The 129,420-nt window shown below is 45.8% G+C and overlaps 9 protein-coding genes and 3 long non-coding RNA genes across 25 annotated transcripts; 7 read left to right on the forward strand and 5 right to left on the reverse strand.

The window, feature by feature from the left end:
* Positions 1-5: 5 nt before the first annotated feature.
* Positions 6-7,378, forward strand: eppk1 (epiplakin 1; the record flags this gene model as incomplete). The annotated part of the gene is made up of 1 exon (XM_032557269.1): positions 6-7,378. A coding segment is annotated over one exon (6,915 nt), but the record flags the coding sequence as incomplete, so codon positions are not given.
* fbxl6 (F-box and leucine-rich repeat protein 6) lies at positions 7,242-17,288 on the reverse strand. Of its 3 annotated transcripts, none has more exons than XM_032557262.1 (10): positions 17,219-17,288; positions 14,974-15,406; positions 14,720-14,878; positions 14,562-14,625; positions 14,271-14,402; positions 11,628-11,735; positions 11,442-11,555; positions 10,164-10,395; positions 9,053-9,296; positions 7,242-8,144 (listed from the first exon to the last, which is right to left on the reverse strand). In XM_032557262.1, the coding sequence occupies exons 1-10, from the start codon at positions 17,262-17,264 to the stop codon at positions 8,015-8,017; spliced, it is 1,662 nt and encodes a 553-aa protein (XP_032413153.1). In that variant the 5' UTR covers positions 17,265-17,288; the 3' UTR covers positions 7,242-8,014. The 3 variants fall into 3 exon arrangements, with proteins under 3 accessions (XP_032413153.1, XP_032413154.1, XP_032413152.1); XM_032557263.1 differs by having other exon boundaries at positions 14,974-15,411; positions 17,219-17,277; XM_032557261.1 differs by lacking the exon at positions 17,219-17,288 and having other exon boundaries at positions 14,974-15,780.
* On the forward strand, positions 14,605-15,971 carry LOC116716433 (uncharacterized). The gene is made up of 3 exons (XR_004338480.1): positions 14,605-14,737; positions 14,830-15,043; positions 15,777-15,971. It is a non-coding gene; the product is annotated as an uncharacterized LOC116716433 (long non-coding RNA).
* LOC116716427 (uncharacterized) lies at positions 17,281-26,459 on the forward strand. Of its 3 annotated transcripts, none has more exons than XM_032557258.1 (3): positions 17,281-17,396; positions 22,737-22,803; positions 23,727-26,459. In XM_032557258.1, the coding sequence occupies exons 2-3, from the start codon at positions 22,743-22,745 to the stop codon at positions 26,276-26,278; spliced, it is 2,613 nt and encodes an 870-aa protein (XP_032413149.1). In that variant the 5' UTR covers positions 17,281-17,396; positions 22,737-22,742; the 3' UTR covers positions 26,279-26,459. The 3 variants fall into 3 exon arrangements, 2 of the variants coding, with proteins under 2 accessions (XP_032413149.1, XP_032413151.1); XR_004338479.1 differs by having other exon boundaries at positions 17,325-17,396; positions 22,737-23,362; positions 23,727-23,843; XM_032557260.1 differs by lacking the exon at positions 17,281-17,396 and adding an exon at positions 19,415-19,436.
* A 1,360-nt stretch (positions 26,460-27,819) lies between these two features.
* Positions 27,820-32,664, forward strand: slc52a2 (solute carrier family 52 member 2). The gene is made up of 4 exons (XM_032557264.1): positions 27,820-28,089; positions 29,343-30,192; positions 30,622-30,745; positions 31,427-32,664. The coding sequence occupies exons 1-4, from the start codon at positions 27,960-27,962 to the stop codon at positions 31,697-31,699; spliced, it is 1,377 nt and encodes a 458-aa protein (XP_032413155.1). The 5' UTR covers positions 27,820-27,959; the 3' UTR covers positions 31,700-32,664.
* Positions 32,665-32,784: 120 nt separating this feature from the next.
* LOC116716430 (riboflavin transporter 2-like) lies at positions 32,785-36,029 on the forward strand. Of its 3 annotated transcripts, none has more exons than XM_032557265.1 (4): positions 32,785-33,039; positions 33,577-34,672; positions 35,481-35,604; positions 35,674-36,029. In XM_032557265.1, the coding sequence occupies exons 2-4, from the start codon at positions 33,675-33,677 to the stop codon at positions 35,881-35,883; spliced, it is 1,332 nt and encodes a 443-aa protein (XP_032413156.1). In that variant the 5' UTR covers positions 32,785-33,039; positions 33,577-33,674; the 3' UTR covers positions 35,884-36,029. The 3 variants fall into 3 exon arrangements, with proteins under 3 accessions (XP_032413156.1, XP_032413157.1, XP_032413158.1); XM_032557266.1 differs by having other exon boundaries at positions 33,663-34,672; XM_032557267.1 differs by lacking the exon at positions 35,674-36,029 and having other exon boundaries at positions 34,736-35,599.
* Positions 35,994-38,136, reverse strand: LOC116716432 (uncharacterized). Its single transcript, XM_032557268.1, has 2 exons — positions 36,595-38,136; positions 35,994-36,385 (listed from the first exon to the last, which is right to left on the reverse strand). Exons 1-2 carry the CDS (start codon positions 37,216-37,218, stop codon positions 36,293-36,295), a joined length of 717 nt encoding a protein of 238 aa, XP_032413159.1. The 5' UTR covers positions 37,219-38,136; the 3' UTR covers positions 35,994-36,292.
* Positions 38,137-38,717: 581 nt separating this feature from the next.
* LOC116716437 (nuclear factor of activated T-cells, cytoplasmic 1-like) lies at positions 38,718-68,533 on the reverse strand. Its single transcript, XM_032557280.1, has 10 exons — positions 67,913-68,533; positions 66,572-67,478; positions 66,299-66,458; positions 62,394-62,596; positions 61,569-61,741; positions 60,503-60,643; positions 45,550-45,605; positions 43,029-43,161; positions 41,329-41,742; positions 38,718-40,169 (listed from the first exon to the last, which is right to left on the reverse strand). Exons 1-10 carry the CDS (start codon positions 67,929-67,931, stop codon positions 40,114-40,116), a joined length of 2,262 nt encoding a protein of 753 aa, XP_032413171.1. The 5' UTR covers positions 67,932-68,533; the 3' UTR covers positions 38,718-40,113.
* LOC116716439 (uncharacterized) lies at positions 42,336-42,748 on the forward strand. The gene is made up of 2 exons (XR_004338481.1): positions 42,336-42,486; positions 42,560-42,748. It is a non-coding gene; the product is annotated as an uncharacterized LOC116716439 (long non-coding RNA).
* Positions 50,293-69,011, forward strand: LOC116716440 (uncharacterized). The gene is made up of 3 exons (XR_004338482.1): positions 50,293-51,008; positions 57,669-57,681; positions 69,002-69,011. It is a non-coding gene; the product is annotated as an uncharacterized LOC116716440 (long non-coding RNA).
* Positions 69,012-70,905: 1,894 nt separating this feature from the next.
* On the reverse strand, positions 70,906-97,094 carry atp9b (ATPase phospholipid transporting 9B). Of its 7 annotated transcripts, none has more exons than XM_032557275.1 (30): positions 96,968-97,094; positions 92,484-92,657; positions 90,327-90,477; positions 88,299-88,412; positions 87,834-87,942; positions 87,456-87,514; positions 86,651-86,702; positions 86,464-86,558; positions 86,284-86,364; positions 85,814-85,889; positions 85,309-85,379; positions 84,902-85,062; positions 84,682-84,824; positions 84,458-84,570; positions 83,470-83,727; positions 82,794-82,955; positions 82,622-82,714; positions 81,133-81,216; positions 78,813-78,983; positions 78,650-78,748; positions 78,485-78,574; positions 78,270-78,414; positions 77,500-77,564; positions 77,257-77,412; positions 77,118-77,182; positions 76,742-76,850; positions 76,618-76,675; positions 75,650-75,853; positions 74,190-74,222; positions 72,448-73,056 (listed from the first exon to the last, which is right to left on the reverse strand). In XM_032557275.1, the coding sequence occupies exons 1-30, from the start codon at positions 97,045-97,047 to the stop codon at positions 72,914-72,916; spliced, it is 3,414 nt and encodes a 1,137-aa protein (XP_032413166.1). In that variant the 5' UTR covers positions 97,048-97,094; the 3' UTR covers positions 72,448-72,913. The 7 variants fall into 7 exon arrangements, with proteins under 7 accessions (XP_032413169.1, XP_032413166.1, XP_032413164.1 ...); XM_032557273.1 differs by having other exon boundaries at positions 85,309-85,385; XM_032557274.1 differs by having other exon boundaries at positions 72,448-73,171; positions 85,309-85,385.
* An 8,015-nt stretch (positions 97,095-105,109) lies between these two features.
* LOC116716435 (sal-like protein 3) lies at positions 105,110-116,418 on the reverse strand. 2 transcript variants are annotated; one of them, XM_032557272.1, is made up of 4 exons: positions 115,720-116,418; positions 107,099-109,714; positions 106,680-107,020; positions 105,110-105,744 (listed from the first exon to the last, which is right to left on the reverse strand). In XM_032557272.1, the coding sequence occupies exons 1-4, from the start codon at positions 115,805-115,807 to the stop codon at positions 105,421-105,423; spliced, it is 3,369 nt and encodes a 1,122-aa protein (XP_032413163.1). In that variant the 5' UTR covers positions 115,808-116,418; the 3' UTR covers positions 105,110-105,420. The 2 variants fall into 2 exon arrangements, with proteins under 2 accessions (XP_032413163.1, XP_032413162.1); XM_032557271.1 differs by having other exon boundaries at positions 107,099-109,717.
* Positions 116,419-129,420: the final 13,002 nt, after the last annotated feature.

Here is a 129,420-nt window from a genome sequence, read left to right on the forward strand (position 1 = left end):
TAACCGTGTGGGAGTTATTGCTTTCTGAATATATCTCAGCAGAAAAGAGAGAGCAGCTGATACGACAGTACAAAACAGGAGCTTTGAAATTAGAGGAAATCATTGAAATCCTGACAGTTATCATCACAGAACTCTCAACTAAAGAAAGAAAGTTCAAAGGACTAAGAAAACAGGTCTCAGCTAGTGAACTGTTAGAGTCAAAAATTATCTCAAAGGAGATTTTTGACAAAATTATGCAGGGCAAAATAAGTGAGAAAAATGTGACTGAAATTGAGTCCATTCAGAAGTACCTTGGAGCGACAAACTGCATAGCGGGTGTCAGACTGGAATCAACAAAGACCGTTATGAGCATTTATGAAGCTAAATGCCGAGGTCTACTAACTCCTGGTACCTCCCTAATTCTGCTGGAAGCCCAAGCTGCCACTGGCTTTGTCATTGACCCAGTAAACAATAAGAAACTTTCAGTAGAGGAAGCTGTTGATCAAGGAGTAGTTGGGAAAGAATGGAAGAAGAAATTGCTCTCAGCAGAAAGAGCAGTCACAGGATACAAAGATCCCTACACTGGAAACACAATTTCTTTGTTCCAGGCCCTGAAGAAAGATCTGATTGTTAAGGATCACGGGATCCGTCTTCTGGAGGCGCAGATTGCAACAGGAGGAATAATAGATCCAGTCCACAGTCACAGGGTGCCTGTACAGGTGGCATACCAAAGAGGTTACTTTGATGAAGAGATGAACCATATCTTATCTGATCCAGATGATGACACCAAGGGTTTCTTTGACCCCAACACCAAGGAGAACCTTACATACCTCCAGCTGATCGAGAGATGTATTACAGATCCTGCTACAGGTCTCAGTTTACTGGTCATTGTAAAGAAAGGCGAGTTCTACTTCTTTGTTGATGAGGCCACAAAGGTCATCCTAAAGTCTACAACAACAACCAAAGCTGGAGGAAAATACAAAGGTACCACAGTTTCTCTGTGGGATTTGCTTTACTCCAAATACATCACCGAGGAAAAGAGGAGAGATCTTGTCCAGCAGTTCAAAGCTGGAACACTCACCATCGACCACTTCTTGGAAATCATCTTGTCCATCATTCAGCAGAAGACCACAACAACAACCACCACAACAATCACAGAAACTACTGAGGAAAAAACCTTCAAGGGAATCAGAAAAGATGTCAACTTGACTGAACTAGTTGAATCAAAGATTATTGATGAGGAACTCTACAAGAAGATTGTTGATGAAGATGTCACAGTGGCTGAAGTCAGTGAAATGGATTCAGTACGTAAGTACCTTGAAGGAACCAACAGCATTGCAGGAGTGTACATCCAGTCCACCAAGGAGACGCTGAGCATCTATGAAGCCAAAGGCCGAGGTCTACTGACTCCTGGTACCTCTCTGGTTCTGCTGGAAGCCCAAGCCGCCACTGGTTTCATGATCGACCCAGTAAAGAACAAGAAACTTTCTGTAGAGGAAGCTGTTGGTCAAAAACTGGTTGGTAAAGAATGGAAGGACAAACTGATATCAGCAGAAAGAGCGGTCACAGGATACAAAGATCCCTACACTGGAAACACAATTTCTTTGTTCCAGGCCCTGAAGAAAGATCTGATTGTTAAGGATCACGGGATCCGTCTTCTGGAGGCGCAGATTGCAACAGGAGGAATAATAGATCCAGTCCACAGTCACAGGGTGCCTGTACAGGTGGCATACCAAAGAGGTTACTTTGATGAAGAGATGAACCATATCTTATCTGATCCAGATGATGACACCAAGGGTTTCTTTGACCCCAACACCAAGGAGAACCTTACATACCTCCAGCTGATCGAGAGATGTATTACAGATCCTGCTACAGGTCTCAGTTTACTGGTCATTGTAAAGAAAGGCGAGTTCTACTTCTTTGTTGATGAGGCCACAAAGGTCATCCTAAAGTCTACAACAACAACCAAAGCTGGAGGAAAATACAAAGGTACCACAGTTTCTCTGTGGGATTTGCTTTACTCCAAATACATCACCGAGGAAAAGAGGAGAGATCTTGTCCAGCAGTTCAAAGCTGGAACACTCACCATCGACCACTTCTTGGAAATCATCTTGTCCATCATTCAGCAGAAGACCACAACAACAACAACCACCACAACAACAACAATCACAGAAACTACTGAGGAAAAAACCTTCAAGGGAATCAGAAAAGATGTCAACTTGACTGAACTAGTTGAATCAAAGATTATTGATGAGGAACTCTACAAGAAGATTGTTGATGAAGATGTCACAGTGGCTGAAGTCAGTGAAATGGATTCAGTACGTAAGTACCTTGAAGGAACCAACAGCATTGCAGGAGTGTACATCCAGTCCACCAAGGAGACGCTGAGCATCTATGAAGCCAAAGGCCGAGGTCTACTGACTCCTGGTACCTCTCTGGTTCTGCTGGAAGCCCAAGCCGCCACTGGTTTCATGATCGACCCAGTAAAGAACAAGAAACTTTCTGTAGAGGAAGCTGTTGGTCAAAAACTGGTTGGTAAAGAATGGAAGGACAAACTGATATCAGCAGAAAGAGCGGTCACAGGATACAAAGATCCCTACACTGGAAACACAATTTCTTTGTTCCAGGCCCTGAAGAAAGATCTGATTGTTAAGGATCACGGGATCCGTCTTCTGGAGGCGCAGATTGCAACAGGAGGAATAATAGATCCAGTCCACAGTCACAGGGTGCCTGTACAGGTGGCATACCAAAGAGGTTACTTTGATGAAGAGATGAACCATATCTTATCTGATCCAGATGATGACACCAAGGGTTTCTTTGACCCCAACACCAAGGAGAACCTTACATACCTCCAGCTGATCGAGAGATGTATTACAGATCCTGCTACAGGTCTCAGTTTACTGGTCATTGTAAAGAAAGGCGAGTTCTACTTCTTTGTTGATGAGGCCACAAAGGTCATCCTAAAGTCTACAACAACAACCAAAGCTGGAGGAAAATACAAAGGTACCACAGTTTCTCTGTGGGATTTGCTTTACTCCAAATACATCACCGAGGAAAAGAGGAGAGATCTTGTCCAGCAGTTCAAAGCTGGAACACTCACCATCGACCACTTCTTGGAAATCATCTTGTCCATCATTCAGCAGAAGACCACAACAACAACCACCACAACAATCACAGAAACTACTGAGGAAAAAACCTTCAAGGGAATCAGAAAAGATGTCAACTTGACTGAACTAGTTGAATCAAAGATTATTGATGAGGAACTCTACAAGAAGATTGTTGATGAAGATGTCACAGTGGCTGAAGTCAGTGAAATGGATTCAGTACGTAAGTACCTTGAAGGAACCAACAGCATTGCAGGAGTGTACATCCAGTCCACCAAGGAGACGCTGAGCATCTATGAAGCCAAAGGCCGAGGTCTACTGACTCCTGGTACCTCTCTGGTTCTGCTGGAAGCCCAAGCCGCCACTGGTTTCATGATCGACCCAGTAAAGAACAAGAAACTTTCTGTAGAGGAAGCTGTTGGTCAAAAACTGGTTGGTAAAGAATGGAAGGACAAACTGATATCAGCAGAAAGAGCGGTCACAGGATACAAAGATCCCTACACTGGAAACACAATTTCTTTGTTCCAGGCCCTGAAGAAAGATCTGATTGTTAAGGATCACGGGATCCGTCTTCTGGAGGCGCAGATTGCAACAGGAGGAATAATAGATCCAGTCCACAGTCACAGGGTGCCTGTACAGGTGGCATACCAAAGAGGTTACTTTGATGAAGAGATGAACCATATCTTATCTGATCCAGATGATGACACCAAGGGTTTCTTTGACCCCAACACCAAGGAGAACCTTACATACCTCCAGCTGATCGAGAGATGTATTACAGATCCTGCTATAGGTCTCAGTTTACTGGTCATTGTAAAGAAAGGCGAGTTCTACTTCTTTGTTGATGAGGCCACAAAGGTCATCCTAAAGTCTACAACAACAACCAAAGCTGGAGGAAAATACAAAGGTACCACAGTTTCTCTGTGGGATTTGCTTTACTCCAAATACATCACCGAGGAAAAGAGGAGAGATCTTGTCCAGCAGTTCAAAGCTGGAACACTCACCATCGACCACTTCTTGGAAATCATCTTGTCCATCATCCAGCAGAAGACCACAACAACAACAACCACCACAACAACAACAATCACAGAAACTACTGAGGAAAAAACCTTCAAGGGAATCAGAAAAGATGTCAACTTGACTGAACTAGTTGAATCAAAGATTATTGATGAGGAACTCTACAAGAAGATTGTTGATGAAGATGTCACAGTGGCTGAAGTCAGTGAAATGGATTCAGTACGTAAGTACCTTGAAGGAACCAACAGCATTGCAGGAGTGTACATCCAGTCCACCAAGGAGACGCTGAGCATCTATGAAGCCAAAGGCCGAGGTCTACTGACTCCTGGTACCTCTCTGGTTCTGCTGGAAGCCCAAGCCGCCACTGGTTTCATGATCGACCCAGTAAAGAACAAGAAACTTTCTGTAGAGGAAGCTGTTGGTCAAAAACTGGTTGGTAAAGAATGGAAGGACAAACTGATATCAGCAGAAAGAGCGGTCACAGGATACAAAGATCCCTACACTGGAAACACAATTTCTTTGTTCCAGGCCCTGAAGAAAGATCTGATTGTTAAGGATCACGGGATCCGTCTTCTGGAGGCGCAGATTGCAACAGGAGGAATAATAGATCCAGTCCACAGTCACAGGGTGCCTGTACAGGTGGCATACCAAAGAGGTTACTTTGATGAAGAGATGAACCATATCTTATCTGATCCAGATGATGACACCAAGGGTTTCTTTGACCCCAACACCAAGGAGAACCTTACATACCTCCAGCTGATCGAGAGATGTATTACAGATCCTGCTACAGGTCTCAGTTTACTGGTCATTGTAAAGAAAGGCGAGTTCTACTTCTTTGTTGATGAGGCCACAAAGGTCATCCTAAAGTCTACAACAACAACCAAAGCTGGAGGAAAATACAAAGGTACCACAGTTTCTCTGTGGGATTTGCTTTACTCCAAATACATCACCGAGGAAAAGAGGAGAGATCTTGTCCAGCAGTTCAAAGCTGGAACACTCACCATCGACCACTTCTTGGAAATCATCTTGTCCATCATTCAGCAGAAGACCACAACAACAACCACCACAACAATCACAGAAACTACTGAGGAAAAAACCTTCAAGGGAATCAGAAAAGATGTCAACTTGACTGAACTAGTTGAATCAAAGATTATTGATGAGGAACTCTACAAGAAGATTGTTGATGAAGATGTCACAGTGGCTGAAGTCAGTGAAATGGATTCAGTACGTAAGTACCTTGAAGGAACCAACAGCATTGCAGGAGTGTACATCCAGTCCACCAAGGAGACGCTGAGCATCTATGAAGCCAAAGGCCGAGGTCTACTGACTCCTGGTACCTCTCTGGTTCTGCTGGAAGCCCAAGCCGCCACTGGTTTCATGATCGACCCAGTAAAGAACAAGAAACTTTCTGTAGAGGAAGCTGTTGGTCAAAAACTGGTTGGTAAAGAATGGAAGGACAAACTGATATCAGCAGAAAGAGCGGTCACAGGATACAAAGATCCCTACACTGGAAACACAATTTCTTTGTTCCAGGCCCTGAAGAAAGATCTGATTGTTAAGGATCACGGGATCCGTCTTCTGGAGGCGCAGATTGCAACAGGAGGAATAATAGATCCAGTCCACAGTCACAGGGTGCCTGTACAGGTGGCATACCAAAGAGGTTACTTTGATGAAGAGATGAACCATATCTTATCTGATCCAGATGATGACACCAAGGGTTTCTTTGACCCCAACACCAAGGAGAACCTTACATACCTCCAGCTGATCGAGAGATGTATTACAGATCCTGCTACAGGTCTCAGTTTACTGGTCATTGTAAAGAAAGGCGAGTTCTACTTCTTTGTTGATGAGGCCACAAAGGTCATCCTAAAGTCTACAACAACAACCAAAGCTGGAGGAAAATACAAAGGTACCACAGTTTCTCTGTGGGATTTGCTTTACTCCAAATACATCACCGAGGAAAAGAGGAGAGATCTTGTCCAGCAGTTCAAAGCTGGAACACTCACCATCGACCACTTCTTGGAAATCATCTTGTCCATCATTCAGCAGAAGACCACAACAACAACAACAATCACAGAAACTACTGAGGAAAAAACCTTCAAGGGAATCAGAAAAGATGTCAACTTGACTGAACTAGTTGAATCAAAGATTATTGATGAGGAACTCTACAAGAAGATTGTTGATGAAGATGTCACAGTGGCTGAAGTCAGTGAAATGGATTCAGTACGTAAGTACCTTGAAGGAACCAACAGCATTGCAGGAGTGTACATCCAGTCCACCAAGGAGACGCTGAGCATCTATGAAGCCAAAGGCCGAGGTCTACTGACTCCTGGTACCTCTCTGGTTCTGCTGGAAGCCCAAGCCGCCACTGGTTTCATGATCGACCCAGTAAAGAACAAGAAACTTTCTGTAGAGGAAGCTGTTGGTCAAAAACTGGTTGGTAAAGAATGGAAGGACAAACTGATATCAGCAGAAAGAGCGGTCACAGGATACAAAGATCCCTACACTGGAAACACAATTTCTTTGTTCCAGGCCCTGAAGAAAGATCTGATTGTTAAGGATCACGGGATCCGTCTTCTGGAGGCGCAGATTGCAACAGGAGGAATAATAGATCCAGTCCACAGTCACAGGGTGCCTGTACAGGTGGCATACCAAAGAGGTTACTTTGATGAAGAGATGAACCATATCTTATCTGATCCAGATGATGACACCAAGGGTTTCTTTGACCCCAACACCAAGGAGAACCTTACATACCTCCAGCTGATCGAGAGATGTATTACAGATCCTGCTACAGGTCTCAGTTTGTTATCATTAAAAAAGTAAATTCAGTTAAAAATTACAAGTGAATCTAACAAGTATTGTCACTTTCAGTCTGAACTTTATTATTTCTTATTACTTATTTCATTTCACCAGAGCTGGAATCCAAACCAGCATCTTATCTGTGATAGAAAATTCCTACGTTTGTGTTAGTCATAAATTACAGTCGTGAATAAGATGAAGCTTTAACACTTTTCATGAGTACTCGAATGTCAAAGGAAAATTAAAATTAAAGGGATTTGTTTTTGCGTCTATTACCTAATAATCTGCTTGTTAACTGTTTAAATGGGTTCCACGTTTTGTTTGTCTTGGAAATGATGGTTATTGTTCAATCACATAGTTCTCTTTGCATAAAGTTTTCAGTTTCTTCTCTGGGGTCAAATGTGATTGTTTTGTGGATGTAATTGGAACAAGGGAAGACTTTTCCACCTTATATGAGGTCCAATAAAATGATGCAATGTTTACCTTTTTCTTAAATATTTTTCTTTTAACGAGCAACTGTTATATTTTATGTTTAGGGTCTAGTGCTAACGAGGTTTTCACACTTTAGCCACCAGAAAAAACATGAAGTTCAACAATAAGTCTGTTTATACTGTTTTCAATAATTTTCCAGAAAGGAAGTTCAGGGAAATGTCTGTTCCGTTCTTCCTTAAAATAGCACCTTCTAGTGGAACAAAATAATATAACACCTTTTGTAGAAACACATTTTATTTTCACTTGTAAAATGTTTTAGTTACGAGGAATTATTAAAAAATTGGTCAGACATTCTAAAACGTATTAAAATATTTTCAAATAAAAATGATCCAAGCTCAGGAGTCCATAGGTCTGAACCGCTTCCTACCGGAGTGTGTTGGGAATAAAGCCAGACTCATGAGTGAAGTGAGTGCAGTATTGGTGGGAACTCGCCCTGTAATGAGCCCTTTGTTATTTCAATTTGATACATAAAGGGTATTTTAAATAAAATGCATTATTATTACCACCTCCCATGCCTTCTGGAACAGCTTTAATTTTTTAACATTTAGAAAAGAATCAGAAAGAAAACTCAGTTCTCCAACATTATCAAAGGCACGAAGCACCAAATGTTCAGCTGAATAAGAGACTCAGTTTAGATTGGCCAACAGCTCACGGATTTCTTCCTGGCTGCGGTAAATCTTTTTCACTCCTCTTGGAAGGTTGCGACACGATGAAAGATTGAGGTAGCCCAGAGCCGTCATTTGTTCGATGACCGGCCTGCAGGAAGAGGCGCAGAGAAGAGAAAAGGACTTAACAACTGCAGGGCTTGAGAAGAACAGCATCAAGTGAATCAAAGTTTTTACTGCGTATGATTTACTGCATTTTTTTAGACTTTATATTAAATGTAGACAACCTTTAACAAAAAGCAAAACAGCAGAATCACTTATGACTGATACCTGCCAGCCAGAAAAGCAAGGTGATGAATATTAAAGATACAGGAAGAACACGAAATGATACAAAAATAATGAAAAGGATGAATCTAGTAATCTACAGCAATATTTACAGGCTGTAAAATAGCAGAAGGAAACTTCTAAAAGGTTCTGTCCTTGTGATACCTTATTTGTCAGTTTCTACATTTACATTTTAACTCCATGTTTTTTTTAAGTGAGTGAAAACATGTTTCTACCTTTGTTTTATCAATTTTATGTTCATTCCAGACGTACCGTTCATAAACAGATACTATAGTAATAAACAGCAGTGTGAAATATTTGCCCCAGTGAGGGGGTAAAAGCCTGGGCTCTTTGCACATGGAGTCTGCATGTTCTCCCACTGCATGCATGATGGTTTTCCTGCGATAGTCTGCTGACCTTGCCTCTTGCACAATCACTCCTAGAGAAATCCACCAACCCCCTGCGACCCAGCAAGGAGAATGGATCAGTCAAAGGACACTTTTAAAGCACATAGACCAAGATCATTACAGTGAGCACTGAATATTGCATATTTGGTTTAGTATCTGTATTTCAAAGAAGAATCTTCAGAAGAAACCACTGCAGTCCACTGACAAATCCTAACAGGTTGCCTCTGATACATTCAGAGTTGAAGGAGCTGCCGGTGTTATTCTGGCTCCTTTTGCATGAAATCAGACGGAAAGAGTTCCTCCACAGGTCTGGTGATGGATGGCTTACCTGAGAGCCTGCGCTGTTATCTTGGTGCCACTGAGGTTCAACGAGAGCAGCGTGTCAGCTTCAGCAACCTGAGCGAGGAACGTCAGCGCCACCTCCAGGTCGGCCTCGGTAAATGGCTGATTGGTGATGTCGAGCTGCTGCAGCGTCGGACCCCACTTCTCCATCAGCAGCTGAAGGTTCTTCTTCACTGACGTGAATCCGATGTTTTTAGTAAAATATTGACCCCAGAACAAACACTCAAGCTCTGGAAGATATTTTAAAAAGCAAAACTGATAAGCAAATGTCTCGTATCAGCTACAGTAGAACAGTCTGCTGACTGTCCTGCACAAACTTTAATCATTTTTTACAATGAAATTCTTCAGCTGCTCATTTTAGCAAACAGAGCGTTGGCTGTCTTATATGTATTATTATGTATGAATATGTTCACCTGACTGACCTGAGGAACAGGTATCCAAACTCTTTAAGATGTTTTTAGATTGCAGCAAGAAAGTAAAATTAATTTGTTAATTATTGTAAGACATTTTATTGCCTATAATGTGCTTTGCTCTATTTTAAATGCCTTTTCTGGTTCTGTTATAATGTAAAATAATCTATTTAAATGTAAGAAATAATTAATACATGATAATAATAACAGTAATGTAATATATAATACAATACACTGGAATATAATTAATATGATATAATAATGTTTTACTTCAAAGTCAAAAAGTCTCACTGCAATAATATAAAAGTAAAACATTTAAATTATAAAAATAATTTGGAGGTTTTTTTGAGATCAGTGCTGTAGTCCACTTCCTGCTGTCGGAGCGGTCTCCGCTCCGACAACACATTCAAACCGAACCAGAGTTTACTTCAACCGAACCCAGACCCAGGTTTGGAGGGCCAGAGGTCAGAGGTCGATTAGCATTCACACCTCACCAACTAAACTGGACTCTGACTAGGCAAACGGACTGGAGTTGGGTTGAAGCGAACTGAACAGGGCTGGTAATGAACCAAGTACTATTTGTAAAGTTATCTCCACAGCTAAGCTAGTGACTCCTAACGTTGCTTCAATAATTTGCTCAGTAAACATGTACGAAGAAAAGGCAGAAATGTGGCGTCTTTTACGCACTTGAACACGGTAACTGGGCCAGACCAAAAGTCGTGATCCGTGTGGAGCCTCGTAGGTCCAGCACTCGCAGTCTGGTGGAGCCGAACAGAACGTCCCGCAGAACCTGGTCAGTTATGTAGGAATACTCCGTATTGGCGATACAAAACTCATCCAGCAGCGGGAATCCGGCTTCTGACTCGTCTCTTTTACGCATCGCCTTGTGCTGAATTTGGATGTTAAACATCCGGAAAATCTGAAAGGAAGTGAGAAAACAAGATTACCAGATTTAAAAAAGGGGGAAAAAGTCTGGTGCCGTACAAAACAAATCAATATAAGTAGAAAACTCTTTTACATTTGTTTGCATGCTTTACATTTTTCCTTCTGTGGAATAAAAGTTAAATCCATCCATCCATCATCCAACATGCTTATCCCCAGTGGGATTGTGAGTGCTGCTGGTGCCTATCCCCAGAGGTCAACAGGTGAGAGGCGGAGTCACCTGGACAGGTCACCAGTCCATCGCAGACTAAGCTCAATATATCTGGAAGGTTTTTGATTTGCTGGGTCTCCCTTCCAACCATAACATAGAAATCAGACTCTGGAGGTCTGAGTAAGACCAGACCTCCAGGCACTAAACGTGATGCTGGTTCATCATCAGAGAGCTACAAGAACTACCAGACACACACACCTCCAAATTGTGCATTATTAGATAGTTAACAGCAGTAAGTTTTTCACAGTACATTTTTTTAAAAACTTGATTTTAAAGAGAAATCCTGGCATATAATTCAGTGATGAGGAGGACATTTTTAATAGGTGCCGTTAAAATAAGCTTTTAGGCTTGTTGATTTTGGACTTTATGTCCGTCTGATTGCACTCACTTAGAGATAAACGCAGAGTGCTGTTTGAATCTATCCAACAGGAAGGCAGAAAAACTCTCCTTCATGGTTTCACATCAGGTCTCTGATGGTTTCCACAGCAGGACTGGAACTGATGATGACGGTACAGAAACCTCCTCTGTGAAACACATGGGAACTGTGCAGATCCAGCTTGTCTGAGGCGTTCAGGGTGGCCTGCCTTCCATTTGGAGGTGTTCCAATAATGCAACCAATCACAACCAATCACAGTCAATCACAACCAACCACAGCCAATCACAGCTGATCCTGGTTGGTCTGGAGACCATGCGATGTGTGAAGAGCCATTGGAAAGTTGTGACTAACATTTGTTTTAAATCAGCACAGAGGAATTCTTCATCAGACAGAAAACTTCAGCTTGAATCATTTAGTAAAACTAGATTTTAATGACCTTCAGTTTGGGACAGGCCTTCTGTAGCGACTGAAAGCAAACAGACAGTTCTGTGTCTTTACTGTCCAGCTTCTTATTAACTTCCAGCAGCTCCAGATCAGGACAAAATCCTTTCTGCAAAGACAAGCACATCGATCTGTAAGAAGAGTTCAGAGCAGTAGGCAGGCATAAAAACATGAACCTCACAGCAATTGCTGCCAGGACTTTGTCATTCCTGTGGCTGCGGGTGAAGAGCATCTGCCTAATCTGCTTCCCATGTTCCTCCAGGAAGTCCACCAGTCCCTCCACCTGAAACTGCAGCAAAGGAAAAACACTTTGAGAACCTGTTCAGATCAACCAGCTCATGATTAAATCACAGTAAATCAGTCATTATAAAGCTTTTATTAGAAGCTTGTTCTGAACGACTACATTGGATCTAAGACTATTTACTCACACTTCTCTCTTTCAAAAAATTAGAGTTAATCCATAAAAGAATAGATTATTTTCTCCTGAAGTAGTTCAACCATCACACTAACCATCCCACCAACCAACCCACCAACCGGCCCACCAACCGTCCCACCAACCAGCCCACCAACAATCCCACCAACCAATCCACCAACCAACCCACCAACCATCCCACCAACCAGCCCACCAACCGGCCCACCAACAATCCCAACCAAACAATCAAACCAACAATCCCACCAACCAGCCCACCAACCGTCCCACCAACCAACCCACCAACCGGCCCACCAACCGGCCCACCAACAATCCCAACCAAACAATCCCACCAACAATCCCACCAACCGTCCCACCAACCAACCCACCAACCATCCCACCAACCGGCCCACCAACCGGCCCACCAACAATCCCACCAACCGTCCCACCAACCAACCCACCAACCGTCCCACCAACCAACCCACCAACCAGCCCACCAACCGGCCCACCAACCGGCCCACCAACCGGCCCACCAACAATCCCAACCAAACAATCCCACCAACCGTCCCACCAACCAGCCCACCAACAATCCCACCAACCATCCCACTAACCAACCCACCAACTGGCCCACCAACCGGCCCACCAACCGACCCACCAACCATCCCACCAACAATCCCACCAACCGTCCCACCAACCAGCCCACCAACAATCCCACCAACCGACCCACCAACCATCCCACCAACCAACCCACCAACCAGCCCACCAACCGGCCCACCAACCGACCCACCAACAATCCCAACCAAACAATCCCACCAACCGTCCCACCAACCAGCCCACCAACAATCCCACCAACAATCCCACCAACCAGCCCACCAACCGTCCCACCAACCAGCCCACCAACCGGCCCACCAACAATCCCACCAACCAACCCACCAACCAGCCCACCAACCGGCCCACCAACCGTCCCACCAACCAGCCCACCAACAATCCCACCAACAATCCCACCAACCAGCCCACCAACCGTCCCACCAACCAACCCACCAACCAGCCCACCAACCAACCCACCAACCGGCCCACCAACCGACCCACCAACAATCCCACCAACCGTCCCACCAACCAGCCCACCAACAATCCCACCAACAATCCCACCAACCAACCCACCAACCGGCCCACCAACCGGCCCACCAACAATCCCAACCAAACAATCCCACCAACCGTCCCACCAACCAGCCCACCAACAATCCCACCAACAATCCCACCAACCAGCCCACCAACCGGCCCACCAACCGTCCCACCAACCAGCCCACCAACAATCACACCAACAATCCCACCAACCAGCCCACCAACCGTCCCACCAACCAACCCACCAACCAGCCCACCAACCAACCCACCAACCGGCCCACCAACCGACCCACCAACAATCCCACCAACCGTCCCACCAACCAGCCCACCAACAATCCCACCAACAATCCCACCAACCAACCCACCAACCGGCCCACCAACCGGCCCACCAACCGACCCACCAACAATCCCACCAACCAGCCCACCAACCGTCCCACAAACCGGCCCACCAACCATCCCACCAACAATCCCACCAACCGTCCCACAAACCGGCCCACCAACCGTCCCACCAACCGACCCACCAACCAGCCCACCAACAATCCCACCAACAATCCCACCAACCAGCCCACCAACCGACCCACCAACAATCCCACCAACCAGCCCACCAACCGTCCCACAAACCGGCCCACCAACCATCCCACCAACAATCCCACCAACCGTCCCACAAACCGGCCCACCAACCGTCCCACCAACCGACCCACCAACCAGCCCACCAACAATCCCACCAACAATCCCACCAACCGTCCCACAAACCGGCCCACCAACCGTCCCACCAACCAGCCCACCAACAATCCCACCAACAATCCCACCAACCAGCCCACCAACCGTCCCACCAACCAACCCACCAACCAACCCACCAACCGGCCCACCAACCGACCCACCAACAATCCCACCAACCGTCCCACCAACCATCCCACCAACCATCCCACCAACAATCCCACCTACCATCCCACCAACCGTCCCACCAACAATCCCACCTACCATCCCACCAACCGTCCCACCAACCATCCCACCAACCATCCCACCAACAATCCCACCTACCATCCCACCAACCATCCCACCAACAATCCCACCTACCATCCCACCAACCATCCCACCAACAATCCCACCTACCATCCCACCAACCGTCCCACCAACCAACCCACCAACCATCCCACCAACAATCCCACCTACCAACCCACCAACCATCCCACCAACAATCCCACCAACCATCCCACCAACAATCCCACCAACCGGCCTACCAACCATCCCACCAATGGGCCCACCAACCGGCCCACCAACAGTCCCACCCACCTCTGAATGCTGCAGGTTGAGGCGCTGCAGGGTGCGGCTGTGCAGGCCCAAGCTGTGCAGGCCGCTGCCTGTCACACCTCTGCAGTAAGACAGGTGGACTGAACGCAGGTGAGGACAAAACTCTGAGACAGTCTGAAGGAGATAGAAATAAGAGAAACATAATTAACAATAGTTTAGAAAATGTGTAGTTAGTATTTTGTAATCTTTGATAACCAAGTGGAGAATAACTGATGTGGCTTTTCCGATGATGTGGGAAGCAGCAGATTTAAACTGTTTTTGTTTCAGCATTACCTCTAAAGCGAAGTCAACGCTGGTTGCCCAGTGACAGAGAGTGAAGTCACGCAGCTGGGAGAATCTAAAGAAGAACAATGACTCATATTTAAGGGCATCAGGCGGTTTGCTATTTAGTTTGGATATAAATCAGTGATTAAACCGTCTGAAGCCCTGACCTGTTTTGGGCCAGCCAGGTAAATGTCTCCTTTATCCTGTTTGAGGTCTTCTCGGTCTGACCTCTCGCTGGTTGGATCCAGCACTGACTTACCGCCACCTTCCTCCACAGAGTCAAAGTGGCGGCGGCGGCGTTCCACAGGCGACAGACTCTGCTGACCCTGCACCGCAAAAACAACAGCAAGTCGGACCCCAAACTCTGAATCCACTCAACCACAGACTGAAGGCAGCTCCTCGTGTGAAATGCTGTTAATACCTGCATAGGAAAGGCACCGCGCCGTCCTGAACAACCAACATCTGGAAGATGTTGACCAGCACCTCCTCAGGTAAAAGCTGTCCCCACCTGTCCTCCTCAGGAAACCTGTTGTCTTCTTCCTCCTTCACTGCTTTCCTTTCCAGTCTAGATTTAGGACAGACTGTTTTTTTCTTCTTTTTCTGATTCTTAAGCAACTTTGCTTTGGGAACTTTTTTCCTCCTGCTAGTCCAAAGCAAGCCTTCAGACTGAGACGAAGTATTGGATATGTAGAGAAGCATGTCTTCGCCCTGCTGGATGGTGAATGCGGGTCGGGACACTCTGGCCTTTTTGGCTTTCCTTGCTTTTTTGCCCGCCTTCCTTTTCGGCGCTGGTTTCCTCGCCGTTGCGTCGCCACCCGCTCCTCCACTCTGGGCTGAGGCGTCCATCGCTGCTGCTGTCCTGATTTTAATCGTCCCAGAACAGCAGCGGTCAGCAGGAAGGACACAAAAACAGAAAATTAATTGATTAGACATTTTTCACACGGTCAAGTTCAAGCACATTAAATTGTAATCTTGCTTCTTTGTCCTATAAAAAGGAGATCATTTTGCAAAAAAAAACTTTAATTATCCTTCAGATATCTTAACAGTGTAATCTGTTTCTGCTTTGATTTGAGCTTGAATAATTTTATTCTCAGTTCCAGAACTTTACAGATGTTCTGCAAAAGCCACAAATTATAAAGAAAAGAGTAAAGATAAGAATTCACAAAGTAGCATCATTTCATGCTCTGCAACTTGTACAAATGTGAAAACATATTTCTTTTTCAGGTAGGTCCTGACGGAAAGCCACTTATGTCAACAAACAGAAAACTGAGGTGTTGCCTTCGGGTTCCCTAGACCTCACTCTGGATAAACCAGTCCCACCAGCAGCTTCCACTTCCAAACCCAGTCTAACCAGCTCTTATTTATGCATTTCCATGTCAACTCTGTTGTTTTAATATTTCTATAAATATCCATCTGTAACCTGGTTGTATTTCTCTTTTGTTATAATTACACAAAATGTCTTGTTTTGGTTATTCATGCTGTTCCTTACCTGGGTGAAACACCTGTAAAAACTCTGTCATTGTTTTAACCGTGTTACTTTAAGATTTTAAGCCCCGCCTTTTTATTTCTTCTTCTGTGGTATTGTCTGTAAATTGTTTGCGCCCTTAGCCCCGCCCTTTTTGTCATGTTGTCCTGCCAGAGAGGTGTGTGCTGTATATTTTTCATGTAAATACATCCAGTTTATGTATAGATCTAGAAGTTAATTTTTGTTATCACCATTGTAATATATGAATCCATTCTGTGATATAAACATTTAAGTGAACGTACAATTGCAAAATAGCAGGAATTAACTTTAGTTTTGTTATGTACTTTTGTTTTGTGTAAGGCTTGGAGCGGGCGGCTGTTTTCTGTTTGTTTTTCTCGTCAGAACAAATTCAGAAACCATCCATTTAAAGACAAACCGCGTCATGGCCTGACCATTCAATAAAACCAGCACAACGCAGAAAGTTATCTGGTTACATATGCTCATTTTTAACATTCTTTAAATTAACCTACTCCGTTTTAAATTAGTTTGATCTATTTTTAATAATTGTACATTATTATTTCTTCTGTAAATTTGCTCTTACTGACCTGTTTCTGTTACTGTTTTTATATTTTTTGACTACGTGTGAATCAGCATGCTTCCATTACCTTTAATCCATCCAGTCACTCACTCACTTTGGTCAAAATTTCTTTTCTTTTGAAATTGTGGATAGTTGACTTAATGTCATGTTCATGATTATTTTTTGCCAGAAATAGAAAGGACACACACTGTGTGTTTATTCTCTGGGGCTTTCAAATCAGTAGTTGGTGATTTTTATTGAATATTTATGTTGTTTGCAGAACCTAAAATAATCTTTCCAGTTGGGTTAAAGTTCCTGAGTTTAAAGCTGTCCTCATACCATAAATTTGTACTTTTACTGGCTTATTTCTAATGTTTTAAGACTCGTTTTCCCTTCCTTTCAGTTCCAATGAAGCTGCGCGCGCATGTTGCTTGTTTACAACCCGAAGCTTAGCATTGGCTAACTAGCACCGGCTAACTAGCATCAGCTAACTTCGATAACTGAACAAAATGACTTTGTATAATATATCTTAAGGCGACACGGACCGGAAGCTGTTCATATCCGGCAGGTACTATATACAACACACGCCGCTTATTGAAGAGAAAAAGCAAGCATTTACGTCACCTTTTCTGATGCTAGCTCTAAAAGCTGCAGCAGACCCAAGATGCATTCCGCCTTTCTATTCTGATTGGTCAAGACCTTAACAACCGCCCGCCTTTAGGCGAATCTGACCAATCACGGAGCAGCACCAATCTTTTGTTGTTTTTTTTTAAGCAGCAAGTCGAGTTGGGCTGATTGCAGGGTGAGTTTTTCGTCAAAGTTTATTTCCACTCCTTTAAAATCTATAATTATTCATTAGCAAACTAAATATAACGGCCTGTCTGCGAAATCGGCTTTACGTTGTTTAAGTTAGCTGAGTTTATTCCAGTTAAAGTGCTGCTAACAGTAGCTGTTGCTCCTCGGCGCTAACTCATGGTCCTGTGGATAGGCATTCCTGCAGAACAACAGCGTTACAATTCAGTCTGCTGTTTAATTATTCGGGTTTAAATATCTTAATGATATTTTCATCTTTTGTGTAGGTGAGTGAGAAAATAAAATTAAGTTCCAAGTGTTGGAAAGAGGAATAACTCTAAAAGCCATTATTGAGTTTTTGTATTTTTCCAGGCTTGGATTTTACACAAGCGAAAAGTACGCAGCCCCCCTGGAGAAAAAAAAAGAAATCCCGACTTATTTTCTCGAGATCTTGCGCTGTTCTGACTGTCTGTGCTCCTCATCAATCCGCATGCAGATGTTACGTCTGCATACTCAGCATCTTCCCTATCGATACATCCTACCTGTGGAAATTCCGTCCGTTTTATTTCGTCGAAGATTACAGTAAACCCTATTTAAATTATTTAGAATTGGCTTTCCTCAAGCTGCTCTGCTACTTCATGTTGTAGGTTTACATGACAGGCGGTTGTAACCGCTTTAGTTTAGTCTGTAATTACCATTCTATAAACAAGAAAGTCCCTTCAACCAAGTGAACAAAATGTTGTTTTTGTGAGCTATTTTGCCCCTTTTAAATATTTTGGTTTAACAATACATTCTTTATTAAACCCTGCTAAACATATTGGTATTAGGAGTGATTGAAGCTGTGTATTATGGAGTCGCCTTCTGCTCACACACACAAATATATGTGTATGAGTGTCTATATTATTAAGCAGCATATGAATAAGCTTTACCCTTTCATTTCAGGTGCAGCGACCTGTGCAGTTTGATTAACACATTTTGACGGTGCGCTACATTTGAAAACTACCAGACAACTTATTAATGTGCAAAAAAAGGAATTTGCGGGGATTAGATGTCTGTGTTTAATTTAAATAAAGACGTGTTTGCATGTCTGATACGGTTTTATTCTTACAACACATTTTGTTTGAAATTCAGATATAGTAAAACTGCGCTACCGAAGAGGACTTTTGTGATGCAGGGTTTTAATGCACCGATATAATCACACATTTTTAACAGGTAGACATTCTGATGAAATAATTTAGTGCATCAAATAGGGGACACGCTGAACAGGTCGCCAGTCTGTAGTTTATTAAGATATTCAAATGAAGGAATCTGGTGGTTTTTAAATATTAAATATGTTTTTAAATGCTAACTGCTAAGCGCCACTTAAACCCCGGCACTTCAAGAATGATTTCCGATTATATTTACTAACTGCTATGGTTTTGTAAGCATGACGGTAGCGATTTTTGAAAGGTAACACCGACATAAATGTCTAGATGCGCTGCTATAGTATGACAATCTGACGATCTGTGCCATCGTCAGATTTTCCTTTGCGCTCTGCCACCAGGAGGATTATTGGGTAGCACAGATATTCAGAACATGGCCTCTAATGACTCTCACTTATATGGAAACCTTCTGTCAAGCACTGATCGGATGTTTATAAATGAAAACCTATGAACCTCCTCCATCGCTGCGATTATTTCATTATGTCTCTGACCTTTTGGATCTCGAGAAAGCAAGTCGGGATTTCTTTTTTTTATTTCTTTCTCCATGTCCCTTTAGGGCACAGGTGTCAAAGTCCAGTCCTCAAGAGCCGGTCTCCTGCAGTTTTTAGATGTGCCATAGGTACAAAACACTGGAATGAAATGGGTTAATTACCTCCTCCTTGTGTAGATCAGGTCTCCAGAGCCTTAATGACCTAATTATTCTGTTCAAGTGGTGCAGCAGAGGCACATCTAAAAGTTGCAGACTGGAGTTTGACACCCCTGCTTTAGGGGCTCCGCACTATCTAAGAGAGTATTAGATAGTGTTTGAATTTCCCGATTTCTCTCCATGTGACAGTGTTTTCATAAAGGTAAGGTCATTTTATTTATATAGCACATTTTCAGCAACAAGGCAATTCAAGGTGCTTTACATAAATTAAAAGGAAGCACAAACAAAATAACTAAGGGAGCAGCAAAAGAAGAAGGAAAAAGAAAATAATCTAATAATGTTGATCCAAAATATATAAACTAGATACTCCTATTCAGGCTAGATAAGTATTAGCAAGTATCCTCTGGTCTAATTCCTTTTCTTGGTTGGAAGAATAGGACTCTAAAAGTAGTTGCTAAGGTAGTTTTACTGGATTCTGAGTTTGCTCTAATCCCTGTTCTGGGTTGCTAGAAGTAAAAGTAAATATCCTCTGTGACATCACAGGGCTATGAAACCACATTTCTCAGCCTCCCGGCAGAAGTCCGATAAGTTGTTGTTATCAAGGCGTGTCCTTGGGAGCGCTCAGCTCCACAGCTGCATGGATAACAGGAGGGGTTGAGGTGGGAAGGAGCGTTATGTTTACATATCTTCAAGGAGATTGGAAATATGCAGCCCTTCCAAGGCAACACGGGGAAAACTAATTCAGATACAGAATGTCTTAGGTCGGGTAGATTATAAATTTCAATCTTCCCTAAAGTCTCTCCGATACATCTCAGTTCCCAAACATCCAAATTAATTTGGTTGTTCCACTGAGCTGGAACTAGCAACTTCTCCAAGATGGATTCCTTTCCATTGTGAGTTTTGGAGTCCTCAGCTGGGCTGCGAGTCTCAGCAAGACTTGCATCCAACTTGCGTCTCTGTCCAACCAACAATCTGAGTGTTCGCTAGTTCGGCCAAGAACGTCACAAATTTGTCGATAAGCCAGGAATCTGCAAGCACCAAACAGCAGAAATCCTGTTATCATGAATGAATCCAGGGTGAATCCCTGCAGGACAAGAGGGCTCTGCTGTGCCCAGACTTCTCATCGAGAAAATTTGATCAATTGCACTGAGAGACCAGTTGAGAAACATTTTACCCCTTTATCTTTTATGCTGTTTTAGTATAAAAATAGTGCATAATAGACATCCATTCATCCTGGATAGTTTCTTCTTTTTTCTTTCAGAACTGAACCTTTATATTTATACTTCATAAATACACCTAGAATGGCTGATTTAATGCTTTGTTTCTGCTTTTCCTAAGGTTCATTGTTAAACCAAGGCAAATCTTCTTGTCTCTGTGCAAATGATCAGAAGCTGCAAAGTGAACCATAATAAGTTGACTTTGCAGGAATGTTAGAAGAATAGGTCTGATAAATACGGAGAGAGTTTGTAAAATGTAAATGTTCTGTTATGCTTTTATTCCTTTCAGTTATTAGGGAATAAAACCTTTCAGATTCACTGGAAATGTGAAAATGTTGACGCATCTCCTTGTTCAATTGGGACTTAAATATGAATAAACACATTTTTTTAGTGCAATTTCTCGCAGACCTCCAGAAATAAAAAGTCACTTAAATAGAACCTGACTGACAACATGAAGTAGACCAGAGGTCACTCTGCTGACACTTTTACCTTCCGTCCAGCTAAAAAAAACTTTACAGCCACAAATGTTATGTGAACCTTTTGTCAAAAGACAATTTAAATATTTTAATAGGGAATGTATGATAATTTTTGAAGAACTTCCAGTTTATTTCTGCTTTTGGTTTTAAAACAAAGAAAAACATCAAAGATTTACAAAAAGAAGATTGACGAATCTTCTTTTGTAGGATGTTGATGTTTGTGAAAAATCATGTAATGGAAATTGGTTATTCTGGACTTTTTAACCAACTTACTAAGGCCATTGTGGAAGATCCAACGAGCCACTTGTGGCTCTGGAACCACAGGTTGAAAACCCTTGAAGTAGACTTCAAAAAGCAGCAAATCATGTTCAGAAATACATAAACACAGAGGAACGAATCATCTGCTAGTCCGGAAACTCCAGACTAACAGATGATTAGTCTGGTTCTCCAGAACCTCATACGTACTGTCAGACATGGTGGTGGCAGTGTGGTGACCTGGGCTGTTTAAGCCAAACGTCACATCTTTGGGATAATAATCTGAAATTAAGCCCACCTCTTGAGGGGCATAGTCAAAGTTTGGAGCTAAATGCCACTGAGGTGTTTTGGCCATGGCATGCTGTAAAACCAGGCCTGGCAGCGAGGGCTGGATTGGGGGGCATTTCCCGTCCACAGAGTCAGCCGTGCCCCCCCTGGACTGGAAGCTGTTGTTTTTGTTTTGTTGTTGTTTTTTACGTCAGAGTGGTCAACTTTCTGTTATTTCTATCTCTGTTTGATACAGGAGGGGCTCCCATATCTGCGCCTTCTGTCTCCCGTGGCTTTTTCAGCCCTTACAAAGTTTAATCCATTATTAACGTGTCCTAACGTGTTTTTCCGAGGCGCCTTTAAATGCAACTTGAGCGCTAAACTGCTGCTGCAGCTCCTGAACTACAACACCTAAACTTTTCAAACCTGGACTAGGTTATTCTCAACTCATAGCAACATATTTAAAACTATGTATGGGATTAGTGAAACCTTTGAGATTTGTGAAACTTCAAGAAGGAGTGACTCCTTCTGAACCGAACTGCTCCTTCTGTGAAATTTTCATTATTTTGCTGTTAGCTTGTTATTTTCTCTCATAAAAAATGCTGAAGGTAGTGAAAAATTAGCTGAAATTGCCTTGTATTGAAGTTTCACAAATCACAAAGTTGGTTTTAAATATTCTGCTATTAGAGCAGAATAACCCAGTCCAGGTCTGAAGAGTCTCAATGTTGTAGTTTTTTAACTAAAATAGATCAAATATGCTGAAGGTAAAGAAAAATGAGGTGGAATCGCCCTTTAGCCATTTCCTGAATTGGAAACCAACTTCAGCTTCGTGTTATAAGAGTAGTTTTATTACACTGTACTTTTTTATTGAGTAATGTTATTATTGCTACTCTTACTTGAGTAGATTGATTTTACATTTAAAGAAATAGACTTCAGAGATTGGAAACATTTGATTCCTAGTTTTCTGCAGCATATGAGCTCATGTTTATGCAAATTAGAGGATAATTACACATTTTATACATGTCACTGTTTATGTCCTTTTTATTGTGTATTAATAAACGGTTATTTTATTTGAAATGTTGCATAAAGGTTTGTTTACTCTGCTGCCCCAAAATAAGCCAGTGGCCCCTAGCTAATCTCCTCTGGAGCTGGGGCTAAAAACCTATGGCTGAATGCCAGCTGGTGGCTGCAGCTTCTGCTGACATTTTCTCCCAGCAACATAGACATTTCTTCCTAGACTGTGTTGCCCTGTGGCTTTGAATAACTTCTATCTGTGTTTTCTTTCAGGATAACATGGAGGAAGGTCAGGACTTTTCCCTCCATGGGAAAGCGGTAGTAAATGATGCTAATCTGAGTAAGTCTGATCGCCTGATCAAACCTCATTTCTCATTTTCTCCCTCCAAACTCCTCGACCTTCCTGTTACCTTCCTGATCTTCTCCAGGCTTTCTGAAAATCACTCAGGACTTTTCTTTGGGCTCTGTTTGCTGTTGCAACGCCAAACCCGTGACACGTCCTTTCCTCTTATCCGTCATTTCTGAGCTGTCATGATCTCTTTTCAGCCCAAACGTTTTTATTTCTCAGCAGCTATGAGAGGCGGTGGCGAAACCTCAAACTGCTCCCACATTCGCCGACGTTCTGTGCATACGGTCCAGGTTTTATAGTCAAGTCTACAGATTGCCTACATTTCTCTTGATAAATTCCTTCATTTCCCACAATCCTAATGGACGCTAGCTAGTTAGCTGAGCTAGCTGAGTGTCTCGGCTGTTTCTCCTGCAGGACAAACTCTGGTCACCTGTCCGAGCCGCACAGAGCGCTGCGCTCACGCGTTGTTATCTTCATATCAACGGCTCGGTGGCGCACGCAACATCGAGCCGTTTTCCATGGCAACAGGTTGTTGCTAGGTAACCAAAGAGTGAGTGAGATAGCCTTTCCTCTGCCTACATCCCCCAGAATGCTGTGCAGTTGTGGGTCTGAGTTCAGTGATGTTATCAGCATTCTATCAGACGTATTTCTATCGATATTGATCACATGTCTATCATGATACGTATCGTCATTTTATTGCCCAGCTCTAATGTGAGCAAACCAAATACAATGTTAGCAACAATGTTTGAAATGTTATAACCAGCCAATTGTTGCATCCAAATAATATGATTGGACATTGCACACATCCATAATATAGTAATATATGGCATATTGTGCAGCTCTACCAAACTCTTACTTAATTGTTTTCACAAGGAATGATTTTTCTTACCTCTGTCCAACTTTTCTGCTTCCAGGAGACGAATACTACTGGAAGCTTATTGCAGACTTCATTGGTCCTCAAACAGGGGAGGGACTAGACCTGAACCAGGGGCCGTGCAAGAACAGACTGATGGTCCAAGTTGGACTTCTGAGAGAGGACAATAATTTTCCCTGGCTCGCCATCACAGAGTGGCTGAAGAAGATCTTCCCCGCTCATCAGTCAGCTGACTTCCGCTGTTTGATCGAAAGAGGCATTGCAACAACGCTGAGCCTGGGCATCGAAGCCAGGTTTGCCTTTCTGGATTCAGATGTCAACTTCAACTTTGTTGGCCCAATATGCGACAGTATCGGAGTGGAGCGCCAGCACCTTCTGGAGCTCAGGGATTTTTCAGAGCGAGCACGGTCCATCGAAGTCACAAATGGACTGATTGTCGAGTTGAGCAACTTTGTTGCCAGGGAAAAAATTTCCCCAGTAGTCATTGTTTCCTGGCTAAGAAACTTTAACCCAGAGTACTGTAAGAGTGGGGCCATTCAGAAAGCATACAAGCTCCTTCGGTCCAGGATAAAGAAGCTGAAAGTTTACTGTCGCAACTATGAAACGAGGAGTCACAGGAAGAATGCAGCCATTGAAAAAGTGCTTCAGAGTCCGTTTGAACTGGTTCCGAAGAAATCACCAAAACTTTTTGTAAAGAAACGCCTGAGGAGGGAAGATTACGAAAGGGTTACGGTCAAAGAAGAAGATGAGTGCTCAGAAATCTCCCAAGGTGAAGGTCTTGAGGTGCACAGGGAGGAAGTAGGAACCTCGCTGCAGAGAGGAAATGTTGACGCGGGAGGCGAGGATGACGGAAAGACATCCAGCTCTGACCGCGGAGAATCCCTGACTCTGCTGGACATCGCCATGCTGTCCGTCCAGAAGCTGTCCAGTGTTTACGGCGGGAAAACTGAAGCGTGCAAAAGCGTTTCGTTGGATCTGCTGAAGAATCACTACGCTCTCACCTACAAAGAGCATCCAGCCATGGAAGAGTTTGAGAAAAAGGTGTCCGGTGTTAGGAAGGAGACTTCCCTCGTGCACCCCGTGGTGTTTTTAAACTACAACGCTAATTACCTTGTTGATCTGCACGATGCGGTGGAGGCACAGATCATGAGCTTTGAGAAGGAGATCATCCTGTCCACAGGAGTGAAACTGGGCCGAGATAATCTTCCCAAGTTCAAGAACTTTGTCAGTTTGCCAGAAAGCGCCACATCACGTTACATCCACATGGCCTGCGATATCCTGAGCCCAATCAGCCTGGAGAAACCAAACTACAGAAAGCATTGGGTGGCGTTCTGTGAGGAGAAGGGAAACCCCTCCAGACTCGCTGTGAACCAATCAAACAGACTGAATAACTACTTTGAAGCAGCAGCAGGTCTTATCCACCATCACAAGGAGACGGCGCTCTTCTTTGCGGATCTGCTGTCGATTGCCAACGACCCATGTCCGAACATCATCCTGGAGAGCGTTGCGGCAGACGCAAATGACTCCATGATCCAGAGCTTCGTGTGTGTCGTAGCCATAATTTACTGCAAGATCCTCGGCCCCTACTGGCAGCTCCTGAAGAGCGGAGGAGAGTATGCGTTCTTCAGTCAGTTCCTGCTGTGTCTGTACCAAAGGTTCATCGACTGGTCCAAAGATCCCTCCACGCTGCTGGCACCGGAGGAGGACAGCAACGTCTTTCTGCAGTTCCCGCTGCAAGAGAAAATCTTCACCGGGGTGTTTAGCTTCTGTGGCGAGTGGCACACAAACCGAGACCTGATCCGAGCTTGTCTGAAGAGGACCATCAAGGTGATTGCTGCCGTCACTGAGGAACACCTGAAGAACTTTCTACCTGGAGGAATGTTTTCCCAGATCCCTTCCACTGATGTGTGCTTGGAGTTGGTCAGCTGTACGTTCTCCGTCTTGATGGCAGAGTATCCCTTTGGCCATGCGTATCCATACAGGAAGAAAAGGCCGGACAAGCTGTCCAAGAACTCCTCAAAGAGCCAGCTGGACAGCTCGCAGGAAGACGAAGGCATATCCGGCAACAGCTCTGATGAAGCTTCGAGGAGCAGAAACAGCTCCCAGTTAGGCCAGAAAGAGGAGCAAAGCCCTCAGGCGAGAAAAGGTTACAGAAGAGTCCCTGAGGAAGAGCAGGAGGAGAACATGGACAGGGACTACATTATCGCCACAGTGACCAGAAACGGAGGTCCCTGCAAAACCCAGCAGGACATTGAAAAAATGCTGCTGCGCTTCGATGGGAAGTCGCGACTGGAGAAACGGGAAGGACTTCGCTGCGAGATCCTGTATCAGAAGATGGTTCTGAACAACACAAACCCACACCTGGACCATCACTGCCTCAACTCCACCCAGATGGCGCTGAAGCTAAAATTTGCTCTCCCTCGTGTCAAACCTGGATACTCGCTGGTGCTGGCGCCCAGGAAGACCAAGCTGAGGCCCTCCGGCCGGCGCGCTGCGGAGGACCGAGCCGCTCCGGCTGCCGGCGGCGGCCTGCTGCCGTCCGGAGAAACGAATCCGGACTCTTCCTCAACGGAGGTCGGGATAACCAGCTGAGCTGAAACCATACAAAGACTTCAGATTTTCCACACTAACATTCGGTCTTGGAAATGTGAAATTTGATGCCACTCCATGTTAGCATGGAGCCGCTGCAAACATTTCAGGAAATGAAACCTTCGTAGTTCAAACTTGTTCTCCTGTGTCAAAATAAACATCATTTTCTCTCTTTTTGTATTGATTTTGTTTAGGTATTCTTTACAGCAATAAAATGTTTTGAGACTAAAATTTAAAAGAAAGTTAAACATTTATAGGAAGTAAAGCTGAGTAATCTTTGGGCAATGAAGGTTAAGAGCTTAAAGGTGTTTGTTTCTCTTACTCTGCAGGTAGAACGGCAGTAGAGCGATTTTTAGAAGTGTAGATTGAGACAAGGAGGAAAACAAGAAGACTGTCTGGACAGACCTGTTGGAATCGTTTAGAAGTTTTTGGGGGAAGACCTTGTAGGATCATTTTGGTGCCGTTGGGATCCGGCATGTGGTTCTGCTGTGATCCGCTCCTGCCTCACTGGAGCGGATCACAGCTCGGTCATCCGGGCTCAGAGTAGAGCTGCTGCTCCTCCTCACCGAGAGGAAACCCAGAGGAAGACCAGGACGATGTTCCCCATGCTGGGAACCCCTTGGGATTCATGGAGGAGCTGGACCAGGAGGCTGGGGGAACCTGGGTCTCCCTGGCTGCCGACCCTGTGACCTGCGACCCCAGGCTAAGAGGAAGATGATGGATGGAATCGACTACAACGATGTATTCATATTTTTTCCTAAAATTCTGAATGGAATATTATATATTTTCTCATTTGATTAGGTAATTGCATTACACCTCCAAACTTTAACCAAAACTCTGCTGAAATTGAAATGTCTGTTCAGATATGTCAAATTTTCCCAACAAAGCTTTCCCTTCCCGTTTCTTTGGAGGACATTATAATAAATCTGGTTGCTTGTGCTGTTTGCCTTTGCTAATTAAATTGTGTTAAAAGTTAGATGTCTACCATAGTTCCAGCTGAGTTCTTCCACTACTTAGACTCTTAAGTAAAGAGGCGTATTGTCCAGTTTTATCCACCTTTCACATGAAGGAAAAAAACGGATTCTGTTTACCACTAAACGGGTTTTTCTTTCCGTCTTTGCTTTAAAGCCTCTTCATGTTTCCTGAACTTCGACCCGCGTTTTCCGTCCTAATCTGACAGATAAAGAACCAGCTCTCATTTATTCAATGATTTCTGTGGCTGATGCCTTCACTGCTGTAAGAAATTACAGATTATTTAGGAAAGCAGGACAAGTGACCCTCAGTATGCAGAAATAATATTAATTAGGTTTCAGTTTGGTAAATTTTACATTAGGTTGCAATTTTGAGCTCAGGTGTGATGTACATCAAATTCTATGTATACATATATATAATATATATGTATATATAAATTAAATAGCCACATAAATAACTCTCAGTATTACCGTCTTAGTGCCATGCTTCTGGAAGTAAAATGTTCCGAATATTAAACGGTAAAGATGCTAAATTTAAGGAAATTTCACTCTGATTTTAAAAGTTCTGAGTGTCCGTGAAGGCAGCAGAAGGGGCGGAAACCTTGCGCAATAGTCCATTGCTCAAAGTAAGAGCCACCGCTGCGTGTGAAGGGGCTCCCGGAACCACATCACCCCAGAGATCCGGTCCATTCCCCGCCGAACCGAGCGGAACCATGCCGGGCAGCTGGTGGCGCGCTGCCGCGGTGAGCCACGGCCTGACGGCCCTGTTCGCCATGGGCTCCTGGGTTTCCGTCAACAGCCTGTGGGTCGAGCTGCCGGTGGTGGTCAGAGAGCTGCCCGAAGGTCAGTCCTCATCTCCGGAGGAAAACTCTCCCGTTCCCGGTCCGCCTGACCCGGTTCTGTTTGCCAATTTATCACAACACCAAGTAACTTCGTAATCACTTCAAGCGGTAATAAGTGACTCCTGTTCTCATAAACCTTTTCATCAGCTGGTTACAGACTCATTATGTTTGTTATTAAACTGTTATAGATTAATAATGCTTTCAATCCATCGATCAGTTATTTCTGTTCTCTCCAAGCAGTCAAACATTTCTCAGTCTTCAGCCTGTAGAGGCTGAAGCTTCATCAGTTGCTCCTCATCAGCAGGTGATGAAGAGCAAGATGATGATCACATGTGGGGTTCCTCAAGGCTCTGCTGTTGGACCCCTTTCATTGAACCTGAACTTGTTTTTGCGTCAGTCCGGCCCTTCACGTCCTCTGGCTCGGTGTTTCCCAACCCCTGGTCCTCGGCCCGCCCTGCATCCCAAACCTGGGGGGCCGGGCTGGGCACGCTGCTCCACAGCACAAGATAACTACCAATACTGGAAAACCGTTCATATAAATGCTTGATAGAAAATATGTCACAGTAGTAAAAGTAACAGCAGCTCAGAGGTACATTATTACATTCACAGGTGAAAATAACATTTAAAATCTTAGTTGAAAAGAAGCTTGAAAAACTGATCAGGTTTCTAATATCTGACCAATATCTGCTTTTCTTTGACTTTAGATTTGATTATCCAGATTAAACCTGAAACAATTAATCAATTATTGAATTGTCAACTAATAAAGTAATCAATCAATAGTTAACTGGAGTAATTATATTAGTTGTGTTACCATCACCACGCCACTAGAGGCAGTATCAGGCCCAAAAAGATGCGACTAAGGAGCAGATGTAGAAGTTCACAGAAAGCTACAGAATCTGTTAAAAACTGTGAGCTGCACTGAAGTAAATAAGAGAGAGAAGTTCAAAAACATGCTGAGAGTGAAAATCCTTCCTAAAGATGAAGATATATCACAGATTTCAAAAGAAAATAAAAACGGGAGGCCGCGGATAATAGAGGTAATAGCGCCCCCTTCACTTCCGGAGTGCAATGGCCCCATTTCCATATAAGGTACGAGACTGACAGCGGTCCGTCCCGCCCTTCCTGTTTGCTGCAGCGAGGTGGACTTGAAGTCTCAGTGAAGGAATGTAGAACCGGGCAACATAGAACTGGGTGACTTAGAACCGGGCGCTGTAGAACCAGGTGGTTTCTGATCCGATTCTCGTCTCCTTCCAGGCTGGAACCTTCCTGCTTACCTCTCGGTGCTCATCGCCTTTGGAAATTTGGGTCCCATCGCGGTGACGGTGGCGCACCACTGCGCTCCGGGTCGCCTGAACGAACGTGTGGCCATTCACTGCATCCTGGCGCTGGCGGTGGTGGCGTCGGGGTTCCTGGCCCTTTTCTGGTCCTGCCGGGTGCCGATCGCAGGAGCGGAGCGGTCGCTGCCCTTCCTGCTGCTCAGCTTCGTCCTGGCTCTGGTCTGCTGCACCTCCACCGTCACCTTCCTGCCGTTCATGTTCCGCTATCCTCCAGAGTACATCCGCACGTTCTTCATCGGCCAGGGCTTCAGCGCCTTGTTCCCCTGCGTGGTGGCTTTGGGTCAGGGCGTCGGCAAGCTGGAGTGTAAAACCGAGAACGACACGGTGAAGCCGGAGTACCTGGAGGAGAACTTTCCTGCCCAAAACTTCTTCTGGTTCCTGTTTGTGATGCTCGCCATCTCGGCCTTGAGCTTTGTGGCGTTGACACAAAGACGGGCCGAGTCCCAGCAGGAGAGGCCGCCCCAAGAGTCCGACGGCGCCGAGGCGGCGAAGAGCGGAGAAGAGACGCACCGGCTGTACAACGGAGGGACGGCGGCGTCGGAGGGGCCGGTCGGCCCGGAGCCGCCCGCTCCCAGGTTCTGGACGGGACGAAACGTCTACCTGCTGGCGCTGCTCGCCGCCTCCAACGCCCTCACCAACGGAGTGCTCCCGTCCGTCCAGAGCTTCTCCTGTCTGCCCTACAATAACATGACCTTTCACCTCTCTGTGGTCCTCGGCAACATCGCCAACCCCCTGGCTTGCTTCCTAGCCATGTTTGTGGTGCTGAGGTGAGACTGGAGGCGTTTCTGACCTTTAAAGGTGGAGTTTTCCCCCCTGATCCTGTTCTCTCCTTAAAGTTCAAATGCTAAAAAAGAAATTCACAAAATAGTGTCAGGACTGAGGTCAGGGCCCCAAGTGGCTCAGAGGTCAAACAGTTGCAACCTTTATGGAGACGACAGTCCAGGACGTGGCCGTGTCCAAACCGGACCACTTCCTGTCCGACTGCTCCCTCTCTGGCCCTACTTCCTGTGTAGCTCCAGCTGGGTAAAGGTCACTGGTGACACAGTAACAATAAAGGATGTCAGGTTCTAGAAATGGAGTAAAAATGAGCAAAAAAAATCTCAAAAATTCTGGAGGAGCTTAAGGAACCTAAAGAGTGAGGGCTGGGTCAGGATTGTAGCACAGAGCATGACCTTTGACCCTCTGGTGTGTTTCAGGTCCCCTGTAGGCCTGGGCCTGGTGTCGCTGGCGGCGGGCGTGTTCGCTGCGTACCTGCTGGCGCTGGCGGCGCTCAGCCCCTGCCCGCCGCTGCAGGCCAGCCTCGCTGGGAAAACCTTGGTGGTGAGTTTCCTCTGGAGGCTTTTATTTTGATAAAAAGTTCTGGATGTGTGACTTTAGGCAGGTCCAGGTTGATCCGAACGCTCAGAACCGGAACCACTTCTTGTTCTTGGCTAAATATGACGAAAAAATGTACCCTTTATTTTGAAAGTCTGGACTTGGCTCTATAGAACCTTGATTGTCAGTTTAATTAGATCCGATCAGAGTCAGGATTTAATCGGTTTCCATGGCGATCCATTCATTCCTCCGGCAGCAATGTTAGAAATGTGAGCTGGATCAGAACAACTCCGGGTCTGTGAGGGTCCGGTTTCTCCAGAACCAATCAGAACCAGAGCTACTGGGAGTGAATGAGAGTGGGCGTGTCTCTGTGTTCTCTGGGCTCTGATTGGTCAGAAACCAGGAAGTCCTCCAGCAGAGGGGTTCGGTGGAGAGACGGGTAAAACCCAGTAGGTTCTGGATGTTCTGGGTCCGGATGTTGGTTCTGATGCAAAACACGACTGATATGAAAAATTTTAGCACTTAAAAGTTTTGAGAAAAAGTTTATTTCAGCCACAGCTGATCAATAGAAATCAATGAAACAGTTTTACTGTGAGAGAAAATCCTGTTTCTGTTGCTAAGCAACCCAGAGGAAACATGGCCGTCCCTTGCCATGGCTCACCGGCTGCGTGTGTGCGCCCCCTGCAGGTGGGCTCCTGGATCCTGTTCACCGGCCTGTTCTCCTACCTGAAGGCGTCGGTCGGCGCGCTGCTGCACGGCGCCGGGCGCGGCGCGCTGCTGTGGGCCGGCGTGGCCATCCAGGCCGGCTCCCTGCTGGGCGCGCTCGCCATGTTCCCCCTGGTCAACGTCTACCAGCTGTTCGCCAGCGCCCACGACTGCGTGGACGTCTGCAGCAACAGGACTGCAGCTCCTCCAGCAGGGGGCGTTGCTGATCCTGAGCTCCGGACTTTTCTGGACTGACAGCAGCAGGAAGCTCTTCCTCAGGAGGAAGGCCGCCTGCGCCTGACCTTCCACTTTTCCTTCTGTTGGAACATTTTACTGAAATCTTTTTACCGTTTTGGGAATGAGATCTGATTGCAACGCTCACTTCCTGTTTCTGTGATCTGCTGACAGACAGAAGCAGCCGATGCCAGATGCTCACACTGAGGCTTGACCTCTGACCCCCAGAGGTTTTAAAGACACCATCCTGTTTATTCCTGCTGTAAGAGCCAAAAATGTCAGTTTGAACATTGTTTGTTGTTTTGTATGCTTTTTGCATATTTGGATATTTTCTTAGCAATAAGGTTTTATTCTAGTATGTTTCTTTTGTAGAAAAGCGCCACCAAAAGGACATAATTTAAATATATGAAAATGCTGTGTCACTTAGTTCAGAAAAGAACATTGAATGTGGTGTGGTCAACTGAGCTCTACACAGTTTTTGACCGTTAAAATGTGGAATGCTGTGCAAGATTCTTATGTAATGTCCGTCGTTCATCAGACTTTGTGTGGACTAGTAAGTACTTTTTAATGCACAAGAGCATATCGTCGGACAGAAACGCGTCAGCTAAGAGCTAAGCTAACAAACGTCAACAAAGAAAGAAAACTGAAGCTGGTTGAACAATATAGTGGCTTCACACCAGAACGAATAAGCAGCCACTACACCTGCTAACAATAAAGCAACAGCTTGGTGAAATCAGGGTTTTTCATTTTAAATGTTAATATTTAGTTTTTTTTTGGTTTCTGCTCCAGTAATCGATCAATCATTAACTGATTAGTTTGGGTGGAGGTGATGGCCTCCAACATTCCTCCATAAATCAGCTAAATTATAACATTTTTGTTCTTTTGGAATAAACTTTAGCCATGATGCAGGTTTTCCTTTGAGTCCAGAGAAAAACCTGAAACCTTCCGATTTTCTGACATGCAATGAAAATAAATGGTTTTTATTTGGTCTTGTTGGCATTTTCCATATTGTCCCAATATTTGCTGATAAGTAGAAATGTTTTTGTAGACCGCTGTGATTAGAAGAGCTTTTGTTTAACCTGTGGCCGGTTCCTCAAAGCCGTTCAAACGGGACTTTCTGTTGAGCGACCTGCAGCCTCTTGATCCGCTCCAGGAGAATTAGCTGAATTCTGCAGATTCTCTACGAAGCGACCAGAAGGAGAATTTGCTGCCCTGCAAGGTGAAGACGGCCATCAGCCAATCAGGACCAGGCTTTCTTCAGGACCCGCCCCCAGCAGGGCTTACACCCCGACGCGACGCTCCTGCTGGTTGTCGTTGCTCAGGACTTTGGCTCCAGAAAACGCCGCGTCCGCCAGAAGCAGGTGAGTCTCCATCCACAGCTTCCGATTTTCATTAGATTTCAACAGATTTGAGCTCCTAACATTTATAGTTTAAATTTGACTTCTCTGATGATCTACATGCATTAAAACTTTTCTGGAGATGGTTTTGAGTCGGTGTTGCTCAGCGTTTCCAAAGAAAACAAACAATCTGTGAACATTGACAGAAGACGGGAATAATTCACGCAGTGCACCTTTAGCTGGACGGATCCGTTGCTCATGGTGACACATTAATCTGGACTGACAGTTTGATCCGTTTTATAAAACCTTGACATCTCAGACATGTTGTAAAGAAATAGTTTTCTGCATCATTTGAAGTTGACTGCAGAGAATCTGACCCAGATTTACTGAAATTCTGAATATTAGTTCATAATAATGATGACTGTCGTTGGTCCCAATGCATTAGATCAAATTTAGCATTGATAAAGTTTTCACTAATCAATTTTCTGACTGTATGTATATTAGTCATATCAACTAATATGACTTGATATTTATTATAAACCTTTTCACTGACAACTCTAGTATGAAATCAACGTATAAAGGCCTTTAGCTGGACCAGAACCGTCCCCTAGCCTCTGACAACCTGCTGTCCGGGCGTCTCCCCGCAGGACGCCTCTGCCATGGCCGTGCTCACCCACCTGCTGGCCGTCCTCTTCGGGATGGGCTCCTGGGTCTCCATCAACGGCCTGTGGGTGGAGCTTCCTCTCATCGTGCCGCAGGTCCCAGAGGGATGGTACCTGCCCTCCTACCTGTCCGTCCTCATCCAGGCGGCCAACGTCGGGCCGCTCGTCGTCACCCTGATGCACCGCCTCCGGCCCGGCGTCCTCAACGAGGCGGCGGTCATCTACGTGATCGTGGCGGTGGGCGCCGTGGCCAGCTTCCTGCTGGCTTTCTTCTGGAAGGAGACGGTGGTGGTGTCCGGCGGCCCCCGCAGCCTGGCTCTGCTGGTTCTGACCTTCTTCCTGGCGACTGTGGACTGCACCTCCTCCGTCACCTTCCTGCCCTTCATGATGCGCCTCCAGCCGCACTTCCTCACCTCCTACTTCGTCGGGGAGGGGCTGAGCGGCCTGCTGCCGGCCCTGGCGGCTCTGGTCCAGGGCGTCGGCCTGGTGCGCTGCGTCAACGGCAGCCGGTCCCTGAATCACAGCGGCCACGGAACCAGACGCCTGGAGGCTCAGTACCAGCCCTCCAACTTCTCCGCCGAGGTCTTCTTCTTCTTCCTCAGCGCCATGATGCTGGTGAGCCTGGCAGCGTTCCTGCTGCTGGACCTCCACCCGGCCGTGGCCCGGCAGCAGCCCGACCCGCGCTACTCCACCGGGTCCAGGGAGAGGTTCCGGAGCAGCCGGAAGAGGGCCGAGCAGAGGCCCATGATGGACCTCTTCAGGCCCCAGAACCACAAACCCAGAAGCAGCTTGGGTTCCAGCTCCTGCAGCCAGAAGCAGCTGATCTTCATCTTCGTGGTTCTGGGCTGGGTCAACGCCCTGAGCAACACGGTCCTGCCGTCCGTTCAGTCCTACTCCTGCCTGCCCTATGGGAACGGCGCCTACCACCTGTCGGCTGCGCTGGCCGCCGTGTCCAACCCGCTGGCCGGCTTCGTCGCCATGTTCGTCTCCATCAGGTCAGCCAGGAACTAATAACTGATCAATAATTAAATATCCGTTCAATCATTTTCTTCTCTCAGGACTGAAATGATGAAAAGGTTCTACTGGACTTCATCAAGTCCAGAGGAGCTCAGAGCGCTTCACACTTCACTCAGTCATCCACATGCTGACGGTAGAGCTACTAGACGGTAGCCACAGCTGACGGTCAGACAGAGGTCAGGCAGACATGCACCGGCGCCCCCTGCTGGGCGCTCTGACCTGCAGCGGGTAAGGAGGGTGAAGTGTTTTACCCAAAGACACGATGACAGAGTGGCGATCGGACCGGCAACCCGCCGAGGGACAAAGTCCTGCAACCGTTGCTGCCATCGCTCCAAAAAAACAAGTCTGAAGATTGTTAAATAGTTTATCACAAACAGGAACTTTCATCCAGATTTCCTGAAACTTGAAGAAGGAAGTCAAGAGGAAGTCAGGAGGAAGTCAGGAGGAAGTACAGAGGTAGTCAGGAGGAAGTCAGGAGGAAGTCAGGATGAAGTCAGGAGGAAGTCAGGATGAAGTCAGGAGGTAGTCAGGGGGAAGTCAGGAGGAAGTCAGGAGGAAGTCAGGATGAAGTACGGAGGTAGTCAGGATGAAGTCAGGAGGAAGTCAGGATGAAGTGTTATGGCAAGTTTTGTTTTTTCCTAATCAACTTTCTGCTTTGATCGATTCAACATAAACTGTTTTGTTTGGAAGCATCTCACCTTATGGGGTGTATGTAAAATTCTGACCTGTATGGATCAGACATGTTCTGGTTCTGGATGCTCCTGACAGCTGCTTGTGGTTCTGCAGGTCGCTGGTGTTCCTGGGCTTCCTGACAGTTCTGGGAACCTTGATCGGCTCGTACATAATGCTGATGGCGGCGCTGAGTCCCTGCCCCCTTCTGGTCAACGACGGTTCTGGCGCCGCCATCATGGTGGGTCCAGGAGATTCTGATGAGTCCAGATGGTTCTGGTGGTTCTGATGGTGACCTTCCTCTGTCCAGGTTCTCGCCTGGATCCTCCTCATCTTCTTTCTGTCCTACGTGAAGATCATCATCGGGGTGATCCTGCGGGACGAAGGTCACAGCGCCCTCGTGTGGTGCGGAGCGGTGGTGCAGCTCGGCTCCCTGCTGGGAGCCGTCGCCATGTTCCCTCTGGTTAGCGTCTACGGCCTGTTCTCCTCCGGGGACCCATGCAGCACCAGTTGCCCCTGAGGGAACCATCAGGGGGACCCATGAAGGTTCCCCAATGAATCCGAAGGGTTTAAATGTTGCACTCTTTTAGTTTTTTGCTCTTTTATTAAAAATCTGCACATTTGTCATAATTTTGTTTTAACTGCATTTATTTTCATTTCATTGTTTGCTTTATGACAGTAAAATAAAAATCTCCAGGAATCTTCTCACCCAGTCGCCTTCAAAGCTTTTCTTTCAGTTTCTTCATTGCGTCGCTAAAGAATCTGAGTTTGTTGAAAAAACTAAATTTTCATAACATTTTTATAAATAATTTAATTAATAATAATTAATAAATATTCTGTATTTGGTCTCTTTCTGGTCCATCAGTGTAACGTCAGTCGTTGGATTTGCTGAAGTTGCTTTTGAAACATAAAAATAAAACTTCAACTTTTTAAGAATGGATAAAACGACACGTGGTTTCTTCTTCTAGCCGCAGTCTGAGAAAACTCCCAGCATTCTCTGCGTCGGTCAGCCGCCACTTGTTCTTCCTCTTGACGCAGATGAGCGCCCCCCCTTGGTGGAGAGGTAGAACAGCGGGTGGACGACGCTGGCAGCAGACAACAGCAGGATGGAGATGGGCGTGAGGACGCAGCTGAACAGCTGCTGGTCCTGAATCTGGAACTTCTGCATGGCGGCCACCGGGATGTAGCAGAGCAGGTTGACGGCCGTGGTGGCGCAGACGGTCCGGAAGGCCTTCCTCTTGACCGGATGCAGCCGGTCCCGGCCGGGGCTGGACGTCCTGAGCGCCCGGGCGATCCTGGCGGTGGCCCACACCATCAGGTGGGTCAGGATCACCATTGTTGCGAACGGGACGCTTTTTATCACGGCGCCGGAGAGCGAGGACGTGTCGTCGCTGACCAGCGTGGTCGTCATGGCGACGGACAGCGAGCAGAGCCAGACCAGCGCGGCGCACGCCTCCCGCCAGCGGTGGGTCCTCAGCAGCGGGTAAGCCGTGGGGTGGAGCACCGCCACGTACCGCTCCATGCAGATGAAGCACAAACTCATGGGGCCGCCGACCTGGCTGTAGCTCAGGATGACGGAGAGCAAGGCGGACTGGTGGCGGCGGTACAGGAAGAGGAAGATCAGGTTCAGCAGGTAGACCAGGTACAGGAAGCTGTGGAAAAGCGCCAAGTTGCAGTTGAGGATATCTGCGGCCTTGTTGGCGGTGAAGGAGATCCACAGCAGCTTGGCCGTTACCGGCTGGCCGACCACGAAGGTGAAGACGTTGATCAGAGCCAGAGTTACCAGGTATCGTCCTTCCAGCAAACATTCCTCCCCTCCACCAGAGTCAGAGCGGTTGGTGTAGGACTCCGCCATCTCCTCCCGCTGAAACCAGGAACACAGCAGAGCTGAAGGTCACTGGAGCTTTTGCAATGCTACTCAGCTGATCTCGGTTGTAAAAACAATACCTTGTTGCTATGGTTACACGACTGTGTAAACAGTAAGAGCAAAAGTCCTTCCAGCTGCTCAGCATCCAGAACCAGAGGAAGCAAATTAACAAGGAATTTATCAGAGGAACAAAAGCTTTTCTGATTATGGGATGGAGCGAGAAGTTATCTCAAATAAACGGCCTGAACTCCTGATTAAAAACAAAAGTTATTAAAACCATCTGAAGATGAAAATGAGCCCAAACTTACCGACGGTGTTGGAGGCTGAAACCGGACTGAGTTCGATCTGATCCTGATTTCCCTAAGAGCTGAGCAACGTCAGCACACCTGATTTTCATAACAGCAAAACATGAATTCATCTTGTGACAAGAAGCATTTCTAAAACACAAATATGGATCCTGAGTTTCAGACAGAAAAATGTCTGAATTTTGGTTCCTGCTGCAGGAAGATTCCCTCCAGGAAAACCAACGTGATCAGGAGAGAAGTTTCCTTTCTCCTTCTTCCACTTCCTTGTTGCTCCAAAGTTTGACGTCGCAGCGTTCTGCCCGATCAGATCCGAATTCTGTCGGTCTGGTTTTTTTTTTAAATCCTAATTTTTCCTTTTAAAAGAACGATCTTGAACATGCAGTACCACTGATGGCCACTAGGCCGAACTCTGTCCGGTCCTGAGGAGAAACTAGTTTCTGATTATGGAGGATCGATCAGCTGATCAGGATCAAAGCGGATCATAAAACAAAACAAAAAAAACTCAGAATCTGAAATAAGTTTACATCTGGGTTTATTTAAATAAAACATAAATAAATGTTTAGTGTTTCAGGCTGAAATATTTTTTTGTTTAGGTTTTAGAAAACTGAAACATTTTCTATATGTATGAATAAAAATGAAAGTTTTCTGATTCTGTGCAGAAATTAAATGAAAATATAAAACTTGTTAAATGGTCGACTATTAAGGATTTATTACAATCAGGATTGATATGAATTCAATTCAAAAATACTTTTGATCTCAAAGGGAATTAAATGTTTCTCTAAGATTAAGGATAAATTTAGATCTTTATTCACATTGAGATCATTTGAAGGCTTATTGAAATTCTGTGCAGCTATTTTCATCCATTTTTATTTTGCCAGAATCAGATTTGGATTCTTCACGCTGAACTTTTCTACTTTCTCTTCATTTTGTTTTATTGTTCTGATATTGATCTGCATCAAAAAGCAGATTTTATATTTCCTGAAGATTCTTGAAGCTTCCAGAAATTCATCATTTTTCTTTTAAACATTTGTTTATTTGTTGAAAGTATGAAAATAATTCCCAATAAATCAGCTGAGCTTTGCATCCGACTGGCAGCAAACAAATGTGCAGCTTCAGGCTGATAAGGAGGAAAACGAATCCAAGTAAAGAGTCGACTCAAAGAGCCGATAAACGGAGGAAAAGTTCAGATGAAACATGAATTAGTTTTTATTGAAACATCCTGATCAGCGACATTAAACAGAATAAGACTCATAAATACAGGATGATAAACATGAAGTATTTAAACTGCCGTTTGCGTCATAAAATCTCCACATCAGCTTTTAGAAAAGCAGCAGGTCAAGTTTTCAAGAATCAGTTTGAAATCCACATATGACATCACTTCCTCTTCCTGTTAGAATATTTACAGGAGAAAAAGCAAAGCGCAGTACGGTGGCTGGTAAAGGTCATGTCACTAACTGCTTCAGTGCAAACAGATTCAATCATTAAAACCAGATTCATCTCAGAAACTCACAAATTCAGAGAAAAGAAACAAAAATAAAGTTCAAAGATTTTAAAACTTTGCAGCTATGAAGTTTTGAAATGATGTGAAAAGTATAAAAATGCAGGTTGGTATAAAAACAGACTGAAGGACAAGAAACTGCAGAAACCTTCAGATCAAAATATACAAACTCTGATGTTGATAAATTGATCAGGAAATCTAATTAATTAAGATCTAAAAAAACAACAGTCCATTTAAAATGATCATCTTGTTATAGAAACAAACTCCAAGTTTCCTGAAAAGTCAATTATTGCTTGATTAGTTTCATCACAGATAAATTATTTTAATCTGCAAACAATTTTAAATAAATAAAGAAGCAAACATGAAATCCATCCGTTTTATTTTGAATTCAGTTCAAATTAATTATTTTAATTTGATCCAAGCAGCTAATTATAAGAGAATTGTTTAGTTTTTCAAAAATTTGAATGAAAATTATTGCGTTTACAAAACATATTTATGTTTGAATTTCTGGATTTGTTGCAAAATTTAGTGAAGTTTTAAATCAGTTAAGTTTTATTATTTAGTTTCCTCTGCAGCTGCATTCTGCCTCCCAGCCAGCAGAGGGCGACGCCAACATGTGCAAAGGAGGCCAGTTTGTGCTGGATGGACCATGCAGGTTTCATGGTGGACACTGAGCCCTGATTGGACGTGTTTCGGTGCTGAAGGGAAACTTTTTTTTCATGTTTTAGTTCCCAGCAGACGAAACAAACATGGCGGCAGCAGGAACCAAAGAAGCTCTAAGTGAACTGATGTTCAGAAGAACTGAGGTTCCTTTGATCCAAACAGGAACTGTTCAGTTTGTTTCTCCTGGTTTCCAGTTTAAAGGCACTTTTCAGAGCGCTGCGGCGAAAACCGCTTCAGAAAGAATCCTCCGCTGTGAGGACCGGTCGCTCACGGAGTGGATTTGGGAAAAACCAACCGGAAAACATGGAAGATCCGAACCTGAAGGCACATTTGGACCCTGGAGAACCGTCACAGTCGATCTGGTCGCATTTCCTCCTGCAGGCTGCAGGGGGAGCATCATGTCAGGATGGGCGGGGCTTAGGCGCGGCTGTGGGCGGGGTCGCTGCTCAGGTCGTTCCTGATGACCTCGTTGACTGGAAGCAGAACAGAGACGCAGTTAAACCTTCAGGTTCAACCAAAACTAAAGACTCATTTTCTCACAAACATTGAAGAACTTTTTAATCTTTGCAAAATTCTATTCAAAATTTAAAACTTTAAAAAAAAATCTCATTAAGAACATTTTTAATAAAGTTTGTTTTTCATATGTGACTATTTAATAATTTTATTATGTACGTTTTACTCCCAATGTTCAGCTGAGAAAACATTTTCTGAAGTTTGTTGCTGGGTGGATCAGACGCTTCGGGTCGGACCAGAACCTGCAGAACTCCTCTGGGGTTAATAAAGTATATTCATGTTCATGAACATGGAGCTGATTGGCCGAGGACCAATCAGCTCGTTTATCTCGTTAAGGATCTGCGGGGATCCAGGATCCTCTCGGCTCTCACTGGAAGATGGGAATTCTGGTCCGGGGAACCGTTGGATGGATCCAAAACCGGACCAGCGGCTCGTTTGGGTCTCATCGACTTTAGATAATCTGGAGATTTTAACTTTAAGTTATTATTATTATTAATAATATTATTATTTCTGTTTCCCAAAGAAAAGACGCGTCAGGATCTAAAACACGTTTTGCAGCTTCGTCCTCCGGAGGTCGGACTGACGATCTGGACTGAGACGGGCCGCCGCTCGGCCGCCGCTCGCTCCTCTGATGGCGGCCGGTTGGAGTTTCTTCTTCTCCTCCGTCGCCACCACGCTGAGGTCATCGGTCTGACGGGAGGCAACAGGAAGCAGCTGCAACTCCTGGGTCAGTGGGTCAGAGGGCTGCAGGCGGTCCGTCCTGCTCCTCCTCCTCCTCAGCATGATGAAGGTTCTCCAGAGATTCTGCTCCGTCGGGTTCTAGCAGCCGGTTCTGATGGTTGACCCGCAGCTCGCTTCGGGACTCCTGGCCTGCTTTGGGTTCCGGCCCGGACGGCCGCACGAATGAAGTGGCGGAAAGGTCAAAGGTCGAGCTTTTCCTTTCTGCAGCTCCATTTTACCCGACGGCAGCAGAAACAATAACAATAGGATTATGATCGTCTGGATTCAAGAAACGTTTTAAATCCAGAAACAGATTTTAATGTTTGATGAAACTCTTGCTTGATTTCCTGAATCAGAACCTTTGACCTCTGACCCCTGAGAACACAAGCTTCCTCTCACCGTCATCCAGGTACATCTGGTCCAGCTCCTGCGGCTCTTCCTTGATGCTGACGCCCCCCTCCCGGACCCGCCCTGCAGGTTCAGGGGCCTCCGGGGGGCCGGCGGGCCGGGCCGGGGTCTGGGGGAACGGGGTCGAGGTCGGAGAGTCTGCGGGCGAGGGGAGGCGGCGGGGGGCTTCCTGGATGATGGAGGCGTGGGCGGGTGGCGGCCTGGAGAACGGAGACAGATCCGGCAGTTTGGGGCTGGAGGCGGGCGAGCGGCCGTAAGCCCCGCCCACAACGCACGGCCTGGGGTCGGAGGTCACCGGGGGGGCGACCTGGGCGCCGTAATATGCCTTCGGGTGCAGCGGCGCATGCTGGCTGCACAGCAGGGCGGCGCCGTAGTCGTCATGCGGCTCCGTCTTTATCGTCGGAACTGAAAGGAGAAGAAGAAGAACTGGATCAGAACCGAGACGCTCTGGTCTCGGTTTGAGTCAGAATGCCTCAAACCAAGGAAAATCTGGAAACGCTTTGCGACAGGAACCGCAGAGGCAGCTCTGACCCGGGACTGTGAGCAGGAAGTGAGCAGGAAGTGAACAGGAAGTGAGCGAGCCGCTGGAGGAAACAGTCGGCAAACGGAAGCAGAAGTGAAAATTATTTCTTTACGTCTCAAAATAAATCTGCTTTGGCGTTTTAACACCTGCAGCCGCACAGAGAAACTTCTCCACTCGCTTCCTGAAGAGCTGCAGCTTCCGCTCATTTCTGCGTTTCCTCCAGTTGCTGCCGTTCCTCTGGACCAGGGATGGGCAACTCCAGGCCTCGAGGTCCGGTCTCCTGCAACTTTTAGATGCATCTCTACTTCAACACACCTGAGTCAAATAATGAGGTCATTAGCAGAACTCTGGAGAACTTGACTGCACTTAGGAGGTGATTCAGCTGTTGGATTCAAGTGTGTTGGACCAGGGAGACATCTAAGAGTAGCAGGACACCGGCCCTCGAGGACCAGGATTGCCCACCCCTGCTCTGGACAATGCTCCGCTTTCACAGCAGGGAGCTGCTGCAGCTTTGAACCGCCCACTGCATTTCTCTCCAAGACTGCGGGGCGATCCGCGGCGGCTCAGGGTTTATTTTTAGCTGGGCGGGAAGCGGGCCGCTCCCAACCCGCTGCACGAAGCTGCAGGTACGGAAAAGAACACATTTTATGATTTCTGTTTTACAATGGATGAATAAAAGTGTTGCTTTGTTCCTCCCAGGCTGACCGCCGTGGCGCGGGGGAAGAAATGTTTCCAATTAGTCTGAGACGGACGATCAAGAAACCAGAAGGAGCCGAGAGGAATGACAGAATAACCAACGCTCGTTTCCATCATGGCCGCCTGCGGCATCGTCATGGAAACGATTATGGCTGAAAGGAAGAAAACTAAAACCTGGAACAAAAACATGAATCTGTCTGCTGCGTTTTATTTAATGTCACAGGAAAATGAAAATTAAAGAGGAGATGTTCAGGATTCTGCCTGTGGGGGGCGCAATAACCAGTTCTGTGCCATCAGTCTCAGCCGCAGAACCAGTTTAAACCTATTTCAAAGAAGCCAAGACCAGAGGAGGACCCAAAGCCAGGTGGTGGAAGCATCATGCTGTGGGCTTCCTGCCCCAGCAGTGGGAAGATAATAGAAAACAATAAATTCACACGTCCAGATCTGATCCCAGTTTTCCTGGGCAGCTCACCGTTGGTGGGAACGTAGGAGAAGCGCTGCAGCTGACTCCGCTTCCTCTTGCCGTTGCTGACGTAGAAGTTGATGTGAACGGGGGCGGAGAGGCGCTGCGTCCGGTACGGCGGGATTTCAACCAGCAGCGAGTTCTGCAGCACAAAGCATTTCCTGTTCCTGTCAGAAAACTCGACTTCCTGAATCAACAGCCGAGGAAAACGTTTCATCGCTCCGATTAGTTGAACTGGGCCGATTAGACAGAGTCGCTGGTCAAACTGGGACCAGTCCAGCAGCCTGGAAACCAGCCAGCTGACCTCTGACCTGCCTTTAATAATAATGTTTTATTTATTTATTAAGAATCCAAACAAACGCATGAAAACCCGTTGATTCACTAAACCATACAATCTGGACCAAATTAGCAGCTAACATTGTTAACAGCTAATGCTAGCTGCTAACAATGTTAGCTTTATTTGTCCTGGATTACGATGTCACCAGGTGACCTTTGACCCCATCCAATCACTGAACAGATGCTAAGAACAGATCAAAGTGTGGATGAGACAAAACTTTATGAAGTTATTAAAGAGGAACAATCTAGAGTTGTAGATCTAGAATCAACACACAGTTATTCCAGCCAGAAACCATCTGACCTTTGACCTGAACCTCCAGAGCCTTCTACCAGCTACAGAACATTGGGACTAATGTCAAACTTCTCAGATTCTGATTCTGCTCTGCATCCAGAACCAAACATGGAGAAACAGCATTCAGCTTCTATGCACCACAGATCTGGAACAAACTTCCAGAAAACTCAAGTCCACCTCTCTGCAGCAAACAGGAAGGGCGGGACGGACCGCTGTCAGTCTCAGACCTTATATGGAAATGGGACCATTGCACTCTGGAAGTGAAGGGGGCGCTATTTCCTATATTTTCCATTTCTTATGTATACATAAGAAATTTAATTGAGCAAAAGTCAATAAACAAATTAATTAGGTTCACAGAAGAATATCAACACAGTTTGTTACAACCAGGATTGTTAAACAGACACAATCAAAAATTAAAATTTTTATTTTTACGGTGCCATGTATATTATTCTGAGACTTTTTGTTGGTAGAGTTTTATATATAGGAAAAAATAAGATGAAACTATTTAGTCTTCCAAGGTGGAAATTTTTCTTCAACTCTAAAATGATAAAATAAAACTCTTTCATAGAATCACAATATCAATAATTTGTGCGTCGAGTGAAACACTTAGCATGCTACAGGTAAATGTTATCATTTAGTTTGGCTAAGAATAATTATTGCTCTGTCAATAAATCTCTTCTAATAGATGTTCTATAGTTACCAGAGGAAAACAATAAGGCCTTCATGAGCTCAAACTATTACTTATTATTTTACCTGCCATTGAAAATATTCTGAAAAGTTTCTTTGTTGTTCTGCAGCTCATGTGACCAAACCAGCTGAAAAGATGAAAAGTTAAAACAGTCAACAGTTAAAACTCAAGTTAGAATGTTAAGTTTTAACATTTTAACTCAACAACCTCTAACTAACTGGTTGTACACAACCTCTGGTTGGGTAACCCAAAGATCTCTGGGTCTAAAAAGATAAAGTCTCTGAAAACAGTTCTTAAAGATATAGCCAGTGTTTTCAGCAAAACTGAGCTGACTGTCCAGGAATGACAAGGAATTTAAAATTTACCAGTTTCAACAGGTTGGCCATCGAGTGAAACTGGAATCACTTTCAGGTTTTGTTTATGTCATTTAATTAGCTCTACTTCCTTAAGAAAATGAAAAGGTATGTTCTTTAGTGAGGGGATTTATCTTTTACGGTTCCAGTAATGCCAGAATTAATAATAAATAATAAAGACTTTGTGGTATTCTGATTTAATAATGTAATTACATTAGTTGTGTTACCACCCCCACGCCACTAGAGGCAGTATCAGACCCGAAAATATCCTACTAAGGAGCAGATGTAGAAGTTCACAGAAAGCTACAGAATCTGTTAAAAACTGTGAGCTGCACTGAAGTAAATAAGAGAGAGAAGTTCAAAAACATGCTGAGAGTGAAAATCCTTCCTAAAGATGAAGATATATCACAGATTTCAAAAGAAAATAAAAACGGGAAAAACGGATAATATAAGAAATAGCGCCCCCTTCACTTCCGGAGTGCAATGGCCCCATTTCCAAATAAGGTCCGAGACTGACAGCGGTCCGTCCCGCCCTTCCTGTTTGCTGCAGAGAGGTTCTTCTCAGAAAACTGAAGAGCAGAAACAGTGAGTGCTGTTAGAGCTGAACCGATCAAGTGGAACTTCAGAACATTTCTCTTCCTGTTCCTCAGATCTTCAGGTTTTCTGTTTTCTTTTGCGTGTAAACGCGGCGAGCTGCTGATAAACGAGCCTGTTTCTGAATGCAGAGCTGCTAACTGAAACAACACAACTGAATATGCGACGGAAAGTCGCAGATTTGTGTCCAACAGGAAGTGACTCGGTGGGTTGGCGTGAAGAATCTTTAGTTTGGTTTATTTTACAGATGAGATGAAAAGTTCTTACCGGCCTCAGCGCGTCTCTCTCCACCGCGGCCTCGCTCTCCCAGACATGGTGGCCGTCTGCAGGAGACAACATGGCGGATCAGAAAACCGTGACATCACAGGCGGATACATCGGGTCGTTCTTCAGAGCCCGGCGCCGCGGTCAGAACCCCGACAGCTGCCTGGCCGGAACCCGCCGTCTATTCTCACAGGAATCAGCGACCGGGTCTCCCTGCTGCTTTTTATCGGAGGTGATCCGAGGCGACTGGCCAATCAGGCGTCAGTAAAACTTTTCTGAACCCAATTTATTGGACGCTCGGTCAGCCAGTGAGCTGAGAGAAGCTGAGACTCCACCCACAAAAAATCCAGCAAATAGTCTGAGCGGTTGTTGCTTCGTTTGTGCAGCTCTGGTTTCTGAGATATTAAACATTTTTTTAGGTCATCCAGAGTTCACCGTCCCCCCATCTTGCTCCAAAACAAACCAAAGTGGGCTCCTTCGTTAGTCTCCTTTTGTGCTGTTAAAACGTTAAAACTACCGCAGCGAAGTTGTTTTCAAGTTGGATGTTGGATATTCCAAAATCCGTGGAGCGAGCGGCGCCGAGCTCAAGGTTGATCCGATTTATGAACGCTAATTTCGGCCAGCCGTTCCTAATCAAACCCTCGGAGCTTCACTTTTTGTTTCAGACCGGGCTTACCGACCAGGCACGTCCAGAGGGGGGGACGAAGGGGGCTTGACCCTCCGCCCCTTTTATCCTTGATGCCGCCAGTGCTGTTTTTGAGTTGTTTTTTTTCCAAAATAATTTTTTTTTTCAGTTTTTTATTTTATTAATTTGTCTGTCAGAAGGCCTGCTTTGTGCCCCTCAGCAATAATGTTTAGCTAAATATCATTATTCAGCAAAATAAACTGGCTGCCCTCAGTCTAATAATGACTCTCCGAGCCTCCATGTTGTTCAGACTCCGGGTCCATGCTGAGGAGGAGGAGGATCTGTGCCTCTAACCATCAAATTATGGGTAAGAATATTTTTTCATACACTGGTTTGTGAATAAAAACGTAGGTCTGATGTTGACATTACAAAAACTGTTTATTTATATTTTTGTAATTGTCCTCAGAATAGCGGGAAAAAACCCGCCTCACCCCTAAACTCAGAAATGCTGCAGAGAAACTTCTGACTTTAACTTCATCATTCTGCTAAAAGCCCGGTTCACTACAGGCAGTCTGGGTCGGAACCACCGACAGATAGAAAGAATATCTGTCTTTATATCAGACATCCTGATATAAGACACGGTACCGACTGTCACCGCGAGTCACGACGCAGCTCAAAGCCCCGGTACCACCCGGTACCACCTGGTACCACCTGCTCTCTGTTCGCTCTGCTTCTCCTTAACGTTTCTACCAGGCAGGTTAAAGCCGCTGGAGGTTCTGGGCTGTAAACAGAAGTTACTGCAGAACCTCAAGTGTTAAAGGAAGATTCGGCCCAATTAGAGTTCATGAAATAAACATCAGAGAAAATATTGTAGCAATAATCAGAACCGCAGCAAAAAGCCAAACATGCCACAATGAAATGAACCAAAATGTCTCCAAAGCATCGGGGGACTGACAGGGGCCACCGGGGGATTCCAGGTAGATTCCAGGTGGATTCCAGGTGGATTCCAGAGATGTTCATCATAGCAGCTGCTCCTCCAGGGCCGGCCCAAGGTAATATGGGGCCTTAGCCAGAACCCCCGTCCTACTAAGAACCTCAGCATCACTAACATGTTTAAATGTCGATCAGGTGAATCTGTGAGAGGGAGACCAGGTTTAAAATCAATCACTGATTATTGGTTATTGGCTGTGATGTATTTGTGAACAAACCCAATTCAAATACAAAGATTACACCATATTGTAGCCATGGTAACACAACAATAAAAACTATCAAGATGATTCTTTAAACTTTTACAAAGTAAACGTCCTAGTTAAATCCTAAATGTACTATTTATTTTTCTCAGCTGATGCATTAAATAAAATGTAATAACATTGTTATTCTCTATAAATGATGCTACAGGTTTAGATCTATGGTCTGTGTTACAATTAGACCATTTCTAGGGGCCCCTGAGTGTCTGGAGGCCCCTGAGTGTCTGGAGGCCCCTGAATGTCTGGAGGCCCCTGAGTGTCTGGAGGCCCCTGAGTGTCTGGAGGCCCCTGAATGTCTGGAGGCCCCTGAGTGTCTGGAGGCCCCTGAGTGTCTGGAGGCCCCTGAGTGTCTGGAGGCCCCTGAATGTCTGGAGGCCCCTGAGTGTCTGGAGGCCCCTGAATGTCTGGAGGCCCCTGAGTGTCTGGAGGCCCCTGAGTGTCTGGAGGCCCCTGAATGTCTGGAGGCCCCTGAGTGTCTGGAGGCCCCTGAGTGTCTGGAGGCCCCTGAATGTCTGGAGGCCCCTGAGTGTCTGGAGGCCCCTGAATGTCTGGAGGCCCCTGAATGGCCCCTACCAGCAGCTACTGAGTTTTCTTTGCCTTGATATCCCAGTCTTATAATTCTAGATCTAGAGGTTTAACATCAAACTATTATATAGTTTTAACCCCTTTGAGTTTCTGATCTATAAATCAGTCTGCAGCCAGGTTGTTCTAGAGGTTAAATAGATATTATTAGGGCTTCATTAGTAAAATGGCAGCAAATTAGCTTATTTCATAACTTCATGACCTTTGACCTTCTCTCCTCTGGTCTGTTTAACAGCTACAGTCTTAGATCAGCTCAGCCCTCCAGGACTGTCAGCAGCAGAAACAGAAACTTTTTACCTGTTGGGGAAAATAGAGACTAGATTTGCTTTGCATTTCCTGCATGATGGCAATGATCCAGTAGGATCCAGTTAGATTATTGATTATTATGGATTGTTGCTATGTTGTTGTACAGAGTTTTTGTTCAATGTGCCCCTTTTTAACTTTGAGCCCCTGCCCCTCCAAAGGTCTCTGCACGGCCCTGTTACCGACTGTTTCAACTGGTAAAACCAGGAGCTGAAACAGTCGGCAAGTTGATGCGGCCCAGAGACCAGGACAGAGAGCCGCTGTTCTCCGTTTCTCCTGGAGCAGATTGAACTTTACCCAGTTTTCATGTAGAAAACTTTACCCATTACTGCCTGTTTCTTTTTTTCTGTTTCTTTTTGCCGCCTGTTTCCGGTCGTTTCTGCAGCTCAGCTGTTCAATAACCGCAGAATTTTCCAGAATGTTCCGGAATTTTCCGGCTCTGGATCCCTGGTTCATCGGCTCTGATCCAGGGAACAACCTTCAGCTGTGGTTCCCAGTCCGCTGTGCTGGACTGCCTCCAGTTCCCCCAGTTTAACGGCGGAGCCAGAAAACCGCTCCCAGTCCAGCCAGCTTGTAAACCAGTTTCCTCTGCCGCTCCCGCTGCGCCCAGGCCGCCTCCCGGCCTCCGCGGCCTACTCCAATCCTTCCTGTGAGGCTCTCGGCGCGAGGGATCAGACATCGCGCCTCAGTCATTTGTCATGTTTTGTGTAGAACTGGACTCAAGCGGCTCCTTGTGCTGCAGCTGGGTGGAGCTGTGAGCGGCATGCGTCCAGAACTTCCCAGAACCGCCCAGGACCGCCCAGCCTGCAGCAGATGGTAAATATAAACACATGAGCTGCGACTCAAAGAGCTGCTTGTCCTCCGCTGGCCGGACCGGGTTCAGCAGGTAGCGGTGCCGCCGACTGCTGAGAGCCGCCGGAACAGGGTCACCATGGCAACAATACACAGAACCAGCATGTTGACCCTCAGGCAGGTTCTGGTTGGTTCTGCAATGAGTCCTCTTGTCCAGAGCAGCTTCTCCTGCAGAGAGTGACCTTTAAGTTCTTCCTCATCATGATATGAGGCAGGAGTATTTGACCTCTGACCTCCATCATTCTTCAGAGACAAAAACATCTCATCAGCTGCCAGTCTTCCCAGCACATTCAACCTGAGGTCATAGGTCAGAGCATGAAAGTCAGAGAAATTACCAAAAAACCCAGAAGTCCATCTCAGACTCTCTAGGACTCAATTAGCAGGTCAAAGGTCAAAGTCGTGACCCTGAAAGTCTCTACTCTCTAGAACCAAGATGGCTGTCGGACTGCGGTTAGAGCTGCACCGGGACGGAGGACAAGACGGCCGAGACAAAGTTCTCCAAGATGGAGGAACGCAGCAGATCATTAAAGGACTCATGGACCGCTCTGTCTATCTGACAAGACGTCCAGCCGCCATCTTGGAGAGGGCGACTGCTCCACTCAGCGTTATGAAGCGCAATGAAGGATCAGCGCATTTAATCAATAATAACTCTCTAAACAGATTTGAACCCTTTTTTACTGGAAAACTCATTCAAACAGTTATTATAGCTACATGTACAAGGATATTTATTTATTCAAGTATTTTTGAATTGTATTGACACATGGTTCAGCATATTTAAACATTCTTAGTGGGGAAAACAGAATAGGAATATAATATTCTGATATGATATATGATGAGTAATTTACAAAGCACACAGCCACTCATAAATTTTTTGAGAAGGACCTCGCTGCAGCAAACAGAAAGGGGCGGGGACGGACCTTTCCGTCAGTCCCATAAATACGTTATTATTAGTATAATTATTATAACACGGTCGGTACAGGAAATAGTGTCACTAGCGCCCCCTTCATTTCCGGAATGAAATAGTCCCATTTCCATATAAGGTATGAGACTGACAGTTGTCCGTCCCCGCCCCATTCTGTTTGCTGCAGCGAGGTGTACTTGCTTCCAAGGGGTCTTTTTGTGGGCTCCAGTGTCCCTTTTACGAAAGTAGGCTGACAGGAAACGGGGAAGGAGAGGGGGGAAGACATGCGGCAAATGTCGCCGGGTCCGGGAGTCGAACCCCCCTACGCCATCACGGCACGCCCGTCTTCCTTTCTCTTCCTTTGCTAACAGGGCTAGGCTAGGCTAGTTAGCTTATGTTATTATTTAGTTTTTCTTCTGTTTTATTCCTAAGTTGTTCGTCACAACCATGATGTGTCAATACCATAACTGACAATTTACTAAATTTTGTTGAAGTTTTGTGAACTAAATGTTTAATTTCTGTAAACTGTAAAGATTTCGTGAACCTGATGAGCTACAATATGGCCTCCTTCAGAATAACATGGTATTGAGGTAGTTTGGCATTTTGTCGACTCCATCAGTTTTTAACTGACATTGTGACTCTTTCAGTTATAATGTTGACAAATCTCACTTAAATGTGCAGTTAGTTCATTTTAATTCATTTTACATAAATGTCATTACTTCACATGTATCAAGTTTTTCTTTTTACTCACTAGTTTGTCAAAACCTTCAGTTCTGTGTTAACTCCGTCAGATGGACTTTATGTTGTTTTTTGTTTTATTTCTTTTGTTTCTTGAGAAACATTTGTCTGTAAAACTGAGTAAAAATATCACTAATAGGGTCATTAAAACATAATTTTATATTTATTTTTGTCAAATGGTGTTGACAAAGTTCTGGGTCAGGTCCATTAAAAATGTTGCAACTGGGAGCCTGCACCTTATCATCTTTACATTTCCAAAACATTATTTGTCATATTTGTGTACATAAGCTTGAGGAATAATTAAAATGGGGGCGGGGGGGTTAAAACCATTTTGTCCCACTTCTCAAGAATCATTGAAATATCTCAGACGTGACTAAATAACGATTATTACTGAATAATATATATTAGGTTATATATATTCTACCTTCAGAGTGGTTCAGCAGATTCATCCTGTGCAGTGAATCCGTTTCTCATTTCTTCATCACATCCAGTTGTAACAGCCGTAATTGTGTAGTGTCTCTTTAAGACACTCTAGTGTTGCTAGTGACGTCACAAGTATGCGCCACGGCTACTCTGTAGAGAGCGTGGGAGAAACGTGCTACGATAGGTTAGCTTTCCTTAGTAATGTTACGGGTTGTTTGGACTCTGCTAATTTGCATGTTTGATATTATAGCAGCCGTTCAACCGGGCTTGTAAGGTTGGTGAAGAGAGTTTATTAAAAGACAACACTGTGGAAATTCCCAGTACCAGTGTGGCTGTGCGTTTTTGATCGCCCAGACGAGTCTGCCGCCTCCTCTCCTCCCTTAAATACAACCCGAGCGTTACAAATGGCGCCCGAACATTTTATCTTGGACCTCAGAAGGCAGTATCTTCTACCAGCTGATGATTGAAACGTTGAGGAGATACTTTGCAAAATAGTGGATGTCCGCCATACCTCGTGGGAACGGACCAGGCTAGCCCAGACGCAGAAGACGGAGCGTTTCCATGGCAACGAGCGGATTCTTCAAAGCTGTTCTCTGTATATAATATGGTTCCCTATTAAAACCCTTCGTCGTGACAACTTTGGATCAACTGCGCTGCCTGGACGTGAGACGGATTATGCTTTATAATTTCTGAATGTGCATGTATGCACAGCGGAGTGAAGCGGAAAACCCTCATCGGCTGAGCCGCGCTGCAGGCTTTGTTTTCCCCCTGAACGATCTTTCGGAACTTTCTCACTGGACTCAGCTCTGTACCGGATCAGAGCTGCAAGACAAATTCATCTGAGAAGATACTAACTGAAGCCGTGAGTATTCGAAAAGCAAAATAAGAGAAGAGGGGACAAAGGAAAGTCTTAAACTCTGACTGAGATCGGATTAAAACAAATATACGGAAGCTATTCGTTGGACTCAGCAGCATAATTTTTTCTGGTTGAAAAAGACAAAGGAGGACAAAAAAAAACAAACAAAAAAAAAAAAACAATAATTTGAAGGTGTTCCTAACTGCTGACTTTTGATTTGACTGGGTTGAAGGTTCCTATTTGGAAACTATCTTTAAGGGTGTTTGGCTTAAAAAAAAAAAAATTCTACCCATGTGAAATTCTAAGTTTATGTCTGTGTACAGCTAAATGTGTTTCAACTTTTCACACTGCTAAAATTAATAACTAACATTCTTGGAATTATTTCTGTGTGACCAAAACTGAAGTTATTCCAGCATAACTTGCATTATACAGACTTGGGTTCACATAAGTGTGCATTATGGCTACTCATCCTGACTTGACTGATCTATGTGATGATTTGGACTTTAGGTTGCTCCCAAACCACAATGCTGCCAGACACAATACCCTTGACCTAGAACATAAAGTACAAAGTTTAAAAGAAGAGGTGGACATGCTTCAACAATGTCTACATGAATCTTTGGATCTCCAGAAAAATATTTTGGAGCGTTGGACTCAACAAGCTAAAACAGTCCCTAAAGTCCCAAGTGCTCAGGTTACTCAACCTTTCCCTCAGGCGTCATCTACTCCATATGTGCCTAGTCTACGTACCAGGAAAAAAGAGCAATACAACTCAGCACCTGACCCCACTCAGTCCATGAGGGCTCCGTCTCAGACACATTCGGATTCGCTGCAGTTAATTAATACTACCAGAGTCCTCGCTGCCGCTTTGCACCAAGCAAAATTAGAACCGACTGTGTTCACTAATGATGGTGGTCTTCATCCAGAGGAATGGCTGCAGTCTGTCAATGCTTACAAGACCTCACTGGACTTAACAGACACTCAGATTCTCAGAGAACTACCACATTTCCTAGCTAAGGGACCAAGGAAGTGGTTTAGTGTTCTCAGCTCTCATGTATCTACTTGGACTGAATTTTGTGAACTTTTCAGAACTGTGTTCTTACCTGTTGACAACCAGGAGCATATTATGAGAGGTATCTTGGACAGTTTCCAGCACCCCGAAGAACCTCTCCCAACGTTTGCAGCCCATATGCTCAGTGAGTTCAAAAGACTGAGGAACCCTCCGTCTGAGCAAGAACAGATTGACCTTATCTGTAAACATGCAGTGGAGAAGTACAGAGTGGCACTGTATGGAACACCTATCAGGTCAGTAATTGATTTGGTGCTGCGTGCCCATGAGCTACATTCTGTTCTCGGCACCAGCCCATTACAGCCATCAAGAGTCCAGATGAAAAATAGAACTGATGATGGACCCTACTGTTTTAAATGTTCCATGCCTGGTGTTACATCCCGCACATGTCCGAACTGTTCCACTGAGTATTATGGAGCTCGACATTCTACAAGATCTGCCAGAGAGCGTCCCCAAACTCCACCTGCAGAACCAAAAAGCGCTAACGTGGTGAGAGAACCAAACCCAACAGGTAGGAAGCAGGGAAACTTCAGGGGGGGGAGAGTTTTTCACAGGGCCAACCCTCCCCCCGGTCAGTAACTCCGCCCTCATTGCCTGTGTCAGTCCCAAATTCACCACCTATGCTCAATCACGTTGAAGATGGAGCTTCACAATCATCTTGGAACACTCCTTTCAGAGTTAAAGTGAACTTAAAAGGAACAGCTCTGGAGGCCACACTCGACACAGGTGCGTCGCTTTCAGCAGTAAATGCAGACTTGATACCTGAAAAGACCCAAAATGTCTCATTAAAGAATCAGTGGCATTCCCCACCCATAAGACTGGCCAACGGCACTGACTGCAATCCATTGGGAGTAACTTGGTTGACCATTGGATTTATGGGCAAGTCAGTCTATCAACGATTTGTTATAGTGCAGGGCCTGTCATCCCCCTTAGTTCTTGGGATGGACTTTATGACTCGCACTTCACTAACAATTCATGTCCCAACCAGAACAGTAATTATGGATGACAATCCCCCATTTCTGGATGAACCCTGTGAAAACGACTTTGTGGAGGCTGATCTGGAGTGTGGAACGATGACTCTGCAGAACACTCCACAGGTCTCACTTAAGGAAAAAGTTGAAGATGCTAACTTAAATTCTGCGGAAAAAGGAGGACTGTTAAAGTTGCTAGATAACTACAGTGATCTGTTTGATGGTCACCTAGGTTGCACTTCTTTGGCAGAACATGTCATCGTCACTGGGGATGCAAAGCCAGTTAACCTACCACCTTACCGCACCTCCCCAGCTAAAAAGCAAATCATTGAAGAACAAGTACAAAAGATGCTAAAGGATAACATCATTGAACCTGCATCTGGACCATGGGCAGCTCCTGTAGTCATTGTGAACAAACCCCCTCGTGAACCACGGTTTTGTGTTGACTTCCGGGGTCTAAATCAACTGACTGTGAAAGACTCTTATCCACTCCCACGCGTGGATGAATCATTGGACTTTTTATCAAGAGGAAAGTTTCTGACAACATTAGACCTTGCTCGAGGTTACTGGCAGGTCCCCATTGCTGAACAGGCTAAACCAAAGACTGCTTTCATCTCGCATTGTGGTCTGTTTCAATTCAAAGTCCTTCCTTTCGGCCTATGTAATGCCCCTGCAACTTTTCAACGACTTATGAACAATGTTCTGGCTGGCCTGATTTATAAGTCATGTGCAGTGTATCTGGATGATATTGTTGTCGCATCACCAACTTTCGAGCAGCATCTACATGACCTAGAGGAGGTCCTTAGCAGGCTTAAATCTGCTGGCCTCTCATTGAAACTGAGCAAATGTCAATTCTGCCTTACAGAACTCACCTTCCTTGGCTACCGTGTTACACCATCTGGCATTCATCCTGACCCCGACAAGGTGAGAGCTGTGACTGAGTTTAAAGTGCCAACCACTACAAAGCAGGTGCGACAGTTCCTTGGCCTAACGGGTTACTACCGCCGCTTTGTACAAGACTATGCCAGTCATGCAGAGCCACTCTTTGCTCTCACAAAAAAAGATGTGACGTTCAACTGGAATGACAAGTGCCAAGCAGCTGTGGACTTTCTAAAACATTCCATAACTTCGGCACCAGTCCTCAAGTTCCCAGATTTTACGTGTCCGTTCTTCATCCACACTGATGCATGTGATGCTGGACTTGGAGCAGCATTGATGCAGAAAGATGAGGATGGCAAAGATGTAGCTGTGGCTTTTGCTAGCCGTGCTCTGCATAAATCAGAAAAGCCCTATTCGACTCCGGAAAAAGAATGTCTGGCTGTTATCTGGGCATTGGAACATTTCCGTCCCTATGTCGAAGGTTTACATGTGACTATTTACACCGACCACAGCAGCCTCAAGTGGTTGATGTCTCGACCCAATCCCTCTGGTAGGCTTGCCAGGTGGTCTCTTCGCCTTCAGGATTTCGACTTCAGCATCATTCACAAACCTGGAGAACGTAATAAGGTGCCTGATGCCCTTTCACGTAACCCCCTCCCTGATGTGGATGCACCTATTGATCTTCTTCCTCCCTATGCCATGATCGGAAGCATGGATCTTCGTGCTCTGCCTTCTGTAATTGTGTCTGACCGTCCTCATGTTCGTCAGTTGCAGCTGGAGGACCCAGTCACAGGCACCTTGCTCCGTCAACTCGAAAATGACCAACAGAGGGAGGAGGATAACCAAGATCTGCAACAGTACATTGTACAAGATGGACTCTTATATTTCATTGATCCAAAAACAAAGTGTGGTCTTCACCCACTCAAGCAGATTAAACTTTTTGCTCCTACTGCACTCCGTAGTTATCTGCTCAAGTATTACCATGATCATCCTACAGCCGGACATCTAGGCATTGCAAAAACTCTGGCACGCTTGCGTCTCAGATTCTTCTGGCCAAACATGAACTCTGATGTAAAAAAATATGTGGTGTCATGTTGTTCATGCCAAACCACTAAGCCAACTCAGAGAAAACCAGCAGGTCTTATGGTCCCAATCCAACCACAGAGACCATGGGAGTACACGGGTGTGGACTACATTGGCCCACTACCCCGCACTCAAAGGGGAAATGCATATATCCTTGTTTTTGTGGACTATTTCTCCAAATGGATTGAAGTGAGCACTGTGAGGGAAGCAACAGCTCAAGTTGCTGCTAATAAGTTCATCACCGATATATTTGCCCGACATGGTTCTCCATCCTACCTTATTTCAGACAGGGGAACACCTTTCATCAGTGAACTGTTTGAGCATGTTGTGTCAAAACTTGGAACTGAGCACAGACTGACAACTGCCTACCATCCCCAAACTAATGCAACTGAACGTGTGAATCGCACACTGAAAACAGCCATTCGAGCATATATTGAGGATAAGCACACTTCATGGGACAAATATCTTCCCCAGATCTGTTTTGCACTGCGTACTGCACCTCATGAGAGTACAGGTTTGAGCCCATCAATGATGCTCTATGGACGGGAGTTGGACACTCCCTTGGACCTCATCACTCAGCCGTCGTGGGAAGGAATGGACGACCCTGAGACTTCTTACTCGGATCACCTGAGAGCTTCGATTCAAGATGCTCATGACCATGCTCGTACGGTTCTCGCAGAAAGTCATACAAGGCGAAAGCATTACTATGATCTAAGACGACGCCCAGTCTCTTTTAAAGTTGGAGATTTGGTCAGAGCAAAATCACACCCAAAGTCAGATGCATCAACTAACTTTTCGGCAAAGCTAGCCCCTCTCTACACGGGTCCCTACCGTGTCTACAAAAAGATGTCTGATGTGAACTATTGTCTAACCAAAGCAGACACTGGAGAGAAAGCTGGAGTATTTCATGTCGCAAACCTTCAACCATTCTACACCTGGGCTACAGCTCCATCTGACAAACACTCAAGGCGAAAGGCTTCTGCAGATTTGGATTTCAGTTTACAAGACAGCAGCTTGCCCCCTGCTGTTTTGGACCCAGAGCCTGACTGTGATGTTGTCACCACTGCTATGGTCTCTGGCGACGTCCCAGCTGAAACTGACTTTGACTACATTGACCCTGTTTCACCCTTTTTGGACCAAAACTCTGTTCAAGACACTGACACTGCTTTGGAGACAGATGTTAACAGTTCGCCCCCTGATAACAACGGGTGTGCTGTTGGGGTTTCTTATAACTTTAGACCAAGACGTGTTCCGAGGGTCACCACTGACTGGTCAGTCCACAAGTGGACCAACCCTTTTCATACTTCCAGGTTTGACCTGAAGTGACCTTATTTGCATTTTATGTTTCTTTGTGTTCATTGATGTTATGACTGTTGTTTAAGTTCTGTACGGGTCATGTTTGAATGTTTCTTACATATCGTTCAGTGATTCAAAAAAAAAAAAAAAAAAAAAAAGTACAAAATGGGAATTTCATTTTGTAATTGTCCTGAATGCTCTAAGTCTATTTTCGTTTTACAATGTTTGTCCAAGTAGACATTCACTTTGTTGGAAACTGTCATGTATGCCGGCTTTTCAATATTGTGCTGTATATTCCCAGTTTACTTTTAACAGTTTCTCTATGTATGGAGACTGGTGAAGTATTGACTGTGCCTTTGCTGTGTTCGGCTGAGGGCAGCCTTTTTTTGACCGGGGGGGAATATGTAACAGCCGTAATTGTGTAGTGTCTCTTTAAGACACTCTAGTGTTGCTAGTGACGTCACAAGTATGCGCCACGGCTACTCTGTAGAGAGCGTGGGAGAAACGTGCTACGATAGGTTAGCTTTCCTTAGTAATGTTACGGGTTGTTTGGACTCTGCTAATTTGCATGTTTGATATTATAGCAGCCGTTCAACCGGGCTTGTAAGGTTGGTGAAGAGAGTTTATTAAAAGACAACACTGTGGAAATTCCCAGTACCAGTGTGGCTGTGCGTTTTTGATCGCCCAGACGAGTCTGCCGCCTCCTCTCCTCCCTTAAATACAACCCGAGCGTTACACAGTCTTTAAGAAACATTCAGAACAAAAACGGGAGATTTGGGAGCTATCTTACTTTGTACAGAGTGAAATAATATAATATAAATAATAGTCATGTGAATATAACATATATTACAATAATAATATATTTATAATAATATTGTTTTATTTCTGATGCACTCTTGTGTCAGATCATCTAAATTAATGTTAGGGACTAATTACAACTTAACTTTAAGATTGACTAAATCTGGGTGAGCCTTCCTAGCGGGGCTGAACCCGGTGTTACCCGAGCTAATATCAGCCGGTGGACATAAACACAGTATAGTAATATTAACTAATCATAAAATATAAACGGTAATTTGTCCATCCTACTTGTGAAAAGTTATCTGAAGGAAAACCAGGGTGTTTCCTCCAGAATCTCATCTGAGAGCAGAAACAGAGAAACGGATCCAATCTGGAAACGATCCGACAACCATCGGAACCGACGCAACGCGGGTGTGTGTGTGTGTGTGTGTGGGTGCGTGTGTGGGCGTGTGTGTGTGTGTGTGTGTGTGTGTGTGGTTTATGGGGTGTTTCCATGCCAGGATTACCCAGGATTCCAGAGCCGGTGCCAGACGGAGGGAAACCCTCATGAAAACAAACAGGGAACGCCCGGCAGCAGCTGCTCCAGGTCCTAAAGACAGTCATATTCAGGCAGCAGCTGATGGAAGAATGTCGAACTCAGAGCAGAGCTGAAGTTTTGATCCGGTCCCTGTCAGAACCGGCTCCTTCCTTCATCTTCTTCCTCCTGATCAAAGATGATTTGTTCTTCGCCGGGTTCAGACTGCAGCTCTGCAGCTTCCAGCTGTGTTAACGCAACACCAGCTATGACTGCAGAGAAGCAGCTACTGCTGTCCGTCAACCTGAAAGGGTCCACTTCTAGCTGCTAGCACACCTAGCTAACGCCAGCCTGACACGGACCACTGCTAACTGCTAGCAATGCTAGCTAACGCCAGCCTGACATGGACCACTGCTGGCTGCTAGCCGAGCAGCTAACGGCTCCTGACTCCGATGTAGCGCGCAGAATGCCTAAGCTCTTCTCGTCCATCGCAGCTTTATTCACAGTATGTGGTGGCTGGGTGGCAATAATAGCTTAGCATGATAAATTTAGGTGCTTCGGTTTTAAGATGTCTTTGTATTAAACATTAGAACTGTCCTCAGAGGAGCAGGCTGCAGCTAAAGCCAGCTATCGAGTTTGGTCAGTTAAAACCTCATTCAGGGGAGTGTTGTCATCACCAATACTTCTGTAAGGTTGAGCTTATCTCTTGGCATTTTATATCGTTTTCATGCCACTGAGTTACATAGTTTTCAAAATGTCCCAAAACATCCTGCTAGCTAGCTAATGGCAGCTAAGCTAAATGTGGCTAAAGGCTAACTAAAACAAAACTATTTCAGCGGACTCTCAGAATCTATTGATATTATTTACAGTGTCTCTAAACAGCAAAACATTTGATATTTTTACAGTTTTTACCTTCATTAGTTTTAGTTTCTTCATCATTTTATCTTTTTCTCTGTGGTTTTAGTCGTGTATTACCAGATTAGCAAGTTTGTAGACTGAAGTATTTAACTGTAAAACGGAATTCTTTCCTGTTAATAAAATCACGTATATTTATGAGGCGTCTTTATATTTGAATCTTCCAGATCTGTCTCCCATCCAGCAGCTGAATTTCTTTCCGTGATTTAATGTTTTTTACTTGAATCTTAAAGTTAATTATCATAAGCTTTTGTCTTCATTTTGCTAAAATATTATCCTTCATCCTGTTTTCTGCTCTGAAATTGCCTCTCTTCTTTTCACATATTTTTGCTGTGAAGGTCTCAGTGATAAATGGAGAAGGATATGAAAAGGTCAAGAGGTCAGCGTCTCCATTCCCTCTGACGGCTCCACAGCCGGAAGTTTTCAATTCCCGTCCTCACAAAGCAAACAATAAGCCGGTTTCTCCGTTGCCATGGTGACTAAGAATCCGATCTCTATGATGCTCTGCCTCCACCCAAAACTTCCTCCACCCAACTGTAGCTCCACCCAACTCCTCGTGAAGCGCCGCTGAAGCTAATCAGGCTAATTACTGTTTATAAACCTCAGCTGAACATCTGGGAGCCGAAACTGAGCAGCAGGGTCTGCATCCACATCACACACACACACCCACCCACACACACACTGTTATGATCATTCCTCTTCTCAACAGGCAATGGAAACTTCTGCTGGGTTAAAAATACGCCGCAGTAATTTGCTCCACATGTGGCGCTCTGGCAGAGAGACCATATTTTGCGGGGGTGGGGGGGGTTCCTGGGGTTTCTCCAAAAGCAAAGGGAGACACACACACAAACCCACACCCACAACCCCCCCCCCACACACACACACAGAGCTGCAGCTCTTCCTCTTACCTTGAGCCTTTTCCACAAACAGCACCTTGGAGTCGTGCTGGAAGTTGAGTCCGTCCAGCACCATGGTGCCCCCCCCGGGGGCCGGGCTCGTCTCCAGGCTCTGCTTGTCCACCAGCGGCAGCTCCTGCGCCGACCTCTGGGCTGCGGGGGGAGACGGGAACCCGGTCACGGCTCATCCACACCCACTCCCCATGCGGGCCTGAGCATCCAGAGCGCTGTGCGGCTGCAGGCTCTGCTCTACATGTGCTGCTAACTTTGCCTCACTGGTTTCTGCTGGAAAGCCCTCTGGACCTTTACTGGGTCCCACCAAGGCGCCCAGTCAAAGTCCAGCCTCCAGATGTTGGTTTAAGGTTCAGGGGGTTTCCTTCAACCCTTCTGCTTATGATGAAGTTCTCCATGTTTGGAAACCTGTGGGTTCCTCTGCGGCTCAGAGCGGAACTGAGGAACGAACAGCGGCTCGTTTCACCGCTGACATCACAGAGGTCAACTCCCAGTGCTGAAGGTCAGCTGGAGTCCAGGAAAAATTCACTGAGTTTTACTCTTAAGGGTCCAGAAGAACCTCAGTCAGCTCAACATGTTCTTCTACCAACACATCACTGATTATCTGGTACCAACAATCTAAAATCTAAAATCTGACTGAGAGGGAAACCTCGCCTGCTTTAGCTAACCGCTAAGCGCTAAAACAGTTCAAGCTGCTGCCTGCCTGTTTCCTGTCTGACGTGAGTCTAGACAGGAAACCGCAGAGCATCGTGTATCACCTATGATAAACTTCCTGTTCTGAATAGTGTGGAAGTGTTGGGATTCACAGTGTCCCGCTGTGTCAGGAAGGGCGTGTTACTTTGGCTGATCCATTTCCTCATTTCACACATTTTCATGTTTAAGGATCATCTGAGTCTAGAGGTTCAGAGAGTTCTTCTGGAGTTTCAACCAGGACTGGACCGGTTTGGACCAGATTAGACTAGATTAGGCTGGTCTAGACCGATTTGGACTGAACTGGACCGGTTTGGACTATGTTAAACCAGACTGGACTGGTTTGGCTGCAGAGGACAGAACTATGGTGACTCACAGCACTCGATGGGGTTGGATGCGACCTGCAGAGAGACGGTCCTGCCGCCCGGCTGGGTGACGTGAACCCGGAACACCATCCGAACGCGCGTGTTCTTCCGGCCGATGTCCGTCTCGCCCTTCCTCAGCTCGATGTCGGAGTTACGGAGCTTCAGGATTCCCGCGCAGTCGATTCTGTCGGGAGAGAAACTCAGTGAGGTGTGAGATCGCACATCAGCACCAACAGATCTTCCTTCCTGGATCTGCTTGGGGATGGAAATGTTTTTCCTGGAGTTTCCCCCCGTCTGACTGCTGCTCCCATCAAACTGCTTTCATTCTGCGAGTCGCTCCAAACAGTCTCTGGCTTTTCGGCTGTGGAGCCGCTCCATGGTGCATTCCTTAAAGGCTACTTCATGTCAACTTTTGCACACATTTCAACACTCCCTACATTCTTGTCTGCAGCTCTGGTGAAGCAATCAGGTGTGGAAGCCGAGAGCCGAGTCCTGCAGACACAGATCGACGGTCTGAAGGCCGGGTTACGGGTTAGGCCGGACTTTCCCAATAGATTTCATATTCAAACCAGTTGGCAATGATCCGGATCCATCAGAATTCTGTCCTGGATCACTTTACGAAACACCAACGGCTCAAACAGAAACCATGCAGCGAAGTCTGGAGACGTTGGTGTTAAACCCAGAAAGGACCAGACCGGACCGGATCCTCCTCATCTCCCCTCTTATCCTACCCATGCTCTTCATCAGCCCACTCATCATCATAATCCCTCCTCATCCTGAGGCAGCTTTAACTTGTTAGCTGCTGGTTTTTAATTCTACTTCCTGTTTCTACTCACATGGCGCGCATGTCGTTCTCTGGCAGCAGCGGGATCTCCAGCACCTTGGTGTTGTTGTGCAGGACTTCGTGGCTCGGCGTGGACACCGTCTTTCCCGTGATGCGGTGGACCTGGTAGAAGGCGTGGGGCCTCAGCAGCCGGTCGTCAGCCGTGCCGATGAAGAGCTGTAGGGTCAGAGGTTCGCTCTCCATGTAGCCGTGGAGCTGAAAGGACAGAGAAGAGTGGCGGTTAGGAACCAGGACTTCCTGTCTCCACGTCTCTAACAAATGTTGAAAGCTGGGTTGTTGTGGTAGAACCGAACGCTGCTTTGAACAGAAACAGAACCTCCATGAACTGTTGCTGTGTTCCTCCATGATGCTATTTGGTCTCCAGGTGATTGCCTGTACTAGCCTAGCCGTTGCCTTCCTGAGCTATTACGCACGATTCTCATCTCTCTTCAGTCCTCTGTCTGGAATTTTTCCCATTGAAGTGGATTCCCTCCAGTAGATTTTCCACTGGGCCAATCGGCGAACAGAAGAAGTTATGAATGATGCCGTGCGTTTTCTGTAGTCTGCCTGTAGTTTTAGCGATGGTGGCGGAAGATGTTCAGTCTGTGTTGGTCAATATTCAAACATTGAACTTATATAAACAGCTGCATCGCTCTGATTGGCTCTTCTCTCTTTAGGGGATGATGGTTGTTTGCAGCGCAGGCAACTTTCTTTTTTTTTTTTTTTTACCCCTCCAGGGGGTCTTTTTTGTGGGCTCTAGAGTCCCATTTTTACGAAGTAGGCCGACAGGAAAGGGGGAAGGAGAGGAGGGAAGACATGCGGTAAACATCGCCGGGTCCGGGAGTCGAACCCACGACAGCCGCGTCGAGGACTTGAGGCCTCCAAATGTGGGTCGCACTAACCCCTACGCCACCACGGCATGCCCCCGCAGGCAACTTTCTTGGCTCTGAACTGGCGCTTTGCAAAACTGACAGGCAAACATTAGCACTGGGTAACATTTAAAACCTCAACAGAGTTCACAGGAAGTGAAGTGTCAGGGTCCTGTGGACGAAGCAAAGCCAGCGGCTTGTTTTAGCTGCTAGCCCTGAAGCAAAGACGTTCTTGTGTCCAGCAGTCAGACTCTGCTGGTCATGGAGCTTTAACTCTTTAGCAACAACCAGCAACTAAGGTTTATTCACAGACTCCTTCTGTCTGAGCTGCAACCTGAACCAGAACCAGAACCTGAGGTTTTTCTTCCCATCTGATCTGAGTCATGACTTTAATAAAGACGCTGCTGCAGCTCCGAAGATTGTTTGGTGCAATTTTATTTTCTTTAAATGATCACCTCCAGAAGAAAAACTGGCCCCTGGAGCCTCACTGCGGGCCCCTGGAGCCTCACTGCGGGCCCCTGGAGCCTCACTGCGGGCCCCTGGAGCCTCTCTGCGGGCCCCTGGAGCCTCACTGCGGGCCCCTGGAGCCTCACTGCGGGCCCCTGGAGCCTCACTGCGGGCCCCTGGAGCCTCTCTGCGGGCCCCTGGAGCCTCACTGCGGGCCCCTGGAGCCTCACTGCGAGCCCCTGGAGCCCGCAGTGAGGCTCCAGGGGTCCAGAGCAGGTCCAGTCGGAGCAAGAGGAACGGTTTGGAACCAGCGGCTGGTTTTACCGGCTACAGGAGGTAAAATGCTAGCATTAGCATTATCAACATTGATTATTCTAAAGGACTTCTCAGTTTATTTGATTTAACCTTTTATTCAATTCATAAATCCTTCATTTTTTCCAAAGGGACATGAAATGTTGGACCTCTCTGCTAGCGCTCATTAGCTGCATTCCCATCGGCTGTTTAATTGCCCAAAATGGATGAAAATAAATCTGCTTAATGGATTGGAGACGCACACATTTGTAAAGAAACTCGGTTAACATGTTTTAATAGATTTTGGTGCTGAGGTTAGGCTATTTATTGAAATTAGTGACTGAGGAGTCAGCAGACGGATTTTACTGCTGGTGGAAAACAAGAAGACGACGACAGGAAGTGGCAGGAGGATGACGGCACGGCTTGTTTTTAATGACTTATTGCATCAACAAACTTATTCACATGAAATTTTTATTTGATTTCTTATGTAATGGAAACACCTTGATTGTGAAATTGTTTTTTCAACATCAGCAAAATATTAACGCAATTCTGCAAACGTTTGTAATGAAGGGCAGTAAATGTTGCAGCGTATCTGGACAGGCCTCTGACTGAAGACACTGTGCTGATATGCTAACATGCTAGCAGAGATGATAGCGACACGTCCTGGATGACTGCAGCAGCTGTTAGCAGCTCTGCTGATCCACTTCGTTTGCTTTTGCTGCTCTGTCAGAAACACGTTGGAGTCAAAGATCTGATCCAGAGATCAAGATGGACGGAAGAGACGGTTGGAACTTCCTCCTCTCTCGGCATCCAAGGCGCCTCCTTTCAACTCCTCTGGGGTTAGGGGTCAAAGTTCAGGCGGTATCTGGGCTTTGAGATGCTAATCGGCTGCTCCCAGTTAGAAAAGCAATACCTTGTTGCCATGGTTATGCATCAGCAGAACCTGAGGGAATATTGTCCAAACTGCAACGATTCAACCAGAAAATGATGAAATTTAGTGTGAAACAGAACCAATCAGAACCAAAGGAGCAGTTCCCTCACGCTGTCACCAGGAGGCGCTGTTCCAGAGAAATATATCATGTCTGCAGGTATTTCAATGGATGTTGGACGTTTCATTCCTCCATATTCTGCAGTAGGATAGTGACTCCTCCTCAGTCCTCTGCATAACCCCACGTGAAACAGAACTAAAGCTTCAGAGACGAGAGCAACTGCGGTCAGCCCAGCAGCCCGGGGCTGCGGCCCCCCCGAGCCCACCACAGGAGCAGGGCTGAGTCAGCGCTGCGGTTAGCTGCCGCCTCCTCCGCAGGACGCCATGATGTCAGCCGGGCGGGAAGCGGCCTAAACAAAGGGTGGTCTGTGTGGCGGAAGGGGGGGGGGGGGGGGGGGGGGAAGCTAGGAGCCCGTCATTAAATCGTTAGCACCTTCTCAGGAACACGAGCCGAGCGTCGGCCGCTTGCTGGGAAATGTCTTCGTTTCCAGATGTTTCAGCCGCTGCAGAAAAACTTCTGGACTGAGAGGCTCTAGAACAGAACCGTCCTGTTACGACCCATGTGGACTCAGAGTTTCCTGTTCTGGAGGTCTGAGCTCCGTTTGTGTGAGATCTGGCTTCCATCTGTCCATGAATGAATGAATGAATGAATGATGCATTCACACACAGGCAGCCTGCTCCCATCCAGACTGAGGTAAAGTGGTCAGATGTTCTGCTTGGGTCTGGACTGCAGCGGGATTCAAACCAGGAAGTTTTTACTGCAGCAGCTCCAAAGGCTGCGTCACTTCACCTGGACGGTAACCCTGGGTTACCGTGACTCCATGTTGGCTCCATGTTGACAGCAGCAAGTTGTTGCAAACAGACTTCAAACAATAATTTTTCTACTTTCTGTTCATCAAATTTCAGGTGTTTCAAACAGTTTTCTTGAGTTTTCTAGTTCTGTACCTCAAGAAATATTTCAGCAGCATTCAGAGTTTTTCATTAGTATTTATATATTTCAGCAGTATTCATAAGGCTCATTTCTGAAGCTCTATTTTCTTGTAGCTGTTTAATTAGCGTCTGCCTGTGAAGCTGCTTGGAATGTCTCAAGCCGTTTTCAGAGTCCACTGCTTCACTTTCCCCAGAACCGAGGAGACGGGTTTATAGCCGGACCATGACTCAGCTCCCGCGGCCCGCCGCATTTCTGTCTGCGCCGCTCAGAGATGTCATGGAAAACCGTGAGTCACCGTCGTCTGGACAGGAAGCGGACGGGTCCGCCTCACGACGGGCGCAGAGACCGAACCGGACCTGCCGTCAGAACAAACAAACCCGAGGAATACAGACCTGGACCGCCGGGTGTCCCCCGGCCAGCGCCTTCACCGCACCGCGGCTGCCCTCCGTCTCGTAGTGCGCCCGGTGGTGCGACTTGGGCTGGACGTGGATCTGCAGGCTGTAGGCGCCGGAGCTGCTGGGCAGCTGCCAGTCCAGCGCCGGCAGAGACGGGCTGGAACCGGGCAACAGGAGGGAGAGGATCAGAACCGGGCCAGGAGATGGACCTGTGTTCTGGTCTCCTGACCCTCCAGCCTGTCCAGGTTGCTGGTTGAACGCCGGCCTTACCTGAGGAACTGCTTGGGCTTCGTCCAGCCGAACGGGTTCTGAGGAACATCCAGGAAGTAGCCTTCCTTCTTCAGGGCCGGGCATTCGTCCTGCTGTGGCTCCAGCTTCAGGCTGACGGTGGGGCTGAGCTCCAGGCTGGTTCTCCGGGCCTTTATGGGGACGCCGTCGCCGAGGTCGGCCATGCCGTCGGTGGAGAGGGCGTTGATGGCGGCCAAGATGGCGGAGTTGGTGTACTGGTTGGTGATGGGCAGCCAGCTGTCCTCCGCCAGGCTGAGGCGGGGCGAGACGCGGGGCGAGGGGTCGGGGGGCGGCGGCGGGAAGCCGTTCAGACTGTACTTCCTCTTGGCTCCGCAGGGCGAGCCGGGCCCGGACCCTCGTGGCACCGTCCAGCCATCGTCTGTCGCATCAGCGCGGGGGGAGGTGGCGGCGGCGTCCTCTGGCAGGGCCAGGGTGGAGCCCTTCGGGGACACGGAAGGGGACTGCCAGGGCGAGTTCTGGGGCGAGTTGTCGTAGTTGTAGGAGAAGCCGGACTCGAAAGAGGCGTCCGAGAGCCCGCTGCGGGACGACACGCTGCTGGCCGGGCTCAGGCAGCTGGGGTCGCGGTAGAGGTCGGCGCCGGGTAGCGGCAGCGTCACGATGGAGGCGACCTGCCGGGCGGCTGGGATGCCGCCCCGCTGCGGCTCGTCCTCGGACGACTGGCCGTAGGCCGTGATCTCGATGCGGGGGCCCTCCAGGGCCGCGCTGACGTCCGGGCGCACCGGCGGGTAGAAGCCGGCCGACTGCGGGTCGTCACGGGGGTCAAAGGTCTCAGGCTCCGCCACGGACACGGAAATGGTGGGGCTGGACTGGAGAAACTGGGAGGCCAGAGGGCCGGAGAGGCTGACGCTGGGCGAGAAGCCGAAGGCATCTGGAGGGAGAGCAGGGAGACGTTAGCATCTCCATGGAAACCAGCGCTAAGGAAAACACGGTGGCAGCAGTATCATGCTCAGGGCTCAAACTAAGCTAATAATGACTCTGATAGAAATGTTACAATGAGGTCCGGTTCAGAACCCAGACTGAACAGAACCGCAAACTGCTGAAAACTGAAGCCAACTTCACATCCGACCAGCAAGGTTCCGGGTCCAGACGGTTCCGACCAGCCTCATGCCTGTCTGGTCCAAACAAAGCATCAGCCACTCTGACACGTCAGGAAAGGTTCGGGACCATTTTCAACCGAACCACGCCCACTGGGACCGGATCAGCCCCAGGTTCAGCTCCAGGTGGAATCCAACTGGGTTTTCCAGAACCAACCAGAACCGGGTCCAAAGAGTCCAAACTCCAGACAGGAAAAGGTGAACTCACCTTCCTCTGCAGATTTCATCTCCTCTGTGGTAAAAGTTCAGATCCTCCATACAGGAGCTGCTCCAGCTGCTGCGTGGTTCGAACCGGGTCAGAACCACGGCATCTGCTCCGAACCAGAACAAAGTCCAAAAGCAGAAAAACTCTCCGCTGGCAGAAAACAGGCGGTCGGTTCCTGGCTCTCTCTATCCCGGGCGGAGCGGGACCGGGACCGGGACCGGGCCGGGGGATCCTGGCTGCGCGGCTCGCTGTGACGCACTGAGAAACTCCTGCGCTTATAAACCCGGGGATCACCCCGAGCCGCTCCGCGCTCTGACGCAGCAGGCGCGCACGCGCCAAATGCCTCCGCACGCACCCAGAGGAGGAGGAAGAGGAGGAGGAGGAAGGGAGAGTCCTCATCCCCAGATAACCGGGCCGCATTTCTCTTTTCGGATCGTCTTTCCTGAAGCACCTTGGAAAACTCCGTCATTATTTTAACCGTGTAACTTTAAGACCGGGAGCCCCGCCTCCTTATTTCTTCTTCTGTGGTATTGTAGTTACCCCTTTTGTCAGGTCCTGTTCATTTTTTATCTCAATATATCCGGTTTATTTATAGGTTTAGCTCAGTGTTTGCTATTGTAACAAATAAATCTATTTCATAATGTCAATATTTAAGTGAACTTCTGATCAATCAATCAATCAATCAATCAAATTTTATTTGTATAGCACATTTCAGCAGCAAGGCATTTCAAAGTGCTTTACATCATAACAAACACAGAATCACAATGCAATATAGAATCAATCATTAAGTCAAGTTACATCAATAAATTTTCTGATCGTGAGGACTTACCTGTAGTTTGCTTTAGGACTTCCTGTTTCCCGTAGGACTTCCTGTTTCCCGTTTGTTCAAATCGGACCGCGCCGCGACCCGATCCGATGAAACCAGAACATCGCAGAAATGATCCAGTTACACATGATCAGGAGTTCGGAGCAGCGGCGCCACAGAGCCAACGTTTCAAACTGTGCAAAACTCTTAGGTCATCTTGATATTGTCCAGTTGGTCCAGTTCGACCCGGTCAGCCTTCAGAACGGTTCTGGACCGACTCATGTCAGCAATGTTGCAGTTCTGGTCGACCTGATAGATTTTTACCTGGTTCCCACCTGGTTCCTAACTGGTTCCCAACTGGTTCCAGACTGGTTCCCACCTGGTTCCTAACTGGTTCCAGACTGGTTCCTAACTGGTTCCCAATTGGTTCCGGACTGACTCCTAACTGGTTCCCACCTGGTTCCCAACTGGTTCCCAACTGGTTCCAGACTGGTTCCCACCTGGTTCCTAACTGGTTCGCAATTGGTTCCCACCTGGTTCCTAACTGGTTCCAGACTGGTTCCCACCTGGTTCCTAAAGGGTTCCAGACTGGTTCCTAACTGGTTCCCAATTGGTTCCGGACTGACTCCTAACTGGTTCCAGACTGGTTCCTAACTGGTTCCCACCTGGTTCCTAACTGGTTCCCAACTGGTTCCAGACTGGTTCCTAACTGGTTCCCAATTGGTTCCGGACTGACTCCTAACTGGTTCCCACCTGGTTCCCAACTGGCTCCAGACTGGTTCCTAACTGGTTCCCAATTGGTTCCGGACTGACTCCTAACTGGTTCCCACCTGGTTCCCAACTGGCTCCAGACTGGTTCCTAACTGGTTCCCAATTGGTTCCGGACTGACTCCTAACTGGTTCCAGACTGGTTCCTAACTGGTTCCCAACTGGTTCCCACCTGGTTCCTAACTGGTTCCCAACTGGTTCCCACCTGGTTCCTAACTGGTTCCAGACTGGTTCCTAACTGGTTCCCAATTGGTTCCGGACTGACTCCTAACTGGTTCCCACCTGGTTCCCAATTGGTTCCAGACTGGTTCCTAACTGGTTCCCAATTGGTTCCGGACTGACTCCTAACTGGTTCCAGACTGGTTTCAGACTGGTTCCCACCAGGTTCCTAACTGGTTCCCAACTGGTTTTGTCACCTGCAACATGATCAGAGCAACATTTGGACGCAGAATGGCTGGAATGTGAATTCTCCTGCGCTGAGTGGCATCGTCTCTTTAAAGCTGTGCGACCCTTTGACCTTTCAGACCAGTGTGTTTGTCTTCATAAGGATGTTGGTCGGAGCAACACTTAGTAACAAGATAGCTTAATGGCGGCTCTCCTCCGGCTGCAGGAATGAAAAATAAACGCTCTAATTTGGAGAAAAGCTGCGGCTTTTCCGCCTGAGTGTTTCTGCTCCCACTTTCGGACAGAGCCAGTCGAGTTCAGGAGTCAAGTGTTTGCAGAACCGCTGCGTCCCGCTCGCCTCAAACTTGCTTATTCAGCCATTTCATGACAACATTAGAAGATCGATCCGGTCGGGTTAATGTAAAACCAATGAAGATTGCATTTTTAAAAACTCCCATAAAACCGACAGAAGTTAACCTCCAGCTGAGACACACCAGCTCTGAAGCTTTTCCTTGTGGCCAGGAAGAAGATTTGAATTCCCTGATTTAACGTAGACCTACTGAAGCTTCTGTGTCCGTACACTAGAGGGCATCTTTTGCTTTTTCAGCCAGCGGGACCAACGGGGCCTTTGCTGGATGGCAGTTTAATTCAGGAGTTTTTTTCCCATTTCCATCCGTTTTTGAACATTCCTTTGACCCGACTGACGATGGTCTGAAAGTGAGATTGTTCCATTTTATGCCATGATGCGTCTGTCACATGTTAGAGACGGTCTGGATCTCCGTCTCTGCCTCCTCTTCTCTTGTTTCCTCGATTTCCCGCTAAATCCTTCCTGTGTTTCTTTGTGTTGGCTCTCCTGGTCTGGACAGCGACCTGAGCTGCTCCGTTTGTTTTATTTCAGCTGTAAAGTTGGAAAATTTTTTGAATGAATTCTCAGATTTGAAAATTAAATTCTCATCTAATTATTAATTGTAATCAAATTATTTAAGTGAAATATCAACATGATTTCTGATTCTGTGGTTTAATCCAAACCCAACCATTATCAACCCAACTAACTAGTTAACAACTAAACCAAAGCATGTCTGATTTTAACCCAACAGGGAGAAACTAAAGCGGACGCTGATCCCAGCCACGAAGATCAGCGATTTATCTTTTGTCTCTAACCAAAGATCCGTGTTGTTAACGCAAAGACAAATACATTTATACAAAAATAAACTTCCACTAAAAGTCCTTTAAAAGTTTGTAAAAATCCAGTTCAGGCCCTGAAACCCAAACTAACTTCAGATGGAGTTTCAGTCCTTCAGCAGGCGACTGTAGGGAGAAACTGGACGCGCAACAGGATGAAGGAAAATGCCTTTCAAGTTAAAAGCATGAAAATAAAGGCAGATGACCCGTGTGACCCATGACAGATACCTGCAGAACTTCATGTTCATCCGACCCAGATTCAGGAGAAAAGCCAAACTGAGCGGTACCGAGATGTCTGATGAGTCGGACCCGACCTGCAGAACTTCAGGTTGTCCCAAATGGACCTGCAGCGACAGAGATGAAAGAGGTTCTGAACTCGCTGAAGCCATCGGACCATCACATTCATCACTAATCAGCACCAGAGCGGGTCGGACGCACACAGACGGTTCTAATCAGAGTCCAAGCGGCTCAGAGGTTCCGGGCCCGAAGGGGGACGGGTCGGAGGTTCTGGAAGCCAAATGCTCTCCTCTGATGGAAACCAGAAAGCACAACTGACCCGACGAGATCTGAGTCACATCAGAACCCAGTGGAAGTTTCTGGTTCTGAACACCAGGACCGGCTCGTTTTAGTTTTCACTCCCTCCTCAGACCATCTCTGCTGGAAAACAGAACCCGTGGTCCGGTGTCCTCCAAGTTCTGTTGGGAAGAACAAAGCCGCGATTTTAAAAAATTTAATTAGCATAACGAGAAAAATAAGAACCAGCGGCCCACAGAACCTTTCAGAACTTCTTATCCGTTTCACTGGTTCTGCTCATTTCAACTGCAGAAATATCCAGAGGCATTTCAGTCAGGACGAGGTCTGGACTTTGACTAGACCAGCTTCTTAGTTCATGTAATTCTATTTTCAGAACATGACATTAATAATCAATGAATTCCAAAGACCCGAACGACCAGAACCGGACTTGGAGAGAAAAGCAGAAAGGAGCTCGGTCTCCTCGTGAATATTTGGTCAGATGACTTTTATTCTGAAGAGATGAAGTCTCAATAACTTCATCCTAAGAACCAAATCCAGTCCGACCCAAAAGAACCTTCCACTGGTTCTAACCGCAGAGATCATCCAACTCTTCTGTTTGATGTTTTATTTCCTGAAAGTCAAAAACTTATCCTGCAGTTTTAGTGGATTTTCGGCAAACTTTTGAAAAGTTTCATTTTCACTTTAGAGACCGAAGGTCCGGACGGTCCAAACGGTTCTGAACTCCTGCAGAACCACCAGAACCTTCAATCCCACGCAGGAACAAAGGTGCACTTACTTTACAACATGACTTGTGTGTGCAGAAATCAGCCTCTGGCTCCCCCTGGTGGCCACCAGAGGAAGTTCATCAAACATTGAACATCAGCCGTTTCGCCAGCATTCAGTTTCTTTTATTAATCAAGAACATTTTGAGAAATAAATACTGACACTGCAGTGCAAAATGAGGAATGAAACAGAAACACACAACAATCCAATCAGTAGAAAACCAGAGCAGAAAACTGTAAAAAAAACCCAGTAAATTTAACTCAGTTTGTGGCCGATCCGTCCCTAGAAAAAACATCCAGGTTTGTTTTCAGCAGCTTGTTCCAGCAGAGACTGAATGATAAAACTCATTCTGCCTAAAAGCCGCTTTCAGGAGGAGCTCAGCAGAATTTAACACCCGGGAGACACAAAACGTGCCGCCGCTTCCTGCTGAAGACGTTTCCAGTTCAGCGTGGATAAAGGTTGATGGTTCTACGGCCGGATGGCGAGTTTGTGGTGAAAACATGAGGAATTACTCAAAGTTTTCAAGTCCTTCAACAGAACGCAGCCGTAAACACGTCAAATAAAAAACATCAGTAAAAAAAAATCAGTTTAGAAAACCAAACTGGAGCTTTCAGGAAATATTTAAAAGAGCTGAAGGCAGATGGACCCAAAGCGGTGCCATGTTCCCTCTTCGGCCAGCAGGGGCGCCGCTCAGGACGACAGCTTGGAGTAACTGGGAGGAGAAAATTTACGCTTCAGGTATTTGATGATGTAGAGAGGAAGACAGCTGACAAGCGTGATGGCCGACACCTTCCAGAGGAACGGCCATGTTGTGATGAAGGACAGGTCTGAGGAAGAGGAGGGCCACAAATTAAAACGTTTCTAGATGTGGTCTAAGGCTACGTTCACACTGCAGCCTGAAGTGACCCACATCCGATTTATTTATTTATTTTACCTCAACGCGTCCTGTTCCTGATCTTTTCATGACAGATCAGATTTTTTCCAATGCGACTCAGGCCACTTGGATATGTGGTCCTGAATCCGATACATATCGGATCTTTTCAAATGGAACCCGTCTGTACGGGCAGGTGGCATTCATCCAACCCCATCCAACCCCAACGTCTTTGATACTCGACAAACGTCGCTATTCCGCGTCCTGATACGCGCAAGCGGACAAAAGGAAACAACCACCGTGGCGAACCGTAATGAAGATCAAGTTGTTGATGTGCTGCTCCGGTCAGACATCGACTTCAACACTGTAAGCTAAGCTCCACCGTTAGCATCTATGTTTACTTCCACAAACACTGAGCACTTCTTCTGCTATGGCGGCTGGCAGAACACTGCGCTTGCTCTCTGAGTGACGTTATTGCGCCCTCTACTGCGCATGCGGGACACTTTCAGGTCGTTTGCAGCTCACTGGAGGTCACAGCCAAGTCGATTTTCTTTGTGTGAACGGCCACAAAGAAAATCAGATTTCACAAAAAAAAAACCCAAAAAATACACGGAATTGGGTCACTTCAGACTGCAATCTGCTACCGTTTCCTTACTGAAGGGGGCGCTGCAGATTCATGGCACCGCCAGCAAAGAGCTTACAGCGCTGGCAGCCAGAGACTGCAGCAAAGTCAGAGAAAACCCGGAAACTGAAGCCGGGTTATTGCTTCAGATTTAAATCACTGCAGAAACTTTGACCAATGAGGAGCTAACATCCCCTGATAAACCCCGCCCACCTCCTCCCATTGGCTCTTGGCCCAAACCTGAACCCAAGGACCAGCAAGAGGGAAGTCCAGGAGAGCAAGACGGGTCTCAGAAACCCAGCTCTCCTTTAGCGACAGAAACAGCAGGAGGAGAGAAAAGACGACGACCTACCGAGAAACGCTCCAAACGACACTCTGCCGATGCCTGGAGCAGAAATCACAAAGAAGAAGAAGAAGCAGACATTAGACAGAAGAAGAAGCAGACATTAGACAGAAGAAGAAGCAGACATTAGACAGAAGAAGCAGTGAGGAAGATGAAGGAGCGATGGGCGGAGCCTCTAGTTTTTCAGCATCATTAGGACCAAACCAACAGAACCTCAGAACATCTGGAGGAAAAGGTGAACCAAAATGTTTCCAGTTTCCTCTCGCTGGATCCTGACCCCTCCATGACCTCAGAATTTCTGGGATCCTCAGATTTTTCTCTTGGTAAGATAAAAGTAATTCACCAAACGTTTTAAAGATTCTTCTGTCGACTTTTGTCCCGGCTTCCCCTTCCAGCAATCTTCAGAACGCTACATTGCTACGATATTTTAACAATAATCTGGGGAGATTTTATGATCTGGTCCGCTTTGAAGGACATCCGGACGTTCCGGTCTAAAATTGGGAATATTCAACTTGTTGGATCGTCTTGGCCCGCCATCACATGGTGCTGAATGTAGCCAATCAGAAAGCGAGAAGCGGAAACATGGAGAGGAACCCTAAACAATGACGTGGCGCACCACGAAGTCTTCCACTGTGGCCATAACTTCTCTGCAGTCGGCCATGTTTGCTTACTGTGACCTCACGTTTGGTCAGGAGAGATTTTGTGAGTTTTCCTGTCTGGAATCTAAATGTTGGCGAGTGAAATCAGCACATTGTGACTGCATCTGATTACAGACATACAACGGATTAATGCGCAATAAAGAGTTGTGGCGTCTGTCTAATTTAATTCCAATAAAACCTGTTTCCCCCGATTCTGTTTTATTCTTACAAACACCTCTGTATTTTAAATATTTTTAAAAAGGTAGGATATTCTAATTATTAGTACATACGTACATCTAATAATGTAATACATCTACAGCTTTTTATTTTAAACAGGTAGATATTCAGATGAAGGAAGTGATCTTCTTGTGGTTTCGTCATGGATAGAAATTGTTCCGATGCTAAGCTAACCATAACTGCTAAGCTTCCACTTGAGTCACTCAAATATTGTTATTCAGTATATTTAACATTAACAACCTGATGTAGTTTTAGTTTGTAAACATGACGGTAGCAGTTTTAGACGGGTAGCACGGACAGACAGACTTAGCCATCTATTCGTGCTAAGGTAGGAAAATCTGACGAGGTAGCACTGATTGTCAGTGCTACCTGACAATCAGTATCTGACTGATTGTCAGATACCTGAGCTCCGGCTTGTCTGATATCTGAGCTCCGGTGGGAGCTCAGATATTATGGACCCCTGACCGGTTCTGCTCGGCCCATGGGACCCTGGTTTCAGGACGGTTCCCTGAATAGGCCGCTCTTTGCATCCCCCTCGGGTCAGAATCGGTCCAGAAAGGTTCTGTTGCCGACTGAAGGACCGGGGAGCCGTACCGAAGTACTCGTTGAGGAAGGCGAGCGAGGCGAGGTAGCAGCCCAGGCTGAAGAACTCGGCCAGAACCATGAGCCAGTGCCAGGTCCGGACGGTCAGCGCCACCATCAGCAGCTCCGTCAGAACCAGCGCCGTGAACGAGATGGCCACCACGTGGACGAACTCAGACTCGAACAGAACCAGGGCGCCGTACATCAGGATGCCACCTGGGGGCGCCAAAGATACATGTCAGAGTTTGGGTCAAAGGTCAACGGGACTGAAATGCTTCTCATTTAAAAAGTTCAAAACGGGATTTCACTGAAGTCGACTTTCTTAATAAAAAAGAAATCAGTGAAAAACCGTGTTGAACTGGTGAGTTCCCACTGGGTCGGTTGAACTGGTTCAGTTGAACTGGGTGAGTCTGTGGTTTGCAGTCTCCACTGAGGGAACCAATGCAGTTTCCCAGTTTGGCAGCGGAGAGCTAACTGGTGGGAATCTGGAGATTTCCAGAGTTTTTTCCAGCTGTTGGTTCCGGATCGCTGACGGTCGATCGGACAGTAAACGGCCGAGACACCCAGCGTCTCACTGGAAAACTCCCAGCAGGACCAGCGAGTGTGAAGATAAGGGTCTGACCTCTGACCTGCGATATCCTGATAGCCGCGCTAATTCAGCATAATCCGCCTCTAACTGATCGCATAATTGCTGCGATATCAGCCCGCATGCGGCGCATTCCGGCTGGGCGGCCTCCGGAACACGGAGCCGAGGTGCCGCCTCCCGGCCCGGCCCATTCGGATCTTTAATTAAAACCCGGCGCCGGCAGGAAGTCACGCTACAGCTTAGCGGCTTCGCTCGGATCGGCTTACGGTACAGAGAGGGAGAGAAAGCCGAGACTCTGAGAAAAGGATCAGAACCGGGAGAGGAGGCGGAACCTCAGAGGGACCTGCTGACCCAGACAGAACCAAGCTGGGAGAACCGGACCAGAACCGCTTACCTTGATAGATGCTGATCAGAACCCAGATCAGGAAGGTTTTGAAGGACAAGGAGCGACCCTGAGAACACAAACACGGTCAGAACCTCCAGCAGAATCGTGGAGTCACCAGAACCGAGCTCGGTACCTTGGTCAGATCTTTGTAGAGTTCTGGGTAGAGCAGAGCCGTCTCGGGCTTCACGTCCTGGTCCAGAACCAACGAGAAAACGGGAAACATGGTGTAGATGGTGGCGTACCTGGAACCAGAACCAGAACGGATTTACTCCCCTGATATGGTACCATCAGAACCGGAGCCAGTCTGGGTCTGATCACACAGAACCAGAACCGTCCTGCAGGGCTGATGCGAATGCCAAGCAGAAAATTCTAGCTTCATGCTTTTATTCTGAAACCCTGGGCCAGTCAGAACCTGCTGTCCTCAGGGCAGTTAGAAACCCAGTTCTGCCGGTTCTGTTGGACCTCTGGTTCTGCTGGACCTTGGGTACTGGGCGCAGAGGGGTGCGTACCCGACCATGAGGAAACCCTGGTAGAGCGGCACCGAGGCGAAGAAGAAGACGGAGGAGAAGACGGCCTGAGGAGAAAACAAGCGGGTCAGAGGACGGTCCCGGGGAATAGATCGGGTCAGAACCGGGACAGTCGCAGAACCTGCATGGTGGAGATGATCATCCCTCGGTGCATGACGAATTGTCCGAGCGCGGCCGAGCGCTTGTAGCTGTTCCTGCCGTGGACCATCAGCAGGCGGCCGATGTGTCGGAACTGCGAGACAGAGAAGTCTGCGGCCAGCGATGCCTGCTTCCCTTCCTGCACACAACCAGAACTGGGTCAGAACCAGAGCAGGAAGCTAATGCAGAGTAAACGGGATTATAATCTCAGAATAGCAGGATTTACTTTTCCTTCAATCCCGATGCCGCAGTCTGCAGCCTGGATCATGCTCACATCGTTCCCTCCGTCTCCTGCAGCACAAACCAAACTCCCTGTGGTTAAGCAGGAAGGCTGCCATCTAGTGGCCACGTGGAGGAACTACCAGCTCTACTGTCTGGAAGCTGCTTAACCTGGTGTGAGATTTTATTGTGAACTTTATCATTTATCATAGTGAATTTCTTAAAAGAATTACTATTTATTGTTGATAAATTTCAAATTCCGATGTTTAAAATCCATCAAAGCAAAACAATCCATATCGTCAGTATTGTTTTAGTCTTAGTTCAATTAGAGAATTAACAAATGAAAATCAATGTGAAAATATGAATAGCTGCAGTTAATGTGTAGCAATAAAACGTCTTTCTGTGGTGACTTAAATAAGTGCATTACAAATGGACATATCTAAAAAGAGCAAAATAGTTCTAATCATCACTTTTATTGTTATCACAATAGTACCACAAAATGATAAAACTTTTAAGTGTATATTGCCCAACCCTAGCTGAACCAATCAGATCGCTGCATCCCATCCTCCCAGGAGAAGTCGATCCTCTAACCCTGACCTCTGACCTTCTCAGGATGTTAAACTACAGCATAAATCTGCTTCATCTAGTGAAAACCCTAAAATGATAAGTTCATCTTCTCCTGCAGGAGCAACAAACTGTGAGATCAGAGTGAAGAATAAATCCCACAGGAAGTTCCAGCGGGAAGCTGGGTCTGGTTCCGACCCAGTGGACGCCCACCTATGGCACAGGTTCTGTTGGCTGTGTGCTGCTGCAGCAGCCGGACGATCTGGGCCTTCTGTGTGGGCGAGCATCTGCAGCAGACCACAGCTGGGCACTGGCAGGCCAGCTCCACAAACTCATGCTCATAGTAGCGCAGACACACCTGGAGAGAGAGGAGAGGAGAGGAGCACCCAGTTCCGGTTCTGGTTCTGACCCGGTTTCGGCTCTCCTACCTCTAGGGAGTCTCCGGAGACCACCAACGCGCAGTCGTGCTTCCTCCTGAAGGCGTTCAGCTCTAGGTGCGCCTCCCCCCGGCTGCACACCTGGTGAGAGCCAAACGCACAGTCAGCCTGACCGACCTGCACGGAGCGGCAGCGTCATGCTGCGGGCCCGCGCACCGGCTTGAAGACGTGGATGTCCTGAGTCCGGGACACTAGGTGGGAGCTCTTGGCAATGCAGGTAGCCGTCTCCATTTTGTCTCCGGTCAGCATCCAGATCTGAGGAGAGGCGGGACGGTGAGGAGCGGCCCGACCCGGAGTCCGGTCCTGGTTCCGATCCTACCTTGATGCCGGCGTTCCTCAGCAGCTCCAGCGTGGGCCGGACGTCGGCCTGCAGCTGGTCCTCCACGCCGGTCAGGCACAGCAGCTCCATCTCCCTCTCCAAACTCTCCACCACTGCCGCCACCTTCAGCGCCCGGTCCAGCAGGCTCAGCTTGGCCTGGCTGTAGCGGCTCTGCTCAGACAGGAAGTGGGCCCGGTCAGACAGGAACCAGAACTGGTGCTGGAACCAGTTCTTAGCTCAGGAGTGTCCAAAGTGCGGTCCAGGGGCCATTTGTTGACCCCAAGAAAGGTTCCAGAACAATACAAGGTTTTGGCTGCAGATGTTCGATCTCTAATCAGGGTTATTATAGATACGATTCTTACTGTAGAAAATCGTAGATATGACGAAGTATTCGTCTGTTTATAGCCAAGCTTTTATAATCTGGAGAGCTTCTTGGATCCAGAGACAAATGCCCTGAAAATGTGAAAACTAGACACCTTTCTGTCAATATTTCCAACGTGCAAAAATAGTATTACTTGTTTCTCAACTGTGGACTACATGTTGTTGTAAAGGGTTGTACTGGGTTTGTTTCCTTCTAGTGAGTGAGCCTGTGTGGCTCCTATTGATTCTATCTATATATCATATTTATATTAGAGGTGTGCCGATCAATCGGCCACCGATCATAATCGACCGATCAGCAAAACGATCACATTGATCTCACTTCGTTGCCTGTGTGTGAAGCTCATCTCCTCTGTCCTTCACACTCAGGCGCACAGCAACAAATCCTGTCGTGAGGAACTTTAATGCTCAGAGTGAACGGAGACGTTTGAGTGTTGCGGCGGAAAATGACCTCTGGGGTGAAGCACGTCAAAATGCATCAGCAAAACGAATCTAATATAGCATTTAAAAATCCAACACTTGACGGAGTTTGGCTACATCGAGGCTTAATGCAGGAACAAAAGGACATCCGGTCGGCAGGTAAAGCAGCTCAGTTACCAACACTCACCCGGATTAGCATCACGGTCAGAAAGCTAAACAAATGAACAGAAAAATAATCCAAGTCTTCGAGCTGGCGGTGTAAGACGCTGGTTCTGCTCTGGCTCTTGGACCGCCGCTACTGGTAGTATTTAGTTCACAACCTCCAGCCAGCAGTGAACTCTCACACTGAACCTGCTTAAAGCTGCAGCATGTAACTTAATCAACAACAACAAAAAAAGATTTTAGATATGCATTAAAACTTTCGCCATCCTAACATTAGACAGATAATCTATCTCCTCTTCTCCTCCTGTGTTCTGCAGAATTACTCAGCTCAGTCAGAAACTGCCAATCAGAACCAGCAATAATCAGCTAGCCATGCTACCAGGAAGTTATAATTTAGTAACTCAGGATTGTTTATTTTTAATGCAACCTGATTTGACTTTGAATGAATGTCTCCTTATATTGCTTGACATTATTTATTTGACTAATAATTTATGGAACTGAGAGCCTTGCTGTTTAATATTATTTTACTGGTTGCAGGTTTTTCAGTTTTCCTTTTGACTGAATAGCTGCTGTATTGTGCCTGTAAGTATTTTGCATGTTAGCGACCAGCAGCTGTTAGCGACCAGCAGCTGTTGGCGATCAACACCTCTGCAGGCGGATCTTTAGTGTAACACGGAGCAGAAAGCTGGGCGGCTACATGTTGCTACAATTGCTAGTAGCCACACAGGCACACCCACTAGAAGGAAACAAACGCACCCGGTACAACACTTTCATTCTATTGGCTGAGAGGTTGCCAGGCGACGGTACTTTTCTGTTCCAACCAACCGAGAGCAGAAAATGATTCAGAGCGGAGAAAGACGTTTGCAAGCGGAGATTTGATCTCAACAGAAGTTTTGAGTGGAGAGAGAAAAGTTTGCGAAAGCAGAATGAATATTTGAAAGCGAAAAGTTTTGAATACAAAAGACACAAATTCCGGCTTTCAGACTGAAAATGTGTGTTCTCAAATTACGGCAGAAAAATCCCCCAGTAGAGTTTGTGCTGATGTTCCTCTGGTCTCAACTGTTTGATTTCTAAGCCACATTTCAATTCTTCAATATATTTATAAAATCAACATTATAAAAAAAAAATTCAACAGTTTAAAGTATTTCCTGAGCAAAAAAGTGATTTAAGACATGACAAGACGTGACCAGAAAGACAAAATAGAAAAAGTAGAACTGCACATGAATCCATAGCTGTGCAATATTTAGAGTGCTGTTACATTTCCGGTTCCCCGCATTCAGTCTGAATGCTGATTGGTCGCTGGATCGGACCTTCAGAACCTGATGAAAGCTTCGGGTCGCATAGAGGAGGCGGTTCCTACCTCAAAGTCCTGATACTGCTCCTCAGACAGGCACTTCTTGGCCACCACCAGGGTCCTCAGGCCCTCTCTGGCCATGTTCCCACACTGACAGGAAGCAAAGGAGACGACCTTCATCACAGTCTTCCTCACAAAAACAGGATTTTCTTTTGGTCAATTCCAAACAGAACCTTTGGTCTCAGGAAAATGTCTTGGAAAATTAAACTTTGGCTTATTTACTGGGAAGAATGAACCGATAATGAAGGTTTCTGAACAAGTGTTGAACTTATGGAACCGATAACAGAGTGAAGATGTTTTTTTCTTCTTTCCAACCGAAACTCCTTTGAATCAGGATGGATTTAGGGACAGAGGTACCAATTAACCAGAGATGGGAGAAACTTAGAGAAACTCCCTACAGCAGAGAGAGATGGGTGGAAGGCACCATGTATGTGACTGATGAGATATAAAAGGAGAATTGTATGTTAAGTTTCACTTCTTCTTCTCTCTTGCTTTTCTTTTCTCAGACGCTGATACTCTGATTTTCTAAATAAAATATCTAAAGACAAATGCGCATTTCTCCCAAGTGTATCGCTCTCTCCCAAAACGTAAAAGATTTTTCCTAAACAGCATCTTGGCAAACAGTCTAAATAATAAATATCCAGATCAAGTTTTATTGTTCAGGATTTAACCGTCAATTATTCAGCTTAAATTTAGGCGATGAATTAGCAACAAATAAGGAATAAAACTGACCGACGTCAGAGCGAACAGGGAGGGTAGAACCGGCAACCCTCCCATCACGGTACAACCTCCTTTCACCTTCATCACCATCATCGCACCAGCCAAGTCTACTGGGGGAAACCCAGCGACTCCAAAAGTCGGGCTCTGTTAGGAACCCCAGATCGTCCGGAGAGCTGACCCAGACCTGGAGAGAACCAGAGAGGTTCCGGTGGTTCTGTGCAGCGACCCGGTATGAACGCAGATATGGGTCAGCTGAACAACGCCTTATTATAACCAGCAGGAATCAATAAACAAGGAGAGCCTGACGGCGCTTTATTTCTGATATGAAAACACTGATGGAGCTGCTGATTGGTTATTGACGGGCCGATCGGGCCGGGCCGCGGCGCCGCCCGCTGCTCTGACAGCAGGATGTTACAGCCGACAGCTCTGATCATGAATATGACAAACACTCATTAGACCAACTGGGTCACTAATTAAATCAGAAGCTGCCCCCAGCGCCGCATGACTCGATAATGCCAATATGATGATGATGATGATGATGATGATGAGGAGGAGCTGCCCTCAGATGAAGCTTCAGCTGCCAAAATGATCAGTTCTACCTGAGAGTCGAATCACAAACAAACAATGAATTTAACACAAACAAGCAGAAACATGCTGATGGTGGTGGCAGCATCATGCTGAGTCAGGAGGGAAACACGCCGGGACACGAAGTTCCAGTAAGACCAGTGGAGCCGAGACGTTAGAGGGGTATGAATACTTTAGGTCCGGTTCTTACCTCCTCCTCCAGCCAGTCGTTATACTGGACGATGGTCGCCATGGCAACGTCTGCCCCCTTCATGTAGAAGGTGATTTCTCCGGTGGCCTCCTCCTGGACAGATCAGAAGAGCTTCGTTACTTCCTGCAGGATGAGATCGGCGGCGGAGGCGGAGGCGGCGGCGGCGGCGCACCCGAACGATGATGCCCATCCGCTTGCTCTCCGACGTGAACGGGAAAACCTGCAGGATGAGGAAGGACAGGATCTGTCCGGACGGCGTCCGCAGCTGCAGCGACGTCAGGTCTCTGTTGACCAGGGTCAGCCCCACGCTCTCCGTCCAGCGCACCAGCGCCACCTGCAGGACCAGAACATCTGGAACGTCTGGGTCAGGCAGAGGACACCAGGTTCTGATCCAGAACCACCAGCAGGGCTACAGTTATCCTGGCTACCCTGGACTGTAAACACGGTAACCAGGGTAACAGGCCAGGAAATAAATCCCCAGGAAGCAGGAAGTGAGGATTAATCAGGTTAACCTCCATCAGGAGGGCATGACCTCTGACCTTCAGCCAATAAATACGAGAAACCTGGAGGAGAAGTCTGATGTTTCCAGCAGCTGGAGGAAAATCCAGAGTACCTGCAGTCGGTCTCTCGGGTCAGGCTCCTCCCACCTTCCATCCTGCAGGTAGACTCACCTGGAGCTCGGGACCCCGCTCCACTGAGGCTGCGCTATCAGGACCCTCAGGACCCTGAGGGCGGCCGCTGCTTTTGCCTGAAGACTTTGGGCTCAGAGCCGTTTACGGGTTTCTGTTTCGATGAGTTCAGCCGCTACGGCGCCAACATGGCGGTCATGACATTATGGTGCATCTCACCTCGTCTGGGCTGGAGGCCTGGTAGGTCCTATTGTCGTCGCTGAAGTCCTGGTCGGCCTCCGCCGACTCCGTCTCCCCGGCGGCGGCGGCGGCGGCGTGCGACTCGTACACCGGCGTCACATTGTGGCACAGAGCGACGGCCTTCACCGCCTCGTGGATCCGGCTGCTCGCGCTCTTTCGGACCTTGGGGCCCTGCGGCGGGTTGCTCCGCGCCATCGCAGCGTTCCCGGTGCCGCCTCCAGCCAAATGAGCCGGACCCTGAAAGGTTGAGAGAGCTTTGGATTTTGATTCAGGACCGGTTCCGACTGATCCATTTGCTAGCGATAGGATCGGTCCAAACTGAATATTTATCATAAAACGTGACAGAAAGCTGAGCTGAAGCAGGAGAACCAGAGCCGCCAACGGGCCGAGCCCAGCGGAGTTCTGGTCTCACTAGCTGAGGGAGGAGGACGGTTCCGGCTCCAGCAGCTGCTTGGACCGGATCAGAACCACCCAGCGAGGAGAACCCGAGGGAGCACAGGGATGAATGGAGCAGCTTTCCTGTTGGACTCCCCGCCTGACGCCGAGCGGCGGGAAACCTTCCAGCTCCAAACGGCTTGGTGAGCTTTTCTATCGTTAGTTTATAGAACGAACTATCAATCGATCGATCAGTCCATCAATCAAGTTTATTTGATCATTTCAGCAACAAAGCACTTCAAAGTGCTTTATGTCATAAAAACACAAAAATAAAAGTCAGAAAGTCACCAACTGAAAAACCTGAAAACATGACATTGTGATGAGCGCCTCAATCAAAATCAATACAAATCAGATAAATTGATCAATATTCCAGTCGATTCTGTTCGATTCTAAGCAGCTGGTTTCTAGACGTTTGTTCCAGATCTGTGGTGCATAGAAGCTGAATGCTGCTTCTCCATGTTTGGTTCTGGATGCAGAGCAGAACCAAAACCAGAACCAGGTCCAGGCAGGTGCGGCCGGGCCGGCGGCTCACCTGAGCGTAGGACTGGACGATGTGGCTCTGGATCTCGTCCATGGTGTCGTTGCCGTAGGCGACGGTTCCCAGGTGAAGCCGCTTGAACACCATCTCGTTCTGCGTCAGGGTTCCTGCGGGCGGAGCGAGCACGGCTCGGGTCAGAGGCGACCCGCTCACAGAAGAAAAGGTCGGGATGCACCCTGCAGCTTCCCTGCCAGGTTCTGGTTCTGGTTGGTGCTCACCTGTCTTGTCTGTCAGCAGGTAGACCAGCCGGCCCAGTTCTTCAGGGATGGTGCTGGTTCTGACCACGGTGCCGGGAATGTTTTCGTCTCTGGTGATCATCCATCCGTACGCCGACTTCCCCATGTCCAGGTTGACCCGCAGGCTGCGGATCAGAACACAGGTTCACTTCCTGCCTCCGCAACGTGACCGGAGGCGGATCGGGTCAGAACCACACGGCACCTGATGGGAATGATGTAGGAGAACAGGACCACGAAGCGGAAGAGGTTCCGGAACCACGGGCCCACGAAGCCCTGCAGCGCCACCATGACGACGGACAGAACCAGCTGGGCCAGGAACAAGGCTTTGGTGAGGCGGTTCAGCTCCAGGTCCAGAAGGCCCACCTGCGGGGGGGGGGTCAGAACCACAGGGTTAGCAGAACCAGAACCGCTTTGCTGGCTAAAGCATTCCTCCAAGGAGGGAACAAACACGTTAATATTCCTCCGACCCAGAACCTCCAGAACCGCCACTGCGATTCATTTATTGTTGACCTGAACGGACTAAACCTGTGCTAGCTTTGTGGCTAACCCTCCTGAAGCGATAGTGCTGAGCCGATGTGATTGGACTAGACCCGGCTCGGAAAGCGTCACCTTGTTCTTGGCGTGGGATGTGTTGAGGACGCTCCGAGTCTCCTTTCCCGTGTAGATCACCACTCCGATCACCGTTCCTGCCAAACACGGACACAAAGCCAGCGGCTCGGTCAAGGCAGAGGAAGCTCAGCCTCCAACATGAACTCAGATCAATACCCAATTAGCGACCATTAATGACTCGTCAATATTCAATGAGCTCCAATAACACCAGGCGCTGCAGACGAAGTAACAGGAAGTGAAGATGAGGCTGAGGTAGAGGAGCAGGCGATGAAGATCTGATGAAGCTGGCAGAGCCGTTAGCTGCTAACGCTAACAGCTGGAGGAGCAAAGGTCGGTACTCCAAGGTCAGCTTCATGTCCCCAGGCCCGGTGCCGGTACCAGCTCACTGGGTCAGACCATCTGACCCCTGACCTTCTCTGCTGATGATGTCATCGCCCCTTGAGCAGCTGATTCATCTAAAGACGAAACCTGGACGCACCAAACCTTCATCCTTCCTCCTCCTCACCTGATGCGACCACGGCGCTCGCCCACAGCGTGTTGTCGATGCTCAGGCTCTCGTGGATCTGCGGTTCCACGTCTTCCTGCGAACAACAAGCTGAAGCTTCAAGCTCAAATGTTTTCATACACAGCTAAAGTTCATAGGTCACATTTTTAGGTCCGTTCAGGTTTATGAAACAATTTGTTGCAAAAAACAAAACAAATTGCAGGAAAACCTCCTGAAAACGTTTCTACAACTAAACTTATAATCTGTTCAGCAGATGATAATCTGGAGCCAAGCAGCAGTAGCATCACTAAAGATGGCCGCCAGGAAGCGACCAGGAATCCGAAGCTCCGCCCCCCACCTGCTGCTCATATAAAGATCCATGAGGAACCAGCAGGAGAAGCTGCAGGACTCAGCCTGCCGGCTCCTCCAGAACCAGAACCAGAACCAGAACCAGAACCGGTCCGGCAGCTTGTGCGCTGAAGGCCGCTCACCCGGGTGAAGTTCCCCTCGAAGGTGTGGATGTCCAGCTGCGGTTTCTGGGCGTAGACGAAGGCACTGATGGAGAACAGGTCCTGCAACGAGTTCAGCCGCACTTTTCAGTTAACCGTCCGAAAAACTAAAACCATGCAGTTAGCCGTCGCTAATTAGCCACCTGCTAACGGCTAACGCACCCCGACCGCTGCCAGGCGCTGAGTGCAGCTCACTGCCACCTTCAGCTTCCAGTCCGTCTCTCCATCCAGCTGCTCCGTCCGGATGAAACACGCTCCTGGAGACGCAAAGACCAGGCAAAACATTATGACCACTAACCCAACCCGGACCAGAACCCTTCTGGACTCAAGTCAGGCTGTGGACACTGACCCGTTTTCTCCGACGTCCTCAGGAAAATCATGTCTGCAGGAATCCTCTGGTTCTGCAAAACAATAAAATCTGTTAACAGGCATGAAGACGAAGCGACTCAGAGCTGCTGATCAGTCATTCATTGATGGAGTCTGACCCGTTCTGGTTCTGGTTGGATCCGGATTCATACTGAGAGTTGTGGTGAAAACATTCCCAGAGTTTTCTGCTCTGAATTGTGATCCACAAAGTTTTTACACCTTTCATTTAAGGCAACTGTCTGAAGGACTTTTTCAGGCCTTCAAGAATTTGATTGACGTTTTCTAGAAGGTAAAATGTAGAATAAAATGATTTTGTTCTTAGCAGGAACAAAACCTCTGGTCCTGAGTTTGTTCAACTTGGTGAATTTTGTCCATGATCCAAAAAGTGTGGACCGCCCTGGTTTCCAGCAGCTCCTCCTGCTTCCTGCTAACGCTTCGCTCTGATCGGCCCGCCTGGCGCTTTCTGACCCAGGTCAGCTTTTATTCAGTTGCCGAGATTTAAGCACCAAACCACCGTTTTCTCTCATCAGTGCTACAAAATGATTATAAAGGAGGGCTTTAGCTGAGAAACTGTCCAATCTCAATGAAATACTTGAGTCCTCCGATTCTCCACCAGCAGATGTCCATGTCGCAGGTAAGATACTGACTGCTCAGGAACAGAAAAACCATCCAGTGATGGCCCTGCAGGCGGAGGAGGCCGCCTGCAGGTATAAAACTCTAAACATCACTACTTATGATTACATTACATTAATATCCCCAGAGGAACAGATTTAAACAGGCAATGTTACCTTTTCAACGATTATCAGGTCTCCAACTTGTATATCTGAACTTTTCACTTGGACTTTACCTGAAAAAATAAAGAAGTTTCAGAGGAACAAAAAAGCGACGAAACAATAAATCAGAAAGTCGTTTTAAAGAGCGGTGGAAAAAACATCAGGTATTGATTTCTGATGTTCTAACCCTGACCTCCAACAGGAAAACATTAAAGCTGTTTCTAGCGGTTCTACATGTCTGATATTTATGTATCATGATCAAGAAGAGGCATTGAAACGTGATTTTCTGATAAAAACAAAGATCTCAGCTCATCTTCCGTCAGTCAGGTGAAAAGTCTGAACCTGCTCCCAGTAAACAGATCAATCTGCGTGGCGGAAATGTTTGTGTCGAACCTCTGACTGTCAGCTTGCTGTAGAGTTGAGAGTTCATCTCTTTGTCTCGCTGATAGCGCCGCACTTCGTCCACGGCTTCCCGCACCATCGTCACGGCCAACACGAAACCCTGAGCAGAACCAGCAGAACCAGCAGCCCGTTTATTTCAATAAAACATGTTGATAAAAAATATCTGCAGCAGATTTAAAAACTGCATTTTAAATTCATCGACCAAGGAGGGAAAATGTTTTATATCTCTAAAATTAAAAAAATGATAGAAAATGTAATTAAAGTAAGTAAAATAAAACTCCGTTTAGACAAAATGATCATTTTTTTGTGGAAAAGTTAAATTTTTAACATGGATAAAAATATGGTTAAAAAATTAGAGGAAAATTGTTTTCAAAATATTTCTATCATTTAAAACATAATTACACAAAATGAAGTAAAAAGAAAATAAAAGCTGGACAACAACAATGAGACACTGACCAGAGGGGCCCAGTACGTGTACAGGTATCCGATCTTCAGCGCCGGGACGAACTGGGAGCACGCCACCACCAGGAAGTACAGGTTGAGGAAGAACTTGAACTGCTGGTAGAGAACCTGGGAGACACAAACACACAGCTTCAGGTTCTGGTCCTGGTTCTGGTTCTGTTGGACCGGCTGGGACAGACCACTCACTTTTCACTCTAGAATAATGCGGCAAACAGAGCGGGGTGACCTTTGACCCTCCCCGGGGCATCACTGTCGTCTTGCCACCCTGGTGTCGCGTTAACGTGCAGCAGAGCTGATCAGCTAATCAATAGGTTTGATCAGAAGGATGGCGCCATTTGTTCAGCACACAATGTGTTTCAGAGGGGAAGATTTAGTGTGAAACACCGACTTCCTTCAGTGCTTTCATTTTGTGGCTCAATGGACCTTACCACAGCGGCTGCGTTTCATTGGCTGATGCCTATTCTACGTGGCCGTCTCACAAACACACTTAGCTTCCCGTTAGCTAAGAACAGCATAAAGGCAGAACTGATACAACTTGTACACCTTGAAGCCTGTCTGCTACACAGTCTTACGTTAGCTAAACAGATCAATATGCAATGTGTCTGTATCTGACATACACTAAAGATTTTATTTTAGCAGAAAAGGCTTTGGACTAAACTGTTACTCTGTTAGCCACGTTAGCACCAAGTACAGCTAGTCAATCAACCGTCGCTGTGTTCAGGGAAGCGCTGATTAATAATCGAGAAATAAATATCAAGCCTGGAAACTTGATAGGTAACGGACTGAATGTTATGTTTTTAACTAATCTTTGCTCGTCTTGCAAGGCGCAGGCGGTTGCCACGGTAACAGGTGTGCTTAAACTACAAAGAGAGAGAGAGAGAGTAAAAAGGTAGGAGTGGTTTTGAGTTGATCACCTGTTCAGGTTATTTTACCTTTGTTTCCCTTTGCTGTGGCTCATTACAGCCGCTGTAGTTTCTAAACGTTGGACTAATTACCTCGTTCGTTTGTGAGTTTACGTCATTCACAACAAACATCAAACAGAACAAATATATTTCATAAAATTTTAACAAACAAATGGCTTCTACCGCGGTAATTATGTGAAGTTAAATTAATTATATCCCAGCTTCAGAAGATTTGCCTTTACCTTTACAGAGCTCTTTGGTTCCTCCTATCAGTCTGTAGCTTCTCATATTGAGGTCAAAGTTCAGATCTACCATAACTGACTGACACCTGCTGGCCTCAGGTTTGCAACCAGCTTGTGACTGAGAAACCAGTAACCTGCTCCCAGATGATGACATGAACTTGTTAGTTCCTCTGTCCATTTAGCAGCTGATATATTGTGAAAATCCGCTAGAAATGACGCACTAATCAGTCATGTTTACATAGAAACAACGCGCCGCGAAGCTTTGCTTGTGAGACTTGCGGTCACGTGGGTCGGTTGTGGGCGGAGCTTGGTAAGGTCCATTCAGGAAAATCCAGGTGAACTCAGAGGTTCCTGCAGGTGCTAAGCCCCGCCCCTGATACGGCGCGGCGGCGCTCTGCTAATTACCAGTCCAGTCGCCACGCCACGCTCACCAAAGGTCAAATTCTGAGTGATGTTTGCAACAATGAGACGCAGCATCGAAACGACCAGAACCGACCAGAACCCTTTAGGTGTGTTTGTAATAATCTGTTAGTATTTATTAATTCTAGGTGCAGAGAGAATAATAGGGCAGCTCTGATCATTTCTACGTCTCTGACAGACGGCTGCTGATCAATCAGATCCATCAGAACGATGGATCTGATTGATCAGCAGCCGTCTAACCCTAACCCTAGAGACTGGAAAACTCCTCATGCAGAGGCAGAACGGGCCACTGGGAACACTGGGGAAATACTGGGACAACCAGTTCTGACTGGTTTTCATCCAGTCAGAACTGGAACCCTCTTTGTGTCACCAAATTATTGTGAATAATTAAATGCAGAATGGAGCATCAGAACCCGGAGCATCAGAACCCAGAGCATCAGAACCCGTCGCCGACTCACCCCAGGGACGAAGGTCAGGACGTTGTACTTCTGGTTCTTGATGCCGTTCTTTGGGAACTTTTCTTCGCATTTCTCCGGCCGGCCGAGCCAAACGGTTCGGGCCTTCATCTCCTTCTTCCTCCGACAGACATGAGCCAGGCAGTCGCAGCAGCTGGGGAGGAAGACAGGATATGACATCATCATCATCACCCTCTGTGGGTTTTGTCTGTTATCCTGCCTTCAGTTTGTTTTGCCGATGATGTGATGTTTACCCTCCGCCGCTCTCTCATCACCTCAGTGTTTGGGTTTCTATGCATTCAGATAAAACTGCTGCTCCCCTCAGTGACCTTTGACCTCTCTCTGCTCCATGTAGAGCTCCTGTTGGCAGACCCAGCAGTGGCTTTGGATCCGTCCTGTCTGCTAGAGACAGTCAGGAGCAGAGCAGAGTTTCTCCACACCTTTAAAAAGTGAGTGACTTTGCTTCAACCTGTTAATGACGGATGGGGCTTATCTCCATATCTGATACAAAACGCAAACATGGGGGGTGGGGGGGCAACTGGGGCAGAGGGGGTGGGGGCAGTGTCGCTGTGTGCCGTCATGCTGAGCGACTTTTGGCTTTTCCACTTTTTGAGCAAGTTGGCAAAACGTAAAGCTAAATAAATGAACTCTGGTAAAAAGTCATGTTTGCATTGGCCTCCATGTTTTCTGCCTCTCTACCCCCCCCCCCCCCCCCCACCCCCACCGTTCAGGTTCATAAGAGCCATTATTTGAGCAAATGAATGCTATTTAAATAATAAGGCGCTTGAACAGTCGGGGCTTATTCACTGTGAATTATTTGGGTTTTATAATCCTTCACTCTGTAAACTGAAAATTACTGGAAAGCATCAAACTGCTCAGCTGTGAAAAATCCCATTTGTTCATGGGTGGGGGGTCTGGGAGGCCTGGGGGGGGGGGTACACAGCTTCAATGAAGAGCCCCCCAACAGTAAACTGAAACATGGTGACACGTTTGTTCCCGAGAGTTTACGCCATGACAAACGCTGCTGCTGGCATCTGCAGAGGACGACGGAACGAGGAAGAGTCCGGATCCGTCTGACCGCAGAGTCTTTTGCGCGTGGAGGAGCTCAGTCAAAGCCCGTCCTTATCCTCTCTTTCATGCACGACTAGCGGAGCGTTGTGCGGCGGTCTGAAGCCCGACACAGGTGACTCCTGCGTTTCTGTGCCTTGTTCATGTTTAACTCCTCTGCAGCTCCTGACTTGCTAACAAAAACAGTAAAACTGAAGAAAATACAGTAGACATAAGAAGAATGTAGTTAAAGCAAAATGAAACAAAAATTAAAAAGACCTCTGAAGAAAAAAAGAATCTCCATATTTTGCTGCTGCGAGGGACGTTGCAGCACTGAAAACTCAGGCCGGTATTAATATTGCTGATATGACCGGTATTTATCAATTATATTATAAACCTTCCAACATAAAAAAGACAAGAATCGCTGAAATCCCTGCTTCAGTTAAACCCACAATCCTGACCTGCAGCACTGACCTGATCTGTTTCCTCACCTGGTTTCTTTATCCACCACAGCTGAACTGATAGATAGCAGAGTGAACCGTTAGCATGATGCTAACCCAGACTGGGAGCAGCAGAAGGAACCGTTAGCATGATGCTAACCCAGACTGGGAGCAGCAGAAGGAACCGTTAGCATGGTGCTAACCCAGACTGGGAGCAGCAGAAGGAACCGTTAGCATGATGCTAACCCAGACTGGTAGCAGCAGAAGGAACCGTTAGCATGGTGCTAACCCAGACTGGGAGCAGCAGAAGGAACCGTTAGCATGGTGCTAACCCAGACTGGGAGCAGCAGAAGGAACCGTTAGCATGATGCTAACCCAGACTGGTAGCAGCAGAAGGAACCGTTAGCATGGTGCTAACCCAGACTGGGAGCAGCAGAAGGAACCGTTAGCATGATGCTAACCCAGACTGGGAGCAGCAGAAGGAACCGTTAGCATGGTGCTAACCCAGACTGGGAGCAGCAGAAGGAACCGTTAGCATGATGCTAACCCAGACTGGGAGCAGCAGAAGGAACCGTTAGCATGGTGCTAACCCAGACTGGGAGCAGCAGAAGGAACCGTTAGCATGGTGCTAACCCAGACTGACTGCTACAGGTGGGTCCGTGGATTAGCTCACCTGGTGCAGAAGACCTCCCAGCCCCCCAGCAGGAACCAGCCCAGGCCCCGGCGCTGCTGGCCCCGCCTGGCGCGCGGCAATGTCTGGTAGTCGCTCTCGTCGTTCTCGAAGCCTTCCTCAGACATCATCAGGGGCATCTCGTCCAGGTTGGACGGCTCATCTTCTAGAGAAAATCTGAAAGGACAGGAGGTGAGGAAGACACTTATCTGGATGGCTGAGCTCATGGTGAGCGGGATTGACCTTTGACCCCAAAGGACACTTCTTGCAGTCTGAGATATCAACATCAGTTGACAAAAACAATGAAAGCTACAGTGAAAAAGTCTGCTGGTGATTTAGCCACCATCTTGAAACACGCCTGGTATTACAGTGGAGGACCGACTCCTCCCACCAATCAGAACCAGAACCCAGTTTACTGAGGCAGATGCCCAGAATACTTTCTAGACTACAATTAAAACTTTCCTTTTTGATAAAGCTGATTGCCCAGCTGGGGTCATCCTAAGCTGTGTCTGTAGTCATGATGCTCCAGGCTGCTGCAGGACAAACTGACCACTGCACTGCTGGGTTTCCTTATGTAGAACAACAAATGGGTCCAACAAAACCAGAACCAAGAGGAAGTCAACCAGGAGCCCTGCCCCCTTTTACTCTTCATCATCATTCAAAGTCAAAAATAGTTTAGTACATTGTAACTAATTCATCATCACATTGTCCCAGTAGTCTTGTCCTTAATCAGGTGCAGCTCTGCTAACCGCACTTTGGCGGCCATCTTGTTTCTAAAGATGGGACTCTTAGGCCCCGTCCCAGTGCTCAGCGCCCTGCGCCCCCTATGAAGTGTGGACTCAGTCAAAGTCACATCAGGGTTCAGGGTTCAGAGTTCAGGGTTGGGACAGAACGGCCCTGGGTCGTAACGTCACATCCAAAATGGCGGACTGGTCACTGTTTAGGCATCCTGCTGCTAAAAAGTCCAACTACGACTAGGGGTTGCACCAATTAGTCGACTAGTCGATTCTTTTCGCTGCAATGACTTTTTTCTGGGCCAGTCGACTAGTTGCAATCACGTGACAAAACTGATTTTTCCAAGGAAATGAAAGAAGGTGAACTAGATGATTTTGTCAAACAGCTCAAATTGTATAAAAAAGTAAATTAATTACCAAAGAGAAACGGAAAATTTCAGCATAGGCTACCGCAATAGGGGCGTTGCGTGGCGCAGTGGTTAGCGCGCCCCGCATACAGAGACTTTAGACCGGGGTAGTCTGGAGTCTGACTCCCGTTCTCGGGTCGCTGGGCCCAGGCCTCTCTCCCCCGCTCCGCTCCGCTCGCTCGCTCTGCTGTGAAATAAACTAGTGCCGAAAAAATCCTTATGACTACCGGAGTAATGTGCGCTTTTTTATCCATCCAACTGATCACTCTGCGTATTGAAGCTTCTAACCGGGCAGCTTTATGCTCTTATAAAAATACTGTCCAACAACATTTTGAAACTATGTCCAAGCTTCACTCCGAGGATCTGATGGAGGCGATCTCTGCCGCCGTCTGCATGTCGGTTCAGAGAGCCGCTGCTGATCAGCGGGGCGTCCTGCTGCGCAGCACTGGATTCAACTGTAACCAAACGGGATCCGGTCATAATAAGTTTGGTTTGTGATGTTCCAAAGGCACCATGGTGGTCAGTGTAATAATTTGACTCCTATACTGCAGCTATCCAGAGATCATCAGCATCAGCCGGTGTTTGGAAAAAAGAAGAAGAAAAAAGTCAGACCTGACTTTGTGCAACAAACTTTTCTCTGCTGCTCACGAAGAATGATATGTTTATTGCTCTTTTAATTCTGCATAATAGACTTAGTAAAAGATGGAGAAGGGGGGTCAATATTTGCCGTGAATACAGCTGACAAAGCCTTCAAGTAGGTGTGACGCGTTTGCGCTTACATCACTATGACATCACTGCGACTAGTCGAAGTCGACTCGACTATTATCATGACGTAGTCGACCTTAAAAAATATGAAGTCGTTCAACCCCTAACTACAGCAAAACAGATTATTTTAAATGTACAGTAAAGATATTTCTGCTGGAGATATTAGTTTTGTTGTGACTCGTTGATCACAGAAAATTCTACATAATCCCACATGTTCAGTGAAACAAACTATTTCAATAATTTACTTTTGAAAACTGATTTTATTCTAGTTTTTGCGACAGACGGCTCGCTCTGTGAACGTATTTCCAAGATGGCAAAAAATACATATTAAGATGTACTAATAATCAATTCATCAGTCTGCCATTTGGCTAATAGAAACATGATTTTTACTCATAAAACCATCTGCTTTATGCAGCTAAAAGTTAGTTTGGTATAAAGTAGAGCTAATAACAAGGATCAAGTTCAGGACAAACATATGGCATATCCAAAAAAAAAAAGATACTAACAGAACTAAAATGTCCTTCTTAAAAGAAACTATGAATGTTGTGACTTTATGAACCAAAAATGTCACAATAAATTCATCAGTTTTCTGCTCCTCTAGTCTGAGAACATTTGTTTAAAAATCATGATGATAATAAAACCAAGCAGCTTTTTATTCCACTCCCACACAAAAGATATTATTTTCATAATTATGTGTAAAGTTTTCCCTCTACTGACTTTATGCAAAAGAAATTCAAAATAAATATAAATTCCTGCGTTTTGTGACTGTGATTTTGAGATAAACTTGAAATTTTTTCCAGTTCAATTGTAAGAGCCAGTTAATGGGGAATTCATATAGAATAATAATTTAGATTAAAAATGTATAAATATGCTTAATTTAATTTTAAGAAATTCGTGATGAGTATATTTTCTAGAATGTATAACTTAGTTAATATAAAGGGATACTTTTATTGTGAAAAGTAATTTTGGTTTCCACTACGTAATGCATAACATTAATATTGCCCGTGTGCACGTTTGAGGTCAGATTGCAGTTGGATACGGTGGAAGCAACACAATTTTTTGACCGATCTGTACCGAGCCTTTCATTTCTTCTGTAAGTTGGAGTTCTTTAAGTAAACATCATAAAAGAAGACTTGGTTTCAGTCGAGTGATTCAAATATTTGTTGTTAGACAAACTGCAAAGGTGGTACAACGAACTTTTGGGACGCAGAGTGCCACTACATCAATAATGTTATTAGAAAATGTTCAGTGGATATTTTACAATAAATCTATCCCATTTTAAAGTTTCAATATAATAAAATTTGTTCTTATAACAGGGGATGAAGAGTTAAATTATGATATATTTAATTCTCCATTTTTAAAGTGAAATCATTTTATTTTAGAGAGTGCTTAAATAAAATCATAAAAGCGTATTCTTTATACAAACATGTTAATGTCTTAAGATTTGAAATTTGTTTTGCATTTGTGACATTTTGTTTTATTTCCTCAGTCAGTTTGTGATTATTCTTTTTATTTATTCTTTTTTCTGCTCAGTTTATCATATCAAACTTCTTTATTACTAATGTGCCTTGTCGTGATATTTTCTAAAAAGACGGAAAAAAACTACAAAACATTTCCATAAATCCGCCTTTTAACTCAAAACGTCACATACAGCAATGAATTGTGGGTAATACACTTGGCCAACGTCCGTAAAAATGCGGAAATAGCACCCAAAATGGGCGAAGGGCGGATGAGGAGAATGTGGGACACACTGCGACCTTTAACCTTCAACATGAACGAGGGAGGGAGAGGATCGGACCGGGCCTTTATCCTTCAATCCTTCCAAGCAGCCATACTGGTTCAGTGACCTTTGACCTGCTAAGTGAGGTGGAAGTCTGGGTTTCTGGTCATTTCTCTGAGCTTCACTCTTTGACCTCTGACCTCTGACTTTGGGCTAAACCCACTGTGAAGGTTGGTAGCTGATGACATGTTTTCCTCTGGAGAGTGATGGACCTCAGATGATCTAGAGATGACCTTTGACCTGTCCCAGGTTAATGGACAGCAACAGTTGCCACTCTGAGGTCATTGCTGGTTTCGTTCCACCCTGGCGTTGTGCTAACACTCAAACTCTGAAACTAAATTAGCTTTAAAGTTGATATGAGGTGAATGTGGTAAAGAGTGAACTGATGGTTTTATCTTTGTTTTAGGCTGATGATTCAGTCCGAAAATAAAATCAATTTAAAAAGACATCTCTGTACCCAATGTGACCGACATGACGTCATACCAGAACCGATCATGTGACCTGATATGGAAAAGCCCAAACAAGCTGGTGTGCTAGCTGAGACGAACCGTAATGCTCTGGTGAGCAAAGTTCTGTCCAGTTCATGATTCTGCTGCCTTGCAACAATAAATTCAGAATCAAAAAATAATAATAAACATTGATTTCAGTAGTTCTGGTGCTGTACAATCAGAACCCATGTCCGGTTCCGGGTGCTACAATGAAGCCATCACAGCTGCAGAAACAGAACCGAGGTTCTGGACCCGACAAATGTTCCTTTCTTCACGCCGACACCCAGAGCCCGTCCCCGCTCCCGCTACGCACCTGGAAAGCCTGGCTGAGCTGTAGTTCGCGGTTCTCCTGGAGCTTTTCCGAACCGGATTTAACGGGATGCTGTCAGCCATGTTGGCTGGGTTGCAGCGTCATGACGTCACCTAAAAGCGTTCTACCAGCGACGCCTTCACGATGCCTCGGAATTATCAGGAAGGACCAAAAGCGAAACCTTCTCATAATATGAAATGCAGTTTGTAGTGAGAAAACATGACTTTGAATTTAAACATTAGATTACAAATAAAACGCATTTTAGGTAATTTACACATTATTTCTCCAGGGTTTACTGTCGAAGTCCATCTCCTTTACGACAAGGCAACTCTATTTATATAGCGCCTTTTGGCCACAGGCAATTCAAAGTGCTTGTACAAAAAAGTTAAAAACAACATATAACAAGAAAGAAGAAGAAAAATCAAACTGATTAAAAATAGACAGATTAAATATAAAAGGTTTTAAATATAATGTTAAGTGAAGAAATGAATATATTTAAAAAAAAAATGAAGAATAAGAAACTGCAAATAAAAAGGTTTTTAACCTTGTTTTAAATAAACTCACAAGGGGAGCAAGAAGTTTATTCCAGAGTGTTGGAGCACAAAAACTGAAAGCTGCTTCACCATGTTTAGTTATGACTCTCTGAATAGTTAGTAGGTTTGATTGTGATGATCATAAAGGTTTGAGTGGTATATAGGGTTGAAGAAGATCAGAAATGTACTCTGGTTTTTATTGTGTAGAGCTTTGTAAACCATTAATGAGATTTTAAACTCTCTTCTTTGATCATCAGGAAGCAGAACTGGTCTGATATGTTAATCTCTGTTTTAGTCAGGCTTCTCACAGCGGAGGACAGGCTGGAGCTGTCTTATTGATGTTTTTGATAATCCAGTAAAAATGGCGTTGCAATAATCAAGTCTACTGCAGGATAGGGAGGGGAGGTGTGTTAGCTTGTTAGCATGACCTCAACCTGCGGGGGCGCACCGTGGGTTGAGGTGGTCCTCAGTAAGTGGTGCCAGGGCGTCCTCAGGATACTACGGACTAAACTATCATTGTACCTGATCCACACGAAAGCAGCCGCATCCCCAACACGCATAACCTGCACAAATATAATACAGGGCTGTGATCCGCATGGCACAGAAACAACAGATCTGACACACACGCACATACACACTTATGCCTGCATAGCCTACGTTTTTATACTTTGGAGACAAATTACAGTAAATAATAAAGACAGAAAAGCAAAGCCTACCCATGTGATCCACGGGACGAGGAGGACGGAGATTCCCAGGTTCAGGTGGGGTGTCTGAGACTTCCAGAGGAGGTGAAGTGACAATGTTTGCTTAATTTCTACTATTTTTGACTGACGTTTGGACTAGATTTAACTGGTTAACATCCAACTGTTTATCTCTCCCAGTCCGGGGAAGAGCGCGGCAGGTGTCATGGTCGGTAAATGGAGAAGCATGGGGTGACCCGTTGTCACTTGTAAAAGCGCAGGCAGACCCTGCACAGGATAAAAACTTCTTAAAACTGCGTGAGGATTAAAAATCTTCCTATTCGTTTTTCTAGCTTCACACTGCACAGTCACATTTAACTTACAGAAAGAGCGGCAAGCCGCCAAATAAAATTAAAATAATATTTAGGTTTAGGATGGACATGTGCTCTGCCCCACAGACTCTAACCCTACACGAATATTCTGTATGTGAGCTACTTACAGGATATTCTTCCACAATTTAGTGAATATTAAAGGGGAAAAAACAATAAAAAGCACATACATGCATACATGCATACATAACCCTAAAAAGCACATACATGCATACATGTATGTGCTTTTTATTGCACACACAAACACACACACAAATATATATATATATATATATATATATATATATATATATATATATATGTATATGGCTGGCTGGATAGCTCAATAGATAAGGCATCGGTATATCACCCGAGAGGGCAGGGTTCGAATCCAGTCTGGGTCCTTAGGCAAGACCCTTCAAGCTACTGCCTACCTCATACCATGAGAGACACAAAAATGCATAACATGCCGGCTCAGACGTCGCCCGGCCAAACAAGGTCTGCGTCAGGTGTTGGGGAACCAGAGCACCTTGATGACAAATGGGCTACTGGAACAAGTCGGAAATGGGCGAGAGATGAAAATGTGGATCTGTTGGAATGCTACTACTCAAGTAACCCTAATCAGAGAGGTTACATGCAAAGACTGGTGAAGGAATGGTTACTTCGACATCCCCAGTCAACACTAAGCGCTAAACAACTAGTAGCTCAGTGTTCCAACATCCGCAAACGGCAACTGCTATCACAACTTGAGATTGACGAGATACAACACAAATGCTACGGCAAAAAGGAGGAACCTGGATGTCAGAACTGAGGACGAGAGGACCATAATAACCTCCCTGAGCAAGCCTTGGTAACCATCACTGTGACAGACGTCCAAGAAAGAGTCTCAGGTATGAAAAACTGCTACAAAGTGGGTTAACTGAAACACATGGATACAGAAAGGTATCGGTGTAAATAGCAGAGGAGCCAAACACCAACTCCTCGTAGACCGCACAGTTGCCCGAGACTGCAAAACCCGACACACCAACCTGTGCATTGAATGCTTAGAGATGTATAACATCAACAGGACTCTGAGAGCCTTCATTGCAAACTCGAAGCCAACTGCAAACCACTTGCACAAGTGTCCATCAAATGTTCACAAAGGCTGATCACAAAGAGGGGGAAGGTCATCCGCACAGAAGGGGTCTCACTCCCAGAAGGAACAATAGCAGACATAGAGGACAGTTACAAGTACCTAGGTATACCACAAGCAAATGGCAACCTCGATGAGGTCACAAGGAAAGGAGCCACAGCTAAATACCTCCAACGAATAAGGCAAGTCCTGAGAAGCCAGCTCAATGGCAAGAACAAAATCCGCGCAATAAACAGCTATGCCCTGCCAGTAATCAGATACCCTGCTGGAATAATTAGCTGGCCAAAGGAGGAGATAAAAGCCACTGATATTAAGACTGTGCTTTTATATCTGATTCACTGTGCTCAGTGAATATCTCAGACAACAGGGTGCCAGAGATGCCCCTACATGGGATGTACCACCAGCAAATAACCCAAGTGGCTGATATCAGTAAATCCTACCAATGGCTGGAAAAAGCTGGACTCAAGGACAGCACAGAGGCCCTCATCCTGGCCGCCCAGGAACAGGCCCTAAACACCAGAGCAATAGAGGCCCAGATATACCACACCAGACAAGACCCAAGGTGTAGGTTGTGCAAGGAGGCCCCTGAGACAGTCCAGCACATAACAGCAGGGTGCAAGATACTGGCAGGGAAAGCATACATGGAACGACATAACCAAGTTGCAGGCATAGTGTACAGAAACATCTGTGCAGAATATGGACTGGAAACCCCGAGATCAAAGTGGGAAACACCCCCAAAGGTGGCGGAGAACGCCAGAGCTAAGATCCTGTGGGACTTCCAGATCCAGACAGACAAAATGGTAATGGCGAACCAACCAGACATTGTCGTAGTGGATAAACAACAGAGGAAAGCCGTTGTGGTAGATGTAGCAATACCAAGCGACTGCAACATCAGGAAAAAGGAGCACGAGAAACTAGAGAAATACCAGGGCCTCAGGGAGGAACTGGAGAGGGCCTGGAAGGTGAAGACCACAGTGGTGCCTGTGGTCATCGGGGCCCTCGGGGCAGTCACCCCCAAACTGGACCAATGGCTACAACAGATCCCAGGAACAACATCAGACATCTCAGTCCAGAAATGTGCAGTCCTTGGCACAGCCAAGATACTGCGCAGAACCCTCAAGCTCCCAGGCCTCTGGTAGAGGACCCGAGCTCAGAGGATAAGAACCACCCGCGGTGGGTGAGAAGGGAATTTTTTTTTATTTTTTATATATAAGATAAGATAAGATAAGATAAGATAAGATAAGATAAGATATATTTGTCATTGTCATCAACAGATTACAACCAGATTGAGATTTGCTCGACTCGAGTTAAGATGCAGGTTATGTGTATATACATAATATACAAAGATAAAGAAATGAATAGTACAAAATGAGAAATAAATAGACATCAGAAGATGGTTGCAGCGCCTGGAGGTGTCGCAACAGAATTTACATTTTTAACAAAGTGGTGTCAAGAGCAGAAGTTCTTATGCCTTTGAATTTAGTGCCATGATTGCCATCGGGTAAAAACTGTTTTTAGGCGATTTGTCCTGGTTTTTATTGCTCTGTACCTCTGTATCTCATACATACATGCATACATACATACATACATACATACATACATACATACATACATACATACATACATACATACATACATACATACATACATACATACATACATACATACATACATACATACATACATACATACATACATACATACATACATACATACATATGTGTGTAGTACAGACCAAAAGTTTGGACACACCTTCTAATTCAGTGGGTTTTCTTTATTTTCATGACTATTTATAAGGCAAGAAATCCCACTTATTAACCTGACAGGGCAGGTTGACCTATGAAGTGAAAACCATTTCAGGTGACTACCTCCTGAAGCTCATCAAGAAAATGCAGAGTGTGTGCAAAGCAGTAATCACAGCAAAAGGTTGCTACTTTGAAGAAACTAGAATATAAGGGCTATTTTCAGTTGTTTTACACTTATTTGTTTAGTGCATATTTCCACATGTTATTCATAGTTTTGATGCCTTCAGTGTGAATCTACAATGTCAATAGTCATGAAAATAAAGGAAACTCATTGAATTAAAAGGTGTGTCCAAACTTTTGGTCTGTACTGTATATACATACACACACACATACAGTATATATATATATATATATATATATATATATATATATATATATATATATATATATATATATATATATATATATATACACACAGGTAAAAGCCAGTAAATTAGAATATTTTGAAAAACTTGATTTATTACAGTAATTGCATTCAAAAGGTGTAACTTGTACATTATATTTATTCATTGCACACAGACTGATGCATTCAAATGTTTATTTCATTTAATTTTGATGATTTGAAGTGGCAACAAATGAAAATCCAAAATTCCGTGTGTCACAAAATTAGAATATTACTTAAGGCTAATACAAAAAAGGGATTTTTTAGAAATGTTGGCCAACTGAAAAGTATGAAAATGAAAAATATGAGCATGTACAATACTCAATACTTGGTTGGAGCTCCTTTTGCCTCAATTACTGCATTAATGCGGCGTGGCATGGAGTCGATGAGTTTCTGGCACTGCTCAGGTGTTATGAGAGCCCAGGTTGCTCTGATAGTGGCCTTCAACTCTTCTGCGTTTTTGGGTCTGGCATTCTGCATCTTCCTTTTCACAATACCCCACAGATTTTCTATGGGGCTAAGGTCAGGGGAGTTGGCTGGCCAATTTAGAACAGAAATACCATGGTCCGTAAACCAGGCACGGGTAGATTTTGCGCTGTGTGCAGGCGCCAAGTCCTGTTGGAACCTGAAATCTCCATCTCCATAGAGCAGGTCAGCAGCAGGAAGCATGAAGTGCTCTAAAACTTGCTGGTAGACGGCTGCGTTGACCCTGGATCTCAGGAAACAGAGTGGACCGACACCAGCAGATGACATGGCACCCCAAACCATCACTGATGGTGGAAACTTTACACTAGACTTCAGGCAACGTGGATCCTGTGCCTCTCCTGTCTTCCTCCAGACTCTGGGACCTCGATTTCCAAAGGAAATGCAAAATTTGCTTTCGTCAGAAAACATGACCCAGGTGAGATGCTTTTCGCGCTGTTTCTTGGTCAACAGTGGCTTGACACAAGGTATGCGGCAGTTGAAACCCATGTCTTTCAAGCGTCTCTTGGTGGTGGATCTTGAAGCACTGACTCCAGCAGCTGTCCACTCCTTGTGAATCTCCCCCACATTTTTGAATGGGTTTTTTTTCACAATCTTGACTAGGGCGCGGTGATCCCTATCGCTTGTACACTTTTTCTGACCACAGTTTTTCCTTCCCTTTGCCTCTCTATTAATGTGTTTGGACACAGAGCTCTGAGAACAGCCAGCCTCTTCAGCAATAACCTTTTGTGTCTTTCCCTCCTTGTGCAATGTGTCGATGGTCGCCTTTTGGACAGCTGTCAAATCTGAAGTCTTCCCCATGTTTGTGTAGGCTTCAGAACTGGACTGAGAGACCATTTAAAGCCCTTTGCAGGTGTTTTGAGTTAATCAGCTGATTAGTTTGTGGCACCAGGTGTCTTCAAAATTTAACCCTTACACAATATTCTAATTTTGTGACACACGGAATTTTGGATTTTCATTTGTTGCCACTTCAAATCATCAAAATTAAATGAAATAAACATTTGAATGCATCAGTCTGTGTGCAATGAATAAATATGATGTACAAGTTACACCTTTTGAATGCAATTACTGAAATAAATCAAGTTTTTCAAAATATTCTAATTTACTGGCTTTTACCTGTATATGTATACACACACACACGCACACACACAGTGCGTACAGCCGTACAGCTGCAGGCGCTACTAAGTGGAGCAGATATGTCAGAGGTCTGATTTTGGTAACCAGTGGCTGTGAAGATGTTGGCAACATAACAAACTGGTTAGTGAAGTGATTCTTTTACTGTGTTAACATTTCTTGCCCACTGCCTTCTTAAATTCCCACCAGCACCCTGTCTCAGCTGATTTGAGGTGTTTGGACTAAATTGATGTTTGGTTTTCCTCCAAGTATTTTGCCATGTCATTAATATTGTCTCATTTATAACCAAGACAAGGTTCTGATTTTATATTAGTAATATAAAATTGCTGTGTCAATCATTAATAGTATAAAAGCATCTGGCTCCCACACATAACCAAGCCAGGAATTATGGACTCTAAGAATTTGATGTGAAGAGTCAAAACCAGTTTTTGTTATTTGCTAAATAAAAGGCATTAGATACTTTGTGGAGAGAATATTATTTGCCTGAGTTACTCATTTGTTCTTGCAGTGGTTTCTGGACTGCAGCACTTCAATCCCAGCTCAGCAGAATTAGGAGGACGGAACCAGTTTGTTTACTTGTTTATGCATTGTTCCTAAACAATGAGCCCAGAAAGGACAACAGCAAATATAGTTCAAATGTGAGTGGTAACATAACCAAACCATATTTTCCTTTGTATGATTACAGCTAGAACTGGTTCATTCACAAGAATACTAAATACAGATTTACATTTCAATTTCAAAAGTCATTGTCAAAGGACAAATTTCAAGTTTTGAGATTTCCATCCTGTGAGACGTTCAGTGTTCCTTTGGACTCCAAGGCGGCAGCATTGCTCCCACATGCCTTGGGCTGGCTCTGCTCCTGTTTAACCTTTTAACTCTTGCTGAAGCAGCGAGAGCATTGCTCAGTCCTTCACAGCGGCACACTCACACAACCTAACTGTCCTGTTTCTGAAAGCTGAAGTACCCAGAGAGAACTCACGCATGCACATGGAGAACCTGCAGACTGCATGCCAATAGACGGGATGAGATTCAAACTCGGAACCGTCTTGCTGCAGTACTTGTGACTGCGTCATCGTTCAAACCATCCGGAGCTCAAATCTGCTGGAAGGGGATGGCAGAGTCTGTCTGCTCTCTGATTGGTCAGAAACCAGAAAGGACATTTATGATTGGATGAAGAAACTGGTTAAATCCAGAAGGTCCTGATTGTTCCACCGGGTCAAAACCATCATCACTCTAAGTTAATCATTCTGTGGGAAAAATCAGAAACTTTGATTACAGAAAAACTAGTGAAGGACCAGAATGATAACTGGGTCAGGAAGAGTCCAACTTACTGTGACCCGGTTAGATGCTGAAGGGTGGTTCTGGTCCAAACAGGACTGGGATTATCACCCTGACACCACAATCAAGCACATTTTATAAACTGCTGAGTCTTTTTTGCACCTTCTTTTTCTGTAGCAGAAGAATTAAAGTGATGTTGAGCTTCATCATCACTTGTTAAATAATAATATAACTGTAATTGTAACTTTTGGCTGTTTTTCTGCTCAGCTGTTGTGTAAATGAAATGATTTCAAACAGTAGGAAACAAAAAGGGTTTCAGTTAGTCACAGAGAGCCACAGAAATGGACAGATGCTGTGTTAATGTTTTTATTCAGTTCAGACTCAGAGACAGTCTCATCATTTTAAAGTGAACAACAGATGTGTTTGAATGCAGCGTGTGCTTTGCACCAGCCAGCTGAGCAGCAGTGTGCAGCTCTGAAGGGATTCTCAGGAACAACCTGAACGTCTTTCCTCCGCTGCAGGACTGCAGCTCCTTCTGCTCTGAAACCAAGTCTTTTAAAGATGATGGACAAATGTTTTAATGTTTAGAATAATTTGCATAAGAGGTTTTTTCAGCATTCAGTTCATTTTTAATTGATTCCAATTTCTTTGCCGTCGTCAATCAGCATGAAAAATGCCGGTTGCTTCCCAGGTCGATTCCGGTCCCATTGAGTCCAGCAATCGGGCCGGCGCCGGCGATGCTCAGAGGGTGGAGCTGAGAGACGCGTCGATTCTGGATCACAGAGATCTCATTGCTCTTCATGGCCAGACTGCTGGTGATCGCCGTGGCGTAGCGGTTCCAGAACCCCGAGTCCACGGCCCGGTTGGCCAGGTCCTTCTGCAGCACCAGGGCCTCTCCGCCCAGCAGCGCCAGTGGGTTCTCCAGCGACAGCCGGCGGCCCCTCCGGGCCGGGCCCCCGCTCCACATGTGGGTCCCCATGTGGACCTGAGGAGGACAGAGGGTCAGTGAACGCATCGTCCAGAGAACTGCAACTGCTGCTCATCCATCCATCCATCCATCCATCCATCCATCCATCCATCCATCCATCCATCCATCCATCCATCCATCCATCCATCCATCCATCCATCCATACATATCCAATAAATGTGTAGACTTGATAAGAAGAAATCTATTTCACATAAATGTTCTATTACTTATCATTTTGGATGTGGTTTTATGTATCTACATTTTAATATATTTGGGTAAAAATCTTTGGATTTAATTTTTTGATATTTCAATTTTTTCTTTTCATGTTTTTAACCTTTTCTCTGAGCCAGGGAGCTATAGATCAGATCTGATTGGTTCAGAGCAAAAGTAAGAAGGACAGAAGAAACAAAATAGGAAAACAGTCAAATTTGGAAACTAAGGAAAGAGGATAAACTAAACTAAGGAAAAAAAGTCTGGTGTAGATTGATATTTAACAACAATTTATATTGGAAAATGCACATTTTTAAAAAATTGCCATTTTTCTTTCAAATTTGCAAAAAAACGTAGTTTACTAGGTAAACTAACTATTTATTGGATCTCACTAAGGTGAGAGTCTTTCCCTCAGTTACAGTAATGATGTTGCTGCACATTATATGGTGCGTTCACACCAAATGCGTCTGGTTTACATTCAAAGTAAACCAGAGGCGCGTTGAGGGCCCGTTGCGCCGTGTTTGAAGCGTTTGGAGCATTTGGAGCATTTGACACATCAAGGGTGTCCAATGTGTCCGACAAAGAGGCCGCGCCGGCGACGGAAAACAATGGCTGGAGTGATTTTGACGCATCTGACGCGCCCTCGGCATGCCTGCACATTGAATGTAAAGCAGACGCACGAAATGCGTTTGGTGTGAACGCACCAATAGAGTTTCAACAGAGTTTCTGACAGGACGGCATACCTTCAGGTTGCCCTTCGTGGTGAATGCTCTCCCGCAGACAGAGCAGACGAACGGTTTCTCTCCAGTGTGCGTGCGCTCGTGAATCTGCAGGGCGCTGGCCGATGAGAAGTTTTTCCCACAGGCATTGCAGTTGTGCTGTTTGGGCGTTCGCCGTGGAAGACCGAGCAGAGAGGCGGCCCGAGGGCTGCTGGCGGCCGGGTAAGATGCAGAGATGTTCAGGGTGAACGGAGGCAGGTGGTGGACGTCCATCATGCCGTTCAGCTGAGTCTGGCCGCTCACTTCAGCTTTAGCGGAACCGGAGGACGAGCCGTGGATCAGGCTGGAGACGCTCTGATCTGTAGCTGAAAGCACAGAGAAAACTGTGAGAAGATGCAGCGTTTTCAGGATGTTGACATCAAGACACGTGACATTAGTTTTACCTCTGTCTCGGCTCAGCTGGAAGGACACTCTGTACTGACTCTCGTCCTTCAGCCAGGCTTTGCTTGGATCTGGTGCTGATGTTGGAGACTGCTCTCTCTTCACCGGAGCAGCCAGAAGCTCCTCCTGCTTGCTAGTGTCAGCGGTCTGGAGGAGACTGATTGCCAGGCCTTCAGAGACACTTTGAGGAAGAGATGTTGGTGCATGTGGAGAACAGGAGGATTCAGATGCATGGGGGCTGTTTTCCATATTTTTCTCTGATGAAACACCATCAGCACTTTGCAGGCTGCTGACTCCATCTAAAAGTGTTTTTTCAATGAAGCAGTGGTTCGAACCCACTGAGGTGTCAATAATCCTCGTTTGGCTGTTCAGGACTGCTGCACCTAACAGTATGGACTCGGATTTTAGAGGAGATCTGCAGTCAACGATGAAGGGTTTAAGTGAATTAATATCCTCCTCCATGTTTTCTTCCTCCTCTTCCTCATCGTCCATGAAGAAGTCATCAGTGAGTTCATTGCCGTTACTACTGAGACTTTCGTAGCTGTCCATGTCCTGCAGTCTCTCCATCGTGTCGGGTATCTGGCCAACCATGTGCAGACGGATGTGCTGCTGCAAAGCCACTGCATTGGTGAACTTCTTCTCACAGATTGGGCATGAGTGCTGGACCTGAACCGGAGGGGTTTCTCTGTGGACGGTCACATGGGTCTTCAGGTTCCCTTTGGTGGTGAAAGCCCGGCTGCATACTTTGCACTTGAAGGGTCTCTCGCCGGTGTGGACTCGGTAGTGCATCCTGAGTGCGCTCTGACAGCTGAGGATGCGGTGGCACAAAATGCACTGGTTGGGGTCGCTGATCTTTTTGTCGATGTTCTCCACCAGTTGCTGAAGCTTCGAGGTTTCGGAAGTTTGCAGAGAATCTGTGAGGTGCAACACAGGCGGAGAGCTGGAGGCAAAAGATGCTGAGGTGTTGAGTTCTGGTGTGGTGGCCCGGCTGGGTGTCTCACCAACCGGGTCAGCCCTTGGTGACTGAGTGTGGCTTAGAGGCAGCTGGACCCCATCTGTTTTCAGTATTTTGGAGGCATCAGTTTCTGGAACAGGAGAGAAACCTGCCTCGATGCCTCGCTGGTTTAGTGGATCAGATACACATTCACCAGGAGCTGCCTGGTAGGGAGACTTAACTAATGCTGGTACATTTACTGGGTCAGTAGAGCCTCCAACTCTGGGGATAGTGGAGGAAAGTGGGAGAGCTAGAGTGGCAGGAAGAGTTGCTACCAATGGCTTGCTGTCCAGCCACGAGGAGACAGGTTTTTCTGGAGTGACAGACATACCGTAGGGAATCCCAGAGCTGGTTGGCACGTTGTCCAGATACTCTGGCACAGGAAAGGGGTTCATCTGGACATGAGGATACTTATCTTTGTGCCTCTGGAAGTGCACCTTTAGGTTCCCCTTGGTGGAGAAGCGGTTGCCGCAGATGTTACATTTGAAGGGCCGCTCCCCTGTATGGGAGCGCAAGTGGATCTGCAGGGCACTGTCGCTGCCAAACACTTTGGCACAGAACCGACATTTATGCTTGAAGAAGGATTCCTCTGGGCTGGGCTTTGCTTCAAACAGAGGCAGGTTGGGAAGTTTGCCTTTCCGTTGCTTGATGAGAGCTGCCAGGGGGTCAAGTGCGTTGGCTGTGGCTGCAATGCTGGCCAGGGGGTTGGGGAAGATGACGCCACTGGGAGGACTCTGAGGTAGAAACGGCAGGCTGGAGGAGGAGCTACTGATGCTGCTGGAGTCACTGCAGGGAGGAAGCAGCATGCTGCTGCAGATGGGAGGGGGGGAGCTTTCTGGGCACGAGGACATCAAGGTGGACTTTCCGCAGAAAGAGTATGACGGGAGACTTTGTGGCTTTTCAAGCACAGCTGGTAAAGACACAGCAGCCTGTCCATTAATGGAGGAGGGCATAGTTCCTGACAGAGGCAGGATAGGAGGAGGGATGACTCCTAGGTTGGAGTCCAGAGCCACGGGCCTGGAAGCAGGGTTTAATGCTGCTTGTGTCGGCTGGCGCTTCATGACAGCGACCTGGCTGCAGATCTGCTCAATGAGCTGCAGCTGATGGACCTGCTGCTGCTGCAGAGCCAGCAGGTGCTCCAGGATTACAGGGATGGCTGCTGAAGTGGCCTTCTCGCCCAGACCGCTGCTCTTCATCCCCTGGGAGAACTGGGCCACCGCCACCCTGGTGCTGTGGAGGATCTCCAGAGTGACGTTGGTCCCCGGCATCCTGCCGGCTGCAGGAGGAGGGGGGCTGGGCGCCTCCAGCTCCAGAGCTTCATCCCAATCCCTCCTTTCTTCTAATTGGTCCAGACTGTCGTTGTCATTGGCCAGCTCGAAGGCAGCGTCCATGGACTCTGCCGCTGAGGAGCTGCTGGACGCTACGCTGGGAAGCGGGGACGCCTCGCCTGGAGACTCCTCAGGAAGATCGTCCTTCACCACCAGCACCATTGGCTCCTCTGTGCAGACTCCCTGATGCCTGATCAGGTCAGTCCAGGTGAAGAACTGAGCACAACACCTGGCACAGATGTGCGTCTCCTCACTGCTTCTGCTTCCTTCTCCAACCTCCACAGTTAGGCCGACAGCTACTAGGAGGAAACACAGGAGTCAGGGAGGAAAAACTCATCATTCATTACCATCTCTTCACCTTTTCATTTCTATCTTTCAGGTCCGTCCATACTGAGGCTCCTAACCCAGAACTGTTTAAGTTACTGAGGCTGGAGGTCAGTTTGAGGTAGACACCTGAAGAGGTTAGGAATACCAGCTGGTCTGGATTCTTTCACATTACAGGAGATTTCTGGAGTCAGAAAACCCAATGAGATCTACCTCTGCATCTGGGCCTAACTACACAGAGCCTGGGGATTGTAGAGTTTTGTTGAAAAGCAGAGCTTCAAGCTTCAGTTCAGGAAGCTGCTGTGCTTCACCTTCCCTTCTTTATCTGTCATGTTGGCTGAACAACACATTTAACTTGCACTTTCATTTCATCTGACCTTCCATCATTACCTGCTAAATTATCATGGATAAAAATTAACTCTAACATGTCTATATCCACATATCTCTATGATGTTTATGAACGTAGACAAAAAGATCCAGAGACCCTCAGTGTTTCCATGTAAACTGGAAATATGCACTAGAACTTACTGGGAACCAGCCTCAATGCAAGGATAAGCATGTTAGGATAATTGATGGTTGGATGAATTAAAATCCCTAAATGATCCAAATTTTTAGACGCTCTGATGCTAATAGTCAGGCGTGTGTCCTTTTTGCTGGATGACAGCATACAGTCACTTTTTGTAGTTAATATTCCAGTCCATTCTTTGGCAAATCCTTTAGACTCCTTCAGATTTGATGGTTTTCTTCCATGAACCCTGGTCTTTGGTGGAATTCACAGATTTTCAGTATAGGATTCAGGTCAGGACTTTGTGTAGGCCAGTCAGTAATGTCCACCCTGGTTTTCTACAGACAGCTCTTCACCAGGATTGATGGATGTTTTGGATGGTTGCCATGTTGGATGGTTGCCATGTTGCGTGTTTTATGGTTGTCATGTTGGATGGTTGCCATGTTGGATGTGATGCGCCAGATTCTAATTTGCTGCTGACTTTTTGAAGTTTCCTTTCAAATCTTTGCATGTCCTTCTTTCTTCATTACTCCTTCAGCCTTGATGAGGTTTCCAGTATCCCCACAGGATGATACTTCCACCTCCATGTTTGACTGTGTTCTTTGGGGTAAACCCTGTCCCTTCTTTGTCCCAACTCTACAGCTGTGCTGTGGTCTGGTCTGAGCAAAGCAAAGCACAAGCCTCAGTTTGCAGTCTTTCTCCAGGTTTCCTGGGCGTCCGTTGTTCTGGCTTCATGGCTTCTCCTCTGCAGAAGAAGAGTTTCTCTTGGCCTTCATCCATTGGCCAGTCCATTTCTACAAAGGCTCAAAAGCCTTTCTGATTGGACACAACAGTTCCTGGTGGATGTAATTATGAATCATCTCACTAGTTTTCTTTTCAGAGTCTTTGAATTCTTTCACCTCCTCCCTCTGCCAGACTGGTTGAGTACTGTGTGGCTCTGAATTTCTAGATGAAGCTTTTCTCTCCACTTCTTCACTCTTGAAAACGCTGCAATAAGTTTGTATATCTTTCTGCTGCTTTGTAATCATGAACAATTCTTTCTCTCAAGTTTAAGTTGAATTCTTTTGCTTCTGACATGATGCTCTCTCAAGTAACAGCTCAAAACCTTAATGAGGATTTTATCCATCCATCCTTCCATCCATCCATCCATCCATTTTCTTCCGTTTTATCCGGGGTCGGGTCGCGGGGTAGCAGCTTCAGAAGGGAGGCCCAGTCTTCCCTCCCCAGCCTCTTGTTCCAGCTCCTCCAGGGGAATCCCGAGGCGTTCCCAGGCCAGCAGAGGAACATCGTCCCTCCAGTGTGTCCTGGGTTTTCCCCTCCTCCCGGTGGGACATGAACTCCTCACCAGGGAGGCGTCCAGGAGGCATCCTGACCAGATGCCCCTCAACTGGCTCCTCTCGATGTGAAGGAGCAGTGGCTCTACTCTGAGTCCTTCCTGGATGACTGAGCTTCTCTCTCTAAGGGAGAGCCCAGACACCCTACAGAGAAAACCCATTTCGGCCGCCTGTATCCGCAATCTCGTTCTTTCGGTCATGACCCAAAGCTCATGACCATAGATGAGGGTGGGAACGTAGATCGACCGGTAAATCGAGAGCTTGGCTTTTTGGCTCAGCTCTCTCTTCACCACGACGGACCGGTACAGCGCCGCTTGACGGCAGAAGCTGCGCCAATCTGCCTGTCGATCTCCCGCTCCCTTCTTCCCTCATTCGTGAACAAGATCCCGAGATACTTGAACTCCTCCACTTGGGGCAGGACACCCCGATCCGGAGAAGGCACTCTACCCTTTTCCGGCTCAAGACCATGATGGCCTCGGATTTGGAGGCACTGATCCTCATCCCGGCCGCTTCACACTCGGCTGCGAACCGCTCCAGCGAGAGCTGCAGATCATGGCCTGATGAAGCCAACAGGACCACATCGTCTGCAAAAAGCAGAGATGAGATCCTAAGGCCACCAAATCGGATCCCCTCAACACCTTGGCTGGTCTAGAGATTCTGTCCATGAAAGTAATGAACAGAATCGGTGACAAAGGGCAGCCCTGGCGGAGTCCAACTCTCACCGGAAACGAGCCCGACTTACTGCCGGCAATGCGGACCAGACTCTGACACCGGTCATACAGGGACCTGACAGCCTGTATCAAAGGGCCCGGTACCCCATACTCCTGGAGAACCCCCCACAGGGCTCCCCGAGGGACACGGTCGAACGCCTTCTCCAAGTCCACAAAACACATGTAGACCGGTTGGGCGAAGTCCCAGAACCCTCCAGGACCCTGCCGAGGGTGTAGAGCTGGTCCAGTGTTCCACGACCAGAACCAGAACCACACTGCTCTGAGGATTTTCTATTCTGTAAAAATGTAAGATGACCCTTGGTTTGACCTTGATTGATTGATTGATTCTGTGAGCTTTACCAAGTGAAAGAACATGCTTTGGCTAAACGAAATGTCAGTTCTTAAGGGTGCTAATATTATTGATGGTCGTATTTTTTAAACTTTTGTTTCAAGAATTTCACAAAATAAAACCTAAGATGTCTGGAAAAGCTGTACTGAAAAATCATTTATCTGTTTAATGGCACCTGAGAAATATTTGAAAATGATTTTTAAATTTCATAGAGGAACTAATAATGTTGAGCTCAACTGTATGCTCAGATTGTTGCAGTGATCTCACGGGTTCTGACTCATTTCGAAGACATAAATCAGTACTTTGTGGTGATTTACTGTCGATGTTCCAGTTTATCATCAAAATGCTTCAACCTGCAAATGACCAGGAAACAAGAAATATGAAAAATGTTTTCTGGAGTACATGATCTTGTTGTTCTACATTCATTAACTTATTTTCATTCTCATTAAAGAGAAAAAGAAGTTCTGCATATTTTACAGCTGACCTAACTGTCATGTATGTTAAGTTATGATTTTACTCAATTCGTCTGAGTTGCACAGAATAGAAATATTTTCAAACTATTTGAAATCACAGAGTTTTGCATCTATCATGCAAAACTCCTGATTCACATTTATTTCTTCCAAGAAGTGAAAACCTTCTTGTTTTAAAATGTTCCAGACATTTGAAGCTGCTTCATTCTTCATCCTTCAGGCAGAAAAGTCTCTTTAGCTGCAAGTTTGTTGCCTCAGATCAACAGCTGGTGACTGATCCTCATAGTGTGGAAACACGTTTATTTTCAGACATGTAGAAGTTATGTTTTATTAAAACTGAATGTGAAACAGAATCTAAATATTTAATCTAAACTGTAATTGTTTATCTGCTTCATTCATATCACAGATATCATCTTCCCCAAACTGCTTGTTTTAAACTTTTCATAATCCAAATCCAACATGAGCTGCTGCAGCTGTGAAAAGTTCATAATAACAGTCTAGAAATGAAAGAAAAGTTTTTAAGCCACTCATGTAAATTATCAACGCCAAAAATCGATGGATTTAGCCGACATGCCTGCATTCAGACACATAATGAAATGTCGAGCTTTGCATTGATTTTCTGTGCATTTACATAACTCAGTATGCAGTTTGGACAAACGTTGGGATGGTGTCAATAAAGCTGCAGATTTAAGTCTTTGTACTGGTCCAAAACAATGCGCCGCCTGCTTTTCAGAATCTGGGCCGTTTCAGTCATTTCTTTCATTCCCAGAGTTCCGGTTCTGCACCAGGAGCAACTTGATCGGATCTGAGTCTGCAAATGTTTTACTTCTTTAGACACCAGAAGGCCATCAGCTGAAAATGAAAGAGGAAAAGCTCCAAACGAAGCCTGCAGGTCCGTTCTCCTGTCCTTTCAATTTCAGCATCTTCATCTCATTTTGTCAACTATTCCTGCAGCTGATTTTTGATGATTTATGCCAAGATTTCATAATTTCAGTGTTGCATCTGTTCAGACGTTGCTCCATTAGGAAACAGACAACAGAGCAGATGGGAGGATGAGCTGAATATTATCGCTTCATGTTCTGCAACTTCAGAAATGATGGTTTAGAAAAATGAGGACAAAATGTGAGAGACATGCAGTTTTCTTTAATCCTGGAAGATTTTTGGAAAATTGAGTTTTTCCTTCTGGAATAAGATATAAAATGTGTTCTTTGGCTTAAACACACATTAGTTTAAAGTGATTTAATCTAAGTGTGTTGATGTAAAATTTAACAGTTAGTTGCTCCATTCAGTCAGATCAGCACAGACTGAGTTTAAATTGAAGGAAAAGTAGTAAAAAGTGACAGCTTTCAGCTGTTTCCGCAGCAGAGCCGAGCTGCAGCGCTAAACTCATCCGAGGGAAATAATCAGAGCTCTGGAGTCTCCAGGTGGGTGGTCCGAACACTTTCATCGTTTCAGCTCCACATTTTCTCTCCAAGGTTTGGGATTTATTTCCACATAAAACAAAGAAAAGATCAGGTTGGATTTTAGCCTTTAAATCGGTTTCCAAATATAACAGGAATTTATTTCCAACTGCTGCGGCCGGTCAGGGCAGCAAACACGTTTAGGGCTTCTTCTTCATCATCCTCTTGGCGTCAAGAGATGAGAGCCGGACGTCCTGGAGCTGCAGCGCGGCGTGGGCCCCGGGCTCCAGAGGGCCACGCTTCACACACACTAACTGTGTTTTGATCCGGACACGGACCGCTCGTCACTCCCAGGGAGAGGCGGACAAAGGTCAAGTCAGCGGGCCGAAGAAAGGCCTTCCTCTTCCTCCTCCCAGAAATAAAGATGTTAGATATAATTCTGAAAAAAGCCCTGAAAAATCTGGGATTATGACCAATAAATTACAAAATCTCAACTCCAGGGTTATGAGTAAATTAATTATTATAAAACTGAACAAGGAATACAAAATATTCTGTAATTACTAGAGATGATGCCTAAAACGTTTCTGAAATTTAAACAGTTTGTTTCATTTAGCAGATGAATTAAATAATTTGATATAAATAATGCAATTTAATCAGATTTTTATGAATTTGTACTCCAAAGTTTAAAATATGATCCAGCCTCACTGAAACTGCTCCACATTAAAAAAATGTAAATGATTTAATCATTTGTAAATAGTGAGGTGTGATTATTAGCAAATTAATCTGTTTCTTAATGTAAATAAACAACAGTAACCAGAGACACATTTTAATTTCATTTTGCTTGAGAGAATCGTTAATTATTCAGCCGAGGAACTGAAATCAGTTTTCAGAAAGAAAACATTTTTCTTTCTTTTTTATTTATTTTATTTTAATTATTTATTTTTACAAATTAGACAAACATTTTAGATTGAAAAGAAAGAAAATTAAAACTAATAAAGGACTAAATGTAGCATTAATTGTCTTGGTAAAATGTTGCTGTTAGAAAAAGCAACGAGTTTATCAGTTAATCGAAGAAAATAAGTTTTTTAGAAAAACTTTTTAAAGTCAAGAAATAATGGATTCGTTTGTTATTCTGACACTTTTTGCAGTGGAAACATTTCGCCTGACCTCCTGCCCCCGACTCTTACCCCTCCTGCCCCGGACTCTTACCCGTCCTGCAGCGCGCTGCGCCCCGGCTCTCCTCTTCCTCCTCCTCGGAGCGGAGCTGCTGCGGCTTGGCTTGCTTTCGGCGGGACATGCTGCGCGCTTCGCCGCCTCCCGCCGGAGCATGGGGCGCTGACTGGGCGCCTTCAGGGCCAGCGGGGTCGGTGAAATAGGCTGCGCGCTCGGCGGCCGCTGAGCAGATTGCGCATGTCAGGGTAATTATGATGGAGGGGGGATCATGCTGGCTGCGGCTGCAGCTGCCCTCCGGTGGGTGATTGGCTGCGGTCCATGCAGCTCACGGCAGATATTGAAATGAGGGTTTGATCATAATTAGTTCACTTCCTGTCCGGTGCACGGCGGGTTTTACGCACAGCTCCGCGGGGCTCCGAACCGGGTCACTCCGAGCTGGACCCGAACTCCTCAGCAGGTCAAACCTTTGTCCTGCTTCTGGCTCCTACTGAACTCCAGCCGGATCTTCTCCTCTGAGCTGCCGGAGTTAAACGGGACGCAGCCCTCCGGACGGCTGGGTCCGGACGGTTGGGTCGGAGCTCAGAACAATTCCCATCTGAAGCAGGCCGGAATCTCCTGAAACCAAACAGGAGCTGCTGACTTGATCAGGTTTCACCGGCTGGGTGAAGAGGCGCTCAGTCCGCTGCTGGATCCCATCCCAGACTGCAGCCCGGGGGGAGTGAGGCTCCGGCGGGCCGCGCTGCCCCCGCCTCCAGGCCGTCATTAGCTCTTCGGAGGCCGGCTGCGATAGGCTGCTGGAGCCGCTGCTTCACTTCACACCAACTCCCACCAGCTGCCCCCTACAGCCTGAATGCGGCCCCTCATTTGCACAACTAAATGGGATAACAATAATAATAATGTCCAATCAGCAACTTTTAAACCAGGCTAATTAATTAAGCAATGATTAATAGAACTAGAGAGAACCCACTGATCCACAAGGAGAACATGCAGACCGGGTCGGGATTCGAACCACAGACCTTCTTGCTGCAAGGCAGCAGAGATACCAACTGCACCACTGTGCTGATCTGTAATCGTTCAGTAAAATCTAACAGTTTAAAGTCTCTCAGTGAAGGACTGTAGAACTGGGTGGTGTAGAACTGGATGGTGTCTCTATCCTCCTGGTTCTAGTCAGAACCCCAGCAGCAGCGTTCTGGACCGTTGGGTTGTCAATCAGACCTGTGAAGATGCTGCTGCAGGAATCAAAGCCACTAAACTAAAGCCTGGATGAGTTTCTCTGATCTGAGACTTTAGTCTCTGGTCCTGGAAATGTTCTGCAGCTTGGAGAAGAACCACCGTGGAACCGGCTTTATGTGGATCTGAATAGAATAGAATAGAATAGAATTCAACTTTATTGTCATTGCACTGTCACAAGTACAAGCAACGAGATGTAGTTTGCATCTATCCAGAAGTGCTCTACGAGATATAAATATTTATTTACAGATGTACAAGACTATGTATGTATGGACTATAAGGGGTTACAGCAAGAGATATAGATATTGTGTATAAATATAAATATGGGAGCTATATGCACAGATTATACAAGAATGTTAGGGAATGGATTATATATGTATATAATATAATACAAGACCCCTGGAGGGTCAGGGCAGAGGTCAGAGGTCATCACTACTCCCAGGTTTCAGACTTCTGTCTGGTTTCAATCCACAAAAGATTGAAGGATGTTGTCTCTTGCTGGAGGTGAATGAGTCATAGACATTTATGTTGAAATCATTTTTCTGCATTTAGTCTCAGAAAGTTAGAATGTGTTTAAAAACAGAATCTTGTTCCAGTTCAGATGTGATGAAAAGATGAATAATTAAGGAGCAAAAGTTGTCAGACATGATAATTCATCTTCATTTTTATCTCATTGCTATCATCACTGAATCAATATGAACACAGTGTCTGCTAATACTTCAGCGCTGGGATCCCCTTTCACTGACTTTGTTCCCAAACTTGTAATTTTGTTGCATTAAAAGATGCCGGACAGAATCAGCTGCTGATAATTGGCGTTTCTGCGCCGCAGCCTGGCATCGATCGCATGTCTGCTGCTCCCTGCTGTGAGGAGATAAGGAGGTCGTCTCTCCTGCTGGATTATCGTTTCTTCTGACCGATCCGGTTCCTGCAGACTTATGATGAATAGCCGGAGCGTCCAGAGCTTATCTGGAAACTCGACCCTCCTTGATTCGATATCGATTCTTTGTAAGGCGTCGCCCCGCACAATCAAAACCAAACTTCTTGTCCATGATCTCTTCCAGATCCTACGCTGACTCCTGCAGCAACGCTTGATTCACAAGACCGATTGTTGGAGGAAATGAATCTGATTGGTCGAGTGACAGTGATCAGCAGAGCTTTGATTGGCTCGGTTTAGATCATGTTGATAAACTTCTTCTTCTTTGTAAGACATTTTCCCAGAAGACTGACGCTCCAACAAAACAACAATAAGTCTGGAGACATGAGAAGTTTTATTTTCAGGAAATGGATTAAAATAACGACTGAATTATGTAAATCAGAGGCAATGAGAAGATTTGATGATGAGTTCAGTGATCATCAAACTGCACAGGCTGGAAGACTTCATACAAAAAACTCCATTAAACCCTCAGAACAAAGACTTTAACGCACAAAATAAAATCTGTTTCTATTTGAAATCATTCATTCTGTGTCCAGATCTTGGAAACAGGTTCTGGACGGCGCATTGACCAAAGGTTTCTCGGACCCATTTTGAAAGAAATACATTTCCTTACATTACTTTGCAGAAGATGAAACCATAATCTTAAACAAATCAAATAAACTAAACATTTGATTGACTTGATTGCATGAAAATTGATAACTTTGAATATTCTGCATTTTTTTCATGCAGCTTTGAAGAAACTCCTCCAGTTTAGTGTCACAGCACTTTATATGAAAACTTGTTGAGTTTGTGTTTAAATGTGAGACATGAATTATGCTCCACATATTTGTTCATGTTGTCATGAAACAGTTTTGTGAAGATGAGGGTTGAAGCGGTAAAACCAGGGGGGTCAAGCTCCAGTCCTGGAGGGTTAGGGGTTACGGGTTGGGGTTTGGGGTTAGGGTGTCCTGCAGCTTTTAGATGAGCCTCTGCTGCAGCAGCTGAACAGAATAATCAGGTCATTAAGGCTCTGAGACCTGATCCACACCAGGAGGAGGTCATGAAGCCACTTCATTCCAGGGTTTTGTAGCTGTGGCTAATCTAAAACCTGCAGGTAGTGATGTTACGTGATGTGCCGAGGCTTCGAGGCGTGTGTCGAGTAATGGAGGGGGCGTTTCCGTAAAGCGCGTATCGAAGCTTGCTTCATTTAGGGGAGAAGCCGAAAACGATGACGTCCGAAGCCTCGCTGCCCGGCTGTACCACGTGACTGCTTCGGGAAGTGGCTCAGAGTTTGGCGCGGGGTTTGACAGCTTTAGAAACCCCACAGGCTGCATTCAAAATGTGGGTTGTTGTAGGCAAGTTGGGTCAGTTGAGAGAGTGGATAGAGTTTTGATAGTTTGGATAGCAGAGTTTGGATAGTGGTTATTTAGTTTGAGACAGTTAGTTTGGTGTTTGGAGAGTTTAGGAGAGAGATAGATAGATAGATAGATAGATAGATAGATAGATAGATAGATAGATAGATAGATAGATAGATAGATAGATAGATAGATAGATAGATAGATAGATAGATAGATAGGAGATTTAGGAGCGCGAGGACAGGATAGGAGTAGGATGGAGCCAGCGAGAAAGAGGAGGATTTCCCCTATGTGGGAACATTTCGATTTGATAAGCCCTAACAAGGTAAGGTGAACTGAACATTTGCAGATGAATTAGGTTTGCTTATGAGGAACTGTATTTTTCACTGTTTCTTATTTTCTGTAAAGGTGAGGTGTTTATTGTGCTCCAAGGAGTTGGGGTACAATAATAACACCTCATCCATGTAGTGTCAAAAAAGAGAAATCGTTTGAAACCAAAAACTGTGGAGAAATTGTTGTTTCTTAATAAAAATGCATGAAATCATCCAAGTTACACAAGCATTAGCCTATTCACTACCCCTCCCTAGTTCCACAAGCACTTTCACTGTCCTCTGCCTGATTAAGCCCAGGCCATTTTTCTAGAGTCACAGAAAAACTTTATTACACAACATGCCATATCACATGACACTACTATTTTGGGAATAATTACACACAGAGAATACATTCAGACAATATTTTATTATACACATATGTGTATACATAATTTATGTAGACAAATGATTTCGTCCTACACCTTTTGTGAAGTCATTCCCAAGAGCCATAATAGACAAAAATTCAATGCATCACACGTGTTAAGATACAGCTGGCTGTGATTATACACCTGGCCAGTAGGTGGTTTCGTGTGCACATGAAGCTTCAAGAAATGAACCCTTTCTGAACCAGTTGGCTCAAGTGGTTCAATGCCTCATGAGGCTTCATCTCACCATCACTACCTGCAGGACAGCAACTGGAGTTTGACACCTGTGGGTCAGACCCAGGATGAAGTGGAGAAATGGGTTTAATGAAAGAGGAACCACAGGTGAGACAAACAGGAAGTGAGGTCAGCACACGATGCAGGACCAAGAAGGATCCAGCAGGGAACTAGAGACAGGTGGGACCAATCAGGGACTCGACAGGTGGGACCAATCAGGGACTCGACAAGACAAGTAATAATCTCATATCGTTGCACATGTTCATGTAAAGATCAGCTTTTTGTTTTCACATTAACCCAGAATTCTTCCCACCCTGTCAGATTCTATAATGACAATAAAGTTTATTATCATTGTAATTATTTAGACTTTCAATGATTCTGTCACCAATAATTTTGTTTCTGAAATAGATTCCTCTCAAAAGAAAATAGAAAAGTAGGATCAGCTTACAAAGAAAAATCAGAGTTTTTAGTAATATTTTGTTAAAAATAGTGTATAGAAATGATTTCTGCTTTTAATATTTCAACAGCTTTACTGGTTTGGGACAGCAGGTCTCCTGGCCATCACCCTAATTTTTAGCTCTGCAGAAGCTCTGAGTCCAGACTCTGGCTGCCACAACCAGGCATAAGTCTGAATTTATTCATTCATAAAAATGCCTTCAGTTTTATTCATCACATAAAATATTTCTGTCTTAGTTGCAACTTTATTCCTTTTAGTGTATTTTACATTTTAAAATATGCGTTTTAGTTATTTTTATTATTTTGATTGGTTTTCTCTGGAAACATTTTAACGTTTCAGCACAAAATCTGAACATAACCTGATAAAAGTCCAAATCATGTTGCACTTTTATTTGATTTCATCAAATGAAACCAGGAAACTGTTTTAGTTTAGACAACTGGAGACTTTAAATGTAGTTTAGTAATAATCTGAGGGTTTGACATCTAAATGTGATTTAAAAGAAAACCAGAAAAATGTTGAGAATAAAATTGTTCAGGTTTAAACAACAAATCAAAGTTATTTAAATACTAAATAAATCTTCAGTATCTCAGGTTCTCATATTAACACATAAAAGGATTTTTCTAGAAAATGACCATGAATCACAGGTTGGATCGATGCGGCCAGGCGGCCCTGCACTCGCCCGATAACACAATCAATACAACCTTTGGATTTTAATTAATACGTGTCGACAGTCTGGCGCTGAGGCCACGAGACACAAGTTTAAAACACCGCACGCCACCCGGACGGCGGCTACGACTCAAGACATGTTGATGTGTTCAATTCATGGCCGAGACACCATGCATGTGGACCAGAAGCAGCTGAACTTCAAGAGGAAACACTTTTCTTTTTACATTTCACTCTGTATTCACCATCAGAGACTGAAACGTTGCTCCTGTACTCAGACAGTTTGAATCAGTGAAGCCCATTTCTCCTCCAGACTGAATGAAAAGTGGCGTCAACGTCCCAGGAAGCCTCTAGAGTCATGGTGGCTTTTGCTCCATGCAGCAGCGCAGTTCCAACCCAAACCCGTCCTGCAGGTGTTTCCCTGCTGCTGCTGCTGCTGCACAGCTGGCTTAAACGATGACGGTGATTAACGGGCTTCTGCAGCAACTGGAGGCATGCAGAGGAGATGATGCAGTCATCTGCTTCAGCTGTGCTGCAGCAGCAAAACATCAAAAACATGAAGGATGGTGGGCGCCGTTGGGCAGCTAGGCCTAGAACCAGAACCTCTGGGTCTTTGACCAGAACCGCAGGATGGGACCGACCCAAAACGGACCAAGTGGCTGCGAATAACAACATTATTCCCAGTGTTGTATAGTAACGAAGTAAAAATACTTCACTACTTTACTTAAGTATATTTTGGAGTACTTCATACTTTCCTCGAGTATGAAAATTTTTGATGACTTTCACTTTTACTTCACTATATTTCCGAACTTAATTGCGTACTTTTACTCCGATACATTTTCAATGTGTGGTTTAGTTACTCGTTACAAAAAAGCGAGAGAGAGAAACGCAAGTGTTTTGACCCCACCTACTGATTAGCAAGTAGCAAGTAGGCTACCGAACAAAGTCGGTAGCCTGCTTGCCTGGGCTTGTTCATCACCACCAATAGGATACACCTGTTTCGCTTCTCCCATTAAACACAAAGCAAGTCTGGCAATCAGCAGCAGCCACATGGAGGAGGAGACGGAGACCACAACGACTGCAACTACGTCGGACACGGCTCCAGGGGAACCACCAGCTGGTGATGAGAGCCCATGGCCTTATTTAAACACAATATACTCTTTCGTGGGTGTTAAAGATTCGTCGTACCGCATGCAGTTTATGTTATTCCTGCCCGAAGATGTGGAAATTCTATCTTACAAAAACTCCCCATCCAACTTGAAGAAACACATCGAGGTAACGTCTTATGAAATGATTATAATCCTCCTGTTTCAGTAACTATAGCTTGGTCACTAGGCACTACTGTATTGTGAAATCTTGACCATAAATGAACTTTGTTTGGCATTGTTTCAGTTCCACACGTGGTGTATTTAGCTTAGGCCTAATGTTGACTGTAGCAGGCTACCTAGACTCCTCTGTTCAAGGGGGGCAGAAGCCATAGCGATAGCAATTTAGACTAAATTTAACGAATATAGGAAAGGCATGCAAGTTCAAAACCAGGTTTACAGATGCCAATAAGCTGCATTTCCCTCCCAATTCTTTTTTTCTTTTGCATAATGACCAGTTGTGTGCACCACCTACTGACTGTAGCATTGACTGATTCACTGATTTGTAAAGTAGAGTAATTGTAACAGCTCTTTTTCTTCATGTTGGCCGCATTTTCTGTACTATTTATTTTTCTCATTTTCAGCACTGACCTTACTTGAAGGGAAAACTTAAGGCTTACAAACACTTTGTATTTTCTGTCCTGGAGGGTTTACTAAGAAGCTGGTTCAGTTGTAAAGCAGGTTAAGTTAACCTTGTGCTATAGGTAAAGCACCTAATTTTCTTAACTAAATGATGCCTGCAGGTATATCTATTAGCAGGTTTAATTTTGCCTGCACTTGGTTGGGTACATTATTTTAAGTGTATTTGACAAGTTTACCAAAATATAAAAAATGTCATTCAAACTACATTTGCCTTGTTTTACTTTTTACTTGTACTTTTCATTACATTACTTGAGTACATCCATTTTTACAGTAATTTCCATACTTAAGTACAAGAAGTTTCAGATACTTTAAGACTTTAACTCAAGTAACATTTCAGTCAGTGACTTGGACTTTTACCAAAGTCATATTTTGGAGAGGTACTTATACTTTTACTTGACTCTGAGATTTCAGTACTTTATACAACACTGATTATTCCCATCTGAATTCAATGCTGAGGATATTCCAACAAGGTCAAAGGTTACCTGGAGTAAACTAAACTCTACCTGGAGACCGCCCACAGCTCTTTCTGATTGGCTCTTTTAGTTTTAAACCCCAAATGGCCGGTTAGGGTCAGACTGATCTATTATGATCTGTCTGGTAGGTCATAACGGATCCAACTGACCTTTGCAGGAGGCCCCACCCTTCAGGGGGGAGGCGTCTCCAGCAGCCATTGGACCAGAGCCAAGGTTCACCCTGGACAGGTTTAGAGCAATCAGTTAATCCCAGAGAGACTCCAGGTGGGATTTGAACCCAAGACCTTCCAGCTGCAGGGCAGCAGTGCTACTAACTTCCCCTTTACAGAGACACTACTCAGCTCATTAGAAATAATAGAAAATGTTCCGTTTTCTCTCTGTCTGGTTCTGTTCCAGGCCTGATGATCCACGGCTGGTTTATCAGAACCGGTCCCTGATCCAATAACCCAAACCTTCAGTCAGCACTTACTGGAGCTGAATGGGAGCAGCTTCTTCATCCCCAAACACAAAGCCGAGCAGAGAAGGAAGTCAGAGGCGAACAAAGCAGGAGTTAACAGAGAGCGGAGTGACGGACAGCAGAGCGACAGAACCTGTTAGGTTATGTAGACCCAAAGCTGAGCGGCCCGGAAATTTCTGATGGTTTTAATTCCCGACCCTGGGCTCGCCGTCTGCTCCTCTGCTTTTATCTATCGCAGTGTTTCTCTATTGATTTTTTTCTTTATCTTCCAGGCTGGATAAGAGGACAGAGGAGTGAATGGAGAACTCTTCAGCAGATTGCTGCTTTTCTCCCACTTATTACCTTCTGTCCTTCACAGATTCACACGACGGCCCAGGAAGGCCGCGATACAAGCGGATCGAGATCACTTTCAACTCAGGTTGAAATAGAGCGGGGAAAATTCACAAAGGTGTGAGAAATGATAACAAATATCCAATAGATGGAGTTCTGGACCTGCGGGGGGGGGGGGGGGGGGGGGGGGGGGGGGGAGATTCCTGTTTTCTGACTCATTGAAGATCCTCAGTTCCATGTTTGAGTTTCTGCTGAAATGACACCACAACCAACTAATCACAGAACAGCTGCAGAAAAACAAAGGAAATTTTTCCTTCTCTCAATCCTGCATGACAATAACAACAATGACTGAAATAAAACTGAATTCCAACCATCCAGAACCAAACAGCACATTCATCACTATTTCAGCTGATGTGTTAAAGCAGGGGTGTCAAACTCCAGTCCTCGAGGGCCGCAGTCCTCCAGTTTTTAGATGTGCCACAGGTACAAAATACTGGAATGGAATGACTTAATGACCTCCTCCTGGTGTGGATCAGTTCTCCAGAACCTTAATGACCTGATTATTCTGTTCAGGTGCTGCAGCAGAGGCACATCTAAAAGTTGCAGGACTGCAGCCCTCGAGGACTGGAGTTTGACACCCCTGTGTTAAACTGACTGCAGAACATTTCTGCTCTAAAGAATGATTCTCCACATTCACACACTTTCTATGGAACTTAAGTAAATTATTTGTGCATTTTCTTTGAAGAGTGTATATAAAACATTTGAAAGAAAATGCATCTTGGGAAACTAAAAGGCCTAGAAGTGATGCTACTTGACATGCTGTCGCAGTTTGTCTAGCGTAGAATCGGTGAATCTGTGATCGATTTCATCGGTCTGCTGCAGAAAGTCTCTTGATTCACATTAACCTGAATCATTTCAGTCCGGATCGACACGGCTGCTCCTTCTGAGCCCGGGTCGGGATGAAGCCAGGATTTATCTCTCATAAATCTGAGTCCGACTTCCGTGAACCGGCCGAATGGTTTTACGTTTCCCTCAGCCTGCCTGCCTGGTCTCCCCTCACAGCTGCTCCTGGTTTCTGATCAGGTCACTTTCTAAAAGCATTCAAACTCCTTTAAGCTGCTGCTCTCATGCCTTGGCTCCTGGTCTTGTCATTTATTTGATTAATCTTTCACTCTGGGCTCTTCAGGCTTCAGGATTTCCTGCAATAAAAAGACAAATATACGCTTTATGGAAGTAAATAAATGGGAAGTATCAATTGATCAAAAATCTAAAAACTGAACAAAAACAAAAGGAGAAATACAATTAAGATAGCTAAAAATTTTAATAGATGAAAATACAAAATCATTGATGCTAAACAAATAAAAACCCTAATCTAAAGTTTGAAGCACCAGGAGCTGCAGTTGCATTTGATTCCTGGTCGCAGGACATTTGCTGCGTCTTCCTCTCTGCATATTTCCTGTTGAATAAAAGCCACTAAAGCCTAAAAAACTGGAGAAAAAAATGATTTAAAAACATGATTGTTTACGACAATAAAATATTTTGGACAAAAGAAATGATCTTTAAGTTGTTCCCAGCCATTCATTAAAATAAACTTCAGAGATTTTAAACAGCCGTTTCCAATCATCAAAACAATTTGACATTAAGTAACTTCAAACTTTTTCAGAATAAATAAAGAAGTTGTCTGAATCATTTCAGCTCCAAAAACATAAAATTTGATTTCTAAATGATCCATTTAGAAAATAATAAGTATGTCTCACACCTTCCTCCTCAGTTATTTCCCAATTTTTATTTTTAAAAATCCCTGTTTTTCAGAGGACGGCATTTTTCTGCATTATCTTTGAACTTACAATGTATTCTTGGTGTTTGAGCGACGCTCTGTTCACTTCTGCTGTGCAGCCAAACGAGAACAAATGAAAGAGACGATCATTGATTCCATCACATCGTGGAATCGACTGCAGCCACTTCAAGACCAGAGCAGCTAATCCATGAGCGGCCGGCGGATTCGGACCAGCGCCTGCAATCAGAGCCGGATGGAGATCAGGAGGCAGAAATCAGCTCCTATCAAACTCAAACGGGTTATGAAGTGTCTCAGTATTGATCAGCGACAACAACGACACGTCCATCGACCTCATGAGACATAACTATCGACAAGAGAATTAGAGCCATAATTGTTCCTCTGTCATCCAGCGAGACTGAAAGATCAGAGACCGACTGGTTCTGGAGCTGCAGGCACATCAGCATAAAGTCTGAATATGATTATTATTGCAGAGATGTAGAAAGTGGAAGAAATGTTTGTCTAATCTAGAAAAATTCATCAAAATGCTTCCAAGTTAGGATTCTTTATTACTAGACAGAAAAGATCTACAAAAACGGCCCAACCAGAGAGGAACTGCTGCCTGCAGTTTCTGTTGCTGCAGCTCCTGCTGCAGCTCCTGCTGCAGCTCCATCTCCTCCTCCCTCCCTGACTGACTGACTGCTGCTGCTGCTCATCCCAGTTCTCATGCTTACACATCATTGCATTTAACGTTCACTGCAATCAAAACATAACAGGTGCCGAGCAAAATGATTTTAAAAGATTATACACATTTTTCCATAAATACCAAGTAAATCAGTGAGATGATTTACAGGTAAAAGATTAAAGACAAAATAATGAATTGGTGTAGAACAGCAATCACTGCTTGGTGACAAAATTTGGATTTTATAATGCAATAAAGTTTTCAATTTTAGCACATTGCTAAATCTGAGTGAAGTCAGATTTACCTCCATGTTTTGGAGTCACTGACATATTTAGTGAACAGGAAAACTTATCGTCATTTTCTATGTTTGTTCTGTGTTTGGAATAAAGATTGATTATGTTCATGTAAACATAATTAATGCAACTCCTCTGTATATTAAACAGGAGTCAGAAATGATTGCTCAATGTCTCTGAGAAGACAAACGGCTCCTTCCTCTTTATCTGATCTGTGGTCAGAAAGAACTTCCTCCTCCTGGGTGAAAACCGGCCTGGGAAAGCTGTGCTTATTATGGGATGGCAGCAGCAGGAGCGTCTCGGCAGCCCGCGTTGGACCCTCACAGCAATCTGTGAAAGCGTCTCGGAGTCGCGGGACAAAGCTGCAGCGGGGCCGTACATCTGTGAGTGCAGAAACAAAGCTTTGTTTGTGAGCCTCCATCACTTGTGCTCATGAAAGCAGACACTTACTTGAAAAACTTTCCTTTTCTTTCAGGGCGGGGGAGGCGGAGGGGGGGACACTCTAAACCTACATCCTGGTATAAATTTGCAGAACGTAATACAGGCCCGATTGTGTGCAGAGCTGACGCAGGATGCATACAAATAGAATCCCCTCTGAAATGTCCTCTTCCCTGCATGGCTCAGTGGTCGACGTACAATAAATCAACAAAAGGGGCTTTAAGAGCGAACGCTGCAGCTCTGTCATTTTATCTTTTTACAGTATTTAATTGGACCGTTTCCCTGAAACTCGACACGCTGCCTTCAAACCAACATGGCCAAACCTAAGAGGAGATTGATAAGAGTTTGCCCACCCCCCAGCCTCTTTCCTCTCTCAAAGTTTTTTTTACCTTTTAGGAGAAACTAAAGTTACGAGTTTGAGCTGAAACTGGAGGCTGAGGGACGAACAAGGCCGGGCTGGGAAAAAGGGAAGTTGGCAACGGCGGCGGGTCAACGGCGCGCCTCGGAGCCGCAGCCGCTGCACCAGGTGTCCACTTAATTCAACCCCCCGATGCCCCCCCCCCCCCCCAATCATTTGCAACTGAATACAGATATAATCCTGGAAATATAAGTCTCCATTAAGGCTAAACCCATTTAGCTAACAAGGCTGCCATTGTTTTCGCATGGAGCAGAAACCCCAGCCAGACGGGAGAATGTCAACGAGTCACCCAGCAACACGGCAACACGTCAACACACGGCAACACACGGCAACACATGGCAACACGTCAACACACGTCAACACACGGCAACACGTCAACACACGGCAACACACGGCAACACATCAACACACGGCAACACGTCAACACGGCAACACGTCAACACACGGCAACACACGGCAACACATCAACACACGGCAACACGTCAACACACGTCAACACACGGCAACACGTCAACACACGGCAACACATCAACACACGGCAACACGTCAACACACGTCAACACACGGCAACACGTCAACACACGTCAACACATCAACACACGGCAACACATCAACACACGGCAACACACGGCAACACATCAACACACGGCAACACGTCAACACACGTCAACACACGGCAACACGTCAACACACGGCAACACATCAACACACGGCAACACGTCAACACACGGCAACACGTCAACACACGGCAACACGTCAACACACGGCAACACATCAACACACGGCAACACGTCAACACACGGCAACACGTCAACACACAGCAACACGCACACACTCATTAAATGCATTTTTACTTTGTTTTCATCAGCAGGAACAAGAAGCTGATCTGCCAGAAAATGCAACAGCAACAACAGCAGCAGCAACAACAGCAACACCAAGTTGTCCACATGTTTAATCATCAGTTTTTCCTCCTTTCTCCTCTCGGGAAACAAACTAAAAGTTTAAAACCAAATCAAAAATCAGATTCTTCTCCATCATATAATATCCTAAATAGAAGCTTTGGTTTCAGTTTGACCCTAAACATTTTTTGTTGGTTTAAACACTTTTACTTAAGATTTAATCAATACAACAGCAAGAAAAATAAAGTATTTTTTCTGATCTCTATTAAAAACAGAAACAGTTTGACTTCATCTCCAAGTCTGGCAGCTTTCAGATCCAAGGACGAGAGTTGTTCTCTGTTCTCTTCTGATTCTATTTTTCCGATTGTTTTCAGTCTTTAGACTCGTAGAAGAAAAGCTGCTGTAACCCACCGTGCCTCTCAGTGCTGCCCCCTACCAGAGCGGCACAGTACTTTCTTCGTGTTTATGGCCAATCCAAAACATTAAACATGTCCTGAAATATTATACTAGACATAGTGGAACATCATCATGTGTGACACAGCGCCCCCAGAGGTCAGACACAGCATTGCCTCATCCCAGCTTTCTTCCATTTATTTGA

Source organism: Xiphophorus hellerii, unplaced genomic scaffold (genome assembly GCF_003331165.1).
Source record: "Xiphophorus hellerii strain 12219 unplaced genomic scaffold, Xiphophorus_hellerii-4.1 PGA_scaffold_57__1_contigs__length_250000, whole genome shotgun sequence".
In the NCBI taxonomy this organism is placed as follows: domain Eukaryota; kingdom Metazoa; phylum Chordata; class Actinopteri; order Cyprinodontiformes; family Poeciliidae; genus Xiphophorus; species Xiphophorus hellerii.

Coding starts and splice junctions, on each gene's coding strand:
- LOC116716437 (XM_032557280.1), bottom strand. Junction 45,606..60,502: donor GTTTGTGGAAAAGGCTCAAG/GTAAGAGGAAGA, acceptor TGTCTCCTGCAG/ACGGCCACCATGTCTGGGAG. Junction 41,743..43,028: donor CTCCTACGTTCCCACCAACG/GTGAGCTGCCCA, acceptor TTCTCCTTTCAG/TTCCGACGATAAAGACGGAG.
- LOC116716427 (XM_032557258.1), top strand. CDS start 22,743: ATGGAGGAAGGTCAGGACTTTTCCCTCCATGGGAAAGCGGTAGTAAAT. Junction 22,804..23,726: donor AGTAAATGATGCTAATCTGA/GTAAGTCTGATC, acceptor TTCTGCTTCCAG/GAGACGAATACTACTGGAAG.
- fbxl6 (XM_032557261.1), bottom strand. CDS start 15,485: ATGTCTAATCAATTAATTTTCTGTTTTTGTGTCCTTCCTGCTGACCGC. Junction 14,626..14,719: donor ACCTGGCTGGCCCAAAACAG/GTCAGGGCTTCA, acceptor GTTCTTCTTTAG/ATTCTCCCAGCTGCGTGACT. Junction 10,396..11,441: donor AGGCCTGTCCCAAACTGAAG/GTCATTAAAATC, acceptor ACTTCCTTTCAG/ATTTTCCGGATGTTTAACAT.
- LOC116716432 (XM_032557268.1), bottom strand. CDS start 37,218: ATGGCGGAGTCCTACACCAACCGCTCTGACTCTGGTGGAGGGGAGGAA. Junction 36,386..36,594: donor TGCATCCGGTCAAGAGGAAG/GCCTTCCGGACC, acceptor GTCAAGAGGAAG/AACAAGTGGCGGCTGACCGA.
- atp9b (XM_032557273.1), bottom strand. CDS start 97,047: ATGGCTGACAGCATCCCGTTAAATCCGGTTCGGAAAAGCTCCAGGAGA. Junction 81,217..82,621: donor ACGACTGGCTGGAGGAGGAG/GTAAGAACCGGA, acceptor GCTTCCTGTCAG/TGTGGGAACATGGCCAGAGA. Junction 74,223..75,649: donor CTTCCTCAACGAGTACTTCG/GTACGGCTCCCC, acceptor TTTCTGCTCCAG/GCATCGGCAGAGTGTCGTTT.
- LOC116716430 (XM_032557265.1), top strand. CDS start 33,675: ATGGCCGTGCTCACCCACCTGCTGGCCGTCCTCTTCGGGATGGGCTCC. Junction 34,673..35,480: donor GCCATGTTCGTCTCCATCAG/GTCAGCCAGGAA, acceptor GTGGTTCTGCAG/GTCGCTGGTGTTCCTGGGCT. Junction 35,605..35,673: donor GTTCTGGCGCCGCCATCATG/GTGGGTCCAGGA, acceptor TCCTCTGTCCAG/GTTCTCGCCTGGATCCTCCT.
- slc52a2 (XM_032557264.1), top strand. CDS start 27,960: ATGCCGGGCAGCTGGTGGCGCGCTGCCGCGGTGAGCCACGGCCTGACG. Junction 28,090..29,342: donor GGTCAGAGAGCTGCCCGAAG/GTCAGTCCTCAT, acceptor GTCTCCTTCCAG/GCTGGAACCTTCCTGCTTAC. Junction 30,746..31,426: donor TCGCTGGGAAAACCTTGGTG/GTGAGTTTCCTC, acceptor CGCCCCCTGCAG/GTGGGCTCCTGGATCCTGTT.
- LOC116716435 (XM_032557271.1), bottom strand. CDS start 115,807: ATGTCCCGCCGAAAGCAAGCCAAGCCGCAGCAGCTCCGCTCCGAGGAG. Junction 109,718..115,719: donor CGCAGCGCGCTGCAGGACGG/GTAAGAGTCCGG, acceptor GTTTCCTCCTAG/TAGCTGTCGGCCTAACTGTG. Junction 107,021..107,098: donor CCAGCTGAGCCGAGACAGAG/GTAAAACTAATG, acceptor CTGTGCTTTCAG/CTACAGATCAGAGCGTCTCC.